Source organism: Urocampus carinirostris, chromosome 3 (genome assembly GCF_059441175.1).
Source record: "Urocampus carinirostris isolate Australia breed hairy pipefish chromosome 3, RoL_Ucar_1.0, whole genome shotgun sequence".
NCBI lineage: Eukaryota > Metazoa > Chordata > Actinopteri > Syngnathiformes > Syngnathidae > Urocampus > Urocampus carinirostris.
Genome location: NC_142351.1, coordinates 12,103,967 through 12,222,713, shown reverse-complemented (window position 1 = coordinate 12,222,713; position 118,747 = coordinate 12,103,967). Strand labels below are relative to the sequence as shown.

The 118,747-nt window shown below is 39.0% G+C and overlaps 7 protein-coding genes across 9 annotated transcripts; 4 read left to right on the top strand and 3 right to left on the bottom strand.

Moving 5' to 3' along the window:
- The first annotated feature begins 8,564 nt into the window (after positions 1-8,564).
- LOC148368709 (E3 ubiquitin-protein ligase NEURL3) lies at positions 8,565-13,506 on the top strand. Of its 2 annotated transcripts, XM_088330726.1 has the most exons (4): positions 8,565-9,496; positions 9,602-9,938; positions 12,739-12,858; positions 12,949-13,506. In XM_088330726.1, the coding sequence occupies exons 1-4, from the start codon at positions 9,440-9,442 to the stop codon at positions 13,134-13,136; spliced, it is 702 nt and encodes a 233-aa protein (XP_088186852.1). In that variant the 5' UTR covers positions 8,565-9,439; the 3' UTR covers positions 13,137-13,506. The 2 variants fall into 2 exon arrangements, with proteins under 2 accessions (XP_088186852.1, XP_088186851.1); XM_088330725.1 differs by having other exon boundaries at positions 8,565-9,938.
- A 9,275-nt stretch (positions 13,507-22,781) lies between these two features.
- Positions 22,782-32,457, bottom strand: oard1 (O-acyl-ADP-ribose deacylase 1). Of its 2 annotated transcripts, none has more exons than XM_088329780.1 (5): positions 32,295-32,457; positions 32,039-32,204; positions 28,385-28,446; positions 28,173-28,285; positions 22,782-23,046 (listed from the first exon to the last, which is right to left on the bottom strand). In XM_088329780.1, the coding sequence occupies exons 1-5, from the start codon at positions 32,310-32,312 to the stop codon at positions 22,899-22,901; spliced, it is 507 nt and encodes a 168-aa protein (XP_088185906.1). In that variant the 5' UTR covers positions 32,313-32,457; the 3' UTR covers positions 22,782-22,898. The 2 variants fall into 2 exon arrangements, with proteins under 2 accessions (XP_088185906.1, XP_088185907.1); XM_088329781.1 differs by having other exon boundaries at positions 28,385-28,443; positions 32,295-32,454.
- Positions 32,458-36,320: 3,863 nt separating this feature from the next.
- On the bottom strand, positions 36,321-41,177 carry guca1b (guanylate cyclase activator 1B). Its single transcript, XM_088330724.1, has 4 exons — positions 40,803-41,177; positions 40,583-40,732; positions 40,377-40,491; positions 36,321-37,728 (listed from the first exon to the last, which is right to left on the bottom strand). Exons 1-4 carry the CDS (start codon positions 41,004-41,006, stop codon positions 37,604-37,606), a joined length of 594 nt encoding a protein of 197 aa, XP_088186850.1. The 5' UTR covers positions 41,007-41,177; the 3' UTR covers positions 36,321-37,603.
- Positions 41,178-43,045: 1,868 nt separating this feature from the next.
- LOC148368706 (serine/threonine-protein phosphatase 4 regulatory subunit 2-like) lies at positions 43,046-55,023 on the bottom strand. The gene is made up of 8 exons (XM_088330722.1): positions 54,941-55,023; positions 54,634-54,804; positions 51,324-51,417; positions 51,204-51,241; positions 51,054-51,128; positions 50,784-50,930; positions 49,402-49,706; positions 43,046-43,965 (listed from the first exon to the last, which is right to left on the bottom strand). Exons 2-8 carry the CDS (start codon positions 54,771-54,773, stop codon positions 43,706-43,708), a joined length of 1,059 nt encoding a protein of 352 aa, XP_088186848.1. The 5' UTR covers positions 54,774-54,804; positions 54,941-55,023; the 3' UTR covers positions 43,046-43,705.
- Positions 55,024-56,551: 1,528 nt separating this feature from the next.
- On the top strand, positions 56,552-70,232 carry LOC148368705 (eukaryotic translation initiation factor 4E type 3-like). The gene is made up of 7 exons (XM_088330723.1): positions 56,552-57,277; positions 58,348-58,420; positions 66,288-66,382; positions 66,496-66,556; positions 66,632-66,698; positions 66,786-66,941; positions 67,028-70,232. Exons 1-7 carry the CDS (start codon positions 57,105-57,107, stop codon positions 67,069-67,071), a joined length of 669 nt encoding a protein of 222 aa, XP_088186849.1. The 5' UTR covers positions 56,552-57,104; the 3' UTR covers positions 67,072-70,232.
- Positions 70,233-76,421: 6,189 nt separating this feature from the next.
- LOC148368704 (forkhead box protein P1-like) lies at positions 76,422-112,709 on the top strand. Its single transcript, XM_088330721.1, has 16 exons — positions 76,422-76,528; positions 80,133-80,273; positions 91,698-91,835; positions 91,902-91,991; positions 97,827-97,938; positions 98,015-98,123; positions 98,246-98,353; positions 100,302-100,389; positions 103,734-103,811; positions 103,882-104,074; positions 109,352-109,428; positions 109,496-109,597; positions 109,664-109,791; positions 109,925-109,970; positions 111,806-111,969; positions 112,041-112,709. The coding sequence occupies exons 2-16, from the start codon at positions 80,148-80,150 to the stop codon at positions 112,198-112,200; spliced, it is 1,719 nt and encodes a 572-aa protein (XP_088186847.1). The 5' UTR covers positions 76,422-76,528; positions 80,133-80,147; the 3' UTR covers positions 112,201-112,709.
- A 2,209-nt stretch (positions 112,710-114,918) lies between these two features.
- Positions 114,919-117,450, top strand: mdfic2 (MyoD family inhibitor domain containing 2). Its single transcript, XM_088329718.1, has 3 exons — positions 114,919-114,994; positions 116,955-117,110; positions 117,188-117,450. The coding sequence occupies exons 1-3, from the start codon at positions 114,919-114,921 to the stop codon at positions 117,448-117,450; spliced, it is 495 nt and encodes a 164-aa protein (XP_088185844.1).
- The last annotated feature ends 1,297 nt before the right edge of the window (positions 117,451-118,747 follow it).

The window sequence follows — 118,747 nt, the reverse complement described above, 5'->3', positions numbered from 1 at the left end:
AAATTTTGGCCCAGCCTCACCCAGACCCTAGCTCCAGTGGCCCCCAAGTAAACTGAGTTTGAGAACTCTGCCAAAAAGGACATATAAATAACTCAAACTCTTGATTTGTACATTCACATGTGTACTATTTATTCATTTTGCATTGCTATGTAATCGCACTATAACAGGGGTCTCCAACATGGTGCCTTCCGGCACCAGGTAGCCCGCTAAGACCACCTGAGTACCTGGCAGATGAGTTCTGAAAGTATACAGTGTAATAACTTAGTTACAACATAGTCATTACATATTATAAATGCATATCGAACTGGTAGCCCCTCCGCGCCAATTGCTAACAAAAAAGTAACTCTCTGTTTCGCACACACGAGCCACATTGCCCAGCAATCATAATACTCCAAATTAAAACAAATTGGCCTCCCGATTATTTTACCAAATGCTATTTTCAAAATCGGGGGAAAAAAGGATTTTAAACATTTATAATGGCAATCTCAACAACACATTTCTGTCAATGCTTAAAAGGGCTTTAATCATTTCCACAAAGAGGCTTAATATTGATTTCACTATTGCATGTATGTCTGGATATATCTAAGAATATGTTGAGAAGTATTGACATTAATAATGAAGGTATTGTTGCACTCAGTGGTAGAGATGAGCCCCAAGGTATTTAACAAATAAATATTTAAAATGGCTTGAACGTGGTTTTGCAAACCATTTACAAGTATGTTTTTTTCTTCTTCCACATTTGTGGTCATTGGAATATTTTGGGCTGCATTAATAAGAATTATCTTTATTTATTAACGAACTCTAATTTGGTTGCTTTTACCTTCAAGACCAGATGATCTCTGGAAAGAACAGTTTTTTTTAATGCATTGCCTTCACTAAACCACATGATGGCGACATAAATTGAGAATAGTCCCTAAACTGCTTTTCTTTACTTGGACTGGTGGGCGAGTTTATATATGCAAGGCTATATATGTTATTAGCAGGGTTGGGTAGGGTTACTTTAACTTGATTACTTTCAATTACTTTTGGATTACTCCAATACCAAATATGCTAATAAAAGGCAGACTAAACTAAATATGAATAAAATGATGACTCACAACACGTGGTAAGCTTTCTCTCCTGGCTTTGATCTCGTTCATCTCCGGCAAAACTAACATAAAATGCGACAGAAACAAAATGAAAATAAATCCAAACAGCTTGCCAACATCATTTTTGCCGTTCCATGTATTCCGTTACTCCCCAAGCCTGCACAAAATTTAGTCATTTTATTCATATTTAGTTTGTTTTGTCTTTTATTAGCATATTTGGTATTGGAGTAATCCAAAAGTAATTGAAAGTAATCAAGTTAAAGTAACCGTACACAACCCTGGTTATTAGATTTGGAAGTTTTAATGGTCGGATGTTCTGAAATGCTTTAAAAGATTTTAAAGACAATTGTAAGAAAAGGGGGCAGATCAACAACAGACCTGTCAATCTCAGCATATTTCTACCCTTATTATTGATGGCAATTCTGGCAGGATCAGAACGGAAACAGGACCCACTTGCGTGACGTTTACCACAAGTTTTATTGAAAGAGAGAGGAAGGGCTGCGCCCACGATCCGGTGTTCGCGAGGCGTGGAAGGCAAGTCATGCTCACTCTCGGATCGTGATCCGAATACGGAAATGGATCTTCCGTAGCGAGCGATGGTCGTGTCAAGGGCGGAAAAACGGGTCGGGGTCGTAAGCGAGTCGTAAGCCAGGAAAGGAGAGTAGACGTGGTCAGGATCAAAACAGGTCGAACTTAATTTTCTTGGGGGCTGACGGACCTTGAGCCTGGGTATGGTTGGGCCACATCAGGTATGATGAAAAAAAAAATATGTACCCGTCTCAAATACTTTCCTTTTGGAAAAAAACATCAATTAAAAATAATCTACTGGGAATTTGTAAGAATATTAATCAATCAATTAATCAGGAACGCCTACATATGTGAGTTAGAAAAAAATTACATTGCAGTATTGTAATTCAAATTGTAATGTATGTCTTTAGCCTTTAATTTTCTGAAAATGCACATTTCTTAAAATGGCCTCTTTGACAGGACCAGAACGGAAACAGGACCCACTCGCGTAGCATTTTTCACTAATTTTATTAAAAGAAAGGGAGGGGGTTGCACCCACGATCCAGGGATTGCTGGACGTGGGAAGCAGGTCGCTCTGAACGCGGAAGTGGGACTTCTGTGGCGAGCGATGGCGGTGTCTGGAACAGAAAAAACGGGTCAGTAACCGGCATAGAAGAGCAAAAACGTGATCGGGATTGGAAATAAGTCGAAAGCTAGGAGAGGAGAGTAGACGTGGTCGAGATAAAAAACAGGTTGTAATTCGGGACGGGAGAGCAGAAGTGGTAGAGATCATAACAGATTGTAGCGGGAGACAAACAGGAGCAAAAAACAGGACAGGCGAAAAGGGGCTTGCCATGTGGAAAGAGAGATTCGCAGACGGACCGACACAAGGGGACTGACAGGACAGAGTTTAAATACTGACAGGGAGCCAATCCGTCAACAAACTGCAGCTGGTACCACACGGGCGGGGCCAATTTGGCGCCATGGCAACCATGACGCACACGGGCGCGGCCAATTGGGCGCCATGGCAACCATGACTCTTGCAAACTAATTTAACATTCAACCTCTGTGACATAAGACAAAACAAATACAGCCATGTTGTGTTTTATGATCCTGGCCAAGCAGAGAAAACATGTTTAACACACAGCAGAAAAACTCACTGTCTTATTTGCAAGGATACTCTAAGCTTCAGTTCAACAGATGCGACTATTCTTCGAAGGGCAATGCCGGAGTGACTCATCGGGAAGAACGGGAAATTTCCCGGCTCGTGTGAAGGTTGAGTTTAGGCAGGCTGGATGAGAAAGCAAATTTTAATATGAATCTGTAACTTGTACTCAGGGTTGTGTAGGGTTACTTTAACTTGATTACTTTCAATTACTTTTGGATTACTCCAATACCAAATATGCTAATAAAAGACAAAAGAAACTAAATATTAATACAATTACAAAATTTTGTGCAGGCTCGGGGAGTAACGGAATACATGGAACGGCAAAAATGATGTTGGCAAGCTGTTTGGATTTATTTTCATTTTGTTCCTGTCGCATTTTATGTTAGTTTTGCCGGAGATCAAAGACATCAAAGCCAGGAGAGAAATCTTACCACGTGTTGTGAGTCATAATTTTATTCATATTTAGTTTCTTTTGTCTTTTATTAGCATATTTGGTATTGGAGTGATCCAAAAGTAATTGAAAGTAATCAAGTTAAAGTAACCCTACCCAACCCTGCTTGTACTATCTAACCTCACTCTTGCATACATTCTCTAGTCAGCGATTTGGCCTCATTCAGCAAAACCCCAACACGGGAGCAAATTAGATGAGTTTTACCATCTGGTGGTATTGTCCCATTCCAAATGTTAAGTTGATTTGGCCCAACACCACTCTTCTTTTCTGTTGCGGTAAAATTAACACAGAACAGGGCAAATGAGATGAATCAGGTACAATTTAGGGTTGAAGGGTGCTAGGTGGTGTTGAACTGGAGTCTTGCACTTTTTGCCTGTCATCTGTGTGTCCCTGGATGTGTGTGCTAGGTGTTAACAGAATTTAGCAGTTAACTGGGTAGCTAGCTCCTCTCAACAGCACGGCGACGCAGTGTTTAGCGCGTGTGTGGCACAGTTCTGAGGTCATGAGATCGAACCTTCCTGTAAGGAGTTTGCATGTTCTCCCCGTGCTTGCGTGGGTTTCTTCCGGGTACTCCGGTTTCCTCCCACATTCCAAAAACATGCATGTCAGGCTAATTGGCCGGTACAAATTGTCCCGATGTGTGAATGAGCGAGTGAGTCGTCTGTCTCTGCGTGCCCTGCGACTGGCTGGCAACCAGTTCAGGGTGTCCCCTGCCAACTTTCCGAAGATGACTGGGATGGGCTCGAGTACCCCCGCAACTCTACTGAGGATAAGTGGTACAGATAATGGATGGATGGAAAGCTCCTCTCACTCAAATCAGCTCGTTATAATGGGAATTCTGTCTCTTTTGAGAAGCGGCTCTTTAGACTCGGCTCACTAAAAAGAGAATGCTTTTTCTGCTCCCAAAATCCTTTCCAGATTCATTCAGTTTTGAACATAATTGTGTATCATCATGCGTAGAATTACTTTTGGGGGACAAATAAAGCTAAAAAAGACAATGTAGAGAGAACAGAATAAAAAACGAAAAAAATGTAAAAAGGGAGAGAAAAGAAGAAACAATATTAATGTCACGGTTGCCATGGCGCCAGATTGGCCCTGCCCGTGTGGCGCCAGCTGCAGCTCGTTGACAGATTGTTGTCCCTTCTATTTTAGCTCAGTCCTCTCACTCACTCTTTGTCAGTCCATCAACGAACCTCTGCCCCGCAAGACGTGGGTTTTGACTCTGGCCGGTTCCCTGCCTGTGTTTTATGTCCGGTATTGTTCCCGTCTATTTTGTCCTGTTTAATTTCGTTATCCAGATTTGATATCAATCCTGTCTGTCCCCTCCTGTCCAGTATCGCTCCATCTGTCCGATATCTGGTCGAGCAATTGGTATCAATCTCGTCAGCCTTTGGCTTCCTGTCATTCCACGCCAGACTGCTGCCTCACGTCTTCCGCCTAACGAACGCCAAATCACTGGCGTTTGGTTTAACGTACATGACTTCCCCATTTCCCGTAAAATAAAAGTGTGAGAAACGTCACGCATTTGGGTTCTCCTCCTGTTCCGGTTCTTGACAATTAATGGAAGAAAAAAAAAATGAAACACTGAAACAACCAAAAGAATACAAGTAAAATAGAATAGAATAGTATAGAATAGAATAGAATAGAATATACCTTTATTGTCATTGTTACAAAATGGGTTGAACATATTGTGACAACGAAATTGGGCGTGGCACTCCAGGTTCACATTTAAAAGTGAGGGGAAAAAAACAAAGAAGATAAAAGAACAAAGTAGATAAGGTTATAACTTACACAATATAAAGGAACAATTAGATAAAGGTTATAATTTACACAATATTTACACAAGAAATGTGGGCATGTAAGATGTTACATACAGCTTTGGGATCGTATTAGTGCAAAAACAGTCAACATTGTGCAAAGTGAGCATAGGCATGAATACAATTTTACATCTGTATGAGGTAGTGTGTTGGCAAGAAATTATCTGCATTTATATATGTCACGAGGCGTGGTGGCGTGGAAGGTGACCGGACCAGAACGGAGGCAGGAGGCATGAAGGGAGAACTCAAATGCGTTGACGATCCATAAGTTTTATTTAATAAAATAAAAGTCGCCCAATACTCCGGGGCAAAACAGAACAATACAGAGTTCCTCCGGCACGAACTCAACAGGACATGGCATAACAGACTAAAACATGACAAGGCATAACAGACTAAAACAGGACAAGCATAACAGACCGGGATTGTGTATAAGAGTAATGAACCAGCAACCGCAGAGCCCACAATGCAGCCTTAAATAGCAGACCCACAATTAGTGGAACTGCTTCAGCTGTTGCCCAGAGGGCGGGGCAGACTGGTCACCAAGGCGACCGTGACAATATAGCGCTTTTCAAGTCAATGAAGACTTCCCAAAGCGCTTTACAATGTGCTTCACATTTACCCATTCACACACACACTCACACACCAATAGCGGCCATGCAGCCATGCAAGGCGCCGACCGGCTTATTGGGGGCATTAGGGGTTCAGTGTCTTACCCAAGGACACTTCGACATGTAACACGGAAAAAAGAGGAAAAATGTGAGAAAGAAAAAAAAGCTTGGGAAAAAAAGAAATAATGAAAAAAAAGTAAAAAGGAGGTCCTCTCATAATATAACCTCCTCAAATATAACTACAATGACATTAGACTAGCAAATAAGTTGCTGTTGACCCTTTCCTGTACTCAGTTTGTTTAATTTCCAAATAAACAGGGTTGGGTAGGGTTACTTTAACTTGATTACTTTCAATTACTTTTGGATTACTCCAATACCAAATATGCTAATAAAAGACAAAATAAACTAAATATGAAAAAAATGACTAAATTTTGTGCAGGCTTGGGGAGTAACGGAATACATGGAACGGCAAAAATGATGTTGGCAAGCTGTTTGGATTTATTTTCATTTTGTTTCTGGCGCATTTTATGTTAGTTTTGCTGGAGATCAAATAGATCAAAGCCAGGAGAAAGAGCTTACCACGTGTTGTGAGTCATAATTGTATTCTGTTAGCCAATCAGAGTGAGGAGGCGGGTCTGTACAGCGATCGCACTTTCATTTTCGAAATGAAGCTTCTCTTGGACACGTGACACGCGCGAGTTTTTTTCCACAACACGACCGCCATGACTCACTACAGTTAATTACAAATATATTATCTATGGCCTGGATTGTTTGTAGACATGCAAATTCATGCACACACTCGCACAATTCGGTGCACGAAAACGCAACCGCAATCACATGTCCTTGATGCCAGGCTTTCATAAAGAGGAAGGTGGTCCATTTTCTCTGAGCCAGCCCTTTAATTCCCCTTTTCTGAATTGTTTGTGTTTCAAACTATATAAGCACTGCAAACATCTGATTCCACTTTGATAAAATCAGGGGAACTCTCATCCAGAAAAGAGCAACTTTTAATGCTGGCATTTGCGACAGATGGTGAGTAATTTCATACCTGGCATACAATTGTCTTTGGTTTCAATGTATTCCAACATTTGCATTTTTATTTTTATTCTCAAATGATTTATCTATTTTATATTCTCGTGAGGATTTAATTTTATTCAAGAAGAATAGTTTAAAAATATCAATGTTGCGGAAAAAAATATTCATTAAAAATAAAATTTATATATATATATATATATATATATATATACATATATATATACATATACATGTATATATATATATATATATATATGTGTATATATATATATATATATATATATATATATATATATATATATACACATATACATGTATATATACATATATATATACATGTATATATATATATATATATATACATATATATATAGCTATATACATATATATATATATATATATATATATATATATATATATATATATATATATATATATATATATATATATATATATATATACATACATATCTATACGTATATATATATATATATATATATATATACATATATAGAGATGGGTGTATAGATACTTTATCCATCCCCATAGGGAAAATCACACTTCCAGCAGTATCCTTTGTTTATTAACAGATTAACAGGATGCCCTCGGGATGCTGTGTTGTAGTTTAGCAGCAGCGGAGTGGGTGCCGTCACACGCTAGTCCAAAGTCTGACGTCCCTGCAGCAGATGGAAATCTTGTGCCCAGGGTTACACCACCCGTGTTCATGTAGATAGCGAGTCCACCTCCTCTCCGCTTCCCGCAGGCTTTTGTGTCTATGTCTAACAGCGTTGAAGCCAGGTAGCTCCGGATAGCTCCGGGTAGCTCCATGTTAGCGTCCAGGGTGCTAGACGTGAGCCACGACCCATAAAACGCAGCAAACTGCACTCCCTGCACGCTTTGATGTTTTTTACCAACACAGCCAGTTCGTCGGTCTTATTTGGTAGAGAGTTCATTTCCCATGATTACGGACGGTACCGAAGACTTATAACGCCGCTAGCCGCTTAGCCGGCTCTGCATCCACGATAGGGCCCCCTCATCACGCCGGCACGAGAATTCTTCAGTGCAAGGAGTTGATTCCTCGAATAAATGCATTTTTGTGCGTTAAAACCCATAGTGATAGGATAGAAAGTAATCCAAAGTGTAGTTGTCAAACGGAACAAAAAACACAGAAGATAGAATCAGACACTTAAAACAATAAATCACAAAAAGTGCGAAATAATACGTAGCTGCTGGAAAGGCGCCGCTTTGATGTAGTGATATATATATATATAATGTCTGTCTGTATGAATGTGTTATTATCCCCACCTCCATCCTGAGCCACTCTGTTACTTCCCCTGCTGAGACTCTCCTCCTGAACTGGTCATAATAAATATGATGTGGCACATGATATTGACCAGCTGGTGAGGTATGGAGCCATATGCGTTGGCTATGTCTAACCACAGCACTGTGTAGTCCCCCTTGTTGTCCCGGGCTTCCCGGAAGAGCCGAGTAACCACACAAGTGTGTTCTACAAAACCTGGTACATTGGAGATCCCTCCCTTTTGCACCAACATGTCTGTGTTGTTGTTCTTGGAGAGGAACTCAGCCACCCGCCAAGCTACTATTATAAAGAAGATACTTCCTTCCTTGCTCAACAGGGAGATCTTCCTGAATTTGTTGATCTTCTTGGATTCCTTCCTTTTGGGGATCCAAACACCTTCAGCAAATTTCCACTGTTGAGCCACCTTTTCTCTCCCCCAAATAACTCTAAGGATTTTCCAGAGTTGCTTGATTGGCAAAGGACAGTTCTTGTACACCATATATGGGACACCACTAGGTCAAGGGGGCGCTGGCTGTTGTCTTTCAAATCGTGAATGTCCTTTAGACAGTGTCTTAAACTCATGACAAAAAGTTGCCTGCCCACAATCAGACGACAAATAGCAAAAAAACCATTGTTGCAAAGTATTAAGGATTGATAATCAAAATATATAACAGAACAACACTTTAAAATTAAGTTTATTGTGAATCTACTTATAACATTCATTGCATGTATATGACATGGCTGCTTTCCATCTGCCATCAGTATGTACCTGTATTTACTCATCTTCATTCACGCAATGTTTGCTTTGCATTATCTGCTACAAGCCCCGTGAACTCCTCTTTCCACGATGCTTTTAATGTACATTTTGTAGCTTCATAATTTTTTTTAGCTTCTTTTGAATAATTCTTCTGGGGCTGAGGTTTTGGCTTGATTCCTAACCACTTATCCATTTTTCTTGAGTTCTCTGTGCGTCTACTTTGGAAAAATATATGCAAATGGGAGACCTTATAAGGCTCTGGAAAGTCCGGAAGCACGAAGTTATTCGATGCAGTCTTTTTTTTTTTTTTTTTTTGAGAAAGTTGTCGGCCACCCGTGCCGAGACGTTTTGAAAGGTTGCACGTCCGACGTAAAAGATGCACCCCCCAGACATTATTTCAGACACTGCTTTAGAAGATACGTTTTATTTTCGAAATGCATATTGTATTAGTATCCCTTCATGCTAATCTGTAACAAAAAGTTATCTCGGCTTCAAAAAGGTTGGTGGCCCTGGTATATAATATCAAAACATCTCTGTGAAGTACAGATAATAGAATTATTTTAGCTGTAAAACTATTTCATAAGTAGCACTTCAAAGAAAGTGTTGAGAGACACTACTTTCCAGTGTAGGAACCTTTATAGAATGGCATCGAAATCATTTATTGTGTCGTTGATCTAATTTTGTGATTTTCCTTCGCAGGTATAAAAGATGCCACGAAAACATGGTCTACACTGCTTAACTCCTCTGGCGTTCCACGACCGCGCTGTAGGTGACATGATCCAGTTGAATTCTGGGTGTCGCCATGTGACAAGGTCAAGCAGTACCTTCAAGAATGGCCTATTGTTTAGCAATCGTCCCGTTATGGTCCAGGAGCGGATTCGGTTTCGGGTTGAGGCTGACTGCGCTACATGGCACGGGGCCTTGCGAGTAGGCTTTACCAACGTTTCTCCAGATTCCCGAGTTCTCCCTCTTCCCAGCATTGCTATTCCTGATCTCACTCGGACCCCTGGGCACTGGGCTGCTCCCGTGCATGAGGACTTCTGCAAGGCTGGATCAGAACTGGAATTCTGGGTGTCCAAGTCAGGCAGTCTCTATATTTCAAACCAGAGCGGCTGCAAGCACAAGCTATTAAGAGGAGTGGTCCTCAGGCAACCCTTGTGGGCGATGCTTGATCTTTATGGAAAGACATGCGCTATTCATCTCTTGGGTAGGTTTTTGTGATGGTTCTGCAGCATGTTGAAGCATTTCATTTTTTGATAAGAGCTAACTTATTATTCTTTACAAGCTCTAAACAATTTATCACTTTTATCCACTCATGCAATTTTGGGTGATGAAGGAAAACGTTGGGTCTTTTTTTTCCTTTCTGAAAAGTTCTGTGGATCTGATCTGAGACCGTTTATCAGTATCATTACTTCTTTTATTTTTTTGTGTGTGGGTGGGTGGGTGCATCTATTCTGATCCTCAGTATAAATCCTTACAAAACTTTGACCATTCTCTCGTATTTTTGAATAATAGCTGACTCAAGTAGTCAGAGAAACCATCACAGATGAAAAGTAAATGCAATACCAGACTCCATCCTCATCAACTCAGCATCCTGTCTAACAATAGTTCAATTTTTGGGCGGTCTTTTGCTCCTTATCCCACACTAATACCCTGTACAGAACTGCAGTGAGATCACATCATTAAGAAATGAAATTTAAAAATAACAAGATGTATTAACTGGTCATATGAATGTAAATATATTTATTTAGACTTTAATGTATTTTATGCATGGAAATAGTGAAAAAAAAATGAACAAAATTGTCACATAAGGCAGCCAATGTCATGATTACCGATGTGAATCACCTGTGCCCGCTCCTTTGGCGCCAACTGCCTCGGACTCTGATTGGCTCCCTGTCACTATTTAAACCCACTCCTATCTGTCCCCTGTTGTCAGTCCGTCGGCAAACCTCAGTTACCACTAGGCAAGCCTTTTTCGACCCCGACTCCCACCTGTTTTTGCTCCCGTCTGTCCTACGGCTTTGACCTGTTTTTGATCCCGACCACGTCTACTCTCCCGTCCCGGCTTTCGACCTCTTTTTGTCCCCAACCACGTCTACTCTCCTTTCCTGGCTTACGACTCGCTTCGACGCCGACCACGTTTTTGCTCTCCTGTCCCGGCTACTGACCCGTTTTTCCGTCCTTGACAGTGCCAGCGACTTGCCTCCCACACCTAGCGAACACCGGATCGTGGGCACAGCCCTTCCTCTTTCCTTTAATAAAACTTGTGAGAAACGTAACGCAATTGGGTCCTGTTTCCGTTCTGGTCCTGACAGCCAATGGACAATTTCTTCATTTAGGTGGTATTTTTCTAACACATGCAACTCGCATTTCGAAAGTTCCTAGTTAGGTTCCAGCTTCTGGCCTCCTTGTGCTAAGTTTGCATATTCTCCACGTGCTTTCTTTCGGCATTCCGGTTTTCTCACACATTCCAAGAACATGCGTAGCAGGTTGATTGGCTGACAGTGACTAATATCTCTGAATGGCTGGCAATCAGACCAGGGTATCCCCCTTTTTATCCAAGGTTTTTTGAACTGGGTATTTTGCAATGAGGCATGTCTTGGTGAGTGTTGGTGGAAAATATGAAAATGTAACCATTTTATTATTTTTTTGTATCCTCTATTGCAGGGGGTGGCAGACTTTTTGAGTTGAAGGCCACATTGGGTTCAAAGATTTGGCAGAAGATTTTATTTTTGTTTTTAGTTGCCAGAAATAGAATAAAAACATGTTAATGTTTCATCTGCCGATACAGCCTTAAATCTGATACCTTAATGATACTTGAGGAAATAAGATTAAGAAGACATATCAGATTTTTCTCATTTGCATTTATGAACAAATACACATACAGACATTTCGATGCACTTGTTATAATTCGTTTTATATTAGTTTATAAAGCCATTATTTTAATAAAATGTGTTTTGAAAGATTTAAAACCAAATAGAAGTAGTGCAATATTATTCCCCTAATTTAGGCACTTAATTTGATAATGTGCTGTAAAAAAACTCAACATGCAAAAATGTTTGCACAGCATTTGATAGATAAACTAAAACCACGATAAAGAAAAAAGAAAGAAAGAAAAATCAAGGGATACTGGTGTCATGAACCAGAGCAGGTTCAGGACCCAAATGCGCCACGTTACTCACACAAGCCTTTTATTTTACGGGAAATGCGGAGTCATGCACGTTAGGCAGCCGTCTGGCGTGAAATGATAGGAAGCCAGAGGCCGACGAGATCGATACCAATTGCCCGAGTTGACATCGGACAGATGGGGTCGATACTGGACAGGAAGGGACAGACAGAATAGATAATGAAACAGGATATCGAAAATAACCAGGACAAACTAGACTGGAACAAAAACTAGAGAGAATGATGAACAGGACAAAAATAGACGGGAACGAAACTGGAAACCGATATTAAACAGGACAAAAATAAACAGGAACAATACCGGACAGGGAATACCAACAGGAAAACAGGACCGAGTCAAAACCAGCGTCTTGCGGGGCAGAGGTTCATTGACGGACTGACAAACGAAGAGTGAGAGCACTGAGCTTAAATAGACGGAAAGCCAATTAGTCAATGAGCCACACGGGCAGGGCCGATTGGGCGCCATGGCAACTGTTAAAACTGGGGACCAGACTGGCACCAAAACAATGTTTCTTTTTAGTAGTTACTTTTACATTGTATTAGACTGTAATTTGATTTTTACCAATCTAGATGGGCGGGCCAGATAAATATCTTGGTGGGCCGCATGTGGACCACAGGGCGTAGTTTGCCCACCCCTGCTCAATTGGCGTACAAAGTACAATGCTATACAATGCAGACAAATGAAACAGTCCTTCATGTTTGTTTATTAAACAAACTTGTAGCATTTATGCTATAGTAAATTTAGAGTCGTAGGGTATCAACTTGAATTAGCTACTTTATTAAGATTGGAAAGAAAAAAACACCCTTCTTTTTTCAAACTACAGGCTCTACGAAAAGCAAATGGTTTTTCACCAAAAGGAGATTTCAAAGTCTTCCCTCGCTGGTTTCTGATACACACGCTGTGACGATTGCACACTCCTATCAAGACTCCCTGCTGATAACAGGTGAGAATTCCATTTGTCATTCAGAGAAACAATCGTCATGATTGTAATCATGAACAATGTTGAATTTCTTGTCCCTGTTTTGAAAAACAGACGGAGAAGAGCTAACGATATGCGTGGTTTGCCTGGACCTGGAAGCCGACGTTGCTCTTCCTTGCGGCCACCGCTGTTTGTGTCAAAGGTGCAGCATCAGGGTCCTAACTGAACTTGGTACGTGCCCCCTATGCAGGCACAGCATAATTGAACCGCTAATGACTTGGGAGGTCGCTGCTATGAATTGACGACAAATGCCCGTCTTGTACTGTATATCTTGTATCATTTGTTATTTGATGCTGTGTTAATTGAGCATGTAAAAAACCATGCTTTTATTTTGCTAAATTATATGATGTGTGAGTTTTATGTATTTGATTGTTTTTATGTAAGAAATGTAGAATAATGTACATGTATTTATTTTTGTCAGTAAATATGAACATGAAGCACAAATATACATAATGTAGAATAAAGAAAATGTAATTTTTTTCATTTTTTGTTTATCAACACCAAGTAAAAGGATTCCTGATGAGAGTCATTCAGGGATATTTTAAAATCGGATTAAAAACTGTTTTTCCCATTAAATGAATAAATAAACAATGGATGGATGACCATTAAAAAGTGGACAGCTGTGAACTATCTCCTAGCCCTGTCCACATTGGACTACATAAGGCAAGTAATGTCATGAACCGGAACAGGGGGAGGACCCAGATGCGTAACATTTCTCACACAAGCTTTATTTTATGGGAATGGGGCAGTCATGCTCATTAACACAAACGCCTGTGTTTCGGCGATCGCTGGGCGGAAGAAGAAAGACAGAAGTCTGGCGTGGAACAACAGGAAGCCAGAGACCAATGAGATCAATACCAGTTACACGAGCCAATACCGGACAGATGGTATCGATACCGGACAGAATGGGACTGACAGGATTGATAACAGATATAGGAGACTGGAGACAGAGATAAGACATAACGAGATAGACGGGAACGATACCAGACAGAGTCAAAACATACGTCTAGCAGATGCAGAGGTTCGTTGACGGACTGACAAAGGGTGAGTGAAAGCACTGAGCTTAAATAGGAGGGGAGCCAATCAGTCAATGAGCCGCAGCTGGCACAAAACGGGCGGGGCCAATTGGGTGCCATGGGTAACCTCTAATACAGAGACGTCCATATGTTTTCCCCTGACAGACAGATGCAGAAAACCAAAAGATAGAAGGGCAAATTTAATCATTTTGAACTGTAATTTACCCAGCAGACATATCTTTTTACATTTAAATTGCATCTCGACAAGTTTGAATAATTGACAGGGTATAAAACACATTTTTAGGAATGCTGAGGACCTTTGAAATATGATTGAGGGGCCGCAAAAAGGCCCACATGCTGTAGTTTGAACACTGAGCTCTAATAAATCAATGCTTTTGTATTTGACATGTGCAACAGTAATAATTCCTTGTCTGAATATTGCTATACAAATACATTTTGATTTAATTATTAAGTACAGTAAAACTTTGGTATTTAGAAACCACACAAAAACACACATACATACATAGATAAATAATTTCTGGATTTTTCTTTTTAGTTTATCTCTCTCACAGTGGACATGCACCTACGATGAAAATTTCAGACTCCTCCACGATTTTTAAGTGGGAGAAATAGCAAAATGGCAGGGTGCTCAAATACCTATTTTCTTTACTGTACATGTTTTTCCCCATTTATATAATTACACAGTGCAGTAGATGAGCTAAAAACTGAAATTGACAAAAATAATATATTGTAAGTGCTACTTATTGCAAATGTAAAATACGTACATATAAAATAACAATATAAAAAAAACTCAAGTAAAGGAAAAATTACATTTTATTTACATTTGGTATGACATGACTTGACCTCTTCAAGTTAGTACAGTAGTAATAATTACCTTTACAGAGCAAAAGTAGTCCACACTTCCATTGAGAGCCAGTCCTGTATCAAAATTCCCTACCTCCATGTGATGCAATGCATATTGTTAAATGTCATTGTGAACAAAACAGGCCTTCTCACGCTTTACACCGACAACAATGGTGACCAGATGATGAAGGTGCTGTCTCTGAGTCAGATCAAGAGGCCCCTTCAGCTACTGGTAATCATTGGAAACCAATAATATCTGTTACATGTAGGGAGGGGAGCAAAACCCAACCCAAATAAACAACCCGGAGAAGGATGGCTGCCGCCAGACTGGACTTGCCCAAAACACACCACAGGAATTGTTCTGATAATTCAGGCGGGGAACATTGTGCAAACACAATCAAATAGCTTTCAAAAACTTAACATTACTCCCGATAATAGTTTTGGGTCTTGCTAGTTTTTATTCGACCTTTTCTGTGTCTATACAGACATTTTCTTTACTTTTTTCCTGCCATGTTTGGCTCCTAACATAACAAAGAACAGAATAGTATAGAACAGAATGTATTGTCATTGTAATATGACAAACGCACAATGCAAATAATACATGTGCAAAATAATTTACAATAAGATAAAATACCAGTGCAAAAAAAAGCAAAGGGCAATAGATTCAAAATAAATCAAGGATAGAAATTGGTATAGTGTATAGTTTTGTAGACACTTAAAATGAGGAGAGAAGAGACCATTTATTTAGAAGAGACCGGGTGTTTTTTAACATGCAAGAAGAACAGGGAAGGACTATAAAACCCTCACAATACCAAAGTTCAAAATTGTTATTAAAGCCCTCCCCTAAGCGCTTTCTTATTAAATCTCCTTGGATACAAAAAACAGATCTGCCCTAAAAAGTGTGGAATACAAAGAACAGCAACATTATTGGTCAATTGTGACGATGATATAAACAGCGCATAATAGTCCGAATAAGGAACCATGGTGATGTATTAATAGTCAAAATATTAAACTGACATCCTATTACATCTACTTTGCAGGTGTCCAATATTAAAAATTGGATACATTTATCAAAGGTAAAATAAAGAACTGAATCATCCTTGTCTATGTTGCACAATCATGGCTTAACAGTGTTTTATTTTGTATTATTGAAATAGTCAAGTCAAGTCAAGTCATTTTTATTTGTATAGCCCTAAATCACGAAGAGTCTCAAAGGGCTTCACAGATTGTTACACTATATTACACAAACTATTTTCAACCGACAAGAGGAGTAGGTTATTCGTATGCAATGGAGTAGAAGTGAGTTTTAAGTTTAGATTTAAACATTTCCACTGAGGTTGCAGATCGAATCTCAGGGGGAAGAGCATTCCATAGCACCGGTGCCCGGATGGAGAATGCTCTCGAACCAGCAGAAGACTTCTTTGCTCTCGGGATCATCAGAAGACCAGCACTCTCAGATCGTAGGATTCGGACCGGGACATAGTGGCAGATCAGATCTGAAAGATAAGAGGGAGCAAGTCCATGTATGATTTTGTACAATACTAAGAGAACTTTGAAGTCACATCTTTGGCTAACTGGGAGCCAATGCAGGTTAGCCATAATCGGTGTTATGTGATCGTACTTTTTTGTCCTAGTTAAAAGCCTCGCTGCGGCATTTTGTACTAGCTGAAGAGACTTGATTCTGGACTTCGGGAGACCGGAGAGTAGTGCATTGCAGTAATCGAGACGGGAGGTAACAAATGCATGAATTATTGTTTCCGCATCAGACTGAGACAGTATTGAACGGATTTTAGCAATGTTGCGAAGATGGAAGAAGGCAGTTCTAGTAATTTGCTTTACATGCATCTCAAAGGATAGATCAGGGTCAAATATGACACCTAAATTTTTAACTGAGTCACTCTGTGTGATGTGACATTTGTCAATGTTCACAGCAGTTTTTGCGAATAAGTCCCGGCATTTAGAAGGACCAATGACTAACATTTCGGTCTTTTCAGAGTTAAGACGCAAGAAATTGAGTGACATCCACTCTTTTATCTCAGTGAGACAGGCCTCCAAATTTCCACAGTTTAGTGTGGAAGATTCCTCCAACGGAAGATATAGTTGAGTGTCGTCTGCGTAGCAGTGGAAGCTGATATTGTACTTGCGAATAATATCACCTAATGGAAGCATGTAAATGTTGAAAAGTAGGGGGCCGAGCACTGAACCCTGCGGAACACCGCAGGTAACATTAAAGGGCTCAGATGTCGTTTCACCATATTTAACACAGTGCGTCCTATCTGAGAGGTAAGATTTGAACCACGAGAGGACGGCTCCTGAGAGACCAATCCATTTTTCCAACCGTTCTAGTAGGATATTGTGGCGCACTGTGTCAAAAGCAGCACTAAGATCCAGTAGCAGCAAAAGTGATGAAGCGCCAGAATCCATTGACATTAGGAGATCATTTGTTACCTTGATCAGAGCTGTCTCAGTAGAGTGGTTAGCCCTGAATCCAGATTGCATGGATTCAAAAAGGTTATTCTCCGATATGAAAGCATTCAGCTGCTGTGCCACTACTCTTTCGAGTACTTTAGAGAGGAAAGGTAGGTTTGACACAGGTCTGTAATTACTTAATATTTCTGGATCAAGGTTGGGTCGTTTCAGTGTGGGTTTAATAACGGCGGACTTAAAAGCTGCTGGAACTACACCTGAGGAGAGTGATGTATTTATAATATTTAGAACTGAAGGCCCAAGGACGCTAAAAAGACTTTTAATAAGTGAACCTGGGAGAGGGTCGAACTGGCAAGTTGTCGGTTTGGCCGCATTCACCACTTGTTTGAGATCATCAAGTGACAGTTCACTAAAACCGGCCATTTTCCCAGGGCAGCCACCCTGTCGTGCATCTGTAAATTTCAGTCCTTTAATACGTGTGGTATCTGGCCACTCAGAGTCTGACGCTGCTATGCATGGAAGTGATGTATGCCCTGATTTACCTGACGCGGTTGAAGACACTGATGTCCGTACAGTAAACTGGGTGATACAGGCAGGTGAAGAGCAAGTTCATCCAGAGGTAGAGGATAACTCACTAGACAGCAGATCTGATGCCCAGTCCGACTCTCGCAGTGTTGATACATCCAGTCGAGGAAGTCAGCACATCCCCGAACAAGATGTTGACCATACTTCAAGTGACAATACGGAAAGCCCATCACAGTGCTCTGAAAACATGATCCCTTTGGGTATGGGTCTCCCAGACGAGACCCCATTGAACCCTGACCATCCGGACGCAGACTCCCCTGATACTGACTGTTTAGACTTGACTGTCCCAGACCTTCAAGCTCAGGTTAATTGTGCTCAACCTGACCGTTATGGTCTTAGGGTCCGCCAGTCCATCAGGCCTCCTAGTCGTCTTATTTGTCAGATGAATGACCAGTTGGTAGGTGACAATCCTCTGTCTGCAATATCTGCTAGTTCCTAATTTAAGTTCAGTAGAGATACACTTTCAGTTTAAGTAACAAAGCTTGAGTAAGAAACAAGAATTGTGCCTATGTGAGCACTTACAACTACAGGAACAATGTTTGATATTTCAGAGATGTAACAGGCATCTTTGAGTCTGTGCTTAGATAGGAGTTTGATCGCCTCCTTTCTTTTCACACTCCTTTTTTGGGAGAGTTTTAGAACTGACATGCACTTCAGTTTGTTCCTTGTAATACTGTACCAGTTTTCGTGTCTTTTTCATCAGTATTTGCCGTTTTGGCTGTGATTTTTTTTTTTCTGTTTAGTGTAGCACTCCCATATTTAGCAGAATTTCAGGGGGGTGTATGTAACGGGTGTAATAATAACTTTTATTTTATTGAAATTCCTGCTAAAATATGTGTATAGTTTTTGGTAAATGTACTGCAATGCTGAGTCCAACAGTGCCATCTGCTGGTATGGGGTGGGGTTTGGTTTTGGCTTCTAACATGTGACCAGGAGGCAATAGATTAATGCGAACATTGAATGTGTTGCATCCATTTTGAGGTCTAATTTGCAACCAATTTAAGAGTACTTTGAGTTTCATCCTTTCCGTTTACGACCACTGGTACTAATAAAAATGTTTGACAAGATAAGTAAATGGTCTGCATTTATTTGGTGCCTTTCAAGTCAATGAAGACCGCCCAAAGCGCTTTTAAAATGTGCTTCACACTTACCCATTCACACACACACTCACACACCAATAGGGAGTCAGTCATGCATGGCGACTACCTGCTTATTTGGGTCATTGGGGATTCAGTGTCTTGCCCAAGGACACTTCGACATATAACACGGAGGAGCCGGGAATCGAACCTGAGACCTCTTGATCCCAAGACGATCGCTTTACCTCCTGAGCTAATGCCAAAAACCCCGCAGTGTGGAGGTCCAGGGTTCAATTCCAGCTCCCGCAGCCTCCCCGTGTGGAGTTTGCATGCTCTCCCCGTGCCTGAGTGGGTTTCCTCTGGGCACACCATTTTCTTCTTGCATTCCAAAAACATGCATGTCAGGTGAATTGGCCTGGTGTGAATGAGTGAGTGAGTTGTATGTTTCTATGTGCCCTGCGACTGGCTGGCAACCAGTCCAGGGTGTCTCTTGCCCACTGCCCGAAGATGGCTGGGATGGGCTCCTGCACCCCCAGTGAGGTAAGTAGCGAAAAAAATGGATGGATGTCCAACTGTGCAATACTACAAACAATACAAGCAAAAAACAATAATGGAAAAAAGGCATCAGAACAAAAAACACAACTAAAAACAAAAATAAAATATAACTATAGTCCAAGTTAATAAACAAAAAATGATTCGAATATTGTTTGATATAGAACTGTGTGGCCTTGGTAGAAGTTGGCACCCTGTTGTGTTTTGGTCACAGTAGACACGCAGGCTAAAAATCACCTGACCTAATTGCTCATATAAGCGTAAACCTTTATCAGCATGTACTCAGAGTACATGCCTGTGCGCGTCTCCTGATAACAGGCTCCAATAAAAACCCAAGACTGAAAGTGAAACCTTCTGTTGTTTTGTAGTGGGACGTGAACACGTATCACGGGACTTCATGGGGTCAAATTTCAGTTTGAATGTAGTCAGTGTGCAATCACGGAAATCGCTTACAATAAGGTGCTTATAAACCAATAAACAACCTTAGCCTCCTTTGCAAAGATGAAGGTCAATAAAGGTTCAATGAATAAAAATTGCTTGAAGATGTGGCAGATATTCAAAAACACTGTCACAAAGACAATTTTAACATGTAAATATAATTGTGTTTACGGAAGGCGCATAGGTCGAATTAAAGGCCCAAAGTACCTTTTATACACGGCCTGAGATGATCTTGATTCATTATTAGATAGATAGATAGATACTTTATTCATCCCCGAAGGGAAATTCACATTTCCAGCAGCATCCCTGAGCTGAGAACAATACAATAATAAAGCAATAAGAATACAATATACAAATACCCAGTGTGACGTGCAAATGCCCACTGTGCCCACTATTAGAATCAGCCCACAATAGGATTGGCAAGCTACAACCATACATGTCACATATTCAAAAACATTACTTTTTTTCATCTTTATTTTTTCTATATACCGAAGCCATATTCCCCTAGTGGGAGGTGGCTAGAGTCAAGATCTATCTATCCATCTACCCTGGTCATATCCCTCGAGAGGGGTGACCAACAGCAAGATAAACACATACAAAAACAACGAAAATAAAAAAAAGGGAAAAAGTCGCAAAAATCACACACAAAAAATTTTGGACCATGGCCAACCCAAATGCCAAACACCCAAACAAATTAAGCACCTCGGCACCCAAGTTGGTCATGCTTTCGTCCCTCCAGATAAAACGGGACACAAGAAAGCGGCCATGTCACTCAGGTCAGGGTGACACAACACACTCTTTTGTTCAACAGCAGGGCCCGGCTTTCACTGGTTTACCCCTGCCGTATCAGGGGTAAAAAGGTGCCCTTTCCAAACATCCCACTATCCTTTTACAACACCTCTCCACTCATTCCTATCACCAACAAGAGCTCTAGCTTCCACTATGTTTAGACCTCTTTCCTGCAGTGCACTCACAACACCATCAATCCATGTCAATCGCGGTTTTCCTCTTGGTCTCTTTCCATTTACTTCTGCTCTCCTCTTCAACATTCGCTCCTCATCCATCCTCTCCATGTGTCCTAACCAACAGAGTACTCTCTTATGCACACGCTTGCTCAGTTCCACTACTACTCCAGTTCTGTCTCTCACAATTTCATTTCTCATCCATCCAATCTTGTCACTCCTAACATATTCCTCAAACACTTCATCACAAAAATCAAGAACACACTAACAATAAAAAACCCCACAATATTTTTTTCCAGTCTGCATTAAAGTTTTTAGTGACAGTAATATGCAAATCTATCTGAAGTCAATATTTGTTTTAAGAAAATATTGCTCTCCATATCGGATCATATTGGAATATATTTACATATGAGCTATTCTACTGTATTTACGAGAAATTTGAGATACAAGATGTCTTTCAAGCAACACAGACACGCGTAAAAGTTTGTGAATTTAAAAATACAGCCGGAGCAAAACTGAGTTTGGTTGTGGTTTATTTAAGTATTGATTACACAGTAAAACACACGGATAAAAACTTGTCGATTGTTTTTCAGCTTTCTCCACTTGCAAACCTTTAATTCATTAATCTTCAATTCTCTTACAGATGCTTGTTTTCTGTTTTCTTCCACGTAGCATAGAAATTAGCACGCCATTGTGGACAAAAACTCAGAGCAATCAATGGAAGGAAAATTAGGTTTTGAATTGAATTAATATTTGGGGGGACAACTTTGTTCATCTGCTACCACAGTACCTTTCAAATTGCTAAATACGCTACAGCGTTATCATCTTTTAGGACTTCTGCTAACAATGCAACATGTGACAGTCGTGCGTTCTCTTCCCCGCAAGTGAGATGTAATGGCAATCAAGAGATACTTAAAAGTCACAGGAGACGCATAGAAGTCACATTTCGTTGAAAACGTGAACAATCTAACAAAACAGCAAAGAAAAACGAAAAAATGCACTCACGTTTGTTTTATCAGTGTTTGCCAATCTTTCAATTGAATTCAATATTTTGGGAATTTTGATAAATGAGGCTGCAATTAAAGTGTTATTGCTTCATTCAAGTTTAATTTTGCCTGTTTTCGAGTATCAGACTGCCAACTATCCGTGTCGGCTCTACAAGAAAAAAACATACAGTTCTATAAATCGTTCTTAATATGTTATCTGTAGCTGTTGATTGAATTGAGTGTTTTCTTTTATCCGGAGGAGAATGATAATCGACATATTAAAACGTGGGTCCATTCGTTCAACAATTGTCGGATAAAAACACTGTCACTGTCATGATGACTGATTAATTTCACCTGTGCCCGCTTGTGTGATTGGTTCTCCGTCCTACTTAAGCTCCGCCCCGTCACTCGCCTGTTGACAGTCAGTCAGCCACCTCTGTTTCTACAAGGCAAGCATTTTGACTCTGACTCCTGTCTGTCCCGCTTTTTTCACCCGTTTTCCACCCGTCTGTTCCTGATTTCCCCTGTCTCCAGCTACGACCTGTTTTTTGACCCCGACCACGTTTTGATCTCCCGTCCCGGCTTACGACTCATTTTTTAATCCGGACCACGTTTTGCTCTCCTGTCCCGGCTATCAACCTGTTTTTCCGTCTACAACACTAACATCTCCCGCTCCGGAAGATCCACTTCTTCATTCGGAACACGTTCAGATTCTGTGAGCGGCTTGCTTTCCGCGTCCAGCAAGCACCGGATCGCGGGCGCTGCCTTTCCTCTACATCTCAATAAACCCGTGGTTAACGTTTTGCATCTGGGTCCTAATTCCGTTCTGGACGCGACAGTCACATCTTCAAGAGAACTCTTGGCAGCGATTATATATTATTAATTATAAACTACAGACTCAATGGTCCAGATAAGAGAGCGGCAATACAGAGGAAGGATATAAAAATAAAAAATAAAACAACATCATAAAAATGCACTGGGCAAAATTAATCATTTTTTAATATTATAGTAGCAAAAAGGCTACATATTCTTTTATAACAGGGTTAGGAATTAAAGAAAAACAAAAACAAGTACTGTACAGCAAAAGATTTCCAAACATTATCTGGAAGTGTTCTCCTTCATTACCGAGGTCTCAGCTTTCTCGGGAAGGCTGTAAACTGTGATGGAGATATCGGTGCTCTGGAAGATCTCTTCCAGCATCTCTGAAACTCTTTCCCACTTCAGTCGATCCAAGCCGCACCCGATTCTGCGAGGAACACACAAAATAAACATACCAAACTTTTCCCCTTCTCTGAAAATGTATGATGATTTCAGAGATGGCTGAACAAAAATGTCACATATAATTTAATATTAATAACGCGGTACAAAATATTGTACGAAAAAACTTACCCTCTTAAAAATGTGTATCACCAACTGTGGGATTTTATAACTTTAAACAGAGAAACGTCAAGCTTATTTGGACATCTTTCTTCTTAAGTACTTAAAATGCAATCAAACTGTAGAGGAATAACTTTCACTCAGCAGTGCTTTCTCCCTGCATTAATGTTCTTTGAGCACATGTAATACAGTTTTTAGTGCAGGAAGTGACTGAATGCTCTGTTTGACAAGTCTGGGATAAATTCTCAGTTTCTTTTTGCAAAACATTGCTATTTAAATTAAAAATTGAAACAGTGGACTGTATCAAGGACACAAACTGGAGTTTAGGGACTCCTGATTTGGAAGAATTGCAAAAGCAACAATGTGGGATGAATAAAGGTTTTTTTTGGTCTTGCAGTGGGAAATGAATAAATACATAAGGAAATCAACATAATAGAATGACTTTTGGAACATTTGAATGTTTTACAATAACTTTGCCTTAAATATTTCATTTTCAAAAATGTGATTTTTCACTCCAGAAACATAAAAATAATGCATCAAATACCCAGTAAAATATGACTCAAAGTGCAAAAAACTGAAAAGTAGTTTATTTTCAGAATGTATTTAAAGTTGTTATTCTGGTCAAATAATAAATGGTATACTTTTGAACAAAAGTTCTGCATTTTTTTTAATGTGTAAAATAAATCTAATCAGCAGTTTATTTGGAAAATAAACGGTATTGCACTTGTTGCTGCTGCAAGTTAGCAGTCAAGTATTTTGCATTCAAAGGATTTACACATGGGTGGCACGGCTGGGCGGTTAGCGCGCAGCCCCGCGGTGTAGAGGTTCAATTCCAGCTACCGCAGCCTCCCTGTGTGGAGTTTGCATGTTTGGCATATCAGGTTAATTGGCTGGCCCAAATCGTCCCTAGGTGTGAATGAGCGAGTGAGTTGTATGTCTCTGTGTGCCCTGCGACTGGCTGGCAACCAATTCAGGGTTTTCCCCTGTCTACTCCCCGAAGATAGCTGGGATGGGCTCCAGCATCCCCATGACCCTAATGAGGATAAACAATGGCGATAAACTTTTAGTTTAAGTGCAAATTATGTGAAATTCAAGTAAATTTTTGAACAAAAAAATGTATTACCTTATTATCACATTGGTGATATTTGATTTAAATGCGAGATAGTTTCTAATAAGTGGGAGCGTATGCTTGAATATGACTCCTTTTTTCATGGCCAAATTCAAGCACTTTTTTGGGACTTTTTATGCCAATTTTAAATTTCTTTAGTACCATTAAAAGAAATCTGGTGTGACAAATCCATTTTGCAGATTCGAAAATATATCTGTGGTTTAAATATGTGATTTTTAATCTTGCGTGTGTATTTCGAAAGATGCATGAATTTGAGATCTTGAGTAAATACCAAATATATTTGTAGATCTGAACAAAATTTAAAATATTTTTGAGACATATCTCTCCCCATAAGTGTTGGGTAAATTGACAAGAACATGTAGCTTACATTTTTGGTTGCAGGAGTTTCTTTCCATTACAATTACCCAGTGGGAAACACTGGCTTTTTTTTTTTTGCATGGCCCATAATAAAAGTCCATAGCATGCACCTCTCTGTCTTCTTGGGCACGAACCATAGGGGGCGATGACGCTTCATAGGAAACTGCCATACAAAATAATGCCAACTGCCGTTAATCACAAGGGGAAAAAAATGCAATTGTAAAGCGAGGCAAGCGGAGAACAGCGTCAGCATTATTTTTAAGCAGACTTGTAAAACACGGCAACAATTTCAAGCAATTACAAGCACTCTACCCCAAATTCAAGTATCTTTTAATCCTTGAAAACACAACATTGAAATGAGAGAATTTTCAATGATTTCAAAAACCCGTACAAACCCTGTAATTTGGGTAAAAGTAATGATGTTTCTTGGATAAGTGCATTTTTAAACAGACGGTACAAGTCTTGAATTAAGCATTGTCAGTATTGGGTTATTGTAGTTATTGTGCACAATATAATTTGAGCGTGTCAGCTTTATAATGTGTGTTGCACAGTTTACTGTACTATAAAGTTAAACAGCCTTAATTATCGCAGCAGAGACACTAAATTGAGTTCAGAGTTGGCGTGAAGGTAATTACCTCGGGCGACTTTTATCCTCATAAACAATGTTCATTACGTTGTTATCAATGACAATCAAGACGATTCAAATTCTGATTTACAATCAATACCCAATGCACAACCTTTTCTGGCAATAATGGAGGAATACACTTATTTTAAACCTAACATCATAAGTGTAGCATATTAAAAAAAACATGACTTTAAAACAGCAAACACTGAACGAATGCAATCTCACATTGTTAGATCAGTGTTTCCGAACCTTTAGTGACCCGAGGCATGATTTTTTTTATCAAGCAGTATTGTATAATTAATATTGGAACCGTCAGCAAATTTTGGCTTGATATTAATTTCCCTAACTATATTATTTTAGTATGAATTATAATTGTGTATTTTTAATTATAAGTGTATACCTGTCAACCCTGAATGACTAAAATGTGTGTAGAGGTCAAACTAAAAAACTTATTTTTGTCTCTTTTATTAAAGCAACAGTGTATTATTTGACCACTACATGTCGCAGTATTGTGCAGTGCAACTGAAAAAGAGGGCTACAAAGCAGAAGGAAGAATGAGACTCAAAGTGGCCTAACGGCACCATTTTACTTCTCGTTTTTTCTTTTTTTGACCAAGCTTCACAAGTTTTGTTTTGTTCGAGTATCATGTCAGCTCCCAATCTCACCAATTGGGAGCTCATGTTTTGTAAAAAAACATGACAAACATTTTTTGTTTTTGACATGTAGGTTTGTATGATAGTTGATGATTTTTGCTTATTATTTATATTAGTATTGTTTTTGAGAATAAATGAGTTTGTTGTAATACTATAAGGTATGAAATATTTAATACACAATGCCCCTTTAAAAGTGTGTAAAACTAAAGTTTTAACCTTAAAAGGTTCTATTTAGTAAGGCATACCTGCCAACCCTTACTCCAGGGGTTGGGCACTTTTTTGACCCAAAGAGCCATAAAAGCTAAATATTTAGATGTTTATTTTTGTTTTGTTTTTTTTGAGACGGACACACAATATATTTTAAGACAAAATTCAACAAAACCGTCAAACCTGCTCCCTAGAAAAAAGTGTGTTCGTCAGCGCATTTGATTTCACAGTGTGATGATAATGATAACATTTATGAAATAGTAATGGCTCATTTTTGTTCTAGATAATGGTTTCAAAACAAGATAAAATCAGAGTTTAAGTAAAATTGAGATAAAATACAGCAAACGAGGATACTGGCGTATTCACCGACGCAGACAGTGTTGGGCCAGAGAGAAGGAATAAGCTGTGTGCCTAGCTCCGCCCACCCAATTCAATTGCTCTGGGTGTTTGGCTGGCGTTTAAGTGTGTTTACAGTTGATTTTTTTCTGGGTTTTAATCATAAAGTGTCTCAAGAGTGAATATAGCTGGAGCTTCCATATACTGGATTCCTGAGGGACGTACAGTGTGACACCGTGACTGTAAACTGTAGCTATAACTGTGCGCTATATATACTGGAACAAACCCAAATTTGAGAATCATTGTTTTTTTGGGGTTAATGAAGACGATTAGAGCCTTCATCAGAGCGGATTTGCCGACTTACTGAGAGAAAGGGAAAGATAAAGCGAAAGAGAGAGAACACAGGGTTCAAATGACGCATCGCTTAGTCGGCATGACGAAAGGAGCTGGACACAAACTCTTATTAGCGAAATGGAGATCAGATATAAGTTTACAGTACTGTATGAAAGACGCTATGCTTTGAATTGGCAAATCAGCATTGGCAATCTCAAGTCAAGGGATGCTGGCCAATCAGCGTGAATCTTGGCTGCCCGAAAGGTTCCTTATTGGTCTTGAGAAGCAATTGTTGTATTATTTTGATTCAATCTTTTTTTTCTTCAATTTTTTCCGCTAAAGAGTGAACCAGTGATGAAGTGAGAAGAAACAAGGGGTCTCTGTACTGTGTCTGCATTGCTTTGGCATCACATGTGCCAAAACCTGTTTCACGTGTTCCAAATAAGACAAGACGTACGGTATTTTGATTTTATCTCCGAGCTGGGTGTACTCATAAAAAGAGCCATAACTGGCTCTCGTGCCAGATTCACGACCCCTGCCTTAGTCACTAACACAAGTACGGGTCAAACTAAAAAGAAAGATTTTTGACACGTATGCAATTGGCTGCCGATTAATAGGTCAGGAGCCAACTAGGACTACAGCTACCACACTAGAATAAAAAAATGGCTTTGCAATTGGTTGTGGCATTTATAAAAAAATACAGTTTGATAAATAAAATCTTGAAAAACCACAGCAGAGCCAGTAACATCATATAGGACTTCCTCCACCCTAGCCACCACTTCTTGGAGTTGCTGCCCTCTGGTAGGCGCTACAGGTCCTTTAAAACAAGGACTAACAGACTCAGGGACAGTTTCTTCCCAAGGGCCATCACAACATTAAACGAGCGCACAAGACTGTGAAAAGTGTTTCTATCGAGCTAATACTGAAAGTATTTTGCAATTAAGTTTCATTGTACTATTTTCTGATGCTCTTTCAGGGACAAGCCTGTGAAAAATGTATATCATACCAATGTAAAGGAACATTTGTATACTGTATTCCTATCTTATTGACTTGTTTTGAAATTATGCTCCTGGTAAATGTTATTGCACTAATTTGCATTGCACTATAGTTCTGTTGCACTTACAGCCCAGGATAGGGTCCAAGCATTACCTTGTAAATATGTTTGCTTATTTCTCCTGATAGAATTGTTATCTTACTTTTTTCTTTACATTTTACATGTTTAGCCTGGAGTGTCATGTCTGATTTTATTGTAAAAAATGTTCGCACCATGTTGTAATCGATGACAACAAACACAATTCGAATTATAATTCTGAAATAAACCAATCGTCAAACGTTTGAGCAGAGTTTGAACAAACCGGGGCATGGAAATCTGTGTGACTCCATGTTGGAAACATTGTGCTCTTAGGTCCTCCAAGCTCTGTCTGAGGCTGTCATAGGTCGGCTTATGGCTCGCCTTCTTCTTCGTGATCTTAAAGCAAGAAAATACAGTAGTGTCAAATGCCGCAGTGTTTTTGAATCCTCATGGGTTCAAAAACGGAATTCTACATCGATTAATTTTGTTAGTTACCAGATAGTACACAAAACGTTCTCCTCTCTTCAATACTGCACACTGTCCCACCAATTTATCTGCTTATAAAAACAGAAATGTATTGGTAAGAGGAGGGATTAAAACAGGGGTGGGCGAAAATGTTGAGCGATTGTTTTAATTGTTTGGCTATCCACCCGTAGTCTTCAATCGGATGTCTCGGCAATACATTAGGAAATATGATGAAGTAGACCTAACCGATTTTTCTCATTTGCATTTATGAATAAACATACATGCAGACATTTACATGTTAAAATTTATTTTACATTTGTTTATAAATTGAGCAATTTTATCAAACCAGTTTTGAAACAATCAGTTAAAGCAAAAAAAATGTCTTTGGTCCCTTTTTGAACCACTAAAATGTATATATTATCAATTGAAATGTTTTTTTTTCCTGCTTGATATTTGATAAATATATAGATTAAAAAAATAATAATAGCAAGTACTGAACAGAAAAGATGTATCCAGCTCTTCAAATTTTGGCCTTCAGCACAGTACTGTACAGATTAAAGTGTTAAGAACAATATATTTTTCATTGGAGGGAAGACACTAAAGAACACTGGAGAATATTTTGTCGCTTGAACAACATTTTTAACAAGTAGTACTTTATGCACTATTGCATATGTTATCATTGTATTTTTCTCCATTTTCGTTTGGCGAACAGATTAAAAAACCTCAAAAGGCTGTGGTTTACGCAATACTGGATTAAAATGACGATGTGTATTATTTAGTGCCTCGTAAGGGCTAACATGTATTCATTAAAAACAATATTGATTCTATAAAATTCACAAAATACTCATAAAGGAATTTGCATTTTCTTTTATACAACATGATGCTCACCTCGAGAGAGCTGCCATCATTGTCTGCCATTTTATCCCCCAAAGATAAGTAAAGTCCAGTCAAGTCATGTTTATTTGTAAAGCCTTTAATCACAAGAAGTCTCAAAGGGCTGCACAGACCACAGTCTACACAATCCCCTGATCTAAAACCTACATAAGGGAAAGGAAAAACTCGAAACCTCAGCATGAGTAAAATGAAACAACCTTGAGAAAGGACCACTCATGATGTTCCAGGATGACCAAGCTGCAATGGATGTTGCAAGGGCATCAACAAACAATACACAGACATTGTCACCATGAAACATAGGTCAACTAAAAAATGTATAAATAAAAGAAGATGCCTGTCAATTTACATGTTTTCCGTGTATTTTATCTTTTTTTTTTTTTAAATCATTTCAAATTGTGTGCGCAGTATACATTTTTGTAAGGGAAATCTTTCTTTTTATAAATAAATAAAAATCCTTTTTTTTTTGACTGATCTTGTGTTGCCCTCTTTGGTTCATGGCCGATTTAAAAGACGAATGGTAAGATTTCCAGCAGCTACCTGATGTCAATTCTATTGATGGCTATTTAGTCACAAGAAATGATGCCCTCATCACTCAGAAGACAAAAAGGAAGACTAATTATTCCAGAGTCGTTTTGGCCATATTCTCGATTGTAGTATTTTGTCTCATTTTACAAACGAACTTTGCTCTCATCTTGTTTTGACCATCCATCCATTATCTGCACCGCTTATCCTCAGCATGGTCACGGGGGTGCTGGAGCCCATCCCAGCGATCTTCAGGCAGTGGGCAGGGGACACCCTGAACTGGTTGCTGGCCAGTCGCAGAGACAGACTACTCACTAGCTCGTTCACACCTAAGGACAATTTGAACCGGCTAATTAACCTGGACTGCATGTTTTTGGAATGTGGGAGGAAACCAGAGTGCCCGGAGGAAACCACCGCAAGCACGGGGAGAACATGCAAACTCCACACAGGAAGGTTGGATCTCATGACCTCAGAACTGTGCCGCACACGCGCTAACCACTACGCTGCCGTGCTGCCCTGTTTTGACCATATTTCCATTAAAAAGGCGCATTTGAGCAAGATCACTTTTCCATTGATAAAAATGATATACCAAATAAATCTGCAGCTTCCTCGCTCTAAAGCCAACAGTGAGAGTTTTCAGTCATGTGCTTACAAAGTAAATACAGAGTTTTGGAAGACAAAGGTAACTAATACGCCGACTTCTTTGTCGCAAATTAAATTACAATGTGACAGTTTCTGTTACAGAAGAAAACCATTTAATGAGCAGATGAAGTCTGTGAAATTCTGCAGTGAACAAGACAAATTTTACTGCGAGTGGGGAAAGATAAATAAAACCAACTTGTTCACACAACTTAGATTTGTTTTTATCCTATGTAATCTGTCTTGATGTTAGTAAATAGGTGCTGTGTTGAGTTTGTAAGGTTTATCATCGCTTAATAAGGGGATCTGGAATCATTCATAGAGGGAACAATTGGCTGAGGTTGACAGGTATGAAAAAAATGAGTAGAAAAATTAATTGGTTTAGTCACTTTTAGTCTCTGTAGTTTGTGTTCTTTCCTGTGCTTTTAGCACTTGTTTTCAGTTGCACTAAAGAATACAGCAAAGCTCTAGATTTACCGGTCGATCTACATTCGTACCCTCATCTATGGTCATGAACTCTTTGTCAAGACCGAAAGAACAATATCCCGGATACAAGTGGCTGAAAAGAGTTTTCTCTCCCTTAGAGACAAGGTGAGGGACTGGCATTAAGGGAGAGACAGTTGAAGTGGCTCGGGCATCCGATAGGGAGGTGTCCAGGACGCATCAGGGGTTCCAGCATGTCCCACCAGCGGGAGGTCCCGGGGACGACCCAAGACATGCTGGAGAGATTACGTTTCTAGGCTGGCCTGGGAATGCCTCGGGATCTCGTCGGATGATCTGGATGAAGTGGCTGGGGATAAGGAAGTCTGGGCTTCCCTGCTGAGGCTCCAGATAGCGTAAGAAAATGGATGGATGGATATACAATACAGTGACATTTGGTGGTCAAAAAATACAAACTGTCTATTTAAGCCACAGGTGTCAAAACAGGCGGCCCGCGGGCCAGATCAGGCCTGCTAAGGTAATGAATCCGGCCCGCGAGCCAACACTCAGAGAAGCGCAAGAGAAAAACAAGCTGCAGGTTGAAATATGTCAACTTGATGTTGCCAAAGCCAGGTGCCTCGAACAAAGACACTGTACTTGTATTTATTTTCCTCTCTCTGTCCTTTCCACCACTTTTCTTCCACTCTCTGTCTCTGTCTCTTTCACTCTTTGTGTCTCTCTTTTTATCTTCCTTTGTTGTTTTTTGTTTCTTTCTTACTCTCTGTCTTTTTAACTTTTTTTGCTCTAACTTCCTTTTCTCTTTCTCTCTTCCTACCCTCCGCACTTTCTTTTCTCTCCCTGTCTTTCTATTTCTCTTTGGATTTCTTTCTTCCTCCTCCTTTCTTCTCCCCCTCTCATGACTTTTTATCTCTTTTGTTTCTCACACTCTCTCTTTTTCTTTCTTTAGCCTGCCCACTCTCCTTTTCCCTCCCCTTTCTCTTATTTCTTCATCCCTTTTTCTTTCTCTTTAATCTACTAGTCCGGCCCCCACAGAATGTTTGTTCTATCGTGTGGCCCCCGAGTTAAAATGAGTTCGACACCCCTGATTTAAGCGAAATAATTTTAAAAAGTAAACAGCTTTGAGGCGAACACACAAACAATAAATAGAGTTTTTTGTGGCTTATATAAATGCAAGCAGGCTTGACTCACTCTGCCCCTTGAGCTCCTCGACCCCTCCGAATTTCTGCTTAAAGATGACAGCGATGCCTGCGCCCATGCGGCAGTCCTCGCTAATGCAATGGGCCAGCGACTCGTCCGTGGGACACGAAAACAAATCGCCCGTCACGTACATCACTCTCCATTTTGCTTTTGCCGGCTAACCAAAGGAGGTGACAATAGTAACATTTCCACTTTTAAAAATTCGATTGGAAAACATTGCTTTGAAACAAAACGACTCAATATTTACCGGCGTTGTGTCCGACATGGCTTTTTGAGAAGGAATGTATGTGAAATGTTGAAGCCTGTGTGGTGTTATTGATTAATGGCGGGTTTTGAGACGTTTTTAGCCGTTTGACAGTTAAGACTGATTTGCAACGTGAGAATTAGCAAGACAGACACTTCAAAATAGTCTCGTTTTATCTCATCGTATCTCGCGAGAGTCACCAAAAATGTTTAGATTCGCCGATGAGGTTTTCCTCCACCTTTTTGCGGCACACTTTTATATTTGTCGAAAATCTTCAAAATCAATTACCGGCAATAGTTTCGTGTTTTATTTTGAAGCTTTATTAATCATGTTTCCTTAATTGACAGTACAGTATAAGGTTTTTCTTTTCATTTGTAGTTATCGTGGCTCAGGGGTAATGCTGTGCTGTACAGTACTTATTATGTTATTTTTGTTGTAATTATTATTTTACAATATTTTTCAACCTGTTGTTCATGTTTTACTATGCTTTTCATGTTGTTTTTCCAAAATAAAAATACTTTTAAGGAGCAAAAATGATCTCCCAGTGGAACACAATATTTTTAATATACGTTTATTTCCATAATTAGAAAAAAATGATTAAAATAAGCAAAATTATGTGCAAGCTTCTTACTTGTTGTCTGTAGTGCATTTTTAAATAGAGAGCATATATCATTTAACACCTGTATATTTTTATCCTTCAAAAACGTTCAATTAGAACCATACACAGGGTAGGATATCGAGACAGTACTAATATTTTATTCCTACAGTCCAAATTATTAAAATTAGATGATTTAGTAAAAAATTTCACTGCACAACTGCTATTTAAGGTCAACAAAAACATAGTGCCAGAAAACATCCATAAATTATTCATTCGGAAAGAGGGAAATTATAACTTAAGGGGCTGTAGTGAATTCATAATCCCAAAGGTGAGAACCACCAGGAAAAGTATGTGTGTCTGTGTGTGGAGCTTTGGAACGGTTTGCAAGACGGGATCAAACGGTGTCCAACTATTCACTTGTTCAGGTTCAGATACAAAGGAACATTCCTGGCAGAATACAGAGATGAGGGTGGGGTATGACTGGTGCGGGAGATTGGGAATAGTGCGTTTAGTTAACTTTGTGTTATTGTTGCTATTCTTATATCATAACTGTTATTATCAATATCATTACAATTGTTGTTATATCATTTGGTGTAATTTGTTGGGAAGATGAAGGGGTAGGTAATATAAGCATTTGCTTCTTACTACCCCTTTTCAAACATATTGTGTAACGTTATTTTGTTGTTGAGTTATTGTTTTTGTTCTGTTTTTATTTTGATGTTCGAATAAAGTTTTCATTCATTCATTCATTCATTCATTCATTCATCCATTCACCTTATAAGTGGTGCTTTAACAACTCAGGCTGCCAAGTGATTTATGAACCGTAAATCAAGAATGGTAGAAAAAATGTTCATTAAAGGGACAGCGTGTAGTATTTAGTGCCTCATCGTGGTATAAGAAAACTCATTCAGTAAAAAAAAAGCATTGATTTGAATACTATGCACTAATATTGAACTATCATGCCAATGTTATTTTTTATAGAAACAAAATAATGAGTGGAGAAATTTGTATTTCGATTACACAGTGGAATCCCCACCACGTTTGTCCAGCAGGATGCCGCTAGGATGTGCTCAAAGGTACTGGCTCTCGCTTGCACTAGTGTCATCTAGTGGTCAAAATTATACAATGGGCCTTAAAAGAAAAAAAATGGATTCCGATAATCAGCAAAAATACATCAACTATCATATACAGGAAAGATGTATTTTTAAAAATACTTGTAAGTCAATAAGTTTGCATTTGTTTTACAAGACTAGAGTACCTAGAGTAGTACTTCTCAATTATTTTCTGCCCCGATTCCCTAGGAAGAAGAAATCCTTTTGCGCCCTCCCAAGAAGTCTGCCTCCTCATTCGGGTTATTTTTTTCATGGGGTCACTCGAAGGTCTGCTCCACTTCGTATAATAACTTCATACTCAATGCTTATACTCTGTGCTTAATGCACGATGAGGTTAAATGAAAAACACAACAAAAAACACTGACACTATTGGTCTCTATTGTTTGTACTCTTCTTTTGCACTTCTTTTAGCACTCGTTCTCAGGTGCAATACAAAGCACAGCGACATCTAGTAATAAAACAATACACACTGTCACAATAATACACAAAATAAGTTCTCATCTCATTAGCTGCACTGCTTATCCTCAGTAGGGTCGCGGGGGTGCTGGAGCCCATCCCAGCAATCATCGGGCAGTGGGCAGGGGACACCCTGAACTGGTTGCCAGCCAATCGCAGGGCACAGGGGGACAGACAACTCACTCGCTCAGTCACACCAAGGGACGATTTGGACCGGCCAATCCACCTGAAATGCATGTCTTTGGAATGTGGGAGGAAACCGGAGTGCCCGGAGGAAACCCACGCAAGCACGGGGAGAACATACAAACTCCGCACAGTAAGGCCGGGAGCTGGATTTGAACCCATGCAGGAGGTTCCCACGACCTCAGAACTGTGCCGCACACGTGCTAACCACTGCGCCGCCGTGCTGCCCACACAGAATAAGTTATTAAATTTAATGGACTACCTCATGAGCAGATCATTATTATACATAAAAATACTTATCTGCTGCCACCTACTGATGTGGATGAATGATAGTTACCCGGCTGATCACTGGAAGAAAAATATATTGTACGTAATTTATTTTTGTTTGTTTTAACATAGATAAGGTTGGGCAATTTACCGCGGCACACTAGACAATGTTCTCATGGCACACTTATTGAAAAGACAGAATTTGATAAAACTATACTCAACGGGCTGCAAAAATGTAGAACCAACACTGGATAGTGTTATGAGCAAAATGAGGAAAGGGAAAAATACATTTTTACAAATAACACCTTTTTTTCCGTTCAGAGGTTTCCATGTTTACTCTGTTTTTATTTTTAAAAGATGATCACTTGCACTCTCGCCTGTGGAGAAATAAATGGGACAAGTGTGTGACAAAAATCAGTTCATACTAAATTACACAAAAGCAGGATTTAATTGGACGGGGTCAAACCAACAAAAATTGCATGTTTCCATGAATAAGTCTAACAACATGACCACCACAACTATACCTGCATCTACCGGGTCTTTGTTCTATGTCCGTTTTCCTTCACACAAAAACATAAATTGAATTTTTCCTGTCTCTTTAAGGGACATTGGTATTATTTTGTGCTTCTTAGTGGTAAAAAATGGTTAAATTGCTACATCCATTGCAACCTGGTCGTCCTTTTCATCCATCCATTATCTGCACCACTTATCCTCAGTAGGGTCGCGGGGGTGCTGGAGCCCATCCCAGCCATCTTCGGGTAGTGGTCAGGAGACCCCCTGAACTGATTGCCAGCCAGTCGCAGGGCACACAGGGACAGGTAATTTGCTCGCTCAATCACACCTAGGGACAATTTGGACCAGACAATTAACCTAACATGCATGTTTTGGGAATGTGTGGGAGGAAACCAGAGCGCCCGAAGGAAACCCACGCAAGCACAGGGAAAACATGCAAACTCCACACGGGAGATTCAATCTCATGACCTCAGAACTGTGCCGCACAAGCGCTACCCACTGTGTTGCCGTCCTTTTCATTTTTCTTTTAAATTTTATATCATATTTTAATTATTTTATATTTTATTCTTTATGTTATCGTTTGTTATTGCAACATCCGTTGCAGTCTGGTCCTCCTGGAAGGGGGATTACCTCATGTGCAGTCTCTTCTCAAGGTTTCTTCATTTTCCTCATGCTGAGGTTTTTGAGTTTTTCCTTGCCCTCATGTAGGTTTTAGATCAGGAGATGGAGTAATAATAGTCTGGAGTTTGCAAAAGTCTGTGGTCTGTGCTTGCCTTTGAGACTCCTTGTGTTTAAGGGCTATACAAATAAACATGACTTACCTTAAAAAATATTCATTACAAATGTTTTGATTTGAATAAGCAAATACATGTGAACAATCATATAAACGATAAACACACGTAGGGTGAGACGTTTGCATTTATTATACATAACATGAGCCTCACCGAGTGTGAGCGGACATCATCGTCTGCCATTTTACAATAACTGGTACCCCAAAAAACAAAAACCCCTGTGAAAGGCTGGGCAAAAAGTTGAGAAGAAAAATGGTGCTGCTTTGGTCATTTCGAGCCTCCGTTGTTTGTATTCTTCCTTGTGCTTTGTAGCACTCAATTTCACTTGCACTACACAATACAGCGACATCTACTGGTAAAATATTACATGGTATCCCTTAAAAAATAAAGAGGCATCAAACTTATTTAAGAATATTTATATTATGAAAAATTATTGTAATAGGATTACATCTTACTGTACTAAAGTGTTGAAGTAGAAACAATATTCCCTTACTTCCTGGATGTCCGTGGACATTATGAACACCAAATGTACTTCAGAATTAGGTTGTGAAGAACTATATGAATAACAGCTTCACAGGGTTGAGTAGGGTTACTTTAACTTGATTACTTTTGGATTACTCCAATACCAAATATGCTAATAAAAGACAAAACAAACTAAATACGAATAAAATTACTAAATTTTGTGCAGGCTGAATACATGGAACGGCAAAAATGATATTGGCAAGCTGTTTGGATTTATTTTCATTTTGTTTCTGTCGCATTTTATGTTAGTTTTGCCGGAGATCAAAGAGATCAAAGCCAGGAGAGAAAGCTTACCACGTGTTGAGTCATGATTTTATTCATATTTACTTTCTTTTGTCTTTTGTTAGCATATTTGGTATTGGAGTAATCCAAAAGTAATTGAAAGTAATCCAGTTAAAGTAACTCTACCCAACCCTGACTATAAGCAGGTAGGCGCCTTGCATAGCTGACTCCCTATTGGTGTGTGAGTGTGTGTGCGAATGAATAAGTGTGAGGAACATTGTAAAACGCTTTGGGAGGTCTTCATTGACTTGAAAAGCGCTATATAAATGCAGACTATTTACCATTTATTTACATATGTGTGAAATAACAAATAAGCTTAAAAATTCTGAATAATTAATGACACACAGTTATGCAATTGACCGTAGTAATGTTTCATAACGATTAGGAAAGAGATAAACGTATACTACACTTAAATTCCCCCAAACTACCCGTAACATGTTCAAATAAATAAAACAATGTCCCGCTGTGCACCAATGCTAGACTTAAGTGTCATACAGCATTTTCATTTATGCAAGGTCAGGATTCCTGTCACGTCTCGCTTAAGCTTTCACAAGTGACTGACTGACTCGACAGTCACTGCTGCAGCATTCAGAAGTTGACGCTGCGTCTCTGCTCATTGATCCAGTCCCCAGGGTTGACATCCATCTGCAGCATCTTCATCACCCACTTGTCTCTCCGTGCTCCATCGATGAACTCGTCCAGGGAGAGTTCGCCTGTGTGTTTGGAGTGGTTTTGGGGTAGTATTTATTATGTTACTCTTTATATGTAGTCCTTTCCATAAAAATGACTTGAGAACATTAACAATCAACCACACACATAGTAAGCCTACACAGCTGCTAATCTGTACATCTGTTTGATTGTTTTTTGTTTTTTTTGCACTACTGGCAGTTCTCTTATACCTAGCCACTCCTTTGCACACCTGTTCTCCTCTGCACTATCGTACTCCAGTGTTATTGTTATTGTATAGTGACTTGTTTACCTGACTGCCCATTTTGCACATCTGGTTAGCTGCTCCTCTTGCACTCCTTGCACTACTGTATAATACTATACATAGCTATAATTATTGAGTATATTATTAGTACTTCAATACTCCAACTCAATACAACATTTTATTTATATCTGTACATTTAAGGAAACTGCGGGTCAGATGTATTGACATTTTGTTCTGTATACACGTGTACAAGAATGACAATAAAGAATATCTGAATCTGAAGGTAGTATTCTGTTAGAATATGCAATGCCGTGAAAAAGTATTTGGCCCCTCCCTGAATTCTTTGTTTTTTGCATATTTATCCCACACAGAGGTTTCAGATCATCAAACCAACTTTGATATCACACAGGGACAAACCAAAGTAAATACAAAATGCAGTTTTGAAATGTTGATTCCATTTATTTAGGCACAAAAAATCAAAACCTTTATGGTCCTATGTGAAGAAATAATTGCCTCCTGAACCCAATAGAAAGTTGGGCCACTTTTGGCAGCAAACACAGAAATCAAACATTAGCGATGAATCTTTCACAAGGTTGGAGGATTTTTGGCCCAGGGGGTTGTTCAAGCCTAATGTTGTTAAAATCTGATGTGGTGAAGTTGTGAATGTGTTTAATTGCTGTTAAAAGTGTCGATAAAAACTCCTATTGTTGGGATATGATATAATAAAATTGTGTGTTTAATAGCTGTTAAAAATGTCGGAAAAAATTGTTAAAACGTCACGAAATTGTGAATATGCTTAATTGCTGTCGAGATTGTCGAGAAAAATTGTTCAAACCTCACATTGTTTATTTGCTAAAAAACAAAAAAAAACAAAAAGAAGTATTTAATTGCTGTTAAAAGTGTCGATAAAAAATCATATTGTTGGGATATGATATAATGAAATTGTGTGTTTAATTGCTGTTAAAAAAAAATGTTAAAACGTCATATAACGAAATTGTGAACATGCTTAATTGCTGTTAAGATTGTCGAGAAAAATTGTTCAAACCTCACATTGGTTATTTGATGTTACTAGTGTCAATAAAATTGTTCAAACCAAAAAACTCCTCTCTGCAAAATGGTTTCAAAATCTACTATATTAAAGGATTTTATAGCATAAACTGCCTGTCACACAACAGCATCTTAATTAAATTTAAATGAGCAACTCCAGAACCTTAAGTTTTGTTTGTTTTTAAATATAGGCTTGCCTTATGTAAAAATGTAATTGACCACCTTGACAAATCACAAAGTAACTATGACTAACCAAAGTTTTGGGGAAGCTGAGTTCAATTCCACAGGCGACACCCACAATAGATTGTGACCACCTGTAATGATTTTTTTGTGGAATGCTCTTCCCCCTGAGATTCGATCTGCAACCTCGGTGAAACGGTTTAAATCTAGGCTAAAAACACACTTCTATTATATACCATATGAATAAGCTAAATTTGATGTTGACAATATCTGTGTATTATTTATTATTAGAACATCCATTGCAGCCTGGTCATCCTGAAGGGGGATTGCCTCCCTTCTCAGGGTTTCTTCATTTTCCTCATGTTGAGGTTTTTGAGTTTTTCCTTGCCCTCATGTAGGTTTTAGATCAGTGGAATCTCCCCGCTGCAGTCCGGATTCTCGTTGCTTTCAAAGTTATGCAATTGTAAACAATACATCAGTTCTGCTTGATCATTACACATATATGCTGACACATTTCCAAATGTGTCCGCGTGTAAGACACATGTTCAAATTTCTGGCCAAACTGGGATTTTGAGATGCGCCTTATTGTCCGGAACTTGCAATATATGAGTTTTACAGTTATACCCGTCTGACCATCAGATTATTCATTTGTTTATAGTTATTACACTTTGTGATTGTCTGCGTATTTGAGTGAAGCATTTACTTATGGTTGGTGTCTGGACCCTTGACAGAACCCTTTTTTAATTCTAATGAGTCTGCTTATTGTGTCCACCGTTTCAATGTAAGGTCATTTTGATAAACTACATCTATTCACATTTACTTTGCAGAGGATCTTCTTTCAAACCCCGCTCACGTCTTGTAAAATACCGCCCCGTGAGTTTTCTAATGTATTATACTAGCACAGAAAAGATCCTGTCTTTTTTGTTTTATTTTGTTTCGTTTTAGTTGTATGTTTGCTTATTGTAATAAAATATTTCAACAGAATGACTCCGCTGCAGCATCAACGTTTGCACTATCACGGAAGTGGATGAAGGACGACGGAGAATGGCACATTTCCTTCAGTGAAGTAACAAACATGCAAATAAAATAACTACTGTAGTCGCCTTGTAAATAGTAAGGTCTCATTGAGCTTTAAAGGCTTCAAATGAGTTCTTTAATCATCCACGCAATGCTTGAATCGGTTAGAAAATTATTAAGACTCACCATCTCCATTTTGATCAACCAGCTCGAATATGCGATCCACTACTTGGTCCGGGGTCAAAAGATGACACTCTTTATCCAGCTCTCCATGACAGGCTTTTTTCAGTCGATATATAGACTATGCAGAGACAGGACAGGATGTACAGTAAGTGTCAAGTTGAATGCATTCCATATTTTTAAAGTTATCTATAATTGTAAAGACACATTACCTCCACAATTTCAAGAAGCTCTGTTTTATCAATGCAACCACTTCCATCTTTATCATACATTTTAAACGTCCATTTCAACTTATGCTCCAATTTACCCCTTAAGACCAAGTTCAAAGCTGCAACATACTCGAGAAAGTCAATGGTGTTGTCCTGTGTGCACACAAAAAAAAACGTGTTGAGAACAATAAATAAATTCTGTTCCAGCGAGGTTTTTACTCACCCCATTCTTGTCAAATGCCCGGAACATGCTTTCGATGTAATCTGAAGCCTCCTTGTTATCGGCGACCCCAAAGAAACTCTTGAACTCGTGCATAAAGAGCGTTCCACTAGGGCATTCAACCACAAACTTTTTGTACCATTCCTGCAACTCTGCCACATCTATCTCTTTGTCTGGGTCACTGTCCTCGCTTATGCGCTGACCCATTGTGGAAAGATTTATCGCTGAACCCAAAAGACTAAGAGAAATACATTACATAATACGCATGGACTGTTAAAAAGGAAATGTTTTGTGAGCAAGCTAGCTAATTTAAAATACATGGAATGGAGAGTCAGACTCAGTCTTGCCGTAGAATCACATTTGAATAACAGGGCAAGACAAAGGTTGTTTTGGCTTCCCTGAGGGGATTACAAATGTCCACTTGTCATAGTCAATTGGCCCTCAGACACATCATGAGAGGATTGTCATTTAACGCAGCTTCATAGGCACAATAGGCTATGCGCTGTCTTACAGTGGTATCATTAAGTTTATTGCAGACCAGACTTTTATATTAATGTATTGTACGAAAAAGGGAAAAGTCACCAGCCATGTTATCTAATTTTCCCAAATACAGTATAACATTTGGATTGGAGATCTCTTTTTTAGCCACGAAAGTACAGGTACCCTGAAAGACTGCATACTTGCTGACGACGATTGCAGTAATCAGAGTTGACAAGCATTAAGCCTTCATGGATTTCACTCTATTAACAGTGCATCACACATGGCATTCAGTTATTTTTTTATTATAAAATGTAGCTGAAATTTCAAGATTTTACATGATGAATTTATGGTTATTTCCCAAGGACAATACAATTTAACAATTTAACTCGGCTTGTTTACCAAAATATTTGCTGATTCGAATTAGCGATGTATTCTGAATCCAATTTTAATACAGAGCAAGCTTGAACTTAACACAAAAAAAACTCAATTATTTTTCCCCAGGCTTAAAATTTTGCCAACTTTAAGTCTTATTTATCTGATATTACATTTTTAAATAGTGTTTCTAGGAAAGGAAGAACATACTTGATTGAGCTAACAATCCCATTTGGCAGAGGATCGTTTTCTCATTAGCCATATTCAACACCCCAAAAATAGCTTAATACTTGAAAATGTGACTTTTTAACTCGTTAATACATTTCACCATCATTTTGTATATGACTGGTTGCTTCAAACTAAGATTTGTTGCTCTTTGACAATTACAATAAATATACTGACTCCGAATACAAGGAAAGAAGCATTCAGTTTCCAGTTTTTACTTTGTGCCATAATCACATATGACAAGTGCATAAAACGGGTGTACAAGCCTGTGAACTACTGTAAAAATCTAGAGTTATCAAAAACAAAACATGTGCACAACTATTTGTATAAGAGGGAATAAATATAAAGGACTCCTTAGTCAGGTATGTATTAAAAACATCTGACAAGACAATATTATGCGGACATGATTGCAGTAAATTTTGACATCATGAAGGAGCTAGTGCGGATAAGTGCAATGTTCATTTGGAGGAAAATGAATTTATGTATTCATTTTCGTGTCCTCAAAGGGTTCCTGGGTGTACTGGAGCCCATCCCAGTTAACTTCGGTAACTAATCAGTAGCTGAAATTGAACAAAGTACCTCTAAACTGTGAGGACATGCTAACCAGTCATCCATCGTAGGGAGATATGAAGAACTGTTCGTATATATTAGATATTTTCTCTAATCAAATTCAAAAAAATATAACATACATTCTTAAATCCTTACAAAACAACGGAAATATTGCAAAAATGCAATTATTTGAATATTGATTACTACGCCTTATAGCTTACCCGTACAATTTTTTTCATGATAGTCTATATTATATTATATACCGTAGCCATATCCCCTTGTGGGAGGTGGCTAGAATCCAGAACACATTCACATTTCTGACTCTTTCTGGGAGATTGATACAGAGGGGATTCCCAGCCCCCTCGCTCAACCCAAATGCTGTATTAGGAGTCATTCCATCCATCCCCAAGCAGGGAGGCAATGAGTACCAATGTTGTAAGTCTTAGGTATGACTCAGCCGAGGCTTGAACCTGCAACCTCCCAGTCTCGGTGCGGGCGCCCTACCCCCAAGGCCACCGAGCTACCATTTTGAAATGGGATATTTGAGTTTTTGCCTTAATCAGAATAAATAACACAATACTTGCAATATTTCAGCTGATGTGTATAGAATCCAGAATGTATGGCATTTTGAGTTTTAATTGCATTACAGAAAACAAGAAACTGACAATATTCTAGACCAGGGGTCTCCAACACGGTGCCCTTAAAGGATAGGTGTGGACCGGTTCTGAAAATGACTCACCAGTGCTGAGTCTATTTAATCCTACTTCCAATATTAACCTGGTAATAACATAGTAATAACATGATAAGTTATTTTAGAAATGATATCAAACTGGCTGGCCTTTGCGCTAATTAGTAACCAAAAGTAGCTCTCAGCTTGAAAAAGTTTGGAAACTCCCGTTCTAGATAATGTCTCACAAACATCAAATTTACTGACATAGTCCTGTAATTAAAGTTAAAACAATGCTTTGCCTAAAACAACACATTCAAAGTATTTTGGGGGAATACCAAAAGTAATGGTTAAAAGAACTCATAAGATAAACAGAAAAGTAAATTAATAAGATGGCTTAGAAAAAGAGTCAACAATGACGAATATCCTTGAGCCCCTTCTTAGTCCTTAAAAAAGTTGTGATTTCACTCCCTGTTTCAAGCAGAAGTGGACTTAAGATCATTATGCAAATAACCTCAAGGTTCAAATCTCTCCTGAACTCCAAGTTCCACGGTGGTGCAGTAAGTGTAACCTTAGTGTCATGAGTTAGTTACTGGTCCTTCAACGGAATCATTTATTCCATTTCCTCAGTGCTGGTTTCAGTTTTTGTGCAGTTTGAATCGCCTGCATCGTCTTCCGTTGACAAAATGATTGATTTGTCGGAAGATGACAGTGCCAATTTGTCACTCGGCGAAGAGGCTCCATCAGTGCTGCTACTCTCTTCAGTGTTGTGCTTCATGAGTGCATTCTCTGTTTGATGAACGCTGACTTCATGGTAAGGAGTTTCCTCAGCTGTCCCCTTTTCACATGCTTCTGTCTTTGGGCTACAGGGCTCTACGTATGGTAAAAGAGAAAGGAAGGGGAAAAAATGCTAAGAAAACATCCCAATGATTCTTAATGTAACAGGTAGCAGTGTCTGAAATAACATCTGCCCGGACGCCTCTGCTTCCTTTACGTCGGGTGAACAACTTACAAAACATCTCCGCCCAGTGGGCCGACAGCTTTTTCAAGAAAATACTTTTTTTTTTCAAATCAAATAAAACGTTTGCTATATTCTGATTTCAAAATCTTAGTTCAGTTTGGAAATTTCGGAATTTCGGTTCGTTTGGCAATTTGCATACTCGGCAGCCAATCAGAACCCTGCATCGAATAACTTTCCCGAGCCTTATAAAGTCGTGCATTTGCATATCATTTTTCAAAGTAGATGCACAGAGAACACAAGAAAACTGGAGAAGTGGTTAGGAATCAAGCCAAAACCTCAGCCCCAGAAGAAATATTCAAAAGAAGCTAAGAACATTTATGACGCTACAAAACATAAACGTACATTAAGAGCATCGTGGAAAGAGGAGTTCACGTGGCTTGTAGCAGACAGCGCAACGCAAACGTTGCATGAATGAAGATGAGTAAATACAGGTACATGCTTATGGCAGATGGAAAACAGCAATGTCATATACATGGAATGGATGTTATTATTTATAATAAACTTAATTTTAAAGTGTTGTTCTGTTATATATTCTGGTTATCAATCCTTTATACTTTGCAATAATGCTTTTTTTTAGCGATTAGTTGTCCTATTGTGTTTCAAGTTGTGAAAAATGGGGCAGGTAACTTTATGGCTGGGCAGGCAAGTTTCAGACACTGCAGGTAGATGTGTATACTCCTTCCTGGGCTGGGTAGGTTGTGATTAAAAAAAGCATGTAAGAACATTGTGCTTATTGAAAAAATACATTACTTGTTTAATAAAAAATATTGTATATTTTACAGTAAGTGTGAGTGAATTATTACAGCTTCTTAAAAAAAAGCATACAAACTGATGGTGTAGTAATACTCTGTGGTTTGCAATAATCTGTGGTCTGTGCATCCCTTTGAGACTCGTTGTGATTAAGGGCTATACAAATAAACATGACTTGACTATAAATATTAACATGTGCCAAAAAGTTTTTTAAGTCACCCAAATTGTACTTGTAGAAAAACAATGAAAATTTGTACTTCAGGTCAAAAATTGTACCCGTAAAAATATCTGGAAGATAATAATGAATCTGCAAATATTTACTGTAAAGACACTGAAATTCATATATAATTAGTAAAAATGTGTTTTGGTTTATAAGATTGTTACCAGTAAAAAATTTGCATTTGTAAAAAGAAAAGTGGACTTGTGTGAATTTGTATCCGTAGATATGGGATTTGCACTCATTAAAAATGTACATTTTATACTTTTAGCAAAAATATATACATATGTGTTTGGCTATGTGATCATTTGAAGCTGCAAAAAAAATTCACTTGCAAAAAGTAAATGTTTACTATAGCACCAAAAAATCGTTAGTATTTATAAAAGTTGAATATTTGGAGTCGCCATTAGGAGTCTTGAAAGAGGATAGACCATTTCTTCTCTGCATGCTCAAATAAACATCTGGCTGGTGACTTAGACAAGTTAAAACAAGCGCTAGAGCAAAGCATTTTGATTGATTCTGGACCTACGATTAAAGATAGATATATGCGCAAGTGTCACAAGGGCTTTCACAAAATGCCCACCGGCGCTTAAATACCAGATAAGAACTAGATACCACTTGGAAAACACCAAGAAGTAACTACTTAATTCAAATACATGGATAATCATTAGTACATTAATCACGACTAACTGAATACAATGATTAAAATGTAAATGTGAAGATAAAATAATAATATATAGTAAAAGAAAGTAAACGATAAGTACTGAAAAACTCATACAATAATGACTAGATATGCTGAGACATATTTCACTATTTCAATAATCTCAAGAGTTATTTCTGTTGTACAGAAACGTGACTTTTATAGCACCATATTGGTTGGTTGGTCTGTTGGATCCCTTAACCACTAGGGTCTTAGGGGCACAATTTCCTGTTGTGTGTCTTGGGCAAGTACAGCCTGGTGGAGCCCATTCCTCTCCAGACAAACATGTTTCCACCCGGTCGCTCATACAGGGGCATACTAGATTTGGACTCGTTTAGAAGCGGCTACTTGACGTGCCTGACGCTTAAGAAAGTCTAAACAAATAAACAAATGTGACCCTAGTGGCAGGAAGATCCGTTACGAGTTGACATTTTTTACAGGCACAAAGAACTACCGGTACTTTTATAGACGCAAATGATTCTGTTTTGTAGGATTTGTACACGGACATCTTTTTTATAATATCCAAAATTACATTCGAAGATATTTTTGGATCAAATCTTAATTATAAAATTGAATTATAGTGCCAAAAGGTCGTTTTCTTCCTACACTAGAGATACGATTAGAAAACAACTTGTAAAAATGGAATATTTATGAATTCAAACCATCTTCACTGTTCCGCAGTTAAATTACATTTTATTTTGCCTGTATCATAATATGACAACAGTTTTTTTCACAAAATGACAAAAAACTTTTGTTAGAAAACACATCGATCAAAATTGCAGAATATACTGATTAAAGATAGAGAACAACAATGACTTTTGGCATGACCGAAGAATCTGAAAGCAACGACATTCAGTAATTAGTAAGATGTGTGCAGGCTTCTGCAGTGAATGACTCCAGCACATCTGCAGCCACAGGATAGCACTAGTCTCTCACACTGCCCTGGTGTCATTTCGGTCCTTTCTTCTTTTAGCCTCCTCCACAGTTGGGTGATTCTAGGTTGTTTTTTTTTTGTTTTTTTTAAACCATAACCTTGTAACCAAAGATTATCCAGAGGTTCTTCAATGGGTTATCAGGACTGTGGGCAGGCAATGTTTTCACCTTCAAGGAAATTCTTTACCCGTTTTGCTGTGTGAAATGGAGAATTGTCCTGCATGAAGACTGCCGGCTGATTGGGCCATGAACACAGGTCAAGAACCATGTGCTGTTGAAGAAGGTTCTGATACACGTTTGCATTCACTTGACCATGTAGCTGTACAAGAGGCACAACTCCTGCAGCAGAAAACATGCCCCAAACCATGACACTTCCTCCTCCCTTTTCACTGACTTTTTAACACAGTCTTTCTCCATTGTGCCACAGAACAGAATGCTGTGGGCGGCATTAGCTCAGGAGTTAGAGCGCTCCTCTTGGGATTCCCGGCTCCTCCGTGTTATATGTCGACGTGTCCTTGGGCAAGACACTGAACCCCTAATGCCCCCAATAAGCAGGTAGGCGCCTTGCATGGCTGACTCCCTATTGATGTGTGTGAATGGGTAAGTGTGAAGCACATTGTAAAGAGCTTTGGGAGGTCTTCATTGACTTGAAAAAGCGCTATATAAATGCAGACCATTTACCATTCAATGCTTCCCATTAGACCCAAATAAATTAAATTTGCTTTCATCACTGAAAGGAACTGTACACCGGTTCTCCACTGTCAACACAACATGCTTCTCAGCAAAGTTCAGAAGAGTTTTCTTGATTTTTTTTTTTTATTTGTAATGAGAGGTTTGGTCACTGCAGTGTGGACATTCAATCCAAATGCTCTTGAACAGTGAGATAGATCCTTACCATGTTTAGCATTGAACTAGGGGTCAGTTCCAGCTTCAGTGTGGAAACGATTACCCATTGACATCCTCCCCAGTCACCTGTCCTCTCTTGCATTTGTCTTCTGTGGACGACCAGCTTTCTTGGGTGACTTGAATGAGATTTTAAGTTTGTAAAGATTCAATATTCTTGAAATCACAGGTTTGGAACGTTCAACTTGTCTTGCTATGGCTGATAGGGTCATCCTTTTTGTTTTCATCTGGACAACCTGCTGCCGGTGGCTTTCAGTCACCATCTTGCAAAGTCAGTGAAACTAGCATTTAGAATGCCAGTTAAATAGGGGTTGGCAATCATGGAAATGAACACCATGTGCTAAGACCAGCACCATTAAGTGGGGCACCCAAAAGTGTTCTCTAATTTTGATCGGTGCACAATACTTTTTTTTTCTTAAAATAAACCATTCATTTTGTGAAAAAGTCTTGTAGTAGCGTGGTATAGACCACATATGTCAGAGTCAAGGCCCGCGGGCCACATTAGGCCCGCGAGAGGGTTTTACCTGGCCCGCGTGACGATATCAATATATTATTAGATCCGGCCCGCAGGCCGCTGCAAGCCAGCAGCCCGCAGTACGCATGAATACTACATTTCCCACAATGCAACGGGGACACACCGAGCGGGAGCAAAGCGGGAGGCGGTTTGATTTATTCAGCAGTCGATCAGCAGCAGTCATTAGCATAACAGCAAAAATTAGCCCACAGATACCCATCAACAATGGCTAAACGGAAGGTGGACACTTTCAAACAAGGTGGGAGTTGGAGTACATGTTCACGGAGGTAGCTGGAAAAGTATCAGCGTCAGCCTCAAACAAGTAATGTAGAGTTGTAGTAATACAGTACTGTATATAAATGTATGTAAATACAGTAATAATACAGTAATGTTTCCCGTGCAATTACACATTTGAAGTTTTTACTCCGTTCAAGTTTAAAAGTTAAATATGCACATAAAGAAGGTCTTGTTTTTTGTTGTTCCCCTCGGGAATTTTAAAGCTTTATTGTCTATGTTGACTATGTTGTTTTTGTTTGCCGACTCTGTCCTGGGAGTGTTTCTTGTTTTTCGGCTTTTCATGGAAAATAGATCTTGATGTGGACAACAGTCTTTTGACAAAATTGTCTCCTATTTAGCAGACTTTTGATTGTTATTATTTGTTAATCAGTAATTCCTTTTTTTCACACTAACCCAGAGAAAGCACAGAAAGGAAAGTCAATGTACATTTGAGCAGGACAGATGAGGTCCAGTGTGTTGATTGCTATTGGTTTTAAGTAACAAGAGATTTTTGCACTTTATTTTATTGTATTTCGAGGCAATATTTCTTTTTAATAATTTCAGATGATTGAATGATAGAAAATGGTTATGAGTTTATGTTATGAGTTTTTTATATAAAGGACATTTGTATTTTGTGCCTGCTGAAATAAAAAATGACTGACAGTCATAAGAAAATATTGCTTTATTTATCCAATCATATTGTAATATATTTGTTGTGTTTTCAGTAGGTTAAATCTTGGTTTCAGTAAAGATTGGACAGTCCTCGGCTTGTAGCCAAATGTTTTATTTGGCCCTCCGTCCATTTGACTTTGACACCCCTGGTATAGACGAAGCAAAATCTCCTTAAACTGTTGAGCAGTGAATATGGTATTTTTCAATAATTATTCAATTGTTTGTAATTTGTTCTCTAATTTTATCTCCAGTGTACGTTCAACACATTTGTCAAATTTAGATGTATATATGACTTAGAGTGGGCAGAATTGATTTACACATACCTGGATCTTTTGTCATCGATTGTGTTCGACAAGATGGTTCCCTTTTGTGTCCTTGATCGCAAGACTCTTCCAAAGATGCATCTTTTGGTGCTGATTTCCACGTGTCTGTAGACGAGGATTCCTTTTTTCCAATTTCAATTTCCATTTCTGTGTCATCATTCTTCTCCTCCAGCCTTTCGTTGACTTTTAGCCTCTTGCTGTTGTGCTTCTCAGCATCACAACTCTCCATCTCCTCCTCATCATCAGAGTGTTTATTCTTTGACCGGCTTGGAGTGATTTCACCTCCCAAGTGTGAAGGGTCAGTCCTGCAAAAATTAAAAGGTGGAAGAAAAATGATTGATACGTGATAGTAGATATTCTTGTTCATCGAATAACCCAATTAATAAAACGCAGTTCATTTGTAACAACTCGTTCTGCTGGTATTTTATTGGAATATTAATTTTAAGTTATGAAGTTTTTGTTTAAAAGGGGACCACCAGTATTGAATAGAGTAGTCTTTAATGTAGTGGACATTCTTTACAACGAGATTAGTGGTGGTGCTCAATGGTAAACATGAGTTAAAAGATAAAAAATAATTTTAGGTTAGTTTGGTAAAGGATATGCGGTGGGGAATGACAATTAAAGAGTAAATAACCTTAAATTATTTAGAAATTTTTTTTGCTTCGATTAATATTTTCAAATGTTTACAAGAAATAACTGACAACAAATAATGATTGAATTCCTTACTTTTGGGAACTTTTTTGGTTTTATCGCACTAAACAGCTGACTTATAATGCAGCTTCAGTCTAGGTCGAAGACCTTTCCTACCCTTGTACCTCAGGAAGCACTGCATCCAACTAATAAAGATACATAGAGAATATGTTGCATTCATTATCAGGCTTATTATATAAGGCCTTTAATTTCTTGGGGCTGCAGAAAAAATGTTTTTTTTGGTCCAATACGGTTCTTTCAACATTTTGGGTTGCCGATCACTGCCTAAGCACCGCGGAATTGCACTTGCTCGCTAAGTCCTGGGCAGAAACTGGACTACTTCTTCCTTAGATATAATCGTCTGTTTTTTTATCTTACTTAACATACTTCAGTAACTTAAATTTGGACGTTTACCAATCGATTCAGAATCATTTACGTCAAGATTGTGATGCATCCAACAATATCACCGCTATTAGAATCCTGGGCAGAAACTGGACCGTGCTTCTTAGTTCCCCCTTTCATATAACCCTTTGAGTGTTTTTGTCTTACTTGACATACTTTAGTAAGCTCAATTTAGATTTTTATCAATCAACTTAGAATAATTTAAATCAGAATTGCAATGCATCCAATAATAAGAAATCCTCCCCTCATCCCACTATTATAAAGGGTTAAAGTTAGACCCTGCCACCAACCTGACACATGCCTCCACCTTTTTCTCCGCAGATTCTGACTCCTTGCTGACCTCACACTCAGGGAGACCATTGGTAGAATGTAAAGATGACAATGACAGCTGTGGCTTATTTATTTGTTTTGGCAAGACAGGCCCATTTACATTTCGACTGCAAAAGAAAAAAAATGATTTTCAATTCTTACACATGAAGACCCATCATGTTTTTCCTTACAAATGCCTCATTGTGCCACTTGATATTCCTAAGAGCAAAGATACTTATACCGGCTCCCACCTGTCTGAATGTACCAAAGAGCTGCCAGGAAACATAACTCCATTCATTCTGTTTGAACAGGATGTCCCATTTTTCCTAGAATAGCACAATGTGACAGTTAAGTAGCAAATGCTGAATGCAAACGTGAAATATGACAGCTTTTATGCTTACTCAGATGCAGGGTACACACAGCTGACCACCATCACGTTCTGTAAGAGATGTACAGGTCAGTGACAGATGTTCAATTCTTCACTACCACATTCCAGTCATAATCATTAGTAAACTGATGACCTTTTCTATACCCCTGAGAAACTTGTCCGTTCCTGTATAGTTTCGCTTGGGGTCGGTGAGCAGCTCACACAGACGCTGAATAGTGAATGGAATTCTGGGAAAGTTACCAAGAGACATTTTTAGAAATAGTCACGGGCAACCACAAGCATCAACACTCAACTTGAACTGTGCCCTAAGCCGGCACATATATACTAACCTTAACACACAACTTTACTCAGTCTGCTTTAAATGTTAATCTGGGTAAAACTTGTTTAAGTCTTAATTGCTTTCAGTTAACAAGTGCTCGGATTCATTTATTTATTGATTTATTTAATAGCTAGGGAGTGTGCCAGGCTGAAAAGCTAGTACTGTACACGCTTGAGAATTATCTTTTTAACATTGAGAATGTTTTTGAATTCTGTTTTAAGACATCATGATGTGCCTTTTCATCACTTTTACTATTATTATAATTATTACTATATCATTTTGGCAGCACGGCGGAGCAGTGGTTAGTGTGTGTGCAGCACAGTTCTGAGGTCGTGAGATCAAACCTTCCTGTATGGAGTTTGCGTGGGTTTCCTCCGAGCACTCCGGTTTCCTCCCACATTACAAAAACATGCATGTCAGGTTAATTGGCCGGTCCAAATTGTCCCTAGGTGTGAATGAGCGAGTGAGTTGTCTGTCTCTGTGTGCTCTGCGACTGGCTGGCAACCAGTTCAGGGTGTCCCCTGTCGACTGCCCGAAGATAGCTGAGATGGGCTCCAGCACCCCCGCGATCCTACTGAGGATAAGCGGTTCAGATAATGGATGGTTTATAAAAGTTTTATCATATAAGATACAAAATTATTGATTAATAATACAAAAGTCAATTCCATTGAAGTTGGGAAAAAGTTTAAAATGTCAGTAAAATTAGAATAGAATGACTTGCAAACCTTTTCTAACCCATATTTAAATGAATACACCACAAAGACAAGATTATCCATGTTCAAACTCATAAACTTTATTTCCATAAGCAAATAATGATAAACTTAGAATTTTATAATTGCAACAAGTGCCAAAGTAGTTGGGAAAGGGGCTTCTTCACCATTGTGTTACATCACCTTTCCTTTTAATAACACTCAATAAACGTTTAGGAAGTGAGGAGACTAGTTGTTGAATCGTTGATAGTGGAATCCTTTCCCATTCTTGCTTTATGTACAGCTTCAGCTGTTCAACAGTCCGGGGTCTCCTTTGTCTTATTCTGCGCTTTATAATGCGCCACACATTTTCAATGGGAGACAGGTCAGGACTGCAGGCAGGCCAGTCAAGCACCCGCACCCTCTTACTACGAAGCCACGCTGTCGTGAGACGTGCAGTGTGTGGCTTGGCATTATCCTGCTGGAAGAAGCAAGGGCGCCCATGGTAAAGATTCTGTTTGGATGGCAACATACTTTGTTCCAAAACCTGAATGTACTTTTCTGCATTAATGGTGCCTTCACAGATGTGCAGGTTACCCATTCCTTGGCCACTCATGCACCCCCATACCATCACAGATGCTGGCTTTTGCACTTTGCGTGCATAACAGTCTGGGTGGTTCTGTTCTTCTTTGGACCGGAGGACACGACGTCCACAATTTCCAAACACAATTTGGAAAACTGACTCATCAGACCACAGAACACTTTTCCACTTTGTATCAGTCCATTTTAGATGGGCTCGGGCCCAGAGAACCCTGCGGCGTTTCTGGATGTTGTTGATGAATGGCTTACGCTTTGCAACATAAAGTTTTAACCCACACTTACGGATATAGCGTCGAACTGTATTGACTGACAGTGGTTTTCCAAAGTGTTCCTGAGCCCATGTGGTGATGTCCTTCACACATTGATGTCGGTTCTTAATGCAGTACCGCTTGAGGGCTCGGAGGTCACGGGCATTCAATAATGGTTTACGGCCATGCCGTTTACGCACAGTGATTTCTCCAGATTCCCTGAACCTTTTCACAATATTATGGACTGTAGATGATGATATCCCTAAATTCCTTGCAATTGTACTTTGAGGAATGTTGTTTTTAAACTGTTCAACAATTTGCTCACGCAGTTGTTCACAAAGAGGTGAACCTCGCCCCATCCTTGCATGTGAATGACTTAGCTTGTTCGGGTCTCCCTTTTTTATACCCAGTAACAACTCTCACCTGTTGCTAATTCATCTGTTCACCTGCAAATAGTTGGTTGATTTCCATTCATCCACTTTCTGAGTAGTTATTGACACCTGTCCCAACTATTTTGGCACGTGTTGCTGTCATCAAATTACAGAGTTGATGATTTTCTCCCAAAACAATAAAGTTTATGAGTGAAGACAATAAATATGTTGTCTTTGCTGTGCATTCATTTAAATATGGGTTGAAAAGAATTTGCAATTTACTTGGATCCATTTTTATTTGCAATTAACACACTTTCCCAACTTCATTGGAATTGAGTTTTGTATAAGTAACCAATACAAGATACTAGATCTGGAAGGACTTGAACAGTATTATGATTGTCAATAAACTGCAGGGTTGCTACATTGTCTATTTTGTTTTTGATGCCCATTCTATTCTGTTGAGATGAGTAGGACGACTTAAGGGGTCAACGTTATTAGTTTTTAATTGCTGGTTTATGCATGTACATGGTTGCGGTAACTTGCAAGTCAATAGATAGCAAACACGAATAGGAAGATCATATATTTGTATATTTATGTATGTATTTATTATTATATTGCCTGTTTTTTGGATTGTTTTTTTTTTGATAAAACTATTTTATTCTGTGTACAGTCACCTTGTGTGTCCTGAAAGGCTTTTTTAAATAAAATGTGGTTTTATTATTATTATTATTATTATACAGGCATAGCCTACAGATTACTAAATGGCTCAATACGAATGTCAGAGAAGTCAGGAAACTTCAAGTTTTGTTAAAAAAACCATATTTACAAACGATTAATGAACAATGTGGAACCATATAATAACAAAAGAGTTCTATGAAAATCCTGGACAAATTATACACAACAAAGGCATCTAAATACAGTGAGTTGTAGTTATGAATTGCGACATGTGATATCTGGAGGTAGGGGGTAAGCAAGTGAAAGAAACCCTATGGATAGATTAAACGCAGTGTGTGCTAAATGGCAGTGAGCAAAAATTGTGTGCTTTAATTCAATTTGGGGGTTATTATTTAAACGCCATGCATATTTGAAACAATTCAAATTAAAAACATAGTTGGTTTTATTCATCTATTTTGTTCCCTTTTAGTTCATCATAAGATAAAGAGGGTCACAAATTAGCAAATAATACTGGAATATCAGTTACATGTGATTAACTCACCCATTATAGTCGTCCACAATTTTTAAAATTCTTTCCTTCATCTCCTTGAAGGGGACGTGTTCTACGTTGGGATTGTGTGTGCCTCTCTGCTCAGGCATAGATGCGTGAAAATCATCGATGACACTCTCCAACTTAAACATAAAATAGGGTTTCAATTGCGACCACGGAATCCTAGAAGAGATCAGATATTTGGTCACATCAGGTCTGAAAAAGAATGACCACAAATAATTGGAATGCTTCCGAGGTGAGAATGATAAGAGAAAGCACGTTACAGTATGTAGTGGAGGACTTATATGTTGAAACTCACACTGCTTCCCCTGTCTTGGCAACATGACACAGGTATTTCTCCAGCACTGGATCTGTATCCCTTTTTACTCTCTTTTCAAACTCTGTAAATGAAAACATTGATACGTCTTTAAATAATTATATGACCAGACTTTGGTACACATGATGGCATTGCTAGGTAGTTTTTATCTGAATGTTTGTCATCAAGCATAGTCAGCAGCCAAAAAGTAGAAAGACAAAAATATCTACAATTTGTAGGAAATGGAGCAATGAGTACAAATGTGTAAAGTCCTCAAAATGAGTGTGATGAGTCTTGGTAAGAATATTTTACATAATAGGAGACAAAACAACGATGGTACAAGTGAAATTTTTTTCAGTTTTATGTAATCTACAGCATTTGCATTTATATACTGCTTTTCAAGTCACTGATGACTTCCCAAAGCGCTTTAAATATGCTTCAAACTTACCCATTCACACACACACTCACTCACCGATACCAGTGGCAGCCATGCAAGGTAAGGTAACAGCGAGTACTTTTACAATTATTTAACCGAATCACTTAGGACAAAATATTATGATTTTAAGGGGGAAAATGCAATATTTTAGTTTGACCTCTAGGATTTTTAGTCACTCCGGGTTAGAAATTATTTGAGACCCTGGTTACAGCAAAACAGCCACTTTGAAAATAAAAAATGCAATATTAACGCCAACCTATTTATATATTTCGTAATATATTAATTATACTAATAAGCTTGAAATCTATTGCACACTCGTTCAGTAATTACAAGCTGTCACTGCCCAGCAATTCCGTTATAACGTGAGACTGGTTCCCCAATGGAGCAGCACGGCGGGGCAGTGGTTAGCGCGTGTGCGGCACAGTTCTGAGGTCATGAGATCGAACCTCCTGTGTGGAGTTTGCATGTTCTCCCTGTGCTTGCGTGGGTTTCCTCCAGGTACTCCGGTTTCCTCCCACATTCCAAAAACATGCATGTCAGGTCAATTGGCCAATCCAAATTGTCCCTAGGTGTGAATGAGCGAGTGAGTTGTCCGTCTCTGTGTGCCCTGCGACTAGCTGGACACCAGTTCAGGGTGTCCCCTGCCCACTGCCCGAATATAGCTGAGATGGGCTCCAGCACCCCTGCGACCCTACTGAGGATAAGCAGTGCAGATAATGAATGAATGGTTCCCCAATGAACTGCAGAGCTTGCAAAAGATCAAATAGTTAGCCAAAACTGGCTGTTCAACTCGTTGCAAAGAATGTCAAAAACGGCTACAAGTACATCATTATTTTTTTAGTAAATGAAATATTTGCCTCGAAATGCTTCCAATAACGCCTCGGTGTCCATCGTTGCCTCCGGTACACTAAGAAAAAAAACCTCTATTTGCTAATTTGCTAACAGATAGCAGGCTGTAGCATAACAAAGCTGGTCTAGGTGAAACTGCGCATGTCTGTACTGACGTCATATGATTACAGAAGACGCGTTTTCATAATATATGTTATCATACTTCTGAACTTAACCGCTCTATATGTAAAAACTACGTTTGTTTTTTTTGTTGACGTCAGATGTCCAAATGTTTCAAATCAGTTCAACAAACGTCATTGTTTTTGTTGAGAGGACGTAAGAGGCGGATGAGTCACCGACTGATCGTCAGGTTTACGTCCACCTGTTCTGTCGATACGTCCTACTTTGCCGAGACGTCCTACCAATGTCTAGTGCGCATGCGCACAAGGCAAATAGCGATTTCTTAAGGAGAGTATTTACATTTTTTTTGTTTTGATTTCGTCTTATTTGACTCTTTCACAGCTTCAAAAACGGTTTATTGGCGTAGCTTTTAAGCCTAGTGTGTTTTTCTGTGGTGGCTATTTAGCATGGTGTTTTTTGGTTACGGAAATCACACACTGTATGTAGCAATGCCAACCTTTTATATATGCCATGAGTAAAAATTCTTATTGCAATAAGTCTGATTTTTCGTGTTGCTAGTTTTACTTAATAAGAAAGAAAACAAAATTCACTGTCAGATGAGCCAATAGTAGGACATCTCGAAAAGGTATGTTGTTTCGTCAGAGAACCACATACATAACACGAGCACATGTAACAGAGGGGCCAGTGGAAGCAGCGTCTTGACGAGGCTCTGTGTTTTGATTTTGGTCCGTTAAGAAACTTTTCAGAAATATAATTTAAATAATGGCAGTCCCGGTAGCTGCTACGATTCATTTGAGTTCTCCAAGCCCGGTGGTGCCTCTTCTTGAGCCCAGCATTCTTATGGGAGGACAAGACAAAGATTTAGGACTTTTCTTTCAGGACAAAGAACATTGCATTCTGCCCTTACATTCTTCTTGGACCTTTTGGCTTGACAGGTAAGTTTTGAAAATGTAAAAGGAATTTATTCAGTTGTCTGACCCCAGAGAACAAAGAAATGCAATCCTTCTTATCTTTCCTCCTTTTTCTGCACCGCTTATCCTCACTTGGGTCGCGGAGTGCCTGATAAAATACAATTAAATCATTAAAATCATGTTAAAAAGGTCAGACAAAGACCCAATTCCAATTATAAAACGTATGCTTTCGCATACCCGTCAATTTATTTCCTGTGTATTACGTTTTCTTTTTTGTTGTTGTTGTTTTGATCATGTCAAAATGCGTACGCCGTGCAACAATTTTTGTAAGTCTTTTTTTTTTTTTTTTAGAAAAAAACTTTTTTGTCAGACCAATCTTTTTTTTTTTGCCTATTTTGGTTCGAATCCAGATCGTCTCAGTCACTGGTAGCAGACAACAACATCCTCGTAGATTGCTAAGATTGTCGCAGTACACTAGCAAATGTTATCCTCGATCAAGCATTTATTTGGTAAACAAAGTAAATTACTTTACAGAAATTCGTTTTTTAATGTACATTGTTTTTATACATTATATTTGTTTTTTAACTACAAAGTCTGTCTTGTTGTGAGTAAACAGGTGCTGTGTTGCATCCCTCAATAAGTGGAATTACCATCATCAACACGGGGAGTAAATGGCTGAGGTTGACTTGTAAGCTTTTGATATCTTATAAGTAAGAAAAAAAAATCCCATGATTCCTGAATCTTTACACAATTGTTTTGTTAGGGTTGGGAAGCTTCAATTCCACAAACCTGTTGATGACTTCCTTGCTGACTGAAAAACATGTTTAGTTTCTCAATGTCCTCACTAGCCCCCGACGAGGCATCCACTTGTCATTTTAGATCGGATTTCATGTTGAATCACGAAGAGTTGCACAAGCCTCACATTCGAGGTTGATGTTTTCTATTGAGGTCAGAGTTGTTTGCTTGCGGATTTGTCATGTGATTGCCACCTCCATGCCGACTGTTTGATTTGAGTCCAAGGAAATGTACCTGAGCTGGGTGAGAATTTTGTTTGGAACAGGAACATGTATTAAAATGTGTGTTTGTCTTATCAGATCGCTACCAGGAACTACGGCAGCTGAATGTGAGTCCAACCTGAAGAAAATTTACACCGTGGAGACAGTCCAGGCAAGATTTTAGTTTGAAAAAAAATATTAATATCAAATAAGGTGTTGGTAACTGATAATGAGCCAGAACCAGACAGAACATATTTGTTTAAATGGTTATTAAACTCTTGTTGTCAGGAAGCGTACCGGGAAGCAGTAAGTCGGAACTCATATGCGTAGACGATCTGCCACTTTAATTTAGGAAAGAAAAGTTGTCCAACACACAAACGGACCAAAATCAAAACAAAACAGGTTCAAAGGCAATCAAAATTACAAACTAGGCATTACTCAGATCAAACAGGCATGAACAGGTCTTCAACAAGGTAAAGCAATGGTTTGGCACCAGGCAGTTCCAAAAGGAGTGCTTAAGTACTCCAAAAGCAATCAGTCCAATGCGTCTCAGCCGGTGTCAAGGGGCGGGGCCAGCTGGGCGCCATGACAACCGTGCAGGACATGACACTTGTTATTTTTCTACATGTAAAAGGACAGTATCAAAAAAGTAATTCCATCGAGTGGTACATTTTTAAAGACCAAGTTTTGATACCAATTATATCCAAACGACTTCATATCATCTAAGCATATTTTCTTTAACTGTAGGGCCACTTATTGCTAATGATATTTTACAACCGGTGCAGTGCTTTACAGGAGGTGGGTATTTCTCTGCTATCGATACCCTATGGCAGTGGTGTCAAACTCATTTTTACCGAAGGCTATCCTCAAAGGTCCTGACGGAATTTATAAATGTAAATAAATGTGATTGAATTGTGTGTAAAATATATTCAACTACTCTTTCATGGCAATTAAGTTTTAGTAATGATTAAAGTCATGAATATTTGCTACACTAATATAATATGTTGAAAAAAACTAAAATATAAAAAATCTTTTTGGACATCCATCCATCCATCCATCCATTATCTGCACCTCTTATCCTCAGTTGGGCACCCAGCGACAAACAATGCGCTCGCTCATTCACACCTAGGGACAATTTGGACAGGCCTTAACGTGACATGAGGAAACCGGAGTCCCGGGAGGAAACCCACTCAAGCACAAGGGAGAACATGCAAACTCCACACAGGAGGTTTGATCTCATGACCTCAGAACTGTGGGGCACACGCGCTAACCACTGCGCCGCTGCGCTGACCCTTCTTGGACATTTTTTTGGATAATTTATTTCTCCATTCTACTCATTGGCATTGATATGGAAACAATGTCATGTAGTGGCGCTGAGCTGCCACTTCCCAAGTATCGTAGTCAACTGGCATTGTGGGAAATGTAGTTATTGGTCTAAGCTCTTTTGACCTGTTCATTTTTTAGATGCTTAGAGAGTTTCAGCTCTTGTGGGTCATGTACAATGATGTGGAGGACCATATTTCCCCTGTGGGACACAAGTTTGACACATTTGCTGGATGGCAGCTTAGTGTATTTTCTCCTGTTGGTGCTTGTAGCTATAATCACACCCAAAGGTTTGACCACTACTTAACCTTCCACTGATGGGGTCTGCAGGTCATTCTTTGAAGGTCCTGTGATTTGACCTACTCCCACTTTGCTCTCACTAGCTTTATTTGTTTGTGTTATTGTCTTATATTTGGGCACAGTGTACTGTTTCATGTGTTTAACTTAATTTTTGAACGCAGATAAGCCAAACTGAGCCCGGGAACGAGCGCGCTTGCTCTTTTAATGATCTCTCAAAAATATGATTTCCTAAGATATAATGAAGGGGAAAAATGCAAATAAAAGAAAGGTACATTTAACCCTAATGTGTACAAACATGAATTTAGCAAGTGATTCAGTCTGAGCTAACACAAACATAGAAAACTATGACAGATATTGCATTTTTCTCCTGGCTAACAAACATGATTTTATTCGGGTAAACTCGTCAATATACCCTAATACACATTGCGAAATACGTAATCTACAGAGATAAACGTACAACTATTGTTTTCTGAATGCTTTAAATGATCAATATAGATGTAAACATGTACAGACCTACTTACGAATGAGATTTTTCTGACGATGGTTCGTAAGTTGAATTTGTTCGTAAGTTGCTTCAGTGGGATATTTTGTATGTTCATGGTTTATATAAGTATCTTTAAGGTTTGTATAAGTAACCTGTATTGTTTTGTACAAAAATTAAACATTTCATAAAATAATATGCCCTATAAAGATAAATAAAGTTGAGTTTAACTTACTTATGGAAGATGCGCTTCAAGAGATCCTCCCTAGTGGTAAAAAGTGGCTGGAAAAAAGCGCTCCAACCATTTCCTCTACCGCATCAAGCTTACTAATTCCACTTTCGTTTCAAAAGAAACGGCTCTCCTCTTATTCACACTTTAGACCAACCATATTCAATGGATGCACAAGATATTAAACAATAAAAATGTCAAAGTTCTTTAGCGTGCTAACGATACAGTACACATTATGTTTACACACGAACCAGCAAGTAGAAGTCGGATTTCTTCTTCGTGGTGGATGCTGGGTGACCTCTCACAGCGCCACACGCCAGTAGCGGCGGATGGAAACACTACAGTACTGTCCTCTACTTGGAAAAAAGGTGCACACAATACAAAATCTAACTTACAGCAATGTCCGGATATTTTTCGACATCCCCCAAAAAATGTTCGTATCTACCATTTTACATCAGTTGAATGGTCGTAAGTAGGGGAGAGTCTGTAAACACTCTACTGAGATAAAATCACCTCCTGATTTGTCTACCCTAGTAGAGTCTAAACAAGTAAAGTCTAAACAAGGGTCACGCTGCTACCTAGCACTCAAAACATAAATTACATGGGACTAAAACCCAACCCGAATCCAGCCCGATTTTCAGGCTGAAAATGTCAATCATTAAGACGAGTTTGGCTTGTCTCTTTCCGTTTTTGTTTTTGTTTTTTTCTTCCCCCTTCGTGGAGTATCTGCACTGCATTCACTTACTTTTACTCAAGTAATTATTTATATGACTGCTTTTTACTATTACAGTACTTCAGAAAAGTATTTCTCAAGTAACAGTACTTTTACTTAAGTAACACCGAAATGCGCAAAGTTATATTATTCAGATAACTTTATCATAAAGAACATGCTTGCCAAACTATCCGTTTAACTTCAAATCACGAAATCCTCGGTGTCACAGTAGAAGATGCGTCGCTTCCTCTTTCCACCTCTGCATGGCTTACGTCAGACGTTATTTCCAATTCTCGCCAATTGCACTCAAGCTTTACAATTTTTTTTTTTTGGGGGGCCACACATTTCACTATTTACAGCTTGTAATCTGCAGAATGTTCTTTTATTTTGGTGCCATTTTGTTCAGTTTCTGTTCGCTGCACTTAACCGAAATGCGCACTTCGGTGCTGCACTTCGAAGTGCACACTTGATTTGAGGGACTCGGCCCCAAGTAAACCCAAAGTAACGGTACTTCAGCCGAAACGTGCACTTCTGCGCCGAAGTAAAGCCTCGGGTTTACTTCCGACCGAGTTCTTCAAATCAAGTTAATCGGTCGGGTTCAGCAGGGTTCAAGCTTCTATACCCGGGGGCCTGGTCGGGCAGTATTTTTTTAGGCCGATCTCAACAAGAGACCCACACCACAAAAACAACATCAACAAATATTTAACAAAACATAATATTTGCACTCAATCGTCTGTACAATACAATGATAAAATAAAGGATGATGACCTCAAATGGAGTAGGCCAAAGAATGAGGTTTCAAATGCCTAACTCTATTATTACTTTTCTTTCAGATACATGGTAAATGGTCTGCATTTATATAGCGCTTTTCAAGTCAATAAAGACCTCCCAAAGCGCTTTACAATGTGCTTCACACTTACCCATTCACACACACACTCACACACCAATAGGGAGTCAGCCATGCAAGACGCCTACCTGCTCATTGGGGGCATTAGGGATTCGGTGTCTTGCCCAAGGGCACTTTGACATATAACACGGGGGAGCCGGAAATTGAACCTGCGACCTCTTGATCCCAAGACGAGTGCTCCACCCATTAAAAATCAAAACAAGACTAGACCTCACCCAAAAAAATGACATTTTAAGGCCTGCAATTATACAGCTAATGCCTCCTATAGCATTTAACACTTAATGACATATTAATTAACTTTAGCTCATCAAAAATACAGAAAAGTGTTTAATTAATATAAATTGGACACATTTATGAGGTTATCATCTAAATCATTCCATAAATTAAAACCTCGAGCGGCACAATGGCTATTGTTTTACGAACATACTGGACTTTGAGATTATGGATTCCCCTTAAATGATGAGTGTCTGTTCTCTAGAACAACAACTGTGACATATGTTTTGGAAGTTTATGTTTACTTGCGGGGCAGCACGGCGGCGCAGTGGTTAGCGCTTGTGCGGCACAGTTCATGTCATGGGAACCTGTTGTGGGTTCAAATCCAGCTCCAGAATTCCTGTGCGGAGTTTGTATGTTCTCCCCGTGCTTGCGTGGGTTTCCTCCGGGCACTCCGGTTTCCTCCCACGTTCCAAAAACATGCATTTTCAGGTGAATTGGCCGGTCCAAATTGTCCCTAGGTGTGAATGAGCGAATGAGTTGTCTGTCCCTGTGTGCCCTGCGATTGGCTGGCAACCAGTTCAGGGTGTCCCCTGCCCACTGCCCGGAGATGGCTGGGATGGGCTCCAGCCCCCCCGCGACCCTGATGAGGATAAGCGGTACGGCTGATGAGATGAGATGAGATGTTTACTTGCTTCACATACCGGTATACTAATAGATGTTTAAGTTTAAGTGTTTGATTTTGAAAAAAGTATGTTTATATGCACTTTGTAACCAGCATCATTCACAGCACTTTCACATTTCTTCTGTCGTTGGATAAGCATGTGTATTTACAGTAGCTTCTATATGTATTTTCCCGAAAACTTAAATAAGGTAAGAGCAGTGAATTGTACAATACAGGTATATAAACGTTTTGGGTCAAATATATGTCTGCATCTACTCATCACTGCAATATATTTGCTCAATTGGACTGTATACGATTGATCCAATAATTATCTAAGAATCAGGAAAAAAAACTTAAATTCTAACTTTTTCTATTTGAACATTACCTATTTTTATTTGGATTTCAATATCTGTTATTGATTTTCCAAATACAATAGCTTATCTTTGATACATTTATGATAGTTTGTTTTTATTACACCATTTCTTTACTTGTTAAAGTTCTATTGTCATTGCTCCCTGTAGTTTTTGTAATTGTTTACCCGAGCCGATTTTGTTCTGAGTAAGCAAATATAATTCATTTTAATTTTAATAATACATTACAATATAAAACCATAAAGGTCTTAACAAGGACCCTTGAGGAACGCCACAGCTGATGCTCATAAATCTTGAATTGCTAACGCCATGTACACATTGTAAATTTAGATTGATTTGACTTCATCTTCAAGGATATAAATTCCTCGTATTCCATTACTGTAATTTTTTAAGTATTATATTGTGATTTATGGCAGCACAGCGGATGGGTGGTTAGCGCGCAGCCCCACGCCGCAGAGGTTTGTGGTTCAAGTCCAGCTGCCGCAACCTCCCCGTGTGGAGTTTGCATGTTCTCCCCATGCTTGTGTGGGTTTCATCCGGGCACTCCGGTTTCTTCTTCACATTCCAAAAACATGCATGTCAGAATAATTGGCCAGTACTAATTGTTCATAGGTGTGAATTAGTGAGTTGTCTGTCTCTGTGTGCCCTGCGACTGGCTGGCAACCAGTTCAGGGTGTCCCCTACCCACAGCCCGAAGATAGCTGGGATGGGCTCCAGCACCCCCACGACCCTACCGAGGATAAGCGGTGCAGATAATGGATATAGTGATTTATTGTATTGAAAGCTTTCCTAACATCTATTAAAATACCAACAGAATATAACTTGTCGATTTTATACGTTAAATCTTCTACAAGATCAATTCATGCCAGAGCTCTAAAATGTTTTTTCTCCTAATACTGTGTAATTACTACTCTACAAATGTACAAGCATGAGCTTGGTCGAATACAGTTATATATATAAAAAAAAAATCAAGGTGGTAGTTTATGCTCCACTGGCACTGTAGTGGAAGGGAAACATGCATTCTGCTGGTTTACCACTAGATGTCAGTAAATATTTCACATTTTACTTTGTAAGAAGAATAGGTTGATAAGTTATTTTAATAATAATTCCCAACATTAGGTCAATTTAAGCATGACAATTGTGTAGTTATCCTTGAAAACTAGCAAATGCATTTATTTACCCAATGTCCATAAATAAAAAAATATATTTTACATTAAACAATTACAGATAGCTGACGTGTCTCTGAGTTTTACTCACAAGGTGCAGGTAACTTATTCATAAAGATGTAAACATCAGCCTTATTGCAATCAGCAGTGATTATTGTTCAACTTTGGGAATAAATGCAAACATTTCTACCTAAAATGCTCCTTTTTGAAAATGGAATTCCTTTTCTGTGTGTATTTGAAATGAAATGAAATGAAAGGCTTTTAGGTGTACCTTATAGTGCGGAAAATACGGTATCTGCATTTATATTGCGCTTTTCAAGTCAATGACTTCCCAAAGCGCTTTACAATGTGCTCCACATTTCCCAATAGCGGCCTTGCAGCCATGTAAGGCGCTAACCTGCTTATTGGGGGTATCAGGGGTTTAGTGTCTTACCCAAGGACACTTCGACATGTAACACGGACGAGCCGGGATTCGAACTGGGATCCCTTGATCCTAAGACGAGCGCTCTACCTCCTGAGCTACTGCCGCCCATTTGAAAAAAGGTATTTACTGTATTGCGTAACCATAGCTCATATATGGTCTTGAGCAGTTACTTGTCGTTCACGAATGGGCCGGGTCAGCTCCCCACCAAACAAGAGCCAGTTCCCTTCAAGACATTTTCTTTTGCGATTGATAGGTCAATATCATTTTCCATGGGTTCTGTGTTGTCGACTTTAAATTGCTGTGTATATAAAAGGTTAAATTGTTTTCTATTGTATCTTTAAATCCATAGCTCTGTAAATATTTGGATTTAGATTAATGTTGGTTTTCAGAGGTAATGTGTTTAACAGCTTTTTATTCAAAAAATGTTACCAGCTCAGTAGCCTAGATGGTAGTGTGCCGGCTTTGAGACTGGGAGGTCGCTGGTTCGTGCCTCGACCGACACATACCTAATTGGTATAATGGCGGCGCCCTCTGGCTGCGGCTGCACCGACTCGCTACAACGGGTCAGGTGTATCGACATTTCATTCTGTGTACATTGTTACAAAGAATGACAATACAAAGGAAATTATTATTATTATTATTATTAAGTTTATTGTTGTATTACATAGTTTCTTGGATTTTGAGTTGCTTGGCCTTTGGCTTTGTTTAGTATCATTAAACTTAATTACGTTTAAACTGTGAAAGATTCAATGCCATTTTTCAATTATTATATTTTAGTCAAATATTGGTTATTGATAATTGGTCTCTTCTTGTTCTCCCTTGTAAACTTTATTGTCAAATATGCTATATGCACATCATACAGCATAGATGAAATTACGACTTACTCCACATGCAATAAGTAAAACAAGAATACAAATGATAAATAAGTAAAAAAGGTAAGCATATATACAACATACACTATGTATGTGTTTTTATATATATATATATATATATATATATATATATATATACATACATACACATAGTGTATGTTTAAAATAAAAATAAAAAAGCCAGAATATAAGTAGTGCAATTGGTGTGTGTGATTGGGTAAGTGTGAAGCACATTGTAAAGCGCTTTGGGAGGTCTTCATTGACTTGAAAAGCGCTATATAAATGCAGACCATTTATCATCTACCATGGCGTTAATCATGATGGCCCGAATTCAAAGTAAAATAAACTACCGTAATTGTTCTTTTTGCTTCCACTAGAACTTCTGGGGAGTTTACAACAACATCCCCAATGTTGGCATCTTGCCACTAAGGTGCAGCTATCACCTGATGAGAGGCGAAAGAAAACCACTATGGTGAGTCCTATTGAAAATGCATTTGCAGTGTGAACTTTTGAATGTTTTTTTATCAAACTTAAATGACAATGTAAAGGAACGAAACATTAAAATCTGCGCTTGGTTCCAAACAGGGAGGAAGAAAGTAATGCCAAAGGTGGTGTTTGGAAATTGAAAGTACCCAAAGAGTGCACTGTGAGTAATTTGAATAAAGATTGTTCGGCTTTTATGATTATTTTGAAGTTGACTAAAAACGTTTTGTCTGAAAAGTCTGCTGTGTGGAAGGAATTGCTTCTGGCCACTATTGGAGAACAGTTCAGTGATTATTGTGCCCCAGGTAGGTTATTGTTAAAGTAGCTCAGTTGCAAAGCATATACGCTATTGTCAATATTTAACCAAAGCTCATGACTCACTTCAAACACAGATGATGAAGTGGTTGGTGTCAGTGTCAGTGTAAGAGACAGAGAAGATGTCGTCCAGGTGTGGAACGGAAACGCCTCCGGTGTTGATGAGTCAAAAGTTTTAGAGAAGGTGCACGAGCTCCTGCCGCAGATCCCTTTTAAAGCCGCGTTTTACAAACGTGAGTATGTCTTCACAGTGTGAGTTTCTGCAATGTTTTCTTGGATTGTGATGCTAAAGTAATATTTGTATTTGCTCTGGTTTCAGCTCATAAGGAACATCACGCTTTCGAAGGAGGTCGATCACGGTAGTAGCATATTTTGGAATGGAAATCATACTTGGACTACAATATTTAGGGTGTGGCACATTTTAAGACATGTCGTAATCCTTAAATTAGGGAAAAAAAATCTCCCCTATTGTGTTTCTGTGACAGTTTTTGCCTGCGTTTGTTTTGACTAACTTGTATTTTGATAATGCGTCTTTTTATGACTCTATCCAAAAGGAATTTTAGTTATTTCAATTTCCATATTGATAAGTTTAAAGTTTAGTAGACATTTAACAAAAGAAGAGAATACATCAATGGATTTCAAACTTGCAAGGAGAACAGGGGAGAGAGCTCAAATCCCAGATAAGAAATTCCAACTAGCTCTAACAGCCCTCCCCTGAACGCTTTCATCTTATTCCATCTTTTAGGTTACAAAAGCAGATCCGCCCTAAAGAGTGTGAAGTCAAAGGACAGCAACATGATTGGCCGATGGTGGCAATGATGTAAACAGTGAATAATAGTCAAAACAACGAACAATGCTGTGGAATAATAATCAAAATAACGAACTGGCATCCTGTCCAAAATAAAAAAATAAATAAAAAAAAAGGTTTCATGCATCATGAAAAAAAATCTTGAGCTGAGTACATGTTTAAAATCACGAGAGCAGGGTTTCCCAACAGATAAACTACCATTTTACAGAAAATTTTAGGCTCCATTACCCAACAAAAGACTTCAAGTAATGATACGGTCTTAATTCTGTCATGAACCGGAACAGGAGGAGAACCCAAATGCGTGACGTTTCTCGCACAAGCCTTTTATTTTACGGGAAGAGGGGAGTCATGCACGTTAGGTAGCAGTCTGGCGTGGAATGACAGGAAGCCAGAGATCGATACCAATTCCCCCAGCAGATATCGGACAGATGAAAGCCGAAGGAAATCTGAGTATACTCTGATTGGAAATGATAATAGCCCAATTCGGAAACTTGGTTTACTCCTTTCATAAGCGGGAGTACTCGTTCGTGTAGTTATCTGAATCGTTGTCCACACGCTTGATGTTTTCTTCAGCTATTTGTTTTTGTGCTGCATGTAACCTCAGTTATGTAGCAGAGACAAAAAAAAAATCACACACTAATTTGCAAACTAGGCCTCGCGAGAATATGTCTCATCACCTACAACATTTTCAATTTATTCTGTCTCCGCGGCAAGCATACAAGCCGCGTATGAGCACAACTTGTACACACACAAGAGCAACAAAGCAAACTTTTGTAGTAAGGGTGGAAACAACTAAGGTACGCCACTGATACTAGTAATTGACATGAATATATATGTATTTTTTCTAATTTAAATAGAGGTTGTTTCCGCATTTCTGGACTGGTGTTGTTTTTCCCTATACAATCTGGTTATTCCCAAACTCTTGTCATCAGTCATGTAAATGCATAATTTTGATTGGTATAAAAAAATTCCATTTTTTTATGTTATTATTCTAATTAATCTTAATCTTATTATTCCCTTGATGTACTTATACCCATTGTTTTGCTTTTTATCTATACATTGCTGCCATAGTGAGACAAAGAACCATGATCTAATGAATGCATCCATCCATCTATCCATTTTCTGCACCGCTTATCCTCAGTAGGGCCGCGGGGGTGCTGGAGCTCATCCCAGCCATCTTCGGGCAGTGCACAGGGGACACCCTAAACTGGTTGCCAGCCAGTCACAGGGCACACAGAGACAGACAACTCACTCGCTCATTCACACCTAGGGACAATTTGGACCGGCCAATTAATCTGACATGCATGTTTTTGGAATGTGGGAGGAAACCGGAGTGCCCGGAGGAAACCCACACAAGCATGGGGAGAACATGCAAACTCCTCACACGAACGTTCGATCTCATGACCGCAGAACTGTGCCGCACATGCGCTAACCACTGCGCTGCCATAATAAATAGATATATTTCAGAAATAATATCAATAAGTATCTGACAAATTCGGTTTGGGTATCCCTTAACCACTAGGGTTGTAGGGGCACCATTTATTGTGGTGCGTCTTGGGCAAGTACAGCCTGGTGGTGCCCATCCCTCTCCAGGTCAACAAATGTTTCCACCTGATCTCGAACCAGAAATTGGATAATATTCTAGTGTTCCTGTGATGATTTTAGTAACCATGTGATACCACAGTTTCTTTACTGGAAATAACTAAGTTAATACCATTTCTTATAGGGAATTTTTAAGGCTAATACTTTAGTAGAAATCACCTCTTCTTTAAACTTGTAATTTGTTTGAAAGTGTTTTAAGAATGTCATGAGTTATTTATGCAATCACCTCAATGAAAAGATCCAAATATTTTATTGTTTAATTTATGCAATCATGTTAACTCACTTGAGTAAGCATCGATAACAACGTGATTTGCAGTCAAGTATTGTCGTTCGAATGTTAAATTCCACTCACTTTATGGCTGTTTGATCAATGTGTTTTCTTGTGAAGTTGATACAAAACATGCTGACCAAAGGGCACTGCTGATTTCAGTTTGTTTGTTTTTCGCATTAACTGTATTTTATTAACTTCTCTGGCTGGAGCTAAGTTATCTGACTTCAATTTATCCAGAATCCCTGCATTGGGTTTGAAACTAATGTGATACTTCTTCTGTCAGGATGAATTCCTCTATATTTGGTCAACTCTTGCCTAAAATGTAACAGGCTGTTAATGTGTGTGTTCTCTTGAAAATGGAATGTAACGCAGTCATTCAGATTTTGTCCAAATAACAGATTATGTGTTTGTGTGTTAGTGATATCGCAATTAACTTCAGTATAAGAATGATGCCTTAATCTTTAAGAAGGCCAAAGCCCATTATCACAAAATGGAGATTAAGTATTTTGTTGATAGTGTCCCTTCAGTTTTCTACTTAATGGAAAAACGTTTCTTTATAGATCAAACCAGTGGCAGGCCATTGAAAACTTGGTCAAAAGTATATTTTACGAGTGCTTGTTTGTTTTTCCCCCTCAATTTCAGTATTTCTATCAAATGTATTATTGGAAAACGACTTACCTGTTTGCAGTTCACCTAGCACTTTAAGATTTCTGACCTTTGTATTTGTTGATCTTGGACAGAGCCTAGTGTTTGCTAGCAAACAAAAATATTAGCATCTTGTATGCTTTGCACGTGTTTGTTTTACTTTATTTGAAAATAAAATTGCTAAAACTGAAAACTTCACTTGGTTCCATGTGTGTTTATAAAAATCGTGTGTGCAAAAGGTGGTAAGGGGCAAAATGACGCCACCCTGCGGCCGTTTACGAGTCGTAGAAGGGCTAGGTATTTAGATATAGTACACTCACACTACTGTATAACGGTTACAGTATGTGGACAACATAGTGTGATGGGAACCACAGTAAAATTATTCAAATTTAAATTTTATATTAAAAAAGTGAATACAGATTTTGAGTTATCTGATTTAAAACTGAAAATTATTAACTGTCCTCTTGTGCTAGTTTTCAGGTAACACGTCTCATGTTAGTGGGTTGGTGGTGGCCGTTGTTTTAAATCAGCTGTGAAATATATGAAAAAAAATCATCAATTTTTTTTCTCATCTTTGGGTTACCTTGTTATCCACAAAAGATTTATTTTTTTCTATTTTTGATGTGGGCCCATAGGCCTTTTGTCTCTGTCAGTAAACCCCTCAATTTTAATTTTGAAAAATGTTAAAAGGAACATCAAAAGAATTATACAAATAAATCAAGTTTCTTTTGTTAATTGACTATTGGGTATATTTGAACTCATCTGGTAATTATTTTCATTTTTTCAAGCAATATTATTAACTACAATAACATCGAAAGACATTTTAAAGCTTCGGCTTTAGCCTACTCCGTTTGGGTACATGTTTATGTATATTATTATTGTATTGTTCAGCAGTACAGGACTGTCTCAGAATTAGAATATTGTGATAAAGTTCTTTATTTTCTGTAATGCAATTAAAAAAACAAAAATGTCATACATTCTGGATTCATTACACATCAACTGAACTATTTCAAGCCTTTTATTAATTGAATATTGCTGATTTTGGCTTACAGCTGAAGAAAACTCAGGTGTTTTTTGTGCAAAAATTTTGTTGTTCCTTTTTGTTAAATAGTAGTTGATTCTGTTTTTGCACTAAATAAACTTAAATAATGTTAGGCAGTGGTCTGGCGTGGAATGATAGGAAGCCAGAGGCCAACGAGATCGATACCAATTGCCCGAGTAGATATCGGACAGATGGGGTCGATACCGGACTGACAGGATAGAAATCAAAACAGGATATTGAATTTAAACAGGACAAACTAGATGGGAACGAAACTGGAAACTGATATTAAACAACGCGACAGACAGAATTGATATCAAAACAGGATATCGAAATTAAACGGGACAAACTAGACGGGAACGAAACTGGTAACTGATATTAAACAACGCGACAGACAGGGTTGATATCAAAACAGGATATCGAAATTAAACAGGACAAACTAGACGGTAAAGAAACTGGAAACCGATATTAAACAGGACAAAATAAACGGGAACAATACCAAACAGGAAATACCAACAGGAAGCAGGACGGAGTCGAAACCCACGTCTTGCCGGGCAGAGGTTCGTTGACGAACTGATAAAAGAAGAGTGAGAGCACTGAGCTTAAACAGACAGAAAGCCAATCTGTCAACGAGACGCAGCTGGCGCCACACGGGCGGGGCCAATTGGGCGCCATGGCAACCGTGACACATTGATTGTGTTCAGGTCAGTTTAAACCAATAGGTTTTACTTGAAAAACTACTGTAGTCTAAAAGATGTTTGTTTTTTTCAGCTATAAAACTTTAATACAATTATAAAAAAATCAGAACAACTCAAAACACATAATATACATTTTTAAGACCAAATAAAGCAAAAGCCAGGAAGGACCAAGATCAATCACATGTTCCAAAACAAATAACAAAACTAAAATAAAAGTCTCCGTGTGCAAGAACATTGCCTGTGTATGCAAGTATGTGTTAGCGTGTTTGTGAGGCAAAAAGTTACACTTGTAGTGTATTTTTTACAGAGATATTATTTACAGTTCATCCATCATTTAATTAATCAAAATGTATTCGTAAAGAACGTATCAAGCAATTAATTGCTAATCCAAAATGCTGTATAAAAACACAGTGTATGATAAGAAAATAAGATCCCCTCAGTTTTTCAAACCCAGCACTCTGGAATACATCACACAATCTTAAGATGTCACGACCAGCACAAAGGGTAGACCCAATTACGTAACATTTCTCACAAGTTTATTGAAATAAAGAGGAAGGGCAGCGCCGCGATCCGGTGCTCGGTGGACGCGGAAATCAAGCCTCCCACAGAATCGGATCGTGATCCGAATGCGGAAGTAGATCTTCCGGAGCGGGAGATCATGGTGTCGAAGACGGAAAAAAACAAGTCGATAGCCGGGACAGGAGAGCAAAACGTGGTCGGGATCAAAAACGGGTCGTACGCCGGGACGGGAGAGCTGAAAGTGATCGGGGGCTAAAAACAGGTCGTAGCCCGAGACGATCGGGGAAATCAGGAACGGACGGGCGAAAAACGGTGCAAAAAGCGGGACCGACGGGAGTCAGAGTCAAAGTGCTTGCCTTGTAGAAACCGAGGTTCACTGACGGACTGACAACAGGCGAGTGAAAGGACTGGGCTTTAAAAGGACAGGGAACCAATCAGGTAGCCCGCAGCGGCCGGCGCCAAACGAGCGGGCACAGGTGAAACAAATCAGTCATCATGACATAAGAGCTCTCATACTACTCACCCTTAACTCCTTTGACAATTTGGTGACAGAAAGTAGATGAGATTTTAAACTAGGTGAAACTACGTCCAATTAGTGGGGGCGATGGATTTGCTCAAGATACAGACAATTTCAACTCTGGCCATGAGTTCTTTCCTATAGCAAAAAGAAATCCAAAAGAAAGAAAACTGCGGACATAAATATGTAAATAGAAAATAGTTAGAATTTTCAGGAATTGTAATCCATGTGTGTGGGGTATGGCCATTTAGGTCCATTCCAGGGGAGAATTGTAGTATTGGAACATTTATAAGAAGAGTCAGACTTGACTTTCTAACTTTATATTCATTGTTTTAATACATTTTACAACTTTCTTTTAATATCTATCTGACTTGTTTTATTGTTATTTTTAAAATTACTTTTTTTCTGATTCACAATATGACCTTAACACATATGTGACCATTTTAATTAGCACATTTTATAATGCAGTCAGGTCAAGTCATGTTTATATGTATAGCCCTTAATCACAAAGAGTCTCAAAGGGTTGCACAGGCTACCATTACACCATCCCTGATCTGAAACATACACGAAGGGAAGGAAAAACTCAAAAATCTCAGAATGAGGAAATTGAGACATTTTGGGAAGGTCACGGGAATCGATTCAGTTTTAAACCATCATGTTTATTTGTAGAGCCCTTAATCACAAGGAATCTCAAAAGGCTACACAGCACACAGACTATTGCAAACTACAGACAATTATTACATCATCCCCTGATCTAAAACCCACATCAAGGCAAGGAAAAAATTAAAAACCTCAGCATGAGGAAAACATAGAAACCTTGAGGACCACACATGATGTAATCCTCCTTCCAGGATGACCAGGCTGCAATGGATGTTACACGAACAAACAACAAAATTAAAAATAAAATATTAAAGGATGACCAGGTTGCAATGGATGTAGCATTAACAAACATTACACAGATATCATCAACATGAAATATAGGTCATTCATAAGCTATAGAATATAAGTGTGTTTTAAGCCTAGATGTAAACAGTTCCAGTGAGGTTGTAGATCGAATCTCAGAGGGCAGAGCATTCCACAGCACCTGGGCCCGAATGGTGAATGCTCTCGGATCTCTTCGTGGCTCTTGGGATCAATACTAGACTAACAATTTAAGAGGGAACATAGGGGAAAATCAAATCTGAAAAGACATGAGGGAGCAAGTCCGTGCATGATTTTGTATAATACCAACAGAACCTTAAAATCACATCTTAAGCTAACAGGGAGCCAATGCAGCCTAGCTAAAATCGGGGTAATGTGATCAAACTTTGTTGTCCTAGTTAAAAGCCTCGCTGCAGCATTTTGTACTAGCTGCAGGCTCTTGATGCTGGACTTCGGGAGACCAGAGTGTGAGACATTACAGTCATTGAGACGGGAGGTAACAAACGCATATATTATGATCCCCGCATCAGACTGGGACAGCAAAGAGCAGATTTTTGCAATGTTGCGAAGATGGAAAAGGCTGTTCAGTATTATTCTTAACATGTGTTTGGAAGGACAGATCGGGGTCAAATATGACAACTTGATTTTTGACTGAGTCACTCTGGGCGATATTACATTTGTCAATGTTCAGAGCAGTGTTTGAGTACATGTCATGGCACTTAGATGGACCAATAATTAAGATTTCAGTATTTTCAGGGTTGAGGCGCAAGAAGTTAAATGACATCTATCTTTTTCATCTCTGAGGCAGGCCCCCGAATTTCCAAAGTTCAATGGGGCAGATTCTTCCATCAGAAGATATAGTTGAGTGTCATCTACTTAGCATTGAAAACTGATATTATACTTGCTAAGAATATCACTTAAAGGAAGCATGTAAATGCTGAAAAGAAGGGGGCCAAGTACTGAACCCTGTGGAACGCCATAGGTAACACTAAAGGGCTCAGATATCATTTCACCATATTTAACACAATGTATCCTATTTGAGCGGTAGGATCTGAACCATGAGATCAGGTGATGTTATATTTGTAACCTCTGCAGTCCTGAGACATTTTGTGATAAAGAGCTACACAAATAAATGTGACTTGAATCTGTTTCAATGACATTAGTCCTATTGGGGATTTTTTCCCCTCCCTTTATTTTTTAAAAAAATAAACATTCCTGACAAAGTCAAGAAGACATGATTCATTAATCAAATGTAAGAGTTTTTTGTATGCATTTAAAATCCAAAACGGATTGGTGGCAACCCTAAAACAATTATTTCGAACATCAAAATAAAAAACGAACAAAACAATAACTCAACAACAAAATAACGTTACGTAATATGTTCGAAAAGGGGTAGTAAGAAACAAATGCTTATATTACCTACCCCTTCATCTTCCCAACCAAATACTCCAATGATGTAACAACAATTGTAATGATACTAATAATAACAGTTATGATATAAGAATAGCAACAATAACACAAAGTTGACTAGACGCACTATTCCCAATCTCCCGCACCAGTCATATCCCACCCTCCTCATTTCTGTATTCTGCCAGGAATTTTCCTTTGTATCCAAACCTGAACAAGTGAATAGTTGGACACCGTTTGATCTTGTCTTGCAAACCGTTCCAAAGCTCCACACACAGACACACATACTTTTCCTGGTGGTTCTCACCTTTGGGATTATAAATTGACTACAGCCCCTTAAGTTATAATTTCCTTCTTTCCGAATGAATAATTTAGGGATGTTTTCTGGCACTATGTTTTTGTTGACCTTAAATAGCAGTTATGCAGTGAAAAATTTTACTAAATCATCTAATTTTAATAATTTGGACTGCAGGAATAAAACATTAGTATGATCTCGATATCCTACCCTGTGTATGGTTCTAATTTCACGTTTTTGGAGGATAAAAACATACAGGTGTTAAATGATATACACTCTATTTAAAAATGCACTACAGACAATAAGTAAGAAGCTTGCACATAATTTAGCTTATTTCAATCATTTTTTTTCTAATTATTGAAATAAACGTATATTAAAAAATGTGTTCCACTGGGAGATCATTTTTGCTCCTTAAAAGTATTTTTATTTTGGAAAAACAACATGAAAAGCATAGTAAAACTTGAAAAAGAGGTTGAAAAATATTGTAAAATAATAATTACAACCAAAATAACATAATAAGTACCGTACAGTACAGCATTATCCCTGAGCCACGATAACTACAAATGAAAAGGAAAAACCTAATACTGTATTGTCAATTAAGGAAACATGATTAATACATTTGGACTGCAGGAATAAAACATTAGTATGACCTCGATATCCTACCCTGCGTATGGTTCTAATTTCACATTTTTGGAGGATAAAAAGGGGCTGTAGTGAACTTTTGTAATTATTGCCCTAGACTCCTGCACAATATGTTAAGTATGGCAGAACTAGAGAACATTACAATAAATACAATGCAATATAGTTTAAAATTAGAGAGTTAAATCACTGCTTGGTTTGTGCAAGCCAGCAGTTGGAAAAAAATAGAAGAAAACTAAAGTGGGTAATTTTGTGTTTAGTCGGGGTTATCCGTGAGATTTCCTTTGGAAATCGAGTTGACGGTCCCGCGTGTGGACATGACGTCACCATTGTTTACTTTTACCGAAGCCACGCCCCTGTTAGCAACTTGTGGCTAGCCCCGCCGCCAACGAAGCCACTCCGAGGTCCATTATCCCAACACCGCACAGAGTACAACATTGTCTACGCGAACACAAGCGGGTGAGTAAAGGTTCAGAGTCGCTCGTATATTAACCCCGATACCAATTTTGATCTGAACGTCGTATTTTTTGGACCACGGCACCGTTGGTAAAACGAGATGATTCCGTTCGGTTAGCGGCTAGCTTTTGTTGTACATCGTAGAAAACCTCGAGGTCTGAAAACATGTCCGGAACATCTGGAGGAGAAAAGATATATTAATTGATAATAACTGTGGTATAACACACTCATCGAAAATGTTAAGTCGTAGTTCCTTATTCCTCGCGTTGCCTCTAGCTTCACGATCGGGTCCTCACTAGAAACATACTGCAATGGCTGCTCTCGGCGGATGTCGAGTCCATTCATTTCGGTCGAAGATATTGCATAGCAATTGATGGTTAGCAACATCTATTTGACATCTATCCAGACTTTTTTTAAATGCTTCTATTGATGTCATATAGCGAGAGTCACGACTTGTTCTCTTTGTGAAGTAATCCCGGATTTCTCAATGTTTTTCTCTGAGACAGATACGAAACTAACAGGACTGATTACAACGAATGTATCGACCGTGCAATTAAGATGAAAGCGACGCAGAGTCGTTGCAATGCATGACAATGAGTTCTGTGCATTAGAAAGTTGAAGCTAACGCCCCCCCCAAACATCGCACATTAATAAGCCATTGCATTTCCTTAAATAAAAGCTTTCTTTCGTCAATGTCTTTATATTTTTCTTGAGTTCACAATTGCTAAATCATTTTTGGTTTTTGCAAAGATTGCTGTTGTTATGCATGACCAAAGGAAACCCTGAGTTTTGTCAAGCCCTCGTCCTGAAAGCATGAGTAAACAGAATGAAAACTTTGCCTGTTCATGCCGGATACAGCTTGCACTGGCTTTCATTTGCAGGAATCACTTTACTTTTTTTTTCAACCATCTTTGCAATATCCCTTTCATACATTTCATAATGTGTATTCAACACGTCTCTTGCAGAAAATTACCTCTCTTTAATAAGTGGCTGAGGAAAATGGAATCTGTTTCAATGACATCAGTTCCAACAATCTAAATATCTGCAAGTGATATGATTCTGAGCCTAAATGACATTTGTGAACGTGAGCATTGATTTGCATGTTTAAGTTTGTAAACTTTGAAAAAAAAAACTCTCCTTGAGGAAACATAGCCTGTTTCATCTGAGTTTTTTTATCTGTTCAAGTTATCTGTTTGCCCATTTTATTTACTTTTGTTTATACTGTTTAGCTTTCGACTGAAGCACTCCCAAGCTGTACACATAAAAGCCTTCTTGTGCATTGTACTACCTGACACGGACGTTTATCGCACCACCTGGTTAATGGTAAATTGTTCCAGAAGGAAGATATGTTTGCACATAAACACAGACCCAGGGCCCCTGTGTTTACAGTAGCCATGGCAGCACTCGGTTATTCAACAAATAGACCAAGCATGTTCCTCTCACAGTTTCACAGGAGACTGTTTGCAACGTGTACTTTAGCGTGTTTGTTTGTTTTTTTACGTTACGACCTGGACGATGGCTATCAACATAACCAATTTCAGAAAGAGTATTTTATGTTTCTATTAAATGTTTTTTGTTATATTTTTGTAGAATAACTGCTTCTTACATCACATGTGTTACCCTCCTAGATGTATGTGTATTATAAAAGTAAAAAGACTGAAAGCTGTCTAAATAGGATATAATTTTTCAGTATAAATGTATAATGCAGAAAACCTTTGGTAAAACCATGTTTTGACCAATCCCTAAGCGAACTTTTTTTCCAGAAATGGCAAAAAATATATCATCTCTCACTCCCTATTTACAGTAACCCTTGACTTTCAGTGCCTAACACATATGATTTTCTTTCCAATCGAAGCCTTTACATATTTATTTTTGCCTGACTTGCCTGCTCCATATATTCTCACTGCTGTGGTGTGGGTTTTGGTGCCAGAATGGCACACTGAAAGGCCAAGCACCACTACAAGTTTTAATAAGGGGTAAAGAGTTTTAGGCTAAAGGGTTTTTCCTGGTTTTGCATTTTAAAATACATTTGCTCTGCTTAACTATAACTATTGTGCACACAATGGGGAACCAAATTAGAATTTAAATGCAAGATTATGCAAAGAGAATTTGGGTATGGAGGCAATATATGCCGTAGCAGCTCCCGTGTTATTTTCGATTGTTCTCGATTGTTCTCAGCTCAGGGATGCTGCTGGAAATGTGAATTTCCCTTCGGGGATGAACAAAGTATCTATCTATCTATCTATCTATCTATCTATCTAATATATTTCGCCATACGGACATTACGTTGCGGAATTTTTGGAGCAGGGCAGCAGACAGAAAAACATACAGAAAGTCATCAACCTAGCCCATAAAATTATAGGCTGCCCTCTGCCCAGTCTGGAGGTTATTTGGGATCCAGCAACAGAACCAACAACATAATAAAGAACTCCTCTCACCCCAACCAACAGGCTCTTTAAAACGGGGACTACCAGGCTCAGAGACATTTCCTTCCTCTGAGCCATCACCACCCAAAACAAGCAGGTTGTGAAATATATAAATTACTGTTCAAAGGTTTGGGGTCACTTAGAAATGTCCATTCTTTGACGACTGCAAAGTTTGGAGCATCTTTACAGATAAAGTCAAGTAACCTTTATTTGTATAGGCCTTGATGACAAAAAGTCTCAAAGGGCTTCACGGACTATCAATATTAGGAGATACATGATTGAAATGATGAGAAAAAATTACATGAATAATTTATATGCTGTGACATATCAATACAGTATTACAGCAGCAAGATTAAAATCATGCAACACAAATCTTTTGAAGCAACTTTAAAATCAACGTGATGAAACATTTGACCTCCTGAGTTGGCGACGATCGTTTCAAAAACGTTTCCATGACTTTCCACTCGCTGAAATATTTCCTCTTTCTACCCTTCTCGATGTCTCGACTAGACTTTCTATTTTGTAACTCATTTGATTAATAAAAAGTGTGACTTTTCATGGAAAGCACACTATTGTCTGGGTGACTCTAAGCTTTTGAAAAGTACTATATTTCATGCCTATTTATAGAAAAAAATCTTTATTCAAATCTTATTCATTGACTTATTTCAGAGTTTTGTTGCTGATAAATGTTATTTTCTTTGCATTATTTTTGCGATGCAATAACAGTCTCCAAGAATTATCTTGGTAAAACCATTGTCATTTATCCTAACATGCTTTTTATCTTATTTTTCTTTATTGCCGTATATGTTCATCCAGTGGTGCATTGTCTAATCTTGTTGTTAACAATGATCACAATGTTTTTATCAATAACAATAAACACACTTAATTCTACAAGTTTGATTCTGCTTTTAATCCAACAGAAATTATCTAGAATAGATTAATTCTGTCAATTTATGACATTTTTTGAAAGATAAATCATCTTAAGAGACTGAAGGCAATCATTCCCCTCACTCAACATGTGACTAATATTTAACCAGCATTGGTTGGAATTGAAGTTTGACTGGATTGATCATGTTTATTTTTTTTTGAAATACCTACACGAATTTGATTCGTGTCGTCCTCATTCCATTGTGCCACCTTTTTTAATTTAGCTGTGTGCTTTGGCATTATTTGTTTCCTAGGTCAGTGGAGTCCAGATGCACGAGTCTGGGTCAGAACCAACTAGCCACGCCATTCCAGCTGTTAGGACACTGAACGGGAAAAATGCTGAGAATGACAGTCGACTAAGGAGCGGCCATACGCCTCCCCCAGAGTCGCCCAGGGTTGGTTTATTCCTCATCCTTATTCTTACTTTTATGACACAAACACTGTTTGTTCAGACGCTCCGTCTGTTATCTCTGAATTGGAGCATTTCTGACATTTTGAGCGTATTATAAACACCCTGAAGCCCACTGTGCAACATTGGTGTGTGGATTAGAACTTCTTACTTTGCAGGTGTTCTCATATCTCATATTTTTATGGATGGGTGAATAGATGACCAGATGGGTAAATACATTAATAGATGACAGAAAGAGCCATTATATAGAGGTTAACTGCAAAACAATAAAAAATACAAAGTGCAGGATTGCGGAGGGATTAAAACTGATTTTTATCCAGATATGCAGTAAGTACTAGTACTACACACATCTTACATCTTAAACGTATCCTAATCTTCTACACACTGTACCATCGCATCTCTGATTTTTGTGTGATACAATGTTTCACAGTTCTCAGCCTTTTTATGGTCACACACATAATTAAGAGGCGTTACACAGGTAAAAGTATATAAAATATTAACCACAGTGAAGCTCGACATACCTCAATACTTTATGAGTGCACTGTGTAAATTCCGTGGCAGAAAATGCAAAATTGTGTGAGGGTTTTGTTTTGTAAGTAAAGATACAGTACAGCCTTGAACCCCTCACTGTGTTTTATATTTTTGTTAGCACTGAGAGGGGTGCAGAGATTGAGGAAGGGTGGGAGTAGAGAGGGGGATTTTCTCTCTGCTCCGGTTATTTTTTTTCCACATCACTGATGTTAACAAGTCTCAGACAGAAAATTGTGTCGCCATTTATTCATTTGTCGGCTGCCAAGTGTGCTTTGGAACGGAGATGATCCGTCCTCTCATTCAAGTGTGATGCTATTTTCAGTCAACATTTCAAATTTGGCGTCTGTTAGAAAACGTAGCATATTTGTTGTTGTGTGAATAATACTACGGGCCTTTTTTCAGGATCCATATTAGAACTGGGTTTTAGTGCGTTTTGATTGTGCTGTCAGTCATCCCAGAGTTCACAAGACCAGTCTTGCAGGAAAGGATCTGTGTTTACACTCGGCTGCTCACTGGTATGACTCTCAACAATAACAACAACACAAGATGTTTGGACTTGCTGGGTGCCATAGTAACGGGGATTAGGGAAAGGCTGTTGTTGTGTTGATGGTGTCCACAGAAAAACAGAGGGGCCAACCAGCTCAGTCCGTCTGTCTGTGGGATAGACCTGTTTTTTCATGGCTTTTGTGGCCACCTCCACTGCATTGAATCTCATAAGAAAAGCAAAACAAGGAGGCCCTTGACTGTTATTGTTCGCCCCGCACAGCCTCTGTGAAATTCTCCGTCCGTTTGTTTACCCGACTCCAAACAGACTGCCTGGGAGAGAGATGTTTGTTTGTGGTTCAGACCTTAATTAAAATATGAATCCTGCATTCTGTTTTCGTAAACAGGCTCGGCCTGCTTTTTATTCATTATTTAGTCTCTGTGAGATTTTGATGACTTTGTTTATGTTTACTGCAAACATTGCCAGAGCGCTGAGGCTCGACAGGGAGCGGCGTGGGGGTTGGGAAATTGCTGCCTGCTCAGAAGAGGATCTTGTTTTTGCGACACTAGTTGTTGTTGTTGTTGTTGTTATTTTGATGGCGGTCTAATTCCCTAGAGCCATCTGTTGTTGATTGCTTGATTTTGAGTTGAATTGTCTTGATAGATAGCTGTTAGGAAACATTCAAGTGTGCACAGAACTTTTGTGTAGTGAGTGTATGCTGTTGCACACTCATGTGTAGTGCGTTCCATAGAATGTTTGTCAGACCCTTTCACTCCATGGTCATGTTTGCTCCACTAATCAAAGTATAGCAAAATTGTACACAATTACAGCAAAGCTTGAGGGTGGTATATAACACTAATTGTGATTTTACCAAGAATCAAAAGAACTGTTGGTGAATAGGCCTAAAATGAGAAAAAAATACAATAGATGGCTGTGGAAATAAATTCATGTTTGTGCTTGAAACCCACCAAGTGGTATGGCCTCAGTGCCATCAAGCACGGTCAAAGTTTAACTGATACAGTTTGTATTTATGCAGTTGTACACAACACAGTGCCAAAATGACTGCATCGGTTTTCAGAAAAGCACAGTGTTACAAGCAAAGGTGAGGGTGAAGAAGACGAGTGCAAACACTAACAAAACTACTCATGTCTTAAAAGGGATTTTAAAAATATACTTCACTGTACAACACCATTTTCAGAATTCACATTATCCTTAGCACCAATGCTTAGTTTGAATATAGTTTGGACAGATCATTAAAATGTGTTTTTGAACCTATATACCTGTTTTTGCGAAACTTTAATTTTAATGAAGTTGGCAATTAAGAAATATGGTGCGCATTTTGTTTGTTGTTCCCTTTCATATTTGTAAAGCATGTTGAGACACGTGTGACTCCTCACCACCCAACCAACAAGGGCATTCTTATCAAGTGCATTCGTAATATGTTTACTCAACCGTTTCATCGTGTTTTTCTCTCTGTCAGTGTTTTCAGCTCTGTGAGTGACACCACACCCGTTTTTCCTTTGTGCTTTGAGTTTACAAAAACACCCACTGGCCAGCAGTGAAAACTTCCATTTCCTCTGTAAAAGTCCCGTTCTTGTGTTGCTAGACTGTATGTACTGTATCGTATATGGATGCAGTTTCCCTGACTTAATACAGTTCCTTGAATAATGAAATACATTGTGTGTTCACTCAGACAAATTGTGCATACTTTTGGGCATGTTGTGAGTGTACATGAAATTTCACTGAGATCCCATATAGTTTGTAGATATTACTGCATTTGGCACTGGCAACAATGTCCAAATGTCCTAGAGAAAGACAATGTACCCGTGCGTGGCAACAATTACCTAATTGTATATAAATTGATGTAAATGGGTTTATGTGGCTCTTAGTTTGACCACACAGAGAATGTTGTAATTTTACCATTGTTGATAAACTTTTCGTTCATGGTTAGGATTTCTTACTCTGTAAGAGGTAGTGGAACACACCTCAAGTACTTCGTGCTCAGTAAGCTGTTTTGTCTAGCTAACATATTGGAACCGGAAAAAAACAAAAGATACACTGTAACTTCTTTTCCGAAATTTAAACAATAAAATCCTGCGTCTGAAGACCAATATCAATAACCAATATATTTTTATTTATTTATCATATGCAAAATCCAAATATTTTATGAGTATCTTCATTTTTAATTACAATTACAATTAGTATACAGCTTTGGTGTACTTTTTCCCCAAAAGTAATGTTGGCGACTTTGTCAACCAATCAGCTAATACTTTGTTGTTCAATAATAAATATAATGACTAATAGAAACACACAGTCAAGTCATGTTTATTTGTACAGCCCTTTATCACAAGGAGTCTCAAAGGGCTGCACAGACCACAGATTATTGCAAACTGCAGACTACACCATTGATCTAAAACCTACATAAGGGCAGGGAAAAACTCAAAGAAAAAACATAGAACAGGTGATGGTTTCATAATAGTCTGTGGTTTGCAAAAATATGTGGTCTGTGCAGCCTTTTGAGACTCTTTGTGACTAAGGGCTATACAAATAAACATGACTTGACATGTCATAGACACAGTGTGCCGCGCTCAGCTTTAGCCGAACATGATGATGACATCATTATGTTTTATTAGTGATCTGGGACACACGTACACTCTACTACTGAGCATATTTTCATCACTAAAACAATGACGATGCAAAATACTTAATTTAATTGTCAGCGGTTTACAGTTATTGTTTCCACATTTCTTATCCGGAGAGATTACTGGGCTTTGCCTCATAGAAGAATTGCGCTTACCTTTTTAAACGCCATCAACACACGTTATTGATGATCGAGGGCGATTGCAGTGCCATCAACATTTTGGAAGTGCTAACAGACGTTTAGCACTCGAAATTGTTGTACTACTGCACAGCTATTCTTCTCCATGCTGATGAACTTTACGGCAATTATTTTAGGTGACGTTTATGACGAGTAATGAAGGGTATTTATTGTTGGCATGAACGTATGGAGTTGAAATCATGGAATAGGGGATTAGAGACTTTCGATAAGCAACCAAACACCAGATAAGTTTTTTTTTTGCATCACAAAAATATTAGCAGAAAAGTGTCCCTGCTAGCAGGCATCATCAATTACCCAAATATCCACATACGTGATCATTTAATCCCAAAAATCCCGCTACAGATTTCTGTCTGAAAATGGTGAACATGGTATTTGAAGTGTGGCAGCACGGCGTCTCAGTGGTTAGCGTGTATGTGGCACAGTTCTGAGGTCATAAGATCAAGCTTTCCTTTGTGGAGTTTGTATGTTCTCCGCGTGCTTGCATGGGTTTCCTCCGGGCACTCCGGTTTCCTCCCACGTTCCCAAAAACATGCATGTCAGGTTATTTGGTCGGTCCAAATTGTTCCTAGGTGTGAATAAGCGAGTGAGTTGTCTGTCTCGGTGTGCCCTGCGACTGGCTGGCAACCAGTTAAGGGTGTCCCCTGCCCACTGCCCGAAGATAGCTGGGATGGGCTCCAGCACCCCCGCGACCCTACTGAGGATAAGCGGTGCAGATACTGGATGGATGGATGGATGGGTGTATCTTCCGCTAAACAAGGAAGCATTTTGCTCTAATCATGATGTACTTCTCTGCAAATGCGAACTTGGGGCGCCAGTAGCTCAGGAGGTAGAGTGCTCGAGAGGTAGCAGGTTCGATACCCTTTTCCCCCCAGTTAAATAGTTAAGTAAGCAGGTAGGCTCCTTTCATGGTTGTTGCCACTATTGGTGTGTGTGTGTCAATGGGTCAGTGTGAAGCACATTGTAAAGCTCTTTTGGAGGTCTGCAGTGACTTGAAAAGAGCTATATAAATGCAGACATTAACATGCAGGAAGACATTTGTATTCGAATTGGTAGAGTATAATCACTGTTTGTAATCCAATAGACAATATAATAATAATAATGATTTACAATTAACAAGGATGAATAAGCTATGACCAGAGATTGAGGTGTTCCAGAGCATAATAATTCTTTATAATCAAATAAAACATATGATTATTCTTTACAACAAAGAAGGGCAGTGGAGCTGGGGCTGGGTGAAACAACGTCACTTTTAAACATTACACAAGTGTTCGAAAACTAAAATTAAAGTTGGGGTTTGAGATGTTCTTAAAAAAATTAAATTAAATATATTCTCTCTTAAGTTGGTGTTACCAATGCCCAACTGTATTCAAACAGCCTTAATACATTTTTTTACCGCGCCTATCTGCTTTTACTTCACTTTTATCATTGGTGTTTTGGCCACGGAGCGCATTGGGCTGGAGTGAAGGAGGCGGAGGTGATGATGGGGTGGAGGAGTGATTTTCCGCGCGTGCTCGTGGTTTTCTTTTATTCTAGGATGAAAATGGTGAAAGTAAGAAAAGGACTGTTTCAAATACAGTCCAAATGACAACCCAAACCCAGAAACAATGAAAAAGAAGAGTTTATTTGAGGGGATCTAAGAGACGCCATACAAGCAGCTTGAAGGAAGCTGCTATGATGATTTCAGCCGAGAGGTAGAGAGGAGACACAACCTATTTGTGTGCTACTACTCTTATAAAAAATCAAAATATGTTAAAATGAGGAACATAAATGCTTAAGAGTCTTTTGACAAGGTTTTGTCTGCTGATTGAATATTATAGTGTGGTTCCAGGTGACTATTTATCCGGCCTTTTTTTTCTAGAGAGACCATAACTGTGTTTGAAGTATCGCCACGATAATTATCTTGCATCCCTGGGAATAACCTCAGTCAAAGATTTGACTGTGACTCTTTTTTCCTTACATAAAGTCACCTAAAATGTCTGTTTTGAGGTTGTACTTGTGTGTGATGTTTTGTCGGTTTGTGCTGGTTAATAGTTTGTGCTAGTTTGCGATTTAGGAAAGTTGTGTATTTCAAATGAATTTGATTAGCTCATTTTATTTTTTGTTACCAAATAACAAAAACAAAAATGTTTTTAGGTTTGGCGCCCAGGACAGTAGATGTAGTTGTTTAGATTTTACACTAGGTTTAAGTTCTACAAACGTATGTATACGTTATTCAAATCTGTGATAAAGACAATCACCAATACGTTCAGCCTAAAGTAACTTTCACGTCAGTGTGCATTTACGCAGCTATTCCTACTGTAACTGCTTTAGAATATATACTTTAAAGCAGGGGTGTCAAAGTCAAATGGACGGAGGGCCAAATAAAACATTTGGCTACAAGCCGAGGGCCGGACTGTCCAATCTTTACTGAAACCAAGATTTAACCTACTGAAAACACAACAAATATATTACAATATGATTGGATAAATAAAGCAATATTTTCTTATGACTCTGTCAGTCATTTTTAATGTCAGCAGGCACAAAATACAAATGTCCTTTATATAAAAAACTCATAACATATCTCATAACAACAACTCATAACCATTTTCTATCATTCAATCATCTGAAATTATTAAAAAGAAATATTGCCTCGAAATACAATAAAATAAAGTGCAAAAATCTCTTGTTACTTAAAACCAATAGCAATCAACACACTGGACCTCATCTGTCCTGCTCAAATGTACATTGACTTTCCTTTCTGTGCTTTCTCTGGGTTAGTGTGAAAAAAAGGAATTACTGATTAACAAATAATAACAATCAAAAGTCATTTTCTCTGCTAAATAGGAGACAATTTTATCAAAAGACTGTTGTCCACATCAAGATCTATTTTCCATGAAAAGCCGAAAAACAAGAAACACTCCCAGGACAGAGTCGGCAAACAAAAACAACATAGTCAACATAGACAATAAAGCTTTAAAATTCCCGAGGGGAACAACAAAAAACAAGACCTTCTTTATGTGCATATTTAACTTTTAAACTTGAACGGAGTAAAAACTTCAAATGTGTAATTGCACAGGAAACATTACTGTATTATTACTGTATTTACATACATTTATATACAGTACTGTATTACTACAACTCTACATTACTTGTTTGAGGCGTGTGTTTTGTTTCATGATGCCGTCTAATATTATACTCTTTCATCACCGCCACACTTTCTCCACATAGCAGACACACAGGTTTTCCAGCTACCTCCATGAACATGTACTCCAACTCCCACCTTGTTTGAAAGCCCCGGTTTTCAGTGTCCACCTTCCGTTTAGCCATTGTTGATGGGTATCTGTGGGCTAATTTTTGCTGTTATGCTAATGACTGCTGCTGATCGACTGCTGAATAAATCAAACCGCCTCCTGCTTTGCTCCCGCTCGGCGCGTCCCCGTTGCATTGTGGGAAATGTAGTATTCATGCGTACTGCGGGCTGCTGGCTTGCAGCGGCCTGCGGGCCGGATCTAATAATATATTGATATCGTCACGCGGGCCAGGTAAAACCCTCTCGCGGGCCTAATGTGGCCCGCGGGCCTTGACTCTGACATATGTGCTTTAAAGGGACCGTGCTGTATTGTGTCGTGAAAAACATTTTTCTTCTCATTTTTTTGCCCAGCCTCATCACAAGGTTTTTGTTTTCTTTGGGTACTCTTTGCAGTAAGATGAGGGACAAATATGTCGACTCCCTCTACGTGAAGATTGTATTATGTCAAATAAAAGCAAATTTCTCTAACTATGAGTGTTTTAAGAAAATACACGTTTGTATGATAGTACATGTAGTTTTTTTTTGTTTTGAATAGAGGTTTTACTTTTAGAATAGAATAGAATATACTTTTATTGTCATTCTTTGTAACAATGCACACAGAACGAAATGTCGAACACCTGACCCGTACAGTTAAACTGTAGCGAGCAAAGAGGTGCTAAATAATACATACCGTCCCTTTTATGGACGAAGCATACACACCAATATAGTATATACAACAAATTCTGACATCAAAAACATGTAAATTCCCTAGACAAATCGTTTTCTTTCTGTATTGTACATTTCTATAATATCCCTGTTTGCTGTTATCGACAGATTCATTAATGAGGATTGTTTGATTCCAAAATTATCAGACAGAAAGCTAAAGTTTGAGTAGTAATCAATACCAACACCACATACGAATACCATAAATTCACGGTTCACAGATCCCTTAACCGCTAGGGTCTTAGGGGCACGGCTTCCGATGGTGTGTCTTGGACAAGTACAACCTGGTGGTGCCCATCCCTTTCCGGGCGTTTTTTTTTTGGGTGGTAGGGGTTTGCTTCCCTACTTAAAACAGATTGTACTGGTTTCCTTGGTTACCAGTAGCAAGTGAAGCCTCATGATCTGACTAGAATACAGCACATACTTCACCTGGTTCCCGTTTTTTTACGATGAAAAGCGTCATACTGCTCTTCAGAGTAAGTTGGATCTTGGCATTGACTGGCAGCGGCGTGTGACAATACTGAAACCAGATCCTGAATCACTCGGGAAAATCAATTTTGTTACGAAATTTCAAGTATTGCATCATTCCATACGGATTGCATCACTTTACATTAAATTCCCTTCCTAATGTAAAAATCACCTTTTTAAAAGAAAACAATTTAAATCCCAAGATAATATTATTTCTTATATTGCATTTATTCATGACTATTTACTAGTCCTATCTCTTGTATTTGCCTTATTGTTAAACAACCACTAATGTGGCTACCATCAAAAGCCGCTAGATTTGGTTACCTCAGCAGGTACTGATACTATACCTAAAGGCTGGTGTATACATTAATACCTGGTATCTGCCTTCCCCATCCCAAGACAATAACATGAAACATGTTTAAACGCTTTTAAATTCTGGTAAAAAGTTATCCAAATATTAGTATATTTTTAAATATATTTTGGTAAATATATATGTAAAGTAAACGATTTTCTAACAGCAATATGTTCTGTTGGCCTATACCAGTGTGATCATTGTATTTTATGTTTGTAGAATAAGAATTACCGTAAGTTACGGACTATAGAGCGCACCTGATTATAAGCGGCACCCACCACATTTTAAGAGGATAACCGCTTTTGTACTATACAAGGCGCACCTGTATATAAGCCGCATGCACCCACATTAAAACATGTAACACAATCACAAATTTAACCCAAACCCGACTTTGAGTGCCGCGATTGTAACTGAATATAAAGTACACAGTCCAAAAACCACAGCCGGCAAAATGAACGGAAAATGATACCGGTACTTAAGGTTTGATGCAGACCTGCAGAGTCCGGGTACCCGTTGAAACTAATCCAAGGAGAAAAAAAAGTATATTTCCAAAGGTAAGGGTGGGAAAAATAAATATCCACTATTGTCCGCTGCGATTACAAACACGTCTCACCTTTACTCCACTTAGCGTCAGCCCCCGTTGTTTTCGCCCCTTTTTTTTGATTCGCCCGTGGAAAACATCGGAATAAGTCTCTAAAATAAATACATTACAAAAATATACAGTTGCAAATACATATTATACATGGTTACACATATTTACAAAAAAAGGCGGTACACCGAGAGAGTTTTCATAGCTTTAATAATAATATTATAACTTTCATCTCAAACCGTGCCTGTGAAGGGTAGCAAAACGCTACTAGCAACACGCAAGCAACACAGTAAACGGCTATGTTAAAAAAAACATACCGTACTTGTAGTAATCACGGTAAACCGTCCTCATCTTACCCCTTATAACTGACGTCATCAAAGTCGTCTTCCCCAGTATGGGAAAGAGAATATGTCATATAGACGTTGTCCCACAAGCTAAGAAGTTGCAGTCTTCCTCGGCGCATATATTCCACCGGTCTAAATCTTACCTTTTGTACTCGAGCGCCGCTGGCGGCTGTTAGAAAAATTACATAAATTGGCCGCTTCACTGAATAAGCCGCAGGGTTGAACGTTTGGGAAAAAAGTAGCGGCTTATAGTCCGGAATTTACGTTACAAAGAAATATCCACCTACAATTATCCATCTCTGGGCGTGTCCTTTTTGAGTTATTGTCAAGTAATGATAACATTTATGTTACAACGCAGCGCATCTAATAATGGTTAATGCCTTTGCTTGTAAATGCTTGAACAGTAAGTTTTTTTTAGGATCCTCTGTAAAATACTTTGCATTTATTTGCATCAGAGACTGGTTTTAAATGTACTGTACCTTGAGGTAAAGTACTGTGAAAAAGTATGTGCTCCCTTTCTGTTTTTTTTTTTTTTCCGTATTTATCACTCACAAAGGTTTCATATCATCAAACCAATTTTAATATTACACAGAAACAACCCAAGGAAACATGAACCCACAAAACTGTGAAAACATATTTGTGTTGTTGCCAAATGAAACTGTATATATATACATATACATTTATACCTTGTGTATTAAAGTGTTTTTTTTTTCTTTTCAAAATGCTGCTACTTAATGTTATTGCACTATTTCTACAATGCACTCTTCTTCATTCATATTCTTTTTCCTCCCCTTATCTAATTTTACCATCAGTCGGCTCCCGTACACAGTCGTAAGACTGTGCACAGTATATAATGTGACAATAGTTATTCCCAACCAATGTTTCACAAAACCTGTTGTTTGGGGTGACTAAATCCCCCAATTCCAACCCCTAGTGCCATGCAGGTAGAAGAAATTGGAAAAAAGTGATCAAAATTTATCAGTCTGGAAAAGGTCACAAAGCCATTTCCAAACCTGGAGTGCATTATCGGGGACCCCTCTCACCCCCATCATGGACTGTTCACTCTGCTAGCCTCTGGGAAGAGGTACTGCAGTGTGCGGTGCAGGACCACCAGGTTCCGCAGTAGTCTAGTCCCCCTGGCCATTAGACTGTTAAATGGTCAATCTAACATATAGTTAACCTAAACCTAAACGGCTGCTAATCTGACTTTTTGCACTACTGGCAGTTCTTTATAGCTTGCCATTCCTTGCACATTTGCTCTCTGCACTATTGTACTCACAGCGTTATTGTTACAGTGTAATGTTACTGTTTACCTGACTTGTTAACCTGAATGCCCATTTTGCACATCTGGTTAGCTACTCCTCTTGCACTATCGGCACTATGGTAAAATACTATACGTAGCCATAATACAATACAACTTTTACTTATATCTGTACATTCGAGGAAACTGTGCGGGTCAGATGTATCGACATTTCGTTCTGTATACACGTGTACTAGAATGACAATAAAGTAGATCTGAATCTGAATCTGAATCTGAATCCAGTTAACCACTATCAGAGTCATTATCCACAAATAGCGACCACTGAGAACAGTGGCAAACCATCCCAGGAGTGGTGGGTGACCAACTAAGATTACTTCAAGAACAATATTTTATGCCAAGCATTGTGAATTGCTTATGAAATGCTCCACAAGTGAGTTATTATTATTATCGCATTTTTTTCTGGCAGCCATTTATGGGAACATTGCCCCGGCGTGCTATTGTCCTCTTCTAGAGATGTAGCCTGTTCATGCCCAGTGTTATATCTGTCCCAGGTCCCAGCATCGTCATCGATGACGACCGCGGCAACCGATGCTCCGCAGCAACTACAGCAGGCGGCGCAGCAGCAAGTCCTGAGCCCTCAACAAATCCAAGCTCTGTTCCAGCAGCAGAAAGCCCTCATGCTGCACCAGGTACTGTGTCTGGAGGGCATTTTTCCAGAGGCATTGTCTTTACCCCAACCATGTTTTGATCTGCAGCAACAAATTCAAGAGGTCTTCAAAAATCAGCAAGAGCAGTTAAATATGCAGCTGCTTCAACAGAAGAATGCAGGGATCGTTAGCCAGGAGGTAGGTTTACATCTTTGTACCTGCTATGATATGGGAGGGACCTCATATTTTTGTACTGTCAGATTATTATTTTTTAGTCCCAGAAAAGTAAAACTTGTCATGTTATTGTGGCTTCTTAAAGTTTTTGATGAATTTTTCATGAGTTTTTGGCTCACGTGATCATTCAAAATAGTGACAAACTCAAAGTCAGATAGTGTCACGGTTGCCATGGCGCCCAATTGGCCCCGCCTGTGTGGCGCCTGCTGTGGCTCATTAACAGATTGGCTTTCCGTCTTTTGGTGTGGAATGATAGGAAGCCAGAGGCCGACAAGATCGATACCAATTGCCCGAGCAGATATCGGACAGGGGTCGGGGTCGATACCGGACAGGACGGGACAGACAGGATTGATATCAAAACAGTATATCGAAATTAAACAGAACAAACTATATGGGAACGAAACTGAAAACCGATATTAAACAAGAGTCAATAAACGGACAGTAGATGTAGGACAGGAAATACCAACAGGAAACAGGACCGAGTCGAAACCCATGTTTTGCGGAGCAGAAGTTCGTTGACGGACTGACAAAGGAAGAATGAGAGCACTGAGCTTAAGTAGACGGAAAGCCAATCTGTCAACGAGCCGCAGCTGACGCCACACGGGCGAGGCCAATTGAGCCCCAGTAAGATTTTTGTTCTTTCTTTCATAGTTGCAGTATAATAATCGTACGCAGACGTCCCATAGCAAAAAAAAAAAAGGCACACAGACTTTCCTGACGCCAGGAAAGATGACATGCAAATTGCATCTTTTTCATAAGTGGCATTACATGACAATATTGAGCACAGAAGAGCAAAGTTTCATCGTGTGCTTGCGATTTCATTTGGACAACATTTTGCTCCTTTTAAAAAGTTCCTGCTGCCCCTTGACTGCTACAGGAAATTACCAGAACGTCTTGCTTTCAAGGGGCACTTTGCCAAAAGTGTGGATGCGGGAAATGTTGGCTTTCATTCCAAAAGTGTCTGTCCTGAATGCAGACAATTATAAGAGTATTTCGGACTACATGAGTGGATTCTGTAAGAGTTCTGGTAAACCACAAAGAAATAAATGACATAATCGTAGTAGCTAAACTCACAAACTAACTTTACCAAGTCCAGCATCCCTTCCCATAAGGGCCATCAGGCTCTTGTGCCATCATCCAGAAATTGGTTCTAAATTTTAAGATGACTCAAGCACATAACAGTCGCGGGTCACATTGTAGATGTCAATGCCTTCTTTATGAGAGAGATATATCATTGAATCGTGAAAGTACAGGTTCCAAAAAGAACCAACAATAGGCAAAATCCATGAAGTAGAAATCTTTTTTTACTATTATACAATTAAATACTTAATTATACATAGAAGGAGTGTCTGAAACTCATGACAAAAAGTTACCGGACACCAGGGCAGACAACTCTCAAAAGTTGCCTGCCCAGCCATAAAGTTGCCCCACCCATTTTTCCCAACTTGAAACACAATAAGACGACTCATCGCAAAAGAAAAAAAAAACATTGTTGCAAAGTATTAAGGATTGATAATTAGAATATATAACAGAACAACACTTTAAAATTAAGTTTGTCATAAATCTACTTATAACATTCATTGCATGTATATGACATGGGTGTTTTCCATCTGCCATCAGTATGTAGCTGTATTTACCGTATTTTCCGCACTATAAGGCGCACCGGGTTATAGGGCGCACCCCGAAAAAATAGTTTTTGGTCCTATTTTTGACATACATAAGACGCACCGGATTATAAGGCGCTACAATGGGAACGTCGACAAAACAGTCAGATAGTTCAGTCAAACTTATTACCCCTTTAACATTCCGAAAGCTTGCAAAGACGCAAATACGCGTCGAGAACACGTGCGGATGCGGTGTCCGTACGATGTCACTCAAATGCATCGTTCCATCATTCGGAAGGTTAAAGTCTTGGGATTCAAGAAATGCCAACCATTCCTTAGTTTCTATTTTCTTTTTCGCTCGCAACTTTACTGTATATATGACATTAAACACTTGGAATTGAGTTTAATTTAAAAATAGACACTCCATTCCATCCATTTTCTGCACCGCTTATCACAGAAACATCGAGTTCAGTCTGAAACAAGATACAGGGATAATATATATAGCCAGAGTAGCTCACCGAAGTCGTTGTGTTCATAATAATGTGCAGCCGTGGTCCTCTTATATCGGTGCGTTTAGTAAATCCAGGAGAATAAAATATTTACAAATACAAAATAGTAAAAAAATGCTTTCTGTATGCCGTCAGCCACGTGCTTTACGCATTCATCTTTTGCGGCCAATTGCAGGCTTTGTTTTGCCGTTTAAGCCAATGCCAGCCTGTAAATGATAAAAAGGATCCGCCCCTTGACCTCCGAATAACTTTAGCCAATAGTGATCCATTCAAATGATGATTGACACATTGGTTAGCCAATGAAACGCCAGTAAATAAATCCCAGCATTCACCGCGGACTACTTGGCGTTGGGGGGAAATCTAGTCGGCGGCTGCAAGTTAGTTGCAAGACTTTGCGAATTAAATTTGTTCCATAAATAAGGTGCACTGTATTATAAGGCGCATGGTCAGCTTTTGAAAAAAATAAAGGCTTTTAGGTGCGCCTTATAGTGCGGAAAATGCGGTACTCATCTTTATTCATGCCTTGTTTGCGTTGCGTCATCTGCTACAAGCCACATGAACTCCTCTTTCCATGATGCTTTTAATGTACGTTTACGTTTTGTAGCGTCGTAAATTTGGTTAGCTTCTTTTGAATATTTCTTCTGGGGTTGAGGTTTTGCCTTGATTCCTCAAAACTTATCAATTTTTCTTGTGTTCTCTATTTACTTTGGAAAATGGATGCTGGCTTCGTATTGGCTGCCGAGTATGCAAATTGCTAAACGAACCAAAATTTCTAAACCAAGCGAAGATTTTGAAATCGGAAGAAAGTAAACGTTTTATTTGAAAAAACAAAAAACGTTCGTGTTTTTCGTGGGGGAAAAAAAAAGTTGTCGGCCACCCGGGCGGAGACGTTTTGTAAGTTGTAGGCCCGACGTTTAAGATGCGTATATCAGACACTGATTGAAGACAAAGAACAAACTCTTTACTGACCCAATCATTTGTTTCATAAATTAAGCGCAGTATACTGTACATGTAAACACATATATTTTTTACCAATAATTACTCTTAAGGATAGTTTAGCCTATCAGAAAAGAGAACACAATGCAACATGAAAATCCACACAGCGAGACCGAGAAAGGGTAACCACGTTATAGCGCAGGATTACTGTTAAGACAAGTGTTTAAGGGACACATGTGCTTTAATTTTAAGGCTTTTCACAAGGAACTATGAGCATTAATAGGATGCTATTTTACATTTGATGCTAAGACGAAGCCTTTAAACTCTGATGTAAGATGCTTAAGGGACAAAAGCATCTCCCACGCAAAGAACTAGCTGCATTCTGCACTTACTACTACAATAACCACACACCCTGTCTATATCAGTGTTTCTCAACATTTTTCTTTTTTTAAGGCATACATGCTTTAATTAAAATATTTTGAGGCTCAAAGTTCATCCAAAATGTTTAGAAATGATTTCTCTGTATTTCTGTGCCAGTTTCATGTTTCCATGAAATGAAATGAAATGATCTGCATTTATATAGCGCTTTTCGAGTCAATGACTTCCCAAAGCGCTTTACAATGTGCTCCACATTTCCCAATAGCGGCCTTGCAGCCATGTAAGGCGCTAACCTGCTTATTTGGGGTATTAGGGGTTCAGTGTCTTACCCAAGGACACTTCGACCTGTAACACGGACGAGCCGGGAATTGAACTGGGATCCCTTGAATAAAAGTTCAAATAAATTGTCCGCCACTGGAACTACAAATGTTTTACTATGTTTTGACACATGCCGCCCCCCCTCCTTTTAACTATACTTTGTTTTTACTATACATACTGTATGTATTGTTTGTTTGCTTTATTCTTGTTTTATTCTTGTTTTACATTCTGTGTACAAAGACCTTGGGAGTTTTACGTTTTTACTTTTTTAATAAGAAATTATCATTAAAATCAGCAAACATGTGCAATATTCTTGCTTCATTTAATTTATTTTACTGTTTTTTATTTTGAGGTGCAACAACTTTCTTAAACAAAATGGTTTATTAGGTATATTTCCCCGTTCTACCTCATAAGTTGATAAAGACTTAATAAAATTTTAAAAAAAGAATAGTAATCTGCTGCCACCTACTGATTTGGATGAACGTTAGTTACTCGGTTGATCATTGAATGAAAGAAATTATACTGAACAAAGATAATATAGGTAAATTTCCTGCTGCACACTAGGCAAGGTCTCGCTGCAAACTAGCATGCCCCAGCACACTGGTTGAAAAACTTATGTCTAGTTAAAAGACTAGCTCACCTTTTTCATTCAAGTTCTGTATCGGGTTTTTCAAACAAATTTCACGTAATAATTACTGTCTTAGGGCAGCATGGCGTCGCAGTGGTTAGCGCGTGTACGGCATAGTTCTGAGGTCATGAGATCGAACCCCCTGTTTGGAGTTTGTATGTTCTCCCCGTGCTTGCGTGGGTTTCTTCCTGGCACTCTGGTTTCCTCCCACATTCCAAAAACATGCTTGTCATGTTAATTGGCCAGTCAGAATTGTCCCTAGGTGTGAATGAGCGAGCGAATTGTCTGTCCCTGTGTGCCCTGCGACTGGCTGGCAACCCGTTCAGGGTGTCCCCTGCCCACTGCCCGAAGATAGCTGGGATGGGCTCCTGCACCTCCGCGACCCGACTGAGGATAAGCGGTGCAAATAATGAATGAATGAATTACTGTCTAATACCCTATTCCATGCATGGCTGAGAAAACACACTTCAGTTCTACATATAGACGTATGCATCCATCCTTTTTCACTAGATGGGAGAAAGTTTTATTTTGAGATTGACCTGGTTGATTGGAACAAAACACCCCATTAAGGGGACATTTGTGTATTTTTTTTACGCTTCCTATTGGTAAAAAAAAACATAATTCATTCAAAAAAACTATTCATACGAATAGTGGGCAAAAATACATCAACTATCTTATAAACCAGCATTTTTTGATACCTATAGGTTGAGAAATGTGTATTTGACATACCATGGTTATAATATAATTATAATAGTCAATGTCAACAATTAAAAACAGAATAAACTTGTCATTGTTTAGTCCATGACGGACATTTTTTTTACCTTACAGTTTTAGTTTTTAACAATTTTCCAAACAACATAAAAAAACTCATAAAAGACAGCAAAAGAGAAGGTGGGAGAGGATTCGTTCTAAGTTAGAGGATTATGTAAAATGAGATAGAATTAAAAGTATTCACTATAAAATAATAAATACATATTATTTAACTCCATTAAAGCTTTTCAGAATGGAACTGCTGAAAAATGATTTATGTAGGTAGTGTATTAACAAGAAAGGTACGCTAATACATGCCTTGTAGAAATGTTACAAAAATTCTCCCTTTTGGGAAAATGGTTGAAATGTATTCTCCCAAAATCCCTTAGACTGCCTTCTTGAAGACAGAACTGTGGTGCCCCACTTGGACACATCTTCTTTCAAAATACTTAATTCAATTGCTCCTAAAGGGAATTGCTGACTAGACAGTATCAATATTTGATTCTTGACATTTTTTGACGTTTATTTGAGTGGAAAAGCTCTGTTAGCCGGCTTCCACTTTAATTTTTCAACACAGCAGTGCTGGTTTTGAACATACACACGATGTAAAGATGCAAAATCACTATTGTGAGCTCGCTGGTACTTATTTGAAAGTGACTGAACCCTTGTGTCTCAGCTTACAGCCCAGCAGATCGCCATCCAGCAGCAGCTCCTTCAGGTGCAGCAGACGCATTTGCTAAACCTGCAGAGGCAAGGCCTGCTTTCCGTGCTGCCTTCCAGCGTCGCCGGTACGTGAGCAATCTAGCGCCGCCTGCTGAAGGTCACACAAACGGACCATAATCATGCAAATTTTCCTCGTCTCAGGCTGTGAAAATGGCAGCGGTGGGTTAGCGACAGGCGGGGACTCTAGTTCGTCATCCAATCACCAGTCTGCCTCCAACGGCCATCCCGCTCTCCAGAAGAGGAAGGAAAGGTACTTTCCTGTGCAAGATGTACTCTTTTATACATCCTGTTCTACTGTGGCCTTGTACTTTGTTTGGCTCTACATCCAACGATGCATCACTAACGTTTGTCGTGTGTTCTGGCTTGTTTCAGCGGTTCGCTGGATGACATCGTATCGGGGGGCCACGCTCTCTACGGGAACGGCATGTGCAAGTGGCCTGGGTGTGAGACGGTCTTTGGAGACTTTCAGGCATTTCTTAAGTGAGTTTTTCCAGCGCTCATTTGACCATCTGGCCGACAATGGTTTTGTTTTTTTACTGTTTATAACAAAATCAAAGATAGGTATATTTCAGAATACATCCTGGCTATCTCTTTCTGTGTTATGTTATACTTTTATTTTCCTGCTGTAAAGAAACGCATGGGATTTTTGGCCTTGCCAGTTCTTCTCACTTTTGGGCCAATATTGGCATTTTTTAATACTCGAATGGCTGATAATAAATAAGTGGAAAGCTGTTGTTTTTTTTCTTTCTTTTATTGTTGACATTTTACACTGCGGGCAGCACGCCGGAGCAGTGGTTAGCGCGTGTGTGGCACAGCTCTGAGGTCATGAGATCAAACCTCCTGTGTGGAGTTTGCATGTTCTCCCCGTGCATGCGTGGGTTTCCTCCGAGCACTATGGTTTCCTCCCACATTCCAAAAACATGCATGTCAGGATAATTGGCCGGTCCAAATTGTCCCTAGGTGTGAATGAGCAAGCGAATTGTCTGTCCCTGTGTGCCATGCGACTGGCTGGCAACCAGTTCAGGGTGTCCCCTGTCCACTGTTTGAAGATAGCTGGGATGAGCTCCAGTACCCCCGCGACCCTACTGAGGATAAGCGGTGCGGATAATGGAGGGTTACTTTAACTGGATTACTTTCAATTACTTTTGGATTACTCCAATACCAAATATGCTAATAAAAGAAAAAATAAACTAAATATGAATAAAATGATGACTCACAATGCGTGGTAAGCTTTCTCTCCTGGCTTTGATCTCTTTGATCTCAGGCAAAACTAACATAAAATGCGACAGAAACAAAATGAAAATAAATCCAAACAGCTTGCCAACATCATTTTTGCCGTTCCATGTATTCCGTTACTCCCCAAGCCTGCACAAAATTTAGTAATTTTAGTCATATTTAGTTTCTTTTGTCTTTTATTAGCATATTTGGTATTGGAGTAATCCAAAAGTAATTGAAAGTAATCAAGTTAAAGTAACCCTACCCAACCCTGAATATCATTAACTGCCTTTCATTGTTCCTTGTGGATTTCAAATTATAATGAGCTGAGTGCCCTAAGTTTCTTTCTCAGTATGCACACATTCTAAAAGTCAAAGTTGAAATGAAATGATCATTAGAAAGTAAATAAACCTATTTGAATCCCAGAAGTGGCTTTGAATCTGCCCAAAACCTTTTCTGCAAGAAGAAACAATTTGCTAGCTTACATGTTTGGATTTCACTCAAACCTAAGTTTATTATTAATAACCCACTATATATTTGATTATGCAACAGTCTTAGCACAATAAAGTTTTTTGCACAAAAATAACATGTGAAAAATACATGCATTCAGCTGTATTTATTCCTTGGTACATAGTATTGTTGTGATTATTTGTAGATATTGTTGCATTAAATTAGTTAATTTAATAAGACAGTCATGAAATATGGGAGGCACGGCGGATGAGTGGTTAGCGCGACCGTGGCGAAGTTCTGAGGTCATGAGATTGAATGCTCTTGTTCAAAGTTTGCATGTTCTCCCCGTGCTTGAGTGGGTTTCCTCCGGGCACTCCGTTTTCCTCCCACATTTCAAAAACATACATTGTCCCTAGGTGTGAATGAGCGAGTGAGTTATCTGTCTCTGTGTGCCCTGTGTTTTGCTGTTCCAGAATCAAATGGTAATTATTCGTCCTCCAGGCTGTTTTAGTCTTCACCTTAGTTTTTTTTTAATATTTGCGTTGACAATAATAACATAGCCACCCAGTCCTGTTTATTAATATTCTGCATAGGTGAGGATGTTTTATAATTTTCTTAAATTGTGCAAATCTCGCTCCAGTCCTAAATCAGTTCCTTTTTCTTTTTTTTTTTGGGACGTGATTTTGTCATTCATGTGCAGTTGCTATATTTGCTTCTATTAAACACTTCTGTTAATCATGCTCTCAAATATTTTTGTCTGCAGGCATTTGAACAGTGAGCACACACTGGACGACAAAAGCACCGCACAGTGCCGGGTGCAGATGCAAGTGGTTCAGCAGCTGGAACTACAGGTCAGTTTGGACCAGTGCTTCTTAAGTATTTTCTGTCGTGCACCCTCCTTGGAAGAAGAAATCCTCTCGACCCCTGAAAACTAGCTTTACAGGTCCTTCTAAAAAAATAGCATATTGTGATCAAATTCATTTTCTAAAGTATAATAATAAAAATTAAACTTTTCATCTATTTTAGATTAATTGCACAGCAACTAAAAGTAAAATAGGTATTTTACTGATTTAATCTTAAAAAATTAGCATATCATGAAGCAGCACGGCGGCGCGGTGGTTAGCGCGTGTGCGGCACAATTCTGAGGTCATGGGTTCAAATCCAGCTACCAACCTTCCTGTGCGGAGTTTGCAGGTTCTTCCCTTGCTTGCGTGGGTTTCCTCCGGGCACTCCGGTTTCCTCCCACATTCCGAAAACATGCATGTCAGGTCATTTTCCCGGTCAAAATTGTCCCTAGGTTTGAATGAGCGAGCGAATTGTCTGTCCCTGTGTGCCCTGCGACTAGCTGGCAACCAGTTCAGGGTGTCCCCTGCCCACTGCCTGGAGATGGCTGGGAAGGGCTCCAGCACAACCGCGACCCTACTGAGGATACGCGGTACAGATAATGGATGGATGGATGAATAGGTGCTCTAAACAAGCTACTGACCTAATTATCTAAGTTTGAATGAGTTAACTCTACACACCTGCAATGAATCCTGAGGCTGTTTAAAACTCCCAGCCTGGTTCATTATTCAAAACCGCAATCATGGGTAAGAATGTTGACTGCTGTCTAGAAGGCCACCATTGACCCCCTCAAACAAGAGGGTAAGACACAAAAAGAAATCTCTGAGCGAAAAAGCTGTTCCCAGAGTGCTGTATCAAGGCAACTGAGTGGGAAGAAAAAAGTGTGGCAGAAAACGCTGCACAACCAGAAGGGCTGATCCTGAGGAGAATTGTGGATAACCACCGATTCCAGACCTTGGGGGACCTGAAGAATTAGTGGGCTGAGTTTGGAGTAGAAGCATCCAGAGCCACAGTGCTCAGGTGTGTGCAGGAAATGGGCTACATGAGTCAATCCACTTTAGAAACAGAAACCGTGGTAGAAACGGCTGACCTGGGTGAAAGAGAAGCAACACTGGACTGTTGCTTAGTAGAGCAAAGTACTTTTTTGGGGGAAAGCAAATTTTGCATGTCTTTCGGATATCAAGGTGCCAGAGTCTGGAAGAAAATTGGGGAGAAGGAAACGCCAAAATGCCTGAAGTCTGGTGTCAAGTACCCACAGTCAGTGACGGTCTGGGGCGCAATGCTAGCTTCTGGTATTGGTGCACTGAGTTTAATCAAAAGCAGGGTCAATGCAGCTTGCGATCGGGAGATTTCCGAGCACTTCATGCTTTTGTCTTCTGAAAATCTTTATGGAGGTGAAGATTTTATTTTCCAACATGACCTGGCATCTGCTCACAGTGCCAAAACCACAGGTAAATCATTTACTGACCATGGTGTTACTGTGCTCAATTGGCCTGCCAACTCCCCTGAACTGAACCCCATAGAGAATCTGGAGAGGAAGTTGAGAGAAACTAGACCCAACACTGTGGATGAGCTCAAGGCCGCTATTGAAGCGTCCCTGGGCCTCCATAACACCTCAGTAGTGGCACAGGTTACCTCCATGCCACGCCGCATTGAAGCTGATGATTCTGCAAAAGGATCCCCAAGTAGGAAGTGAAATATTGAACATAATTATTTGAAGGTTGATTATTTATTTATTTTTTCAAAATAAAAACACTTTTTTTTAATTGGTCGGATGAAATATGCTACTTTTTTGAGATAGGAATTTGGGTTTTTCATGAGCTGTATGCCAAAATAAATGCTATTAAAACAATAAAAGACTTAAAATATTTCAGTTGGTGTGCAATTAATCTAAAATATACAAAAGATTCTTTTCATCATTACACTTTGGATAATAATGAACTTTTTGACAGTATGCAATTTTTTAAGACCCATATATTCCAATATGGTCAGATAAAAAATAGATGGATAGATCAGTGGTATTGGTTTAGATCAGTGTTCTGCAACCTTTTCTATACCGCAGACCGGTTTAATGTCTGACAATATTCTTGCGGTCCATCCCAATAATAACATTATTAATAATGATAACAATATTAGTAATAATGATAGGCCAAAATCCACTGTGTATTGACTTGGTCAATATGGATGTAGATGACATAGGAAAAGACATTAAATTTGTCATAATCTCATCATCAAACTATTTTTACTTACGGTAAGAGCTAGGGTTGCATTAGAAAAATACAATTGAATTAAACTAATTTATTTTATAGAACAAAATGCATATCGTTCATTTTGATACTAAAGTTTTTCCCGTTATTTAGGATCTACAATTAGTATTGTCACATGTTGTTGCCCTTTAATGCGGAAGTCCAGCTCATCTCTGAAGAATGGGATGACGCTTTACACTGAAATACAAAGGTGACCAGATGATGAAGGTGCTGTATCTGAGTCAGATCAGCAGGCTTTTTTTGCTATTGGTAAACATGGAAACCAGTACTATCTGTTTCCCGTGGTGGAGCAAACGTCTAACACAAAAACTGCCTGGAGAGGAATGGGCACCGCCAGGCTGTACTTTCAAAAAACACGCCACAGGAAGTGGTGCCCCTACGACCCAGGTGAATAAGGGATCCATGAACCAACGTTGTTTTGACAGAACTCTTTCCCATTATGCTCCATCACAACGTTGTACATTGTGGCACCGTGAGTAAAATTAGAATGATGATGAGATAAAATTGAATTTTTCCTATGTAATCTATAATCCAAATGGCCTAGTGGTTTGGATTCAGCGCTTGCATTGTCGCAACCCGGGTTCGTTTTCCACTGCATCCAACTATGAGAGAAAATGATCAGCAGTAAGACGATTAATCAATCATTTCTATAATTCGAATCACTGTGAAGCCTGTGCATACTCAAACTACACTTTGAGGTTTTGTTGGGTATAAAAAAACGTGTGTAAAATAAATATGGTGTAAGGCAACTTTTATATTTTTTTCTGTGTGGTTTAGTACTGAATGACCCACTGCTCGATACCGGTCCGCGGCCCTGAGGTTGCCGACCTCTGGATTAGATCATTAGTCTAGTGTAATTTGAAAAAAAAAATCAATCCAAGTAAACTTTGCAAAATAAGCTGAGAAAGTAGTGACACAATATAAATTGTCTACCAGCTGCAACACTGTTGTTGTCACACCATGCTTGGAACCAGAAGTGGCGTCCTCAAACGTGCTAACACACCTGCAGGTGTGCCAGAAAAGAACCCGCTGCCTTTTTGTTTGTCAACTTAACACCTCTCTATTCCCATACTCTTTGAACTCAGCTAAAGAAAGACAAAGAGCGACTTCAAGCCATGATGGCTCATCTGAAGTCGTCCGAGCCCAAAGCTGCTACTCAGCCCGTGAGTTTTCGGCCACTACCGCTTCAAATTTCATCGCTTTACCGTTTCACCGTTTGTTTTTCCTCTGCAGGCGAACCTTGTGCCTAACATGTCCTTCTCCCAGGCAACTCCCCCCAAGGGTCCCCATATGAGCTTGTCCCAGAGTGCCACGGCGCCATCCACTCCTTTGACGCCACTGTCCGAATCCCCATCGGTTCTCACTCCCAGTGGGAGCTTCAACACCACGCCGGTTCGCAGGCGCTATAGCCGCTCTGTCAGCCAAGGTGAGTGGACGCCACAAAGAGGTTATGATGGAATAGCGCAGGGGTCGGGAACCTATGGCTCGCGTGCCGTATATGGCTCTTTCTATGAGTACTTGTGGCTCAGAGACAAATTTGATTGCATCTCGTTCAAAATTTAAGGCATTAATCCTGTTTTTTTTTCCCATACAAAGCTGTATTTCAAAGCAGTACTTCGCAGAATGTATAGGGCACGTTTTTCACTACAATTGTCACACCAAAAATAAAAAACCTCGTTTTGGCTGTACGCTAAAGAATCCTATATATGAAAGCTCACTATAATATCTGTGTTCAGTGTTCAGATACCGTATGATGAATCCACAGAACAAACTGTAAATACGCAGAAAAACCGGAAAGAGAACTTAGTTATTTGATTGGGTGAGTGGGATAGATGGCTGTAGTTATGCAAAAAGTGCAAGCACTCCCTCCCATCTCTCGCCCACGCCGTCTGCGCCAAAGGTAAGCACATCAGGCTCCCTGTTTGCAGAATGTTGTGATGTTTTTACAAAATAACTGCTCGCATCTGGTTTTGAAACCAATATGTATGAAAAAAAAGGTTTAAAATGGGTTAAACCGATCTTGAGTAATTGCAGGAAAGAGACAAGTTTAAATTGGTATGTTTGTTGATTTTAGGACACGGGCTCTGGCATTATTCTCTTTTCATAATTTTTATCAAATCATCAAAAATAAATGCTGAAGACTAAGCTTTTGTCTGGGGCGCGGGTTTAGCAATTTAGTAAATTTGTCTCATAATACATGGTGTGGCTCTTTCCCAAAATAAAATTAATATATTTTGCTTTTATGGCTCTTTGAGTCAAAAAGGTTCCCGACCCCTGGAATAGCGGAATAGAATCGGATGGGGATAAGGATAAGATGGTCTTTATTGATAGCACCAATGTGAACATTATTTTCAATGAGATTAGACACGGCACTCAAGGATAAAAAAGATGAACATGTAATTAAGGGAAAAATGAGACTAATGAATGTCAGGATAAATAGGCAAAAACTTTTACAAGGTAGTGCTTGGAGACTAGCCTAAATTGTAAATGCAATTTCTTTCAAAATGCATTTTAATCTATATAGTCAGGGTTGGGTAGGGTTACTTTAACTTGATTACTTTCAATTACTTTTGGATTACTCCAATACCAAATATGCTAATAAAAGTCGAAAGAAATTAAATATGAATAAAGTTGTGACTCAAAACACGTGGTAAGCTTTCTCTCCTGGCTTTGATCTCCGGCAAAACGAACATAAAATGCGACAGAAACAAAATGAAAATAAATCCAAACAGCTTGCCAACATCATTTTTGCCGTTCCATGTGTTCCGTTACTCCCCAAGCCTGCACAAAATTTAGTAATTTTATTCATATTTAGTTGCATATTTGGTATTGGAGTAATCGAAAAGTAATCAAGTTAAAGTAACCCTACCCAACCCTGCATATAGTACAGGAGAGTTTTTTTAGTACTCTCTCTGGCATATTTCTACCTTTGGCATGGGAGTGCATCTACATCAACATTTCATAAAATAATATGGTCTATAAAGATAAAGTTGAGTTTAACTTACTTTTGGAAGATGAGCTTCAACTGTTAGGCGACTTCCTCCTCCGTGGTAAAAAAAGGCCCAAAAAAAGCGTTCCGACCATTTTCTTAACCGCATCAAGCTTTCTTATTCCACTTTAATTTCAAAAGAAACAGCACGTGATATTAAACAATAAAAACTTAAATAAAAAGTTCTTAGCGCGCTAGAGATACATTACACGTAGTATGTTTACACACAAACTAGGAAGTGGAAGCCGGATTTCTTTTTCAAGGTGGATGTTGGGTGACCCCTCACAGCGCCACCACATGCAGGAAGCGGCGGAAAGAAGCACTATAGTAATGTCCTGTACTCACAATACAAAATCTAACTTACAGCAAGGCCCGGATATTTTTCGACATCCCGAAAAAAAACGATTATTTTTTTTGTAAATTTTCATTATAGTTGCAGACAACTAAAATGTCAAACTTTGAATAAAAAAAAACACTTGATTCTAGATTTTATAAAAGTACACCAGCATTTCAAAGCTGAAGTTACATATCTGCACTTTACCTAATTGCAGTATTTAATTACATTTTCACTCCTTTTGGTGAACTTCATTTGTAAACTACATCGGATCACATGATAAGAAGGAAGAGGCTCACAGGTGGGGTGCAGTCTCTCACATTATTAGATATTTAAATAGCCAGATTTTACACAAGGAAATAAAATGCATACAAACTTGTTAGTAATATTAAGTCATGTTTATTTGTATACCCTTTAATCACAAAAAGACTCAAAGAGCTCTACAGACTATTAACAACTATCATTACACCAAAGCAGCATTAAAATCACTCATAAGTGAGTCAACAGAACCTTTAAATAAAGAAAACTATGCAATTACCCCTGGTAAAAGATCCAAGACGGCAGAAGATGTGCTAGGGCAAGTCTTGCGACCGCTAAATCCTCTGATTTCTTTCATACATTTAGTCATCCCTTAAATGTTACTAAATAGTAATCATATATAACGTTAGTATATGGTAACACCGTGACATTTGAGGTATAAACATTTACGCAAGCGCTACTGTTGGTCGTAACTCACACCGTTCACGTGCACACACAGACTTCAAAGTACAAAAACTTCTGCATCTGTCGCCTGACCTCTTCCTCGCGTCACATCTTAAAGGGTCCATGCGTGAACACAGGCAACAGCAACAAACGTAACAACACATTACAGTATCAATTAGAGACTGAACTGTAACAGCGATCCAAGTGGGGAATCCACGTGAATGTTAAAGTCCCCCGTAATTATTATTTTGTCTGCATAGGTTACTAGGTCAGAAAACAGTTCAGAAAATTCATCTAAGAAAACCGAGTATGGTCCCGGGGCGCAATAATCACTTCGAAATACGCATTGTTCACGAAGTGTTCGGAAATAAAAAAAAATCAATTAATCAAATGCTCATTATTGTATGGACAATTTAGAGTGTTCCGTGCTTTTTTTATGGTGCATTAATGCCATCTGCTGGAGGATTGCAGTCACAGCAGGTTTAATGTGCGTTTTCTGAGAACCACTTTTGACTTAAAAATGCTACTATGAAGAATGGTTAAAAATCCGAAATGTGATTTTCAAATATTTGGCAGCTGGGAGCATTCGTCCTCAATAGGTTAATGCAGGGGTCCACAACAAGAGGCTCTTTGGCGCTCCCTAGTGGCACCCTGGCGCTTTTTGAAAAATGTTATGGTTTGGATTTGTAATGGAAAATGATATGGTTTCTCTCGGAAGACAAACATGACACAAATATTCTTAACGTTTTCCCATGAATATGTATGTGTTTTCTTCCTTATAAGGCTGACATAAAGGTTTTCATTTTTGCAGCTCCAAACATATGGCTCTTAACATTTCGGATGATCCCCCGATTAAATGTTATGTATATTGCATGTTTCTTAGGCGACAATGCACCTCAATCACCTGTGTGAAATAAAGAAATGCCAATTTATAAACGTCGCCATGGTAACCCACCAGAAAATAAGGCATGGTGAGGCCCAGAGAAACATGTGAGGAAAAACAACTAAACGATGTTCAGCCCTCTTAAGTTAATCATTATATAGTTGTTATTCTGTTTTTTGACAATAAGACATTGTATTTGTTTCTGTGATATAAAAAGGGGGGGAATCATAAGTACCGGTACATTATTCTTTTTTTTTACTATCTTATCTGCAAAGAAGTTTGCAGAGGATGCCAGGGTGGTTTGTTATTTTATTATACTGTACCCAGCTGTGAATTAATTTGGCCCGCCATTTGTTGTTTTGACTGTTATTTTTCACAATTGTTTGTTATTTTGACTAGCATGCGCTGTTTACATCATTGTCGCTATTGCACAATCATGTTCTTTTATTTCCACACCACTCAGGGATAACCAGTTATTGTAACCTAGGAGAATTACCGTAAATTCTGGACTATAGAGCGCACCTAATTATAAGCCGCACCCACCACATTTTAAGAGGAAAACCGATTTTGTACTTACACAAGCCGCACCTGTATATAAGCCGCATGCGCCCACAGTAAAACATCCAACGCAATCACAAATTAGCCCCAACCCGGCTTTGATTGTAACTGAATATAAAGTACACAGTCTAATAACCACAGCCGGCAAAATGAACAGAAAATGATACCGGTACTTAAAGTTTGATGCAAACCTGCAGAGTCCGGGTACCCGTTGAAATTAATCCAAGGAAAAAATGTCTATATTTCCAAAAGTAAGGGTGGGAAAAATATATGTCCACTATTGTCCGCCGCAACAACAGGTCTCACTCACCTTTACCCCACTTACCGTCAGCCCGCGTTTGCTCCGCCCCTCTTTTTTAATTCGCAAAACATATCAGAATAAGTGTCTCAAATAAATACATTAAAAAAATATACAGGTGCAAATACATATTATACATCGGTTACACATATTTACAAAGAAAGACGGTACACCGAGTTTTCAAAGCTTTAATTTTAATATAACTTTCATCCCAAACCTGCCTGTGAAGGGTAGCAAAACGCTTCTAGCAACACGCTCGCAACACAGGAAACGGGTCTGTTAAAAAAAACACACCTTGCTTGTAGAAACCACGGTAAGCCGTCCTCATCTTCCTCCTTATAACTGACGTCATCAAAGTCATCTTCCCCAGTATGGGAAAGAGACTTTGTCATATAGATGTCGTCCCACGCTCCCTTATTTAAAAACACGCTAGCAACACGTTCACAATGTGAAGTTTACGTGCAGTAGCTCTGTTTCCTTCTTTATCGGACTGCTCGTTTGCTTTTAGCTTGAAAGCTACGTTATGTGCCTTTCTTTTTGCAATCTGCATGATGAGGATATGTCTACGCTAATTTAATTTGTGCACAAGCTAAGGAGTTGCAGTCTTCCTCGGCGCATATATTCCACCGGTCTAAGTCTTACTTTTGTACTCGAGCGCCGCTGGCGGCTGTTAGAAAAATGACATCACTGAATAAGTGCAGGGTTGAAGGTTTGGGAAAAAAGTAACGTCTTATAGTCCGGAATTTACGGTAATAAAAACAAAGGCTCGGGTAGGACCTATTAGAACAGGTTGGAATTTATTATCTGACGAGGTACAGTCCTCTCCTGTTCTCCTTGCAAGTTCCAAATCTATTGAAGTCTTCTCTCCTTATTTTGAGTGTCAACTAGTCTATAACTTACCAAGCCGAAAAGGAATGTAATATATGTGTGTTTGTCCAGATATTGTCGATAATAAGGAGTTCTACCTGAGCACAGAAGTCCGACCGCCATTCACATACGCGTCACTCATTCGACAGGTAAAAGAAATCTCAATTCTCTTATCAAACTTCCCTTCATTCACCAAATGTCCTTCATCTCTGTCAGGCAATATATGAGTCACCGCGGAACCAGTTGACTCTAAATGAAATCTACAACTGGTTTACAAGAAACTTTGCCTATTTTCGACGTAACGCGGCCACATGGAAGGTACGGAAATCGGGTCGCGTCGACTGAGCGTGTGTTTTAACGTGTGATTTATACGAATTGGTCCAGAACGCCGTCAGACACAACTTGAGCCTCCATAAGTGCTTCGTACGGCTGGAGAATGTGAAAGGAGCCGTGTGGACGGTGGACGAGATCGAGTTCCACAGAAGAAGGCCCCAAAAGGCAGCCGCTAATGGGTGAGTCGGCTAATGCCTTGTTGACGCCACGCATTCTCAGACAATCCCAAAGTTTTTGGAAGGTTTGGCGTCAAGGGCAGATAATCGTTTCCCAGTGAGTCATAACTTTTGTTTTTTTTCTTCACAATGACAGACCTCTCCCAAAAAACCGACCGAGTTTGGCCGGATCAGCTTTCAAGGTAAGTTCTGGGGACAAATACTGAAAATGCTTCCTTTGCCCATATAATTGTGACTAGGCCTCAGCAATTCATCATCCATCCATTATCTGCACCTTCAGCAGTACATTGACCTTTAAAACGTTTTTTGCTTGTTTTTTTTATGATTTTTTTTTTTATTAAGAAGGTTTCCAAAACTAAACATTCAATTGCTGGATACATTTTTCTGTACTTGTTTTTTTTTTTAAAGAAAGATGCGACGATATAAGTACAGTTAACGCTTCAGAGCTTTGTTCTTTCCAAAAATGATAACGAAGTACCTTTGTCATCGTCGGGGCAGAGAGGGATGACGTTTTGTGCATGTATTCGATCGTCATGCGATCACTTCACTGGAAACATGGGGGCTGAGAATTTCTTGCAGTAAAATGTTATAATGCAAGGAAAGTGCCCTTGCGTTTATGGAAAGCATTGTTTGGATATTGGCATGAAATATGACATAAAAGTTCTGCCTATGATATGCAAATATGATATGTCTGGATTTATATAGCGCTTTTTAAGTCACTGAATACCTCCCAAAGCACTCTACAATGTGCTTCACACTTACCCATTCACACACACTCACATATCAATTTCAGCATTATGGACTCAGTGTCTTTCCCAAGGACAATTTGACATATAACACAGAACCGGGAATCAAATCTGTGACCTCGTGATCCCAAGACGAGCGCTTTACCTCCTGAGCTACTGCTGCCCCCAAGAGACGCAGGGTTTTGCAATAGGGAAGTTTTCATGGAGACAAGCATTTTCAAGAAACGTAGCAATGTTCAACTGTTGTATACTAAGCGAAAGTAGAAGTTCGAAACAAACTTTTTTTTCGAATGCTATACAGTGGAACCTCGGTTCTCGACCATAATCCGTTCCAGAACCCTGTTCGAAAACCGATTTGTTCGATCACCAAAATCATTTTTCCCATTAAAAACAATGTAAATCGTTTTAATCCGTTCCAACACCCTGAATGTTTACCTTGAATGTTTAACGTAAACATAAAGTTATCCCAGGCTAATCGTACGTCCGCGTTATCGTAATCTTCAGTACGAAAGATTACGCTAACATGAACGTGTAAAAATTAAAAAAAAAGGATAAATAAAATAATGATGATAGGATTTCTTACCTTTGTGGTGGTCAGCAGAAGGCGCAGGTGGACGGCCGTTGCTTGCTTATAGCACTCACTCCCTTAGCCACATCACTAGATTTCACAGCCTCCTTATTCCTTAGTATCTTACTGATCGTAGATTTAGCCATGCTGTATTCCCTAGCAAGATCAGACACTCGCACACCTCCTTCATATTTTGCTATTATTTCTTTCTTAAATGCAATAGTTGTACGCACTACTTTTCTTTTTTCACCTGTAGCAACTTTGCTGCTTGCACTGACTTTCTTCGGAGGCATAATAAGGGGTTAAAACACCCGTACGCCGCTCAGCATCGCACCCTAACGTACGCACTCACACATTACCGGTGTTCGAACGCCGATTCTTTTGACCGAACAGCGAAGCAAGAATTTCTAAAAAATTTGGGTCGGACTCCGATTTGATCGAACTGAGAGGCGTTCGAAAACCGCGGTTCCACTGTATAAGGGTTCAAGCTTTCTTTGTATGTGTTCTATGCTTATAGTGCTACAGAACAAGGTTTTCTGTAGGCCTTCAAAAATAGGTGAAAATTGCAAAAATTGTCCGTCACCGGAACTCTTCATTTGAAAGAAACATCTGGAGTTGAATGATTAAATGTTGCTTAAATTTGCTCTTGAAGAAGGTGTCTGAACCCTGCAAAATGTTTCCCCATCCCTGTTTTTTTTTTCAGATGGGAAGTTTAGACTGCAGCTCCTTCTACAATCCTGGAGCAATCGGCAGCATCCCCTTGCATTCCCTTCCCCACATTCTCCAAGAACAGATGAACGGCGCCCTCGCAAACGGATCCGGCTATCAAAGCGATAGCAGCGCCACGCAATCGCCGCCGCAAGCTTTGTACGCGCCACACGTGCCACGCAATATTCCGTGATCAAACGCACCTAAACGTCCTTCTTCCTTCCAAGCAGCATCAAAGAGGAGCAGGAAGACGAGGAAATCTGCGAAAATTACCCGTACGAATCTCCGGAGAGCACGTACGAGCACGGCCACAGCCCGGAGACGAACCGCGAGGACGAATCCGGCGCCAGCCCCGAAACGCTTCGCCTGGACCGCGTGCCCTCGCTCTGACCTCCCGGCCTGACAGCTCCGAAAACACAAATTCCAAAAGCTTCTACATAACCAAACACACTCTCGTTGTTCTTTTCTTATTTATCAGTATTTTTGTTCTCTTTTAATCTAGTTTTGAAATCTGTACAGTCAAGTGAGATCTCACATGTGAAACTGTCTTTTCATGGTTGATATTTTTTTAAACATGAGCATGGGGAGCAGAGACGCCAAAGGAAAGGGAACATTGATAGGGAGCACTTCAAAATAAGAAAAAATGAATCAGTTGATTTTTATCTTAGCGGTTATACGATGCATTTGTAGAGAGATGATTCCTGATATGTTCACTGCCTCCGTAAGGATATCATCGGGTGATTTCGAAACAGAATGTCTTTATACGTGTCGGTATTTTTCACCCTCACCACAAACACTGCTGAATTTTTTTCAAATTGAGCATGTAAGAGTAGACGCTATAGATTTACCTTTTACTGTAGACCAATTCTATGAAGAATAAATTCATCCTGTTAACCGTGTCTATGCTGCATTTCTTTTAAATGTTTACGAATAAAAAGTACATTTGCTGTGTTATAGCCACATTTGATTTTGTTAAACAAACCGTGTTTGTTAAAGGGGTTACCAACTTCACCAGGCGACTACCAGTGTCTGAAACTCATGACAAAAAGGGCAGACAACTCTAAAAAGTTGCCTGCCCCATTTTTCACAACTTGAAACACAATAAGACGACTAATCGCAAAAAAACCATTGTTGCAAAGTATTGAGGAGTGAGTGAATAACAGAACAACACTTTAAAATGTGTAAACATACATTACAACAATGTATGTTGTAATGTATGTTTACGTTTTGTAGCGTCATTAATTTTGTTAGCTTCTTTTGAATCTTTCTCCTGCGTCTGAGGTTTTGCCTTGATTACTCAACACTTATCCATTTTTCTTGTGTTCTGTCTACTTTGGAAATTGATATGCAATTGCACGACCTGATAACGCTCAGGAAAGTCCGGAAGCACAAAGTCATTCGATGCAGGCTTCTGATTAGCTGCCGAGTATGCAGACTGCCAAAGGAACTGAAATTCCGAAATTTCCAAACCGAACGAAGATTTCGAAATTGGAATAAAGCAAACGTTTGATTTGAAAAAAAAATCTTTCGGTGTTTTTTTTTTTTCCTCTTGAAAAAGTTGGCTGCCACCCGGGTGGAGACGTTTTGTAAGATGTACGCCCGACGTAAAAGATGCATGCGTTATGTCAGACAGTGCTACTACATTTCTAAAAAAACGTATTACCACGTTGTTACTATATTAGTCCCATGTTGTAATTATTCGAAGTTATGTCAACCCTTAAAACACTTTATCAGTTAAAATGTACTTGAAAATCGCAATGACCCATCACTCGTAAGCTATTTACAAAACCTTCCCACAGACTACTCAGGTGATCCTGGGGGCTATCTGGTGCCCACCAGGTGAATTATTTACACCTTTCGCACAGGTGCTAGAAAATGCTTGAATTTTAATGTTGTCTTTTCAAAGATTGAAAAGTGCTTGAATTTTGGGTGAGGTCTTTGTAAATGCTGGAAATTGTTGCCATGTTTCTCAACAACTCTGCCTAAAATGACGCTGAGACTGCTTTTAGGTGGCTTCTCTTTGCCATCGCATTTCTTCTTCCCCCTTGTTTGACATCAGTTGGCATTTGTTTGACATTTTACTATGAAGCGTCATCGCACTAGAGGACATGTGCATACTACACCGTGTGATGCGGCAGGGGTAAACCAGTGAAAGCTGTCGGGCCCTGCTGTTGAACAGAAGAGTTGTGTTGTGTCATCCTGATCCGAGTGACGTGGCCGCTTTCTTGTGTCCCGTTTCATCTGGAGGGACAAGAGCATGACCGACTTGGGTGTCGAGGTGCTTAACTTGTTTGGGTGTTTGGGCATTTGGTTTGGCCACGGTCCAAAATCTTTCGGTTTTTTTTTTTGCTATTTTTTTCCTTTTTTTTTTAAATTTTCTTTGTTTTTGTAGACGTGTTTGTCTTGCTGTCGGCGACCCTTCTAAAGGGATAAGACCAAGATAGATAGAGAGATAGGAATACGGTTGTACTTTTTTACAGTACGTTTTCTTTTTTTAACTTGATATTTATATTTTAAAATTTGGACTGAGATGCTAGCTTTGGGGCTTGTTTAAAATCAGTGTGTTGAAAAAATGCCCTTTTGTTTCAGTGTCTTCAGATTGTGAGTGATATTGAACATCCCTCCTATTTTTTCCTTTCAAAATAAAAGATAAGTCATTGTTAAAACAAAGAACAATGAAATGTAGTGGGACCTTTTTCTTTCCTGTTCTTTTGTTTGTGCGAGCTTCTGATTGGTCAGTCAATGATAGATGAGGAGGAGTAGAATCAATAAGAGAGAGCTCAACCTCAAACTGGTGAAAATTGCACTCAACTGGAGTCACTAGCGGCAAAAACAGGTAATTAAGAATTATAAATCAAAGTAGATTATTACAGCTTCAAAAATATTGCCCCATTGCAGGAAAACAACTATTTTAATTATTATGTTTCCTTATATGACAAATGGGAAAAAAAGCTATAATAAGTCAAATTATTCCCCAATTCATGTGGCAATATTGGAGATGCTGTGGATGGATTTAAGATAGGGATAAAGTCTTAGCATGATAATGACTGATATTTACTGTATGATCATGTAGGTAATGCTGAATTTCTAATGTTTTCTTTGCAGAAGATGACAACTCCTTCCCTGATGGATATTGAGATTGATTTTATCGGGCTTCAAGAAAAAGCCATTAACGGATGCGATGGTATGTTGCATCGTTTGCTTTATAATTTGACCGAAAAAAGCTTGTATTTTTATTTTATTATACACAATAACAGCGAGTTTCTATGGACTGACTGAACCAACGGTGTCTAAAATATGGCCCAGGGGGCATCTGCAACCCACCCAACATTTTTCCGTCTTCAGAAGTGTAGAGTAAATTGCTTTATATTCAGGGTTGGGTAGGGTTACTTTAACTGGATTACTTTCAATTACTTTTGGATCACTTCAATACCAAATATGCTAATAAAAGACAAAAGAAACTAAATATGAATAAAATTATGACTCACAACACGTGGTAAGCTTTCTCTCCTGGCTTTGATCTCTTTGATCTCCGGCAAAACTAACACAAAATGCTACAGAAACAAAATGAAAATAAATCCAAACAGCTTGCCAACATCATTTTTGCCGTTTCATGTATTCCGTTACTCCCCAAGCCTGCACAAAATGTATTCATTTTATTCCTATTTAGTTTCTTTTGTCTTTTATTAGCATATTTGGTATTGGAGTAATCCAAAAGTAATTGAAAGTAATCCAGTTAAAGTAACCCTACCCAACCCTGTTTATATTATATGTATTCAATTTAGAATCTAATTCTGTGTTTACCTATTCTGCCAGCAGGTAGTGCTAACGGTTTCCCATTCGAATTAATTCAAAATAGCCTACTATTGTCTCTTGTATGCATCATGAAGAAAGAAATACTCTAAACATATTTTAATTGAAGCTTTAAATGATTGATTTTACCGTTCATCGATAGGGATAATGATTGATCAGTCCAGAAAGAAAATAGTAGTGACACACAAAAAAATAATGCACGTGTTTGATACTAACAAACTATTTTTTTTTACCTGACAAGGAAAAATTGAAACACATTAAAGTATGAAAAGAACATTGTTGACACAAGCCCAAGTAGTCTTCAAAAACGGAACCGGGAAAGAAATTCGATAGCAATAATGAAATCATTGATCCAAAAACCCGCGGTTATGATAATCAACTCATATAAGTGATCATGAATTCTTTTCATTACATGTCAGAAGTAAAATATTATTTGATCCTGCACCAAACAGTTTTTTGTGAAATCTTTTGTCGGCTTTCTGAAGAGACAAAGCAGCAGTCTGTGCAATCTTTTAATACAATGCATATTATTAGTAGGCTGGATGGAAATGCCCCATGCCCCATTTCCAGGGGGTGGGCGTATGGAAATGGAATTTCCCATCCCTTTCCTTTCAATCCCTTTTCCTTGGCGGCAGTGGCTCAGGAGGTAGAGCGCTCGTCCTGGGATCAAGAGATTGCAGTTTGAATCCCGGCTCCTCCGTGTTACATGTCGAAGTGTCCTTGGGTAAGACAGTGACCCCCTTATACCCCCAATATGCAGGTTAGGGCCTTACATGGCTGCACGGCCGCTATTGGGAAATGTGAAGCACACTGTAAAGCGCTTTGGGAAGTCTTGACTTGAAAAGCGCTATATAAATGCAGATCATTTCATTTCATAGATAGATAGATAGATAGATAGATACTTTATTCATCCCTGTAAGGAAATTCACATTTCCAGCAATATTCTTGTGTTAAAAAATAAATAAACAAGAGATATAGGACACAAAAATACCCAATATAACATGTAGAATAAAAGGCATTCGAATAATGTTCCAAAAAATAGACACTGTCATAAAAATAAAGCATATTATGCAAATGTGAGGACGCCAGCCTTCTGAAAAGGTACAGTCGGCTTTGTCCTTTCCTGCACAGAGCTTCTGTGTTGGCAGTCCAGTTTATTATCCAGCTACACACCCAGGTATTTGTAGGTCTGGGCAAACTCTACACATTCTTCAAAGGTATTGTTTCCTAGCCCTCAACAAATAATGGAAGGTGGAAGAAAGATAAGCAAGACCAAGTGATTTGGCGAAAGCGCAGGTAATAGAATTAAGCCTTAATGATGTTCATTTCAGAGAGCCTGCCTACTTCTGCAGGGCGTGAAGCTCACACAGGTTGCCATGACTCCAACGTCTTGCAAGTACGTTCAGAAAGTTTGAAGAACATTAGCAGCAGCAGCAGCAGTAGCAGGTCAAGTTCATCAGATGACTCATACCAGCCCGTCACTGATGGTTTGTTGTAAAATATCAAAATTATTGACAATCTGAAAAAAGCAAGCTCTGTAGTGTCACCTGATTTTCTCCTCCAGAGGACTGCGCAGAACTCCTGCTGGCTTGTCTGTACTGCCGCTTCAATGAGTTCTTACACCGTCTGCTGAAGATGCTTGGTAGGAATGCCAGCCATCAGTTTCCCTCAGCAGATAATGGAAGTGAGTCCAGTGAGAAGGAAAATCAAGGATGGGAGTGTGGGACCTGCGACCTGGGAGTAGACTCTGACATCTGCGGCTCCTGCCAGGATTCAGCAGAGCTTATGGAGCTGGCCATGGAGATTTCGGAAGTGTGCTATCGCTGAGAACAGCTCAAAACACAAGCAAAAAGTCCTTTAAAGCAATGATTAGCAACCAAAGGGTTTGTTTTGGTACCAGGCTGCTCAGAAATAAATAAAAGTTGGGTTATTTCAGAACAAAAAGTAGCCAATTCTTCACTTATATGTGCACATATAAAACTAAATTTGGATGCATGTCACACACAAGGATTCTAGTGATAAATCACCATATTTGAGCAATATTGATCACTAGTTTCCCGCTCGTCCCGGCTCCCTGATTTGTTCCGATCTCTGACCACGCTCCGTCTACCGTCCTGGCTGGCCGGCTTGTTCCAATCTCCGACCACGCTTTGTTTGCAACAAGATGTCACTCCCGCTAGGCGAGGCTCACGTTATGTAAAACAAATGTGAATTTCTCGTCCTCCGAGCATTATTAAAAATGCACGTTTAAATTATACTTCATGTATTTTTGCTTATTATTTGAATCAATATATTTTTTTCAATGGATAAGGTTTCTTTTACAACTGAGCGGCACTACATAATACATACAGTATTGTGACTTTAACTTTATTGGTTTAAGAGAAAAATTAAACAAAATGTAAAGATTTTATGAACCTCAAACATTTCAGTTGTCTTGCTTGGGGTTTACTAAGCGAATGGTATTTTCATCGTGGAAGAGGGATTACAACTTGTGAGCCGGCTTCTCAAGGTTTCCTTTTTCCTCGTGCTGAGTTTTCCCTTGACGGACTGACCAGGAAGGGATCGGAAGCAAGTCAGGCAGCCGGAACGAGCGAATGGAGCGTGGTCGGAGATCGGAAGCAAGTCGGGAAGCCAGGACGGGAGACGGAGCGTGGTCGGAGATCGGAACAAGTTGGGTACCCGGAGACGACCGGGAAGCAAGGGACAGGAGATTGATACAGGAAGCAGGGGAAGGAGACGAGCAGGATATAGGAACAGGTCGGGAACAGAATGGGAGCCAGAGTCAAAAATGCTTGCCTTGCATGTGTGGAGGTTTGCTGATGGACTGACAAGGAGTGAACAAGAATGACATGCTTAAATAGGAGGATGACTAATTAGGGAGCGAGTGGCAGCTGGGGCTGAAAGAGGGACCGCAGGTGAGGGCAATTGACAAATCATGACACAGTGCAATGAGACTAACCACACAATTTCAGGTCTTAGTATATTTTTAATCGTTACATGCCAGACAAGTTACCAGTAGTTGCAATAGATTCTCAGAAAACAAGCAAGACCCAGCATTCATAAGAGGCACACTCCAAAACTGTGCATTTGGGCAAACAGTTCAAAGGGGTGTGTTAAAAAAAAT

What these genes read in the sequence shown, in the direction of transcription:
- LOC148368709 (XM_088330725.1), top strand. Translation starts at nt 9,440, where the DNA reads ATGCCACGAAAACATGGTCTACACTGCTTAACTCCTCTGGCGTTCCAC. An exon ending in ATGCGCTATTCATCTCTTGG is followed by an intron (nt 9,939 to 12,738) that starts GTAGGTTTTTGT and finishes TTCAAACTACAG; the next exon opens with GCTCTACGAAAAGCAAATGG. An exon ending in AGACTCCCTGCTGATAACAG is followed by an intron (nt 12,859 to 12,948) that starts GTGAGAATTCCA and finishes TTTGAAAAACAG; the next exon opens with ACGGAGAAGAGCTAACGATA.
- oard1 (XM_088329780.1), bottom strand. An exon ending in CGAGGAGCTCAAGGGGCAGA is followed by an intron (nt 28,447 to 32,038) that starts GTGAGTCAAGCC and finishes TGTTTTTATAAG; the next exon opens with CAGATAAATTGGTGGGACAG. An exon ending in AACGTTTTGTGTACTATCTG is followed by an intron (nt 28,286 to 28,384) that starts GTAACTAACAAA and finishes TCTTGCTTTAAG; the next exon opens with ATCACGAAGAAGAAGGCGAG.
- guca1b (XM_088330724.1), bottom strand. Translation starts at nt 41,006, where the DNA reads ATGGGTCAGCGCATAAGCGAGGACAGTGACCCAGACAAAGAGATAGAT. An exon ending in GGGCATTTGACAAGAATGGG is followed by an intron (nt 40,733 to 40,802) that starts GTGAGTAAAAAC and finishes GTGTGCACACAG; the next exon opens with GACAACACCATTGACTTTCT. An exon ending in AGCTTCTTGAAATTGTGGAG is followed by an intron (nt 40,492 to 40,582) that starts GTAATGTGTCTT and finishes GTCTCTGCATAG; the next exon opens with TCTATATATCGACTGAAAAA.
- LOC148368706 (XM_088330722.1), bottom strand. Translation starts at nt 54,773, where the DNA reads ATGTTTAAGTTGGAGAGTGTCATCGATGATTTTCACGCATCTATGCCT. An exon ending in TCTTTGGTACATTCAGACAG is followed by an intron (nt 50,931 to 51,053) that starts GTGGGAGCCGGT and finishes TTTCTTTTGCAG; the next exon opens with TCGAAATGTAAATGGGCCTG. An exon ending in AAGGTGGAGGCATGTGTCAG is followed by an intron (nt 49,707 to 50,783) that starts GTTGGTGGCAGG and finishes TAATTTTTGCAG; the next exon opens with GACTGACCCTTCACACTTGG.
- LOC148368705 (XM_088330723.1), top strand. Translation starts at nt 57,105, where the DNA reads ATGGCAGTCCCGGTAGCTGCTACGATTCATTTGAGTTCTCCAAGCCCG. An exon ending in ACACCGTGGAGACAGTCCAG is followed by an intron (nt 58,421 to 66,287) that starts GCAAGATTTTAG and finishes TGCTTCCACTAG; the next exon opens with AACTTCTGGGGAGTTTACAA. An exon ending in AAGTACCCAAAGAGTGCACT is followed by an intron (nt 66,557 to 66,631) that starts GTGAGTAATTTG and finishes TTGTCTGAAAAG; the next exon opens with TCTGCTGTGTGGAAGGAATT.
- LOC148368704 (XM_088330721.1), top strand. Translation starts at nt 80,148, where the DNA reads ATGCACGAGTCTGGGTCAGAACCAACTAGCCACGCCATTCCAGCTGTT. An exon ending in ACGCGTCACTCATTCGACAG is followed by an intron (nt 109,429 to 109,495) that starts GTAAAAGAAATC and finishes CATCTCTGTCAG; the next exon opens with GCAATATATGAGTCACCGCG. An exon ending in CAAAAGGCAGCCGCTAATGG is followed by an intron (nt 109,792 to 109,924) that starts GTGAGTCGGCTA and finishes TCACAATGACAG; the next exon opens with ACCTCTCCCAAAAAACCGAC.
- mdfic2 (XM_088329718.1), top strand. Translation starts at nt 114,919, where the DNA reads ATGACAACTCCTTCCCTGATGGATATTGAGATTGATTTTATCGGGCTT. An exon ending in AGCCATTAACGGATGCGATG is followed by an intron (nt 114,995 to 116,954) that starts GTATGTTGCATC and finishes TGTTCATTTCAG; the next exon opens with AGAGCCTGCCTACTTCTGCA. An exon ending in ATACCAGCCCGTCACTGATG is followed by an intron (nt 117,111 to 117,187) that starts GTTTGTTGTAAA and finishes TTTCTCCTCCAG; the next exon opens with AGGACTGCGCAGAACTCCTG.